Consider the following 144,179-nt stretch of genomic DNA (forward strand, 5'->3'; position numbering starts at 1 on the left):
ATATTGCGCTACGAAGGATAGTAGTTGGCTATCTCAGTCAGTGTTAGACGGCTAGTGTTGTGTACAGGCAAGGCTAAGCTATTGTGGAGAGTGTGTGGATGAGACCGTGAAAGTTGTTAATAAAGACGGTGCCTCCTAGAAACTTTGTCTCTGATTCGTTGACACTACACGTGTGTAGTGACTGATTCAGAGTCACTAAGAGTAGGAGGCACTCTGTTTATTAACAGCCTTAACAGTTCACACTTTAGTAACTACGGTTCCCAGTCAGGACAGCTGGTAGACTGCCTGACTGACGACGCCGAGATGGTGAAGATGGAGATGGCGGCGAAGACTCCAGCAGCACGACGGGATCTCACTCCAAACGACATCGCCGAGGTCCCCTCCCAGGGCCCCTCTTATACTGTCAGCGTAGCTTGGCTCCGCCCTGGCCACACCCCCCTTCTGGAACCTACTCGCGGGTTCTCGATGTACCTCTTCCGTAACCTTTCCCCTACATCCCTCTTTGATCTATCACGTGACCTGCTGTCAGTCAGGGCTGCTGTAGCTGCAGATCCCCTTCCCTGCCAGCAGCCAGCGCTATGCTGCTAAGTGACTGATTCTATGTCACGACACGTGTATGAGTGAGTTAATGGATGAGTGTGAGTCGATGAATGATTGAATGGGTGAGTAAGTGGGCGAGTAAGTGAGTGTGTGAGTGATTGGGTGAGTGGTGAGTTGTTGGATTATTGGGTGGATTGGTGAGTTAGTGGGTGACAGGGTGAGTGATTTGGTGAGTGGGTAAGCGAGTGATTGGGTGAGTGAGTGATTGGGTGAGTGAGTGATTGGGTGACTGGGTGTGTGAGTAATTGGGTGAGTGAGTGAGTGAGTGATTGGGTAAGTGGTTAAGTGAGAGATTGTGAGTGGGCGTTCTGTGGTTACCTGCAGTTGTTGGTGGTTGGACTGAGATGAAACCTTCAGTGTCTGGTAGACCGAGTCTTCACCTCGGTTGGAGGAATTGGCGAGTGAAGATCACGGGAATGGAAACAATGGCAGGTAGTAGCGAGTGAATTCGTGAGTACCGGATATTTATGAGTGACCTTGGTGGCCTGATGAAGGTCTCTTGACGAGATTCCGTGTTGACGAGTGGCTATCCAGACGACGGGTGGTGAGAGCTGGCATGGGGGTTCAGTGCGCGTGGGGTTGGTGGGCAACGAGGCGATGGGCGGTGGTGGTGAGAGCTAGCAGTGGGGTTGGTGGGCCATGAGGCGATGGGCGGTGGTGACAGCTGGCAGTGGGGTTGGTGGGTCACTAGGCTATGGGCAGTGGTGGTGAGAGCTGGCAGTGGGGTTGGTGGGCCATGAGGCGATGGGTGATGGTGGTGGTGAGAGCTGGCATGGGGGTTGAATGCCCGTTGGGTTGGTGGCTAACGAGATGATGGGCGGTGGTGGTGACAGCTGGCAATGGGGTTGGTGGGCCACGAGGCGATGGGTGGTGGTGGTGGTGGTGGTGGTGAGAGCTGGCAGTGGGGTTGGTGGGCCACGAGGCGATGGGCGGTGGTGACAGCTGGCAGTGGGGTTGGTGGGCCAAGAGGTGATGGGTGGTGGTGGTGGTGAGAGCTGGCAATGGGGTTGGTGAGCCACGAGGCGATGGGTGGTGGTGGTGGGAGCTGGCATTGGGGTTGGTGGGCCAAGAGGCGATGGGCGGTACGTCCTCCCAACCCTCGCGACTCGCGGAAGGCGCGCGCGAGCCATTAGTCTAATTGCGGTGCCGCAGCGTCCTTCTCCGCCTTGCGTAATTTAATTTGTGAGGATGAATTCAATCTCCGTGATGGATCGCGCCGTGACGTGGCCATTCACGTATAGTGGGGTGCGGTGGGGGGAGGAGAGGGGAGGATGATACGTGCCCGTATTGTGTGTGTACAGCGTGCTGCGTATTGTGTGTGTACAGCGTGCTGCGTATTGCGAGCAATTATGCAGCGCACTGCGCTACGAACGAACCCGGCGATCCCAGTTCGACTCCCGCTCATGAGCACTAACAGTCTGCACCGGTCTATGCCCCCACCCCACCTTGGTTGACTCAGCCTTAAATGAGAATGTTGTGTTTTGTGAAACAGAGGCGGTGGAGCGTGCTTCTGGCCACCCATCCCCTCGTGTTGCGTTGCCGGGTCGTAAACAACAACGAGCCCCAACAGTTTGTTAAATGCTATACGGGGGGTCTTTGACTTCGTGTGTTGAGTGTGCACGCGTGGCGTATGTGTGGCTTTAATGTGTGTGTCTACGTGTCTAAGCGTGTGTATACTTGTCGAGACGTGTGTGTACATCTGGGAAGCGGTAGTGTAGCAGTTCGCACGTTGTGCTACGAACCCGGCGTCCAAAGTTCAATTCCCGCTCACGACGAACACCAGTGATGATTGTCAGAACCGGCACTGGGCCTCCCCTAGGTCTATTCAGCCTAAAATTAGTACCTGTTGCTCCACTAGGGAGACAAAGGCGGCCGGGCGTGGTGTTGGCCACCCATCCTCTCGTATGCCGCTCCGGCCTTCATGTGTGACCAGCGTGTAGGCACGTGGGGCACTTGTAGTTCCCCGACGTGTAGAATAAAGAAGGTGCCTTAAGAACCCTGTCTCCGACTGAGTCACTACACATGTATTGCGTGTGTGTTGGGAACGGTGACGCAGTAGTTAGCACACTGCGCTATGAACATGGACAACCATTCCCGCTGTAGGGCCAAAATCAGCTTTCAAAGAGTACCTGTTGCGGCAGGGCGTGGTGCACTACACCTATCGATAATTATACATTGTGCTAGTCTTAATGGGTGCTCGCTAACATAATTTTCCCCAACAGTCTGTCGGGGATCTTTGAGATAAATCTGTGTTGGCTTGTTCTATATCGGCATAAAACATTTCCCCTTGCATGAGCATCGAATGATGTTGTGGAAGTCTGGCATCAGACACTTCCAAGGGTTGCTCAACACGTGGATGATTGTCCCTGTCTCTTATCTGTGTCCTCTCAATGCCTCTAGCTCCCCTCGTCCTTCATCCTCAATGTTCTCAACCTATCGCCCTTGATAGACACTTTATATAATTGAAGCGCGCGCACGCATGTGTGGGGTGATGTGCGTGTGAGGGTGCGCAAGTGGTGCATCCGCCAATCCTGTCAGTGAGTCAACCCATAACGCCTGGGTCTAGTCCTGGTGACATCCTGCCAGCATCGAGCTTTCGACACTTCATGCGGCCTCAAGGTGCACCTAGCCTGGCACAAGCGCTGTGGTTGACGTCACCGCCACTTTGTGTCGAATGGCGTCTGTTGTCGTACGTCAGTGTTTATACTTGTCTGTGTGCCTGTGTGCTGAAATATTGTGCATTACAATTGCCGAGCACAAGCCCAAAGTCACAAATGTCAAGCTGCCCAGAAACAAACAGCACTATCAAAATTGCAATAAATAATCATGATAGAACGTTTCTTAACATTTTTGGAATGAAAAATAAAACTCAATACACTTGTCAATGACACGGTGGCCTTAAACGTGAAAAATATGTAAAAGACGACGTATCTGGCAATGGCCCTTCTTCATAGCACATAAAGAGCGCTAAAATACAAAGTTGTATGAGCTTGGTAAAAGTGATGTTGAGAGAGGTACATATAGAGGGGAGCGGTGGAAGAAGCAGACATAGGTGTTGAGACCTGGAGTGTGGTGGTTAGGTACGTGAGGGGAGTGTGAGCCTGTGAGTGACTGAGTAAGGAGGATGGCTGGGTGAGTGAGTAGGTGAATGGGTGGGTGAGTGGGTTGGTGGGTGAGTGAGTGGATTTTGTGAGTGAGTGAGTGGGTGAATGCGTGGGTGAGTGAATGGGTGAATGCGTGGTTGGGTGAGTGGGTGAATGCGTGGGTGGGTGGGTGTTTGAATGGGTGGGTGGGTGGGTGAGTGAGTGGGTGGGTGAGTGAGATGGCGAGTGAGTGGGTGGGTGGGTGAGTGAGTGGGTGGGTGGGCGGGTGAGTGAGTGGGTGAATGCGTGGGTGGGTGGGTGAGTGGGTGGGTGGGTGACTGGGTGGGTGGCTGGTGGGTGGCTGGTGGGTGGGTGAATGCGTGAGGGGGTGGGTGAGTGAGTGGGTGAGTGAGTGAGATGGCGAGTGAGTCAGTCAATCCGTGGGTGGGTTGGTGAGTGGATGAGTGGGTGGATGGGTGAGTGAGTGGGTGAATGCGTGGGTGGGTGGGTTAGTGAATGGTTGAGTGAATTGGTGGATGAGTGAGTGGGTGGGTGAGTGGGTGGGTGGGTGAGTGGTTGGGGGAGTGGGTTGGTGGGTTGGTGAATGCGTGGGTGGGTATATGCGTGGGTGGGTGGGTGGGTGGATGCGTGGGTGGGTGGGTAAATGCGTGGGGGGGGGGGTGAGTGGGTGGGTGGGTGAGTGAGTGGGTGAATGCATGGGTGGGTGGGTGGGTGAGTGAGTGGATCGTTGGGTGAGTGGGTGAGTGGATGAGTGGGTGGGTGGGTGAGTGAGTGGGTGAATGCGTGGGTGGGTGGGTGAGTGAATGGTTGAGTGAATTGGTGGGTGGGTGGGTGGGTGAGGTGAGTGGGTGGGTTGGTGGGTGGGTGAATGCGTGGGTGGGTAAATGCGTGGGTGGGTGTGTGGGTGGATGCGTGGGTGGGTGGGTGAGTGGGTTGGTGGGTTAGTGGGTGAGTGAGTGGATTTTGTGAGTGAGTGAGTGGGTGAGTGAGTGGGTGAATGCGTGGGTGGGTGAGTGCGTGGGTGGGTGTTTGGATGGGTGGGTGAGTGAGTGGGTGAGTGAGTGAGATAGGTGAGTGGGTGGGTGACTGGGTGGGTGGCTGGTGGGTGGCTGGTGGGTGGGTGAATGTGTGGGTGGGTGAATGCGTGGGTGGGTGAATGCGTGGGTGGATGGGTGAGTGAGTGGGTGAGTGAGATGGCGAGTGAGTGGGTCAATGCGTGGGTGGTTTGGTGAGTTGGTGGATGGGTGAGTGGGTGAGTGGGTGGGTGAGTGAGTGGGTGAATGCATGGGTGGGTGGGTGGGTGAGTGGATCTTTGGGTGAGTGGGTGGGTGGGTGAGTGAGTGGGTGAATGCGTGGGTGGGTGAGTGGATGTTTGGGTGAATTGGTGGGTGGGTGAGTGGGTGAGTGGGTGGGTGAGTGGGTGGGTGGGTGAGTGGTTGGGGGAGTGGGTGGGTGAATGCGTGGATGGGTGGGTGAATGCGTGGGTGGGTGTGTGAATGCGTGGGTGGGTGGGTGAATGCGTGGGGGGGTGAGTGGGTGGGTGAGTGGGTGGGTGGGTGAGTGTGTTATGACCCTTAATGACCTGTGGGGAGCGGTAGTGAAGCTGTTCTAGCGTAAACACGCGCGAGCACCTCGCCCCCACCCTAATACTCGCGAGGCACGGCTGCTCAGACGCGGGCGCGTCGGCAGCCGTTAATGTTGTGATACGCGCGCGCCTCACACAGACCCTCAAATAACCAACACCGCGTCGAAATTCCACCCACACACACACAAATCACACGGCATCGATACTCTGTACTAAAGTTTATTAATTGCGCAAATGCACACTGCCTGGGGGGAATATTTTGCGAGAAAAGCTTAGCCTAACTCTGCCTATGAACCCAGTCACTCAAACGTCCTACTACGTACCTCGAAGCTGTACTCACGGCGTCGCACGGACGGAGGGAGAAGGACGAGAGAAAACTTTATCACTGCCTCGTAGCAGCACTCGCTGGCATTACGCTGATGCTGCGAGCGGCTCGAGGAGGCAGAACGGCAAGGAGTATGTCTTCACGGCCCGGAGGTTGAAGACAAGAGACCAGAATCGTCCCGGGCTACTCTTTTTAAATCCTTTATATTAAGTTCGCTTGCTTGCTTGCGTGCTTGCGTGCTTGCTTGCTTGCTTACGACCGTGCAAATCTTTTGGTCGTTTTTTAACCCACTTCCCGTGATCCAATCGAGCTGACATTTTGCACACAGACTCGTTGTGCGAGACAATTAATGTTCGTGAAAAAAAGTTCAAAAATTTTACACTTTTTAGGCAAAAAACAATTATTTTACATATATTCAAATAGAACTCATTCATGGCTTTGGCTGAACGTCACAGTGTAGGAGCCCAGAGAGTAACCCCTCCACAGGCCGTGGCGGAGTAGCGCAGTTGGTAGCGCCCTCGCTTCCCATGCCAAAGGTCGCGGGATCGATCCCCGCGTCCTCCACAGGCGAATATATTTTAAAATCCTTTATATTAAGTTCGCTTGCTTGCTTAGGACCGTGCAAATCTTTCGCTCGTTTTTTAACCCACTTCCCGTGATCCAATCGAGCTGACATTTTCCACACAGACTCGTTGTGTGTGACAATTAATTTTCGTGAAAAAAATTTTCCTAAATTTTACACTGTTTAGGGAAAACAAATAAAATATTTAATTACCAATTGCTTAATACTGGCAGACAATCATCTGACCCATAGGTGGCAGCCATCTCAAGCCAGAGGACGAGAAGACTCTAGCCGCCATGCATATAAAGGATTTATAGTGAAAAACTTTGTTTTTACGGGTTTACTTGTTATTCCCTTAACTTCAAAGGCCCGGGGTGCCATTGTACCGCGGCGACCAATCACGCGCTGACCTGTGGTTACCACCGACCCCGTTACCGTGTCCTCCCTCGAGTGCTGCACGGCGGCGGCGGCCACCCATTGTCCCTCGTTGCCCATTGTCTGGAAGGGCTCTTGCGCTTTTGCTGGCTTAATATTCCGCCCTCCGTCCCCCCCCCCAATGTTGTAAGTAATTCATTGCGGTTGGCCCAAGGAACCTTCTCTTTCTGTGCCCATACAATTTTAAACCAATTTTAGGGGCAATTCCCCGCAGGGACACTACGTGGATGCAAGTGCTGCGTGTCTGTATGTGCTCAGGGTGGGGGTAGTGCGAAGTTTACACCATTGGAACCTCATTTGCCAGTAAAAAATATGATAATTGTTTTTTTACCCTTTTATCTGGCAACAAAACTGACACCTTTTTTTTACAAGGAGTCATGTTTGCATAGACCACAATACCTGCAGTCATAATGAAAACAAAAAACATAACTCTGATAATGTATGCACTGTCCTTGAAGTTGATTGGTCCACACCTGAGACAGCTTTCCTTAGAGCCTAGTCTCACATGGTGTTGGACCAGATGACGCCAAAAGGCGCACAACTCAAAGACAATGCACCATCAGAGTATGAGAGCTCAGGGTAAGCATTTACACCATTGGAACCTCATTCGCCAGTACAAATTATGATAATTGTTTTTTTACCCTTTTATCTGGCAACAAAACTGACACCTTTTTTTACAAGGAGTCATGTTTGCATATACCACAATACCTGCAGTCATAATGCAAACAAAAAACATAACTATGATCATGTATGCACTGTCCTTGAAGTTGATTGGTCCACACCCGAGGCAGCTTTCCTTAGAGCCGAGTCTCACATGGTGTTGGACCAGATGACGCCAAAAGGCGCACAACTCAGACAATGCACCATCAGAGTATGAGAGCTCGGGGTAAGCATTTACACCATTGGAACCTCATTTGCCAGTAAAAAAATATGATAATTGTTTTTTTACCCTTTTATCTGGCAACAAAACTGACACCTCTTTTACAAGGAGTCATGTTTGTGTAATACAGGTCGTTGAGGCGACTTCTGGAATCCGGTCTTTATTCATCTTTCATTATACACACTCCTTCACGCTGCTGACAGACAGCGTGAGAGGGATAGAAGAATAGAGAGACGCGCGCAGCCACGTGGCAGCCTGGACCCCCGCTCTCGCGTGGCCTCTCCCCTTCGTTCGTTCCAGTTCTGACCACGTGTTGTTCGTCTCCACCCCTATTTAATACCCGGGTCACGTGGTACGTTTCCACCAATCCTGGTTAGCCTCTATGGAATCTTCCAGACTCCACCGTAGGCTCCCAGGACCACGCCCCTGACTCATCTCCCCATTGGCTGTGGCTAATGCCAGTAGAACCAATCCTCTACAAACAGCTGTCACCTATCCATTACGTCAGAGCCACGCCCCTAGGCTTCCCCCCATTGGCTATGGACCAGGACCGGCAGAGCCAATCATCGTGACGAGTTGTTATCCGTCAACGACCCGGATATAACCTCACATTACATTTGCATAGACCACAATACCTGCAGTCATAATGCAAACAAAAAACATAACTCTGATAATGTATGCACTGTCCTTGAAGTTGATTGGTCCACACCCGAGACAGCTTTCCTTTGAGCCTCGTCTCACATGGTGTTGGACCAGATGACGCCAAAAGGTGCACAACTCAAAGACAATGCACCATCAGAGTATGAGAGCTCGGGGTAAGCATTTACACCATTGGAACCTCATTTGCCAGTAAAAATAATCATAATTGTTGTTTTACCCTTTTATCTGGCAACAAAACTGACACCTCTTTTACAAGGAGTCATGTTTGCATAGACCACAATACCTGCAGTCATAATGCAAAAAAAACATAACTCTGATAATGTATGCACTGTCCTTGAAGTTGATTGGTCCACATCCGCCCTCGCTGGGCAGGTGGGAAACGACGTCCGCCCCCTCCACTCCCTCCTCCTCCTCGTCGGCCGCCTCTCGCCAGGTCCCCGCCGATCGGGTGATCGGCTCCCCCGCGCCAGCGCCCTCTCTGGGGGACATAGCTAACTGGCTGGCTCTCCACTGCCCGGGGTTATCTCGCACACTCCCGTGTACACCGCCGCAAAAGCGGATGCGGTTGCATGTACGCGCGCACCCTTGCAGACGTGGATTTCCAACACACGCACATAATCACATGCGCCCCTACAGGCGCTTATTTCGCACACACGCGCGCACGTAAATACATGCGTGCGTCGGCGAGCGGGTTTAACGCACCCCGCCCCCGCCCTAATATTCGCACGTCCGTGCCGCGCGAGCGTCGGCGGCCGTCTATGTTTTAATACACGCGCGCGCCTCGCCGTTAATGCTACTGTTCTCGTGCGGACACGTGCGAGCATTGGCGAGCAGCTTTTAACGCACCCCGCCCCCGCCCTAATACTCGCGCGGCATGGCTGCTCGGACGTGGGCGCGTCGGCGGCCGTTTATGTTGTAATACACGCGCGCCTCACACACACCCTCATTACCGCGTCGAGGTTCCATCCCCACACACACAAATCACATTGCACCGATACTCTGTATCAGTGGCGGCTCCTGCAAAATCTCTCAGGGGGGGCAAATGTCTGGATGATTGATAAGGATAAGGTCCACCCATGCAATGGCTAAATTAACAGCTTAAGCATGTAAAGGCAACTTCACTTCTTTAATATTAATTAAAAATAAAGTGACTCTTACAATACATCTTGTTTGTTTCTATACACACTATTAAAACAAACCACTCAAGTTTTTTTTATTAAAGATTCTACTAGGTGGCGATAAATTATATTGTTGGATGAAACGTGCTTACGTATGATGACGTTAGCACGTATGATGACGTAAGCACGTTAGTGCATGCCCTCCCGGAAGCCATAGAGAATGCATTGGAGCGCCCGCCGTTCGAAAAAAAACATCTTTGAATGTAAGTCTATGGGGCCACTCGGGGCGATTCTCAGCCGGAGTGAAATCGCCCAAAAAGAGGCGGTACTCCACAGAACGTGACATGACGCTGATTGGACTATATCCAGAGGCTGACAGTGACGGCTAGCATGACTCTGTGGTTGAATGACATTGGTGGTGCGTCGCCCAATCGCCCTAATGAAGAAACCGCCCCTGCTCTGTATCAAAGTTTATTAACGGCGCAAATGCACACTACCTGGGGGGAATATTTTGCGAGAAGAGCTTAGATTAAACTCTGCCTACGAGCCCAGTCACTCAAACGTCCGACCATGTACCTCGAAACTGTACTCACGGCATCGTATGGACGCTGTGAGAGTCGGAGGGAGAAAGACGAGATAAAACTTTACCTATCACTGGCTTGTAACAGCATCACACGGATGCTGCAAGCGGCTCGAGGAGGCAGGATGGCAGGGAGTGGGTCTTGACGGCCCGGAGATTGAAGCCAAGAGACCAACATTGTCCCGGGCTGCTCTTTTATTCCCTTAACTTCAAAGGCCCAAGGTGCCATTGTACCGCGCTGCTAATCGCCCGCGTACCTGTGGTTATCGCCCCTCCCTCGAGTGCTGCGCGGCGGCCACCGATTGTCCCTCGTTGCCCATTGTCTGGAAGGGTTCTTGCGCTTTTGCTTGCTTAATATTCCGCCCTCCGTCATCCCCCCAATGTTGTGAGTAACTCATTGCGGTTGGCCCAGGGAACGTTGTCTTTCTGCGCCCATACAATTTTAAACCAATTTTAGGGGCATCACAATGTAACCTGTCCTGCGAGGGTCAGCCAATCTCCTGGCACCCGGAAACCGTGGGACTTTCCCTTGAGGGGCCCTTCGGATTAAAACCCGATAAGCTAAGGCAATCCCTCACCAGGTCACTACGTGGGAGCAAGTGCTGCGTGTGTGCGTGTGCTCAGGGTGGGGGGTAGTGGACAATCGCGGCGCTTGCGGAGTTGCTCCGCGGTCGTGGCACCACAATGTCTGCCCAATACACAGACACCGCCCGCACACGTACACACTATTGCGTCAAGCCACTACAGGATGGAGGCTTCCTTCAGGCTGTTCTGGTAACGCTGGTGTTTTTAGATCTAGCCGTGGCCGGGAATTTAACTCAGCCGTGCAGATTTGTAGCGCGGTGCGCTAACATATATAGTAGGTAGAATGGAGAGCGAGACTTTAATAGAGGCAACACGATTATTATAACAATAATAACCTTCCACCCGATACTTTACAGAGGTATATCCTCCTGGCTAATGCACCCTAAGACTGAGGAGGCTAACTTCAACCCGACCCTGGCTGGGGTCCGGGTCCCGTCTTCGGGCTCCTCTTCAGGGTGACGGTTTCAGGTCTTCAGGTGGCGGCTTCGGGTGTTCAAGTATACAACAGCAGCCGGACCTGTTCAGGGGTCCGGCTTATATAATCAGTCCCGGCTCTCTCCGCCCCTAGCCACGCCCTCCTTCTCAAACCTTCGAGAAGGACCTGGGCTGTGGACACGTCATCCCCCCAGCCCCCTCTTGAGGGTCCTGGGGTCCATACCTCCGGTCACGAGCCCCCCTGGGTTCAACCTGAGTGCCACGGCCCAGCTCGATCCGGGCACTCTTCCGCCCCCTTTCGTCCTGGGGCTGGAACTACATCCGGGGAGCAGTGGCAGTAATGCCACTACACATTCACACAACGACACGTACGGGCACATCTCTGCATACACACACCCTACCATAGTGTTACAGACTGCTGGGGAATATCCTGTTAGCGAGCACCTATTAAGTTCGGCGTGGCACTCGAGAAAATGGCGTTGTGAACTACCAAAGTAGGCCGCCTTTTTCTCTCCAGTGCTAATGTACATACCAGGTGCTCATTTAAAGGTCGGAATGGTTCAGATCCCACAGTATAGCCTTAACACTGTTGAGGCAAGTGCTGTTAGCAAGCACCAATGAAGGCCAACACTGCGGCTGACTGCTTTTGTCCCCCATTGGATGTTTTTACACACCGCACCAGGTACTCATTTGAGGCTGAGTCGACCTAGGGGAGGCCCAAGACCGGTTGAGATAATCGTCATCGGTGTGCCGAGGTTCGTAGCGTAGCACGCTAACCGCTACACCACCGCTCCCTCACACTGACACGCACACTCATCAAGAGACACACGCACGCGCACTGCTTTATCGACGCCGCTCCTGTAATTGATGGCGATTGATTTTAATCAGACGATGGGAGAGTTCTTCACATCCACTCCCCTCCGCCCCCACCAGACCCCAGTCGCGCACACTTTGTGCCAAGTGCTCTCGGAAATGAAAATTCACATAATTTACAAGGCAACGAGGCGTGTCCGCGACATACATAACAAAGATGCAGATCCCCCGTATAGCCTACATAGACAGTCGGGGCAAGAGCTGTCAGCGAGTATCCGTGAAGGCCAGAAGTGGTGGTGGTGGCCAACACCAACGCAAGACCGCCTTCATCTCCGCAGTGCTGATGTGAACGCACCGCACTGGGGCTCATTTAAGGCCGAATCGATCTCGAGGTAGCCCAGTACCAGTTCTGATATGTTTAACTGGCGCTGACCGTGATCGGGAATCGAACTTGCCGGGTTCGTAGAGCAGTGCACTCACCGCTCGACACGACCCGCACGAAAGCAACAACGGCAACTCTGCGGAAAACACATTTTAATTTTAATTCCAGGACTGAGGATGACCTTTAACTCATAATAACAAAACAGTTCATTCCATCGAGGTATAAATCACAGATGAGGTGCATACATCACGGGTAACAGAATCCACCCTCTGCTCTGATTCCTGCCCATTGCATCCATTCAGGAAGGGGGGGGGAACCCACAAGGCTTCCATTTGCAGGGAGGAACAGTGACCGATGGCTTATTGTGGCTGTGTTCTTGTCTCAAGTCATTCCGTAAACGCCCCTGTCGTTCTGATTTACGAGCGCCGTCACTTTACGAAGCGGGACAGGTTATAGATTTGTTTTCCCCTCCTCCTGCTGGCTGATATGAGACGCGCATATCTTCATGGCGTTATCGTATCACACATGCACTGTCTATCCACCCTTCTTCCACATCCCACCCGTTACCTAACTCGACAACTGTCGCTACATTCCGGCAATGACTCTGCTTTTTCGGTCCCAAACTCGTGGCAATGTAACTTCCCCCTATAAATAAATAAATAAAATCCAGTCCGGCGCATTCTCACTCAGACGTAAAACTGCTTCAACATGGAGCGTTCTTGCAGACAATCTACAACACGCAGCCGGTCTCAATCACAGACGTGGGTTGAGGCTCATGCTAGGGTCTGCGTAGCGGTTATGGTTAAGGATAGGGCCAAGTGTGCTCCCAAGTACCTTCACGAGCGTTGTGTTTACGGTAGAATTGAAAAGCAAAGTGACATCGCTCTGTGTTGACGGGGTGACCGGCGAGTCTGCTCCAACGCGGCGCACAGCCAACCCGTGGACAATTCGCTACCCCTGGTGGTGTAGAGATCAATGCAAGAGATTCGCATGAGGCTAAATGCACTCAGTCAATTACGGCTCTGACCCAGCTGAGCCACGTGAATCATTTGCTGCAGTGGTAAAAATTGTGGCCACCTGGGACCTTCAGGGGGAAATTAAATTGCGAGTGTCCTTTGCGGTTTGGTGTTTTAGTTCAGAGCTCTTAACAACTACAATTACCAGACGATCCTCATCTTTCACGTCTGTCCCTGTACGTAAAAAATAATACATCTTTTACGGATTACCATCAGTCACACGGCCTTCTGAGAGGGCATCACCTGAGTAGCATTGGCTCAGCACAGTGTCTCATCAGGAGTCACGCGCAGCTCCATGGCCACGTCAAAGACACTGAAGAGGCAGCAGCAGTGACAGTTTTCTCTTCAATCCCTGATACTTTGTGCCATTCCCTGTCTCTGTCATGGGGATCACAATGGCCAAGCCAATGTTGCCTGGATCCTCGAATTAATCTCTGTGTACAGAAGGGTTTGTGGCCGATGATATGGTAGACAATATTTTTAGTTTTTATTCATGTGAAGGGACGAATATGAGGAGGAGGCGTCTTGTCTGATTATTTACCGGCATTTGTGCAAACAAAGCCTGCCTGCTGATGAGATACTGAATGTCAACCCGGCGCAGAGCTTGCTTGTGTTAAACCGCAATGCTGTTGAAAAAACTGCTCCCAGAACGCCATGTAGCCAGCACTTATGAAGGCCGGCACGGCACACGAAGGGGTGGGTGGCCAGCACCACGCCCGGTCACCTTTGTCTCCCCAGTGGCGATGCTTTTACACACTGCGCCAGGTACTCATTTAAGGCTGAGTCGACCTAGATGAGACCCAAGACCGGTTCAGATAATCGTCACTGGTGTTGGCTGCGAGCGGGAATCGAACTCTCGTCGCCGGGTTCGTAGCGCAGCGCACTAACCGTTACACCACTGCTTCCCATAACACAATGACTCACGCACACACACAATCATTGTTTGATGACGCTACTGGGTTGCCCGTGGTGCACAAGCATAATCAACAATAATACTAAATTCCTTCGTCAATAGCACTGTGGCCTTTGAGCAATGGCTCTTCTTAACGGCACATACAGAGGCCAAAATGAGCGACAGAGTGGATAATAAGAGTTGGAGACTGCAAGATGAGAATGAAATAAAAAAAACATTCTGTTGACCATTTTTTTATTTACACGTGAATAGTTACACAAATAGTAGCTATTGGGTAATAGACAAATCCTCCAATAATGAAATAGTATGTATTACTAAATGTGCGCATTTATATGAATGTAACATCATAAAGTATGATGTTGCATTGTGGAAAGATTGGTTCTTGTCATCAGCAGGCACGGTCCAGGTAGCAATGCATCCCTGAACTCAATCACCATCTCACTCAAAGAAACGCAATAGCTATGGGCAAACAAGGAGTGAGCACGTGTATATAAACTTTTAAAATCAGCCATTTCCAGGAATCAAACTCAGTTCGCTGGCTTCTTGCCACCGTATTGAGTTCGTTCACACTCTGTAGTGCAATGCTTATTTACGGCTGAATCGACCTAAATGATGCCCGAGCATGCGCCCCATCCCATTAGCCGCCTCCAGCAAAGTCTATTTCACGATAATGTCAGAATTTTTTTTTATTACTTCGCCTTTTCCCATTTGCTGTTGTATTTGACTCTTATTTTTCTTGCTCAGGAAAATGAGCACGGGCAAAGCGGCGAGTTCCACCATCAATCTTCCGCCCACGGGCGGCTAGAAATCCGAGGCAGCGGCTGTCGAGCTTGGTGGCTGCCGCGATATCCATGAGCACAATGGGCACGGCACAAGGAAAATATTCATCCTCGCTGTCGAGTAAATATAGACGGCAGCGTATGTGATGTGAATGTCATAATCATCATGAGCCATGATCCGTCCACTGCTGCATGCTGCGCGTGAACTCATATCCATATATAACTCGCAAGGAAATGTTCATTTAAATCCGCACAAAGACAATTGTTGCTGGGGGAATTTTAAATATTATAATTCAAACTGCTTCTTAAACGAACAATAAAGGCAATGAATCAAGAGTCAAATGTTAAAAGTCTTAAATTTGTGGCAGGTTCCTGCCACGACACGTATGTATGCACGTATGTATGTTGAACTTATTTATCACCATACGTAGCCAACCATGCAAATCCGAGGTGCGGGGGAAGGACAACAAACTAAACACAAAAGAAATGCGTTTTCATCATAAGTTTAAATCAATCATTATTGGACTAAATTTAACTGGTTACATAGTTTAACACGTAGGCTTTCGCGACCAATATTATCGATGATAGAGGTTTTTTTGGGTAAGATCGTTTAAATATAAATGTGTTGTTAACCCACCACCACCCGACACAGCCAAGTGGTTTGCCACGTAAACAAAACATGCCAATTCGGCTACTCTATGGTTCTTTCGGTAAAGTCACGTATAAAGATAAAATAATAAATTAAATAATAGCATACGACGTTTCGATTGCAACACAAGCAATCATCATCAGGTATAAATGAAATAGCAACAAAAATCTAACCAGAAAACTATAGACAGACATATAAGCAGACAGATATCACCAAGATACATAGAGAGAGTAACACAGGCACAGAGAGGGAGATCGTCTCTGTGGCGAGGCCTTAAATAGAGTAATTCCTGCAGTCAGGAAAGCTCCAAATTTAAGATCGAACCACTTCTACGAGGAAGTTTCAAGTTTATCTTTTTCTCTCTCTCTGGGTTTTTTTGTTTTCTCTCTCTGCCTGTGTATTTAGTGTATTTTTTCTGTCTCCACTCGTTTTTGTCGTTCTTATGTTCTGCTCTGTCTGTGTGCCTCCGTTCCTCTTGTTTTGTTTTGTCTCTCTTTGGAATGTTCACACTTAAATTCTAACTTAGCAATCTTTGAAATACGTAATCGACCAGGCTATGCGTTAATTGTATGTTGACTGACTCTCTGTTCTGTATTACATAACATTTCGATATTTTGCTAGGTTATTTAATTTAGTGTGTTCTTTCTCCCTCTTCCCTAATGTACAAGCTTGTGTAATTGACCACGCGTCGCCGCACTCATTGACATGTTATTTTTTTCTCTAACCCGTCCCTCTCTCCGCCCCCGCCCCCCCTCTGTCTATTTAAGGCCTCGCCACAGAGACGATCTCCCTCTCTGTGCCTGTGTTACTCTCTCTCTCTATGTATCTTGGTGATATCTGTCTGCTTATATGTCTGTCTATAGTTTTCTGGTTAGATTTTTGTTGCTATTTCATTTATACCTGATGATGATTACTTGTGTTGCAATCGAAACGTCGTATGCTATTATTTAATTTATTATTTTATCTTTATACGTGACTTTACCAAAAGAACCAAAGAGTAATTCCTGCAGTCACGAAAGCTCCAAATTTAAGATGCCAATTCATTACTACTGCAGCACACCAGTGTATTGAGAGAGTGAACCCACACGATGTACAATTCGCGTACCGTGACGTTTCGCTGGTGGTTACAACAACAATAGCCAGCTTCATCAGGCGATTTGCCAGAATTGTGAAGAAGTGCTCCTTGTTCTGCTCTTAGAAAAAGAGTAAGGCGATGTTGAGAAGTCATGCTGTTTTTTTTTTCTCCTCCCGTATTCTGGCCGAGTGAATGTTGTCCTCCTCTGCTGCTCAGCCCGTTTGGTCTCGTGCTCGTCGGGAGTCCACTCCCACACGCGTTTCCCACACAAAGACAACCTCAAGGAAAGTGGCTGTGGAGCAGCCACCGCACCATGCTGGTTGGTAGCAAACCCCAGAATCGCCCGACCGTTTCTATGGGGCGAGTTTCTTAAACCCCTGCCCCTCATCCCCCACCGGCTCTGTCCAGCCAACAGCGGCGCTCATAGTAACGTGCGCTAAGCACAGCCCCGAAAGCCAAAAAACGTTAAGTAGCCAGCAGCACAGCACGATTAACGGTGAACAGGATTCTCGAATTGAGGGAAGTTATTAACGATATCTTAGGGGAAAGAGACTTGGGGAGAGTACTACAACGTGCGAAGGAAGAAGCATGAAGCGAAGTGTTGCGATCTGCAGTGTGGTGTATAAATGGGTGAGTGAGTGGGTGAATATGTGAGTGAGGTTTTGTGACCGGCAGTGTGGTGAGTGAATGGGTGAGTGAGTGGGTGAGTGGGTGGGTGAATGTGTGAGTTGTGATCTGCAGTGTGGTGGTGGTTGACCCCAGTGTGTAAATTACACGAAACAGTGGGTCTGGTAGACCGAGTCCTCAACATGGCTGGAGGAATCAACGAACCAAATTCACGGGAACAGTAACCGTGGTAGTAGCGATAGAAGAGTGATAAGGAGGGCGACTGACCGCCGGTCAGTGGACGGGTGACCGGAGTGATTCGGTGACGGCTGCATCGTCATCAATCACCTTGACGGCTCTACGCTGTCCTAAACATCCTTATATTCGTGGCTACTGTCATTTTTATTGTTGCTGGTGTTTAAATTAGTTCCTTTCAACATCCTTCGGAGTTAATTTTTATATAAACAAAAATGTTGTTATGGCTGTGGTTTTGGAAGCATTTTTAAGCGATACATTAATAGTGGAGACTGTAATCACGAGGCATAACGCCCGTTCCCTGGGTAAAATTACCATTTTAAAGTAATGACTTTCCAAAATCCATTAGGAACTGCATGGAGGCGAAGCGAAAAAAACGGCATGCTACTCACAACAGGAGTCAATGACCGTACGGTAAGTTGTTGAGGTCAATGGTTGTTGTGGGGTAAAGCGTGGTCGGTATTCTTGTCAGAGGAGGGCAAAAAAGCACCTTCCAGGTGGAGAGAGGATCTAGCGGTAGCAGTAGCGCGCACGCGCGATGCCATTGCAGGGCCACTCCTCTACCGCGTGTTGCTATTTTGAGATGCGGAGTCCTTTACGAGGCGGTGGGGGAAGATTGCCGCTCCGTGATTGCGAGGGGTCGGAGTGAAGAAGCCATCGCCCGCGAGCTTGCTGGGAAACGCATTCGAGCCAACCGCTGAGTCGGGGAATCGCCGCGATTCCGTGGTGTTTAAGACATCGATCCGTGGTGATGTTTCCGTGGTGATTCCGTAGTGTTTTAGACATTGATTCCGTGGTGATTTCGTGATGTTTCTGTGGTGTTTGTTTCCGTGGTGATTTAGCGGCCTCCGTTTGTTTTATCCGAGGACCAAATCACCCGGGACGCGCCCCGCCTCGTCACATCGCAGACGTTGAGGGGGTTTTAGCCTGGAAAGTGTTTGAATGCGTAACCACCACGCACATCAAACGGGCGCGATAGGCTGCGGCACCTCCGATTAGCACGGTTGGCTACGTACGGAGCGAAATAAGTTCAACGTACATACCTACATATCCCACATAGTCAATCCCTCACTCACATAGTCACTCATCCACACACATAGTCGCTCACCCACACACTCACCCACCCTCCAATGAGCACGGTTGGCTCCGACATCCACACAGTACACACAGCACATACGTTGTTAACGGAGGGCAGTGGCCGCACAATCCACGGTTGTACAGCGATACCCCAATCCATGTCGTTTCGCGAATTCGTCGTCATTTGAATATGAACACCACGACCTGATTTGCGTCACCTCAACCGCACACTCACGTCGCTGACAGCATCAATCTAGATGATGATTTAAAAGTGCAGAGCTCCAGTGGCTTCCTAATATCGGAAGAAAGAGCATTCCAGACGGCCGCAGAAGCGCATCTGAGAGTGTACGATGCGGTGATCGTCTTTGCTCGATGGTTCGCCAAAAGCTGCTGCGAGGATGACCGGAGTTCGTGTGATGGTTAATGCTCCTCGACGAGATCAACAAGGTTTTGTGGGTCATTGATATACATATATATGAATAAATGAACCACAATACAACGTGGTGATTTATTTGGTTTACGTAATTTGAAATTCACAGGACCTTTCAGGAACGCATTCCCGACGTAAATCTGGGTATTATTGTACTGTACTCCATGCTAGCGTGGCTAGGCACTTATCCAGCACTGGGTTGACACGAGATGTGCGTCTACCATGGGTTCAGGGTCATTGAACCCTTTGCATACAACACACATTGTAAACATTGATCTTTGCACACTTGTGTGTCGTGAGAGTGACAATCAATATTCATCCGATGGATCAACGCGTCGTTAATCATCTGCACGGTGCAATCTCGTGAGTTAAAATCCTGGTCGCATGTTCACTCTGACCGTCATGACCATGCTAGATGAAGTCCTGCTAGATGAAGTCCTATCATCACCATTGTCAGCTATTGTCCACCATCCACTGTCGTCGTCGGCAGTATCGTAAGCTATCATCTATCTACTGCTGAATGAAGGCCACTGTTTATTGGGCAGCACAATGATCCGTGGAAGTGCAGTGGGATAACCATTAAATTATTCCACTCCCCACTTAGACAAATACAAAGCCACAAAGATAAAAATAAGATAAATACTCCCCATATAGCCTTAAAAGACAGTTGGGGCAAGTGATGTTAAGCGAGCACCTATGAAGGCCAGCACGGGACACGAGGGGGTGATGTGGCCAGCACCACACCCAACCGCCTTTGTCTCCACATGACCGATGTTTTTACACACCGCACTAGATTCTCATTTGAGACTGAGCGGACCTAGCGGAGGCCCAGAACAGGTTTAGATAATCGTCACTCGTGTTAGCCGTGAGCGGGAATCGAACTCTGGTGGCTGGGTTCGTAACGCAACGCGCTAACGCACCCCCAGAGCCACACATACGCACAGGAACACACACACACGCGTGCCCTATATATAAAGAACAACACAAATAAGCAGATGACGACACTACGCCTCCTTCCCACATTGGACCGTACACGTTAAAGACACAAGAAATTGTCGACACGTCCCATCGACCACACCGCCTTTCGGCACTGCTTGAAGCAAGCCTTACTGCTGATGAGACAACGAATGTCGAAACCGCTCCAGAGTTTTCCTACATTAACCAATGTTGCTGGAATAATGCATTCCCAGAAGGCCGTGTGGCCGATGGGACGTGAACATTTTTTTATAATTTCACATCCCAACCCATAGGCCGCACAGCCATCTATATATAGAGACGGCTGCCCTCTGTAATGGGTCCCTTGGGAGGTGTGGGGCAGTGATTGGAAGGACGATCGCCACGACCGGCCACACGCGTGGTCACCTCGTGCAATCAGTGCACGCTTCCTCGGCGGGGGCACCCTTATCGTAGGGAGCGGTGATGCAGCGGTTAGGGCACTGCGCTAATAATCCAGCCACCCGAGTTTGAGATTTTAACGCAGGGGGCCGGGTCCGGTGACGTATATCTGAAGAGATTCTGGGGCTCTTGTAGGTTAACTCAGGCCTCAAATGCGTACTTGGTGCTGTGTTTAAATATCAGCAATTTGGAAACAAAGGCGGCCAGGTGTGGTGCTGGCCATCCACCTCCTCATGCGCCGTGTTGACCTTCATAGGTTCTCGCTAACAGCACTGGCCCAACAGTCAGGCGCTGTGGTGGCGAGATGTTAACTATCTCGCCTGGTATACAGGAAGTCGTGGGTTAGAACTCGACCCTGGCGCCTGCTGCTGTACATTTGGAGTTAGCCTGTCTTGCTCCCCGTGGTCGCGTGGATTTTTCTCTGGGTCTTCCGGTTTTTTTCTCCACGTTTATAATCAACATCAGGCATTCCCAGTATTTTGTTGATCTACATGTCCATGTGATAAGCCACTTCGTTGAGCTATCATTTGTGGCCAAGTCGCTTCTGAAAAAATAGCTACATAGCTCAGTGGGCATTACCTGGTAAAATAAAGAAATAGTTTATAGTTTTAATGTTTATTTTAGTTTGTTAAGGATATTTGTGGGATTGTGTGTCCTGTGGGGTTTCCCAGAACCAGAATTGGCAGCAGTGAGACTTGGTGACTGTACTGTACTGACGATTCCCAATGAAGATGAAGCCAGTCTGCTGCTTCATCACATGCTCACAACGTATGAACGGGAGCTAAATATGACATGAGCGCAATACAGGTCTTCAGGAGCCAATGGTTTTGTATGAACACTTTTGGCTGAGAGTTTTTTTTTTTGGACACAGAGCCAGTACACGTGCTCGTGTGTCGGTGTTGATTATGTTCGCTGTGCGGACTTCGCTCATGCGTCTGTTTTGTGGTGGAGTTTTCTCGTTATTCACGGACTGGAAAACACCTCACTGATGATGGGACGCTGGAAGTCTCAGCCGAGGGTTTTGCTCGTCGTGTTAAACTCATGCCAGTGAAACAATGCACGTCAGGGAGGACTGTGTGGCCGATGGGCAATGGAAAATAAAATAAAAACTTGATATTTTTACGTGGATGACAGATATGGGGAGGAGGCATATTGGATATTCTTTATTAATGTTTAGTTTTAATTATTCACAATGCAATTATAATGTGAATATTTAGCAATTTGTATTCGTTTAGCGTGATTGGATACTATTGTAGTGGGTATAAATACACTCTCAGCCAAGTATTGGAGGCAACACGTTTATTACTAACACAAAAGGGATAACGGCCCCTTCACCCGGTTAGCTAGGTGGTAACCCACCAGACCTAGATAACCTAGCACACGCTACCGCGTAAGTACCCTACTACCCCTACTCCAGTCCGCGTCCCTATGTAGAGTCTCTTCCGGCTTGGATGTTGAGTCTCCACCGCAGTCCACACTCCTCTCCCCGCCAGGGACCGGCTTTGTCTCGCTCCTACGGGCCCCGCCCTGCCCTCAGCCCCGTGTCCCTATTCAGTCCGGCACGGGGCCCCCTTTGCCCTGGGGCAGGTACTGTACGCACCCCACCCTGACAGGGGCGGTTACAGTACGAACCCCACCCTGGCAGTACGTCGCGTGGCGTGCCTTGGCCCGGTAAGTTGCACACCCGGCGACACGTGATTATGTCGCTACATCACCTCCCCCCCTATGTAGCACCCAGCCGTCCCGGCTGTCAACCTCCCCTCAGTGCCAACCAACAACAACACGAGCAAAAAAAAACAAGGAAAAATCACGTGTGCCTCAACAATAACATTAACCCCAATAAATACCCCAGCCCGCCTATACAACATACAGTGAGGGAAAACAGTATTTGATCCTCTGCTGATTTTGTACGTTTGCCCACTGACAAAGAAATTATCAGTCTATAATTTTAATGGTAGGTTTATTTGAACAGTGAGAGACAGAATAACAACAAAATCCAGAAAAACGCATGTCAAAAATGTTATAAATTGATTTGCATTTTAATGAGGGAACTAAGTATTTGACCCCTCTGCAAAACATGACTTAGTACTTGGTGGCAAAACCCTTGTTGGCAATCACAGAGGTCAGACGTTTCTTGTAGTTGGCCACCAGGTTTGCACACATCTCAGGAGGGATTTTGTCCCACTCATTTTTGCAGATCTTCTCCAAGTCATTAAGGTATCGAGGCCGACGTTTGGCAACTCGAACCTTCAGCTCCCTCCACAGATTTTCTATGGGATTAAGGTCTGGAGACTGGCTAGGCCACTCCAGGACCTTAATGTGCTTCTTCTTGAGCCACTCCTTTGTTGCCTTGGCCGTGTGTTTTGGGTCATTGTCATACTGGAATACCCATCCACAACCCATTTTCAATGCCCTGGCTGAGGGAAGCAGGTTCTCACCCAAGATTTGACGGTACATGGCTCCGACCATCGTCCCTTTGATGCGGTGAAGTTGTCCTGTCCCCTTAGCAAATAAAACACCCCCAAAGCATAATGTTTCCACCTCCATGTTTGACGGTGGGGATGGTGTTCTTGGGTCATAGGTAGCATTCCTCCTCCTTCAAACACGGCGAGTTGAGTTGATGCCAAAGATTTCCATTTTGGTCTCATCTGACCACAACACTTTCACCCAGTTGTCCTCTGAATCATTCAGATGTTCATTGTCAAACTTCAGACGGGCATGTATATGTGCTTTCTTGAGCAGGGGGACCTTGCGGGCGCTGCAGGATTTCAGTCCTTCACGGCGTAGTGTGTTACCAACTGTTTTCTTGGTGACTATGGTCCTAGCTGCCTTGAGATAATTGACAAGATCCTCCCGTGTAGTTCTGGGCTGATTCCTCACCGTTCTCATGATCATTGCAAATCCACGAGGTGAGATCTTGCATGGAGCCCCAGGCCGAGGGAGATTGACAGTTCTTTTGTCTTCTTGGTTCTTTCGGTAAAGTCACGTAGAAGGGAATCGCCCCAACTGTTGTCACCTTCTCACCAAGCTGCTTGGCGATGGTCTTGTAGCCCATTTCAGCCTTGTGTAGGTCTACAATCTTGTCCCTCACATCCTTGGAGAGCTCTTTGGTCTTGGCCATGGTGGAGAGTTTGGAATCTTATTGATTGATTGCTTCTGTGAACAGGTGTCTTTTATACAGGTAACACGCTGAGATTAGGAGCACTCCCTTAAAGAGTGTGCTCCTAATCTCAGCTCGTTACCTGTATAAAAGACACCTTAGAGCCAGAAATCTTTTTGATTGAGAGGGGTCAAATACTTATTTCCCTCATTAAAATGCAAATCAATTTATAACATTTTTGACATGCGTTTTTCTGGATTTTTTTGTTGTTATTCTGTCTTTCACTGTTCAAATAAACCTACCATTAAAATTATAGACTGATAATTTCTTTGTCAGTGGGCAAACGTACAAAATCAGCAGGGGATCAAATACTTTTTTCCCTCACTGTATACACTATATACATAGATGGGAGGGGACAATGGTAATGCAAAGAGAGAAGGAAGAACAACATTTACAAAACCCTGCAACGTCCAGAACCCCGGCCACCAGAAGCAGTGTGTGGGCATGCGTAGGGTGGTCATGAAATCCGCCATGAGTGAGACCGCGTCCTTGTGGCCGTCGTACGAGGCGGTGCCTCCCTCTCCCTCGGCCCTCGGGAGGTACCGCAAGTGTACAGGTGAACCTGGTTCTGCCCCGGGATCAGCTGTTCGGGCAGCCGAGTTGACATCGTCCAGAGGCCGGGGAACCAGGGCGGCAACACAGGACTTCGCTGAGGGACACCCTCCACGGGCACACATCCCGGCTCATCCGACATGTCCCGCACTCGGCCCCCACGTTGTGAAGATGGGATGGGATCACCCAGAGTGATGAACAGCTTAAGGCGCGACAGGTGAACAAACCAGTTCCGTCACTCCAACCGGATCTGTACACATTGCGGTCGGACAACACGAACGACTTCCACCGATCCCCGCCATGGTTTACGCAATTTGGACGACGTCCCCACAGGCACTTGTGGTCAATGGAGCCAGGCCCTGTCGTCCACCACCCATGCATGCGTAGAGGAGTGGCGACCCCGTAGACGCTCTTTGGCCAATTGGCGTGAATTTGAATTAACTCGAGAAGCCTCCCGCACTTCCGACAGCTACTGCAGATTAAACCGCATGGAGTCCGCAAGGTTAGATTTTGCCACGTTCGGTGTGATGCGCAATTGGGCCTCGATGGGGGGGTCGTGCTCCCTGCCGAACATCAAAAAGAAGGGCGAATAGCCCGTGGATGCGTGAGGGGCCATCCGGTAGGCAGCGAGGACTCTGGGCACTTGCGAGTCCCAGTCATTCTGGGACTCTCCGACCTGATGATTCAGCATCGAGGTCAGAGTCTTATGCAGGCGCTCCACCATACCGTCTGTTTGGGAGTGGTATGGTCAAGTGCGAATTTTCTTAGTCAAAAGGCATTCCGGCACGCCCTTATCCATAACGTAGCCCAGGAGGAAAGCCTCGGTGATAGCCGCTGCTGACTGGTTGGGAAGTGGCCAGGCCATAGGCCAGCACTTGAAGTATTCAACGCCGACCAGCAAGTATTTGTTTCCCCGGGGGGTGACGGGAAATGGACCGAGGATGTCGAGGGCAACCAATTCGTTAATGCGGGAGACTCGAATAGATTGTAGGGGTGAGCAAGATGGTTTGGCCGGATGTTTTCGTCGCGCACATTGCACGCAACCTTTCAATAAATCAGCCACATCCCCCGCCATGCCCGGCCACACAAAATCGAGCCAGTGTGGTGAGAGTCTTGTGCACGCCCAAGTGCAGCAACCGTTCATGCACCACCAATACAATTTTACCCCTTAGGGCAGTGGGCACAACCACGTTGTAACGGCGCAATCCGCCATCCCAGCACAACAACAGTCCATCCCGCAGAACGACCGATGCAACACCTCCCTGCCCCCCCCTCCGCCGTGGTGGCCTGTCAACGCAATTTACTGAGAGAGACGTCCGCCACCTGGAGGCGCCCCCATTCTGCGAGGTTCAGTCCCAGGAAGGCGTCCCGCGCGATGAAATCAGTGGCCGTCGTGGGCGGAGAAAGGAGGGGCTACCTCAGCCAATGCCGCGAGGGGTGGGAGTACACAGTCGGTCGGCGGTTTACAGCGCCCCAAACCCTGAAAGCACGTGCACCTTGTCGCTCGGTGGCAGTCGCGACAGGGCATCTGCATTGAAATGCTGGCCTCCCTTCCGGTATGACACCGTGGAGGAATAATCCTGCAAGATCGCCAGCCAGCGTGATCGTTGGTCCGCTGGCTGGTCAACATGCAGCGCGTACTGCAGCACCGCGTGGTCAGAGTGCAACAAAAAGCGTCTGCCATACAGATAGGACCGATACTGTTGGATGAAATAAACGATGGTGAGGAGTTCCTGGTGCATAACGTAAGAGCGTTGTTTGGCCAGTGACAGCATCCTGCTGCTGCATGCTACGACACACTCCACCCCGTCTACTACCTGGGACAGGACCCCGCTAATGCTGGTGTTGCTCGCATCCGTATCCAGAACGAACGGCACGGCGAAGTCGGGGTAGCGGAGGGGAGGAGCGTTAACCAAGGCATCGCGGAGCGCGATAAACGTGGCCCCCTTCTACTCTTCAGTAAAACTTCCGACACTTAGCCGTCAAGGCGTGAAGGAGCTGAGCGATGGTGGCAAACCCCGTGACATAACGGCGATAGTACGACGCGAAGCCAATAAAACTGCGGACCTCCCCCTCCGACGTGGAGGTAGGCCAGCTCTGGACACACGCCGTTTTGTTGGGGTCTGTTGCAATGCCGGATTTACTGACAATGTGCCCCAGGTAGCATATGGATTTCTGGAGCAGGTGGCACCTTTGCAGCTTAAATTTCAGGTTTGCCGCCTGCATTCTCAGGAAGACAGCGCGTAACCGGACGAGATGTTCCTCGAACGTCTGACTGAAGATGATCGCATCGTCAAGGTATATTAGGCAAGATTCCCACTGGAGACTCGCCAGAACCAGCTCCATCAGCCGTTGGAACGTGGCTAGAGCAGAGTGGAGCCCCATCGGAAGCCGATTAAATTGGAAGAGGCCCTGAGGCGTACGGAAAGCAATTTTGACCTTAGAGGCTTCGTCGAGCGATAATTGCCAAAACCCAGACAGGAGGTCCAAGGTTGAAGAATAGTGGGAATCGTCCATTCGCGGGAGAGGATACGCATCCGCCACGGATATCTTATTCAGCTTGCGAAAATTTATGCAAAACCGCAAACTGCCATCATGGGGCTCCCCACGGGCTAGTGGACGGCGAAATGATATTGGCCAGCATCTCATCGACTGCCAGCCGCACGTGATCCTTCTCCGCCGGGTTGAGGTGGTAAGGGTTATGTCGGATGGGAGCAGCATCGCCCGTGTCGATGTGGTGGCTTAAGAGCATGGTACGCCCGATATCAAACGTCCACGAATTCGCACAAAAGTGCTTTCAGCTCAATCCACTGGGGCTCGGACATATCCACGTCCCCTGAACAAAGCAAATTGAGCCACCCCTCGTCAGGACGCACATGTGGCGGCGTGCGTGGCCCGCTCCCAACACTCCCAACAACACAGGTGGCGGGAAGTGCGGGGGACACATGCGCAAATACGGTGCCTTCCTGAATGAACGACGCTTCCGACCGGTTGTTAAGGACCTGAATTAAGGGTTTCTGGGTAGTGGACACTAGAGTTAGAGCTGCGGCCAGCGCTGAACCCCGAGCAGCCATGTTGGAGGGACCCAAGAGGATCCCAACAGCAGTCATCGTTTGGTCAAGTGGCTTACGTAAGCGCAAGGGTAAAACATTTGCGCCCCGGGAGGAATTTGCACCGTTTTGGATGCCAGCGCTTGCACGGTAGCGTTGGCCGCGCACACCCGAGTCAGGGAGGGCAAAAATGACAACCGGCGGCCTGATGGTAATTCGATATACCCTGATAGGGGCTGGTACTGTACGCACCCCACCCTGGCAGTACGTCGCGTGGCGTGCCTTAGCCCAGTAAGTTGCACACCTGGCAACACGCGACTATTTCGCTACACTATGTATGCACGACTTACAGCTGTTGCGTGTATTTTATGAGGTTAAAACACTTCCCCTGCCCATAAAATCATGACCATCAAATGTTTTTTTTTTACAAAATGAAAAATTATCTAATATGATTCCAGTTTGTTATAATCATATTGTCCTCTTGATCAATTCGGATTGATTCGATGTTGAGACAATCTACCAAGCCGGCGCATCAGATAGGTCATAGAATTCGGGTGAAGGCTTCATTCGTGTAGCCCGATCCAATGGGATGAGTGTGTTTGTGTGCTTTTAATCAGCAAGGGTTTAACACGAGAAAAACAAACTCTGCACCTGTTTCGACTATCAGTGTCTTCACCAGCAAAGTCAGGCTTTCTTTAACCAAGGCTGGTGAACTGCCAGATGTTTATAGGTAATTACCTCTATTACAGATGGGTCTTAGGTTAATGCAAAACTTTAATACACAAAGGTGGTGGAGCGTGGTTCTGGACAACCACTCCATTCACGTGCAGTTTCGGCCTTCAATGGAGCTCGCTAACAGCACTAGCCCCAAACGTCTGTTACATTTTATACGGGGGGGGGGGGGTCTCTGGAACGGACCGATCACCTGAGTTTAATTCCCACATCAGTGACGAAAATCTGAACTGGTTGTGGGCCTCCCCTAGGTCTGTTCTGCCTTAAATTAGTACATTAGAACTGGGGAGACAAGGGCATGGTTCTGAACACACCAACCCCTCGTGCACTGCGCTATGTTGCCTAGGTACACAACGCGCTCTACCGTCTCATCGTTCTCTCCTCCTGCCGTGACTTGCGATCCTCCTAGTGGCGCCCCGTATCTCACTACCGCTGTTAACTTCGTCCGTGGACAGCACGTATCCTCATACCATAGTGCCAACAGCTGCATGGCTGCAGCCAAGGTTTCTAGTCGATAGAATGTAGACCTGCATCAAGCACATACTACAAGGCCCACACATTCGACTCGGCGCTATTAATTCCCGTGTTTCTCGTGTGTCAACGTGGTGTTGGTGAATGCAAGCACAACGTGAAACACTGCGGCAGACAAAAGGCAGATTCCAGACCACGAGAGATACCGAAACTTGAGTCAGTGGCTCCTCTCTGGGTTTTAAGATCCTTCGGTGGGGAAAGAGAGCGAGACCCCCATACCCAGGCCTCTAATCTTGAATCCAGGATCCAGCCGTGCTGGCTCCATGTCTCTGATACGAATATTATTAACCATTTAACGCAGAAACATTCAGGTCTCGAGTCCATGTCAGTGGTGCTGACTCGGTGTCTCTGACATGATCATTATGAACGCACATATAAGCTCACGACCACTCGGAAATGATGTATGTATACGGCACAATCTCTCGTAAATCGTTCACGTAACCTCACCCACTCGCAGTAAAAATGTATTTAACGCCACACTTCTGATTGTAATTAATCCGGTTATTATTTGACATTGCAAAATTCATCAGGGCACTTCACGAAGCGCCCCTACTTCATGACCGCATAAAATAAATAAAAATCACCGAGAAATCTTGGCATGAGATAGACTCCAGGGGCTTTCAGAATAAGTAATGCTGTATTAAATGCTAATGTAATCTTTGAGGCAACAGCATTAAGTGGCACTGACTCCCAGAGTGCACTATGTTCGTGCCTGCATAGCCATAAACGTGTGTCTTGATGTGTAATATTTTTATTTGTGGGGAGCGGTGGCACAGTAGTCAGCGCGCTGTGTTACCAGTGCACAGCCACCTTCTAGTTTAATTCCCGGCATTATCAGTGGTAATTGATATTGAGTATAGGAGCTGATGTGGAGTGTAAACATCAGAGCTGGGAAGACGAGATGGCTGGGTGCGGTTCTGACCACACCACCCACTCGTGTGCTCTACCGGCCTTAATAGGGGCTCGCTAACCACTCTTGCCCTCTGGCAGTATATGCCGAAATTATTTCGCACCGTACGTAGCCAACCGTACTAATCGGAGTTGCGGTTGAAAGGACAACAAAACTAAACACAAAAGCTCTTCTAAAGAAATGAGTTTCCAATCTAGATTTAAAAGTGCATAGCTCCAGCGGCTACCTAATATCGGAAGAAAGAGCGTTCCAGACGGCCGCAGAAGCACATCTGAAAGCGCACAATGCGATGACCGTCTTTCTTCAATGTTTAGCCAATAGCTGCCGCAAGGATGACTGGAGTTCACGTGATGATTTATGCTCCTTGGTGAGCAAACGTAAGGCTATATGTTGGGTCTTTGTCTTTCTTTATTTGAAGCTTTCGTGACTGCAGGAATTTATACTCTTTGGTTCTTTCTGTAAAGTCAAGTCGATAGAAAAATAACTAATAAATCACGTTTCGGTAGCAACACAAGCCACCGTCTTCAGGTGAAACAATACAGCAGGCGGACTGCTGAGGAGGAAATGTAGCGAGATAGCTACTGCAACCAAAGGTTATATACGTTTGTGGTGGGTACAACCCAAGGGTAATTGGGTGGGACTAGGGATGGAACTTGCCAGTGTAAGTTATATGTGTGTAGTGGATTCAACTGAGTCGCAGGCGTACTTCTTGGAGGCAACACGTTTATTAACACCAACACATTAACACAAGGGGTTACTGCCCCTTTACCAGATAACCTATGGGGGTGGACCACCAGGCTAACTACGCTAGTTACTGGGAGTAGCTACAACGGACAGGACCCTGGCTTGGGTCGTCGTCCACGTGTTGGTTACTTCTTCTTGGACGTAGATCGTAGATCTTCAGATAACGACAGCAACGCTGAGCCCCGGTCCCTTTGCGGACCTGGTTTATATGCTGCTGGGTCGTGGCTGGTCCCGCCCTTGGCCACAACCACCTTTGAGAAACCTCTTGTCGTTTCTCGACACCTTCCCGTAGGATCTCACCCTGACACGTGACCACCCCCTAGCCCCCACCTGGGACTCCTGTGTAGATCTTACCTGTCACGTGCCTTCCAGGGTCAACCAGAGTGCCATGGCCTAGGGTAGCCTCATCCCATGGCTGACACTCTCACACTCCCTCGTGTAGGAGTCAGCACTGCACGCCATGCGTGGTGCCACTGCGCGATCCCAGCGCTCACCGAGCCCCCTCTAGGGCTGGTACTACACCCATCTACGGGGTGTCCGCGATGACAATGCATTGCACGCTGTGCCTCGCTAGAGCCGGCATTACACAGTGACATCCGCGAAATCAGCGATGTCACTACATGTGTATCGATAGATAACAACTTGCTCTGCTGTGTGAAACGCCAGTAAGAATCAGCCAACTAATTATCAGCTTATAAAGGCAAAGTTACACCACGGTGGCTAACGGGGGCTCTGATTTGATTGTAAGGGGAGAGGTGAACCCGACCGCTCTCTCAGCAAATTACTCTCAAAAGTAAAGAATCATTAAAGTGTGCAGCTCGAGGTCCCGAGGAGACAGACGGGTATCTGTGACGTCTCTTTTCCAAACTCCATTTTGTGGAGCCAGGCGAGTGAAATGCCCCATTTAAGCCAACGGTTTCCACTTCCCGGACTGTCCGGGAATTGGCACCCAATCGTCGCGCACTGGAGATTTTCACAATATTGGCAACTGTCTGGTTCTCCTGGTAGCAAGTTTCAGCGCAGTGTCACACTACCCGATTGTTGAAAATGCGTAGACAGCTCTCCAGCATACCTTGTGTACTGAAGCAGTAAACACATTGGCCCGTTTGTTCAGCGCGTGTTAACTTTTTTGTTATTTGATTTGTTGGGTGGATGACGCACGTTGACGTTTTGCTCACGCGGCGATCTGACCCAAAAATGTATTATTAATCTGATGTTGATTCCCGGCCGCGGCTACCATCAGTGGAATGAAGACCTCGTGTGAGATCCAAACATCATCCCACCTCTTTCCGGCATTGACATTCCTCCAAGACACCGGTGTTGTCAGCAATCGCAACAGAACATCAACAGGCCGATGGGCGCGTCCCCTTTGTGAATGGGAAAATTAACGACACAAGCCACAGGAGTGCGATTGTTGTCGTGCAACCAAAGCTATGGACCATAGAGTCAACCACTGTGGTCTGCGCTCGTTCAATGCGTTCAATGGAGGAGGAACAGCGACACTACACGAACTATCTCTCTCTGCTGGAGCCTTCTCATCTTGTCGAGTAGATCTCCACGTGGGCATTCAGCTCCTGAACGTGTTGCGACACGCAAGAAAAGAACAGTGGGGAGTGATATTCGACCGGTCCTGTGTGCAACTTTCACCAACCCTCACTGACCAACCTGGTAATCTTGTGGTTATCCACGCTCCATCGCTGACAGCGTGAGAAAGCCTTCATCCAGCAGTGGATTGAAAACAGTGATTTCTCTCTCAACTCTTCTCCCGATTGCAATTCCACACTCCTGTGGCAGGGGAGCCAGCCTGTTCATCGGGTATACATTCTCGACTACTCCACAAAGTCGTGCCCATGTTTTCAACGCCAGAGAAGGATAATATAATGGGCCGAGTCGACCTCCAACCAAGATTGTAACTCGCAACCATCTCTCTGAAGGGGCTGTTACAATCTCAGAGCCGGGGATAAAGCAAGAATCAGACTATTTATTTATACTGGAGGAGGAATCCGATTAGCTATGAAACTATATTCTTAGGTTTTTTCGGTAAAGTCACGTAGGTAAAAAATTAAAATTAATAAAAGTAAAATAAAAATAAAATAAAAAATACAATAAAAAATAAAAATCACGAAGTTTCGGAGGCAACACAAGCTTCCGTCTTCAGGTGGGACCGTCACAGCACGATAGCTGTATCAAGTGAGAGAAATTCCAAGAAACAGTATTTGTATATATACTGGTTGAGGGTGGGAGGAGCCAAGGTAGGCCCTGAATATTATTTTTGTGTGGTTCGGCGCGGCTGAAGCACGATGTTAGGAATGAGCCTTTGTTGTGTAAACTAGGTGCGGATGATGTAAAGGTGCGTGAAATCGCTGCCAGGAAATTAGTCTTTGTTGTGTAGAATGGTTGACTGAGCCTATTATTATGTAGAGGTGGTGCGGCTTAAATCGCTGCCAGGAAATTAGTCTTTGTTGTGTAGAATGGTTGACAGAGCCTATTGCTATGTAGAGGTGGTGCGGCTGAAATCGCTGCCAGGAATTTTACTTTTATTAATTTTTATTTTTTACCTACGTGACTTTATCGAAAAAACCTAAGAATATGAATCCTTGCAGTCACGAAAGCTTCAAATCTATAAATAGCTATGAAACTCTTTTTCACAGATCTACAGTTACGGACACGAGGTCAGAACGTTACAACAATAAACAATACATAAACGAGATAGGAGTGTAAAGTATAGCAACGGTAAGCAAATAACTTAATAAATATATACGAATAAATCGCCATTGTATCCTACAAAACACAAAGTCAAATAATTGTATTCCGCTGCCTCCCGCATTCCGCCGCTGGCATTGAAAACGCCTCTCTGCTCTGCAAGTGTAATGATTCATGCGCCTGCGAAGTCGTTTGGAAATTAATTAGGTTGGCTTTAAGAATGAGCGGAGAGAGAGGAAGGCGGTGGTGGAGCGAGGCTGTTGGATGCAGGCAGGAGCAGCCAATTTAGTTAATGGCGAGCGGCGGCTCTCCTGGGACGACGCCGAGGCGAGCCAGAGTGGGGGTTGGGCGCGCCGTCTCGCTGTGAGTGGGTGGAATGGTAGAGTAATCCATCTCGTGTCAATAACCGACCTCCCGAGCTATAGGGATCATGATCTTATTTGGGTAAAAGCTACGCTAGTTAGCCAATTTTAGCATCGCTCACACTAAACTGGATTTGCCGTTATGTCCTTTGTATTAATACACTTTGATGGCAATGACGTACTGGGTTACGAGGAGCGGTGGCGCAGTGGTTAGCGCAATGCGCTATGAACCCGGCTACCCGAGTTCGATTCCTGCTCACGGCTAACATCGTGACGAATATCTGAGCCTGCCAACGGTTTACAAAGGCGGCCGGGCGTGGGGCTGGCCACCCACCCCCTCGTGTGGCGTACCGGCCTCAATAGGTCCCCGCTGACAGCACTTTCCCCCAACAGTCGGTTTGTTTTCCTTTTATGTATACCGCCAATGGTGTGCCTGATAAATGTTACTGCACTACATTCCTGGAAATCTGGGTTCGATTCTAGGAAGCATTTAGATCAGTGGTGCTTAACCTTTACTGCAGACTAGCACCCCTTTGGTTCTCAATCGTAAAAAAAGATGTAAGAATTTTTTATAAATACATTGGGGGTTGATGAAACAAAGTACGGTAGTTGGTGTGTGCACCTCAGGTAAAAAAAAAAACATTTTAAAATACTTTTTTAAAAAACATTCTTTAATGAAATGTACCGCACTCGTAATGGCAGAACTCCACGACTCCAGGAAGTGGCCCCGCAGCTTGCCATAGCATAAGGGATAGTTGTGATTTACAGGCAACGTGAGTTGAGCGTTGACAATTAGACTCATAAAAAATATATTTTTAAATATATATTTTAAATTTTAATGATAGAATTTAGTATTGTCATCAGTATGACATACCTATACCAAGTTTGCAGTCGATGCGACATTGGGAAGACGGTTGAGTTACAAGATTTGAGGATACGACAACAGACAGCGTTAAATAAAAGCGTGTTAAATCTTCTTGGTTCTTTCGGTAAAGTCACGTAGAAGGGAAGTAATAAAATTGTAATGTTTAATACAATGTATAAGGCAATATATAGTATCGTAATTGTATAGTGAATATACAGCAGTGTGATATACAGTAGGGTGGATAGAATAATACATAGTGTAATATTACACTATGTATTGTTCTAAGGTATAGGGTGGTGTATAGTAATACAGTATATAATTTAATTTTGGGTTTGTCTATGGAAGCATATAGTACGGGATAGACCCGTGTGATGTAAGGGGAAAAAGTTTAGCTGGAAGCATATTATATTTTTCTTTCGGTAAAGTCACGTAGAATGTAAATAATAAAATAATAAAAATAAAGCATAATAAAATAATTCTCACGACGTTTCGGCCACAACGCAAGCAGCCGTCCTCAGGTGAAGAACAGGTCTGTCAGAAAGAGAACGTCGAGGCCCACTGAGCTTTTTAGCTCTTTTTCAGAAGCGACCTGGCCACAATGGTAGCTCAATGAAGTGACTTATCACGAGGATATTTAAAGCAATCAAATACTCTGAAGTCATGTTCTTAAATGTGGGGGGAAAACTGGAGAACCCGGAAAAAAATACATGCAACTACGGGGAGAACGTACAAAGTCTAAATATACAGGCATCTGGGTCGGGATCGGGATCGAACCGACAACCTCCTGTATACCGGGCAAAGTAGTTAACATCTCGCCACCATGGTACCCTGGCTATTACTGCCTTCCCACTCGTCTCTGGTTTCTGCTCATTGCATTCCGATTAGCGTGGTTAGCTACGTATGGTGCGAAAGAAGTTCAACATACATGTGTAGTGACTTGTAGCGTCACTACCGTGTGGGCCTACACACACACACGCGCGCGTGACGTCACTACCTGAGGGGAGCGTCACTACCACGTGGATCCACACACATATGACGTCATCACGTCTGCATGTGGGAATGATGTCACGGCCGGTTCGGGGGTGTCTGGAGGCCGTGGGTCAGTACCGCGGGGGTTGTGTGAGGCCGTGGCACTCTGGATGAACCCGGCTGGACACGTGACCGGATCAAGGTGGGGGCCGGGGGCCCAGGGGGGGCCTTGGGGGCCACATGGACAGAAGAAGAGCCTTCTCGAGAGTTCTCGAAGGTGGGCGTGGCCGGGGTGTGGCCCGGACACGCCGAGGTGCATATAAGCGGCCTTCGTATCGGGTTCAAGGCTGCTCGGGTCCGGGATGAAGATGCCTCATGAAGACACCTCGTAAAGAAGAAGAGTCAAGCCTCAAGTCAGCGTGGTCAACCAGTAGCCTCCTGGCTTGGCCACGCTATTCGTATCAGAGAGTCAGTGTTAGCGACTGTTAGCGAGTGATGGTGTGTGTTAGCGAGGATAGGTCGGTGGTCACCACCCTATGTTAAGAGTTACCCGTTGTGTTAATAATAAATAATGTTGCTTCCCAAGTTCAGTGTGTGCACCTCTATCGAACCATTTCACATGAATACACCCTGAGTCGCCCTTATTCTTCGAGAATGAGCGAATACAACACGTCAGTGGTGCATTACATGTTGACCTTATTAATTTCATAATGAGTAAATAAATTGGGAATATTTTTATGCATGCTCTGTATATATGTGATTGTGTAAGTATGTTTGTAAATGTGTGATTAGGCGTGAATGTGTGAATGCTCATGTTGGACAAGATCAACTCAATGATCATTGTAGCAGGCTGCTAATTAGGCTTCTGTGGAGCACCATGGGCTTGTAATCACGAACACGCTGCTCCAGTATCGACACATCCACACGACATAATGGATGCATGCCGGATTTAAGCGGGAACATTTACTGGATTATATAGTGATAGAACAGCGAATGCGGGCCCATGTCCTTGACAGCGGAACCTACCGTGGAGCTGATAGCCTACTGACAATCGGCTTGTCATCTGTAAGATGTCCCTACCAATATTGCACTACATTGGTGGGTGTCCACCTAGAGTACCACATTCAAACCCACGATAGCTTGGTCTCGGCAAGCTGATGAAAGTTGCAAGCGAGAATTTCATCATCCGTTGCAGCTGGGGTTGGCATCATCCCTCGGCCTCCTCCTGATACTGAGCAGATATGTGTGAGGTTTAGGAGTGTGGCTAATGCAACTGCTGTGCCTGCAACTGGGTATGACGTTCAGACCTCCCCAGACAGGCTGGTTGAAAAGCACTCAACCATCTACAACATCCCACGTGAGAGAATGAGGAAGCTTCCTCCAGGCCTCGCGCAGAGATGCAGAGTGCCGTGCGCCACGGCACCTCTTTGCTGAGGAGACGGAAATTGCGTATCAGCTCGAGGTCGCAAGCCACTCTTTAATTTAATCAAAAGAGTAGCTTGCATGCGCCACACTTATTCCTGTCCTAGAAAGAGTTATTATACAACGTACGACCCTCAGGAGCAAGATTGCAGGTTTTGTTGAGCATTTCTGTGAGGTGTCGGTGGAGGGGAATTCCCTCAGCCGAGACATTATCATCGTGCAAGGTAGGGTGGACCCTGATGGGGCTGTCGTACCTCAAATATTGGAGGAAATAGCCACCCTCTGGGAGTGGCTGCTTGATGTTGATACGGAGCCTGAGATCAGATAAAGCACTGGGCAGAGACGACCTCCCAAGATAACTGTTGAGGCAATTTTGTGTGGGTTGCCCTATATTCTAAAATTGCAACGGTTTATACCATGGGACGGGTCCTTCAGGTTTGGAAAAATGCTCTGGCAGTTATCCTTATTTGTTTATCTAGGGGGACCGCACTGATTGTAACAACTATTGGGGCATCACTTTCCTCAGTGTGCCGGGAAAGGTCCTGGCAAGGATTAATTATTCAACATCACCTTGCCATTCACGCTTAGGAAAACTTGTAGCGCCTGCTACAGCAGAGGTGTAGGGAATTTCAACAGTAACTACATATCTGCTTTATAGGCCAGGGATCTGGGTTATTTTTCGTGCTATCGGAGTCCCTGACCCTCCACTCACAGTCATTAAGTACCTTCATGACGGTGGTCAGGCCTGGGTAAAGCTGCATGAATAGGAGTCAGAACCATTCCCTGTTCACCTATGTGTGCAACAGGGGTGTCCTCTGGCTCTTACAATCTTTCACATCTTTTTTAAATCCTTTAGATTAAGTTCGCATGCTTGCTTGCTTGCGTGCTTGCTTGCTTGCGTGCTTGCGTGCTTGCTTGCTTGCTTACGACCGTGCAAATCTTTCGGTCGTTTTTTAACCCACTTCCCGTGATCCAATCGAGCTGACATTTTCCACACAGACTCGTTGTGCCAGACAATTAATGTTCGTGAAAAAAATTCCCAAAATGTTACACTTTTTAGGCAAAAAAAAATTATTTTACATATATTCAAATAGAACTCATTCTTGGCTTTGGCTGAACGTCACAGTATAAGAGCCCAGAGCGTAACCCCTCCACAGGCCTTGGCGGAGTAGCGCAGTTGGTAGCGCCCTCGCTTCCCATGCCAAAGGTCGTGGGATCGATCCCCGCGTCCTCCACAGGCGAATATATTTTTAAATCCTTTATATTAAGTTCGCTTGCGTGCTTGCTTGCTTACGACCGTGCAAATCTTTCGGTCGTTTTTTAACCCACTTCCCGTGATCCAATCGAGCTGACATTTAGCACACAGACTCGTTGTGCCAGACAATTAATGTTCGTGAAAAAAAAATCCCAAAATTTTACATTTTATATTAAGTTCGCTGCCACGCATATAAAGGATTTATAGTGAAAAACTTTGTTTTTACGGGTTATACTTATTAAATCCTTTATATTAAGTTCGCTGCCACGCATATAAAGGATTTATAGTGAAAAACTTTTTTTTACGGGTTATACTTATTCACCACATATTTGAGAAACTTTCCATGGTTGCCACAGATACAATGGGGAACTGAGTGCGGTCGAGCGATGGTTCCTTATTTGTTATGTATGCTGATGATCTGGCGATTGCTGCTCACTCTGACAAGGAGTTGGAGGCGCTGCTGCTAAACTTGAAACATGCCACTAAGAGGTGGGGCCTTATCATCAGCCCCACCAAAACTAAACCTGCCTGGGTATTTTATGTCATCAAACACTCCTCGTGAGTGATGGGGCAGTTGAGGAGAGAGTGTGCTTATGACCAGCTCCGATTTGGCAGTGGAGTTCTCTGAATTATTTGAGTACCATTTATCTTTTCTTGCGCTGTATTACGCTGTGTGGAAGCTACCTGGCTTGTCGCTCTACATGAAGCTACGTTTATTCTCAGCCACAGTTATGTCCTCCATTCTCTAGGTTTTTTGAACATGAATCCCTCTGAGTCTAAAGGAACATCTTTGTCAGGTCGAAACATTCAGGTTGACCTGCCTACAATTCATCCTGTGTTTAACCAGGCTGCATGGATTGTGTAATGAGTTCACATATCCTTGAAAGATCTGGACTCAGTCCTATCATTGAGCTCCTCCTCTGGCAGGCGAGGCTTCGTTGGCTGGGTCATGTAGCCCTATGTTCAGCCATTGTAAGTCCAAGCAGCTTCTGTTTGGACAGATGGAGAGGGCTAAATTCGCGGTGGCAGGTGCTAGAGAAAAGATCCGGCTGATGTGGTACTTGAGGATGTGGAGCTGAGTGGGCTTGCCAAATACTGGTACCAGGAGTGTCAAGATCGGCCTCTGTGGAGGAGGCTCATGAAGGACGCTTACTGGGTAGTTGGAGACAGTCGCCCTCCAACAACAGCGGAGGGAAGAGGAGCCATGGCTCAGAATGATGAAAAGAGTGATGGGCAGCTAAAAACAGCAACTTGGCACAGTAGGGTGGACAGTGATCTCAGTCAGTCATGTGACCTGAAAGCGATCTTTCAACACTTTACGTGATTTCAACGTGCACCTAGCTTGGCACAAGCGCTGTGGTGACGTTATTTCCACGCATTGGCGAATGGCAGCTGTTGTTGCATCATAACCAGCCATGAGCTGTCCACTACCTAAAGAAGGCTTTCCCAAATCCGTCGACATCTCTCGTGGTTTTTGGAAGCAATGATCCATTCAGCTGCCATACATAGGTTTTATGACACAAAGTAGTTGGTACTTACGTGACCGTGCTTAATTTGTGTTTCGATTATTTACCTTCTAAAAAATCTGTCCATGTCTCGCACGCCCAGAAAGGGCATCTCGCATCCCCAGTTAGGTGCGTGCACCCCAAGTTAAGAACCACTGCTCTATTGGAAATCCTACGTAGTTAGTTACACAACTGGAGAGAGCCCGTACACGCAAAAACATAGGACACAAACGCATCGACGTATGTACTTATATTTACTGGAACCAAAGACAACACTCTCCAAGCTAATGAAGCACAGTTCATAATTTTGACACACATCGGCTAAGCAAAACCAAACGCTGTGTGTATATATATGTTTATGTCCGTGTATATAATGTGAATACAGTTGTTAAACACAGGACCAAAACGTCACGTGGCCAGCAACAGCACTATCAACGTAATATATGATAGTGTGGCACGATTCTTGAATTGAGCAAGGTTAGCTATGAGTGATTATATAAGAGGCTCGTTATTATAAAAGCTCGGGGAATATTCCACAGTGGAGCAGTGTGTGGGCAGAAGTAGAATATGAAGTGAGGTGACCTGCAATTTGATGAGTGGGTGATGAATTGGGTGATTGCGTGAGTGAGTGTGTTGCTGTGACCTACGGTGTGGTGAGTGATCGAGTGAGTGAGTGGGTGATTGTGTTGTTGTGACCTTCAGTGTGGTGAATGATTAGGTGAGTGTGTTATTGTGACCTGCAGTGTGGTGAGTGGGTGAGCTGCTGTGTAGTGAGTGGGTGCGTGTTGTGACCTGCATTGTGATGAGTGGGTGGATGAGTGTGTTGGTGTGACCTGCAGTGTGGTGAATGGGTGAGCCAGTGCGTGAGTGATTGGGTGAGTATTGTTGTGACCTGCAGTGTGATGAGTGTGTTGTTGTGACCCGCAGTGTGGAGGTGGATGAATACAGTGCGGATGAGACGATTAGTCTGGTAGGCCGAGTCCTCAAAATTGAGGAGTCAATGAATGACGTTTACGGAGACGGTAACCACGGTAGTAGTGATAGCGGAGGAGGTGATTTACCACCTCTGAATCAGTGAGTGACTGGAGCGAATCAATAAGTGCTGGGTCATACATAATCCTGACTCCTGCTGTACTCTTAAGTTCTGCCACCTGCAGCGAGGTATACATTTGGTGATTGACCCCAAGATATGACAACGGTAACAGGATTCCAACTTCGGCAGAATGTGTGCTGCTAATAGTTCATGGTGAAGGTATTAGATAGCTGCCATGAACTCCCGCATATCTCGGCCAATCAGTTAGAAAGCCAGATATCTGAGCTCGCAGATTACAGTGGCTACCAATCGATGGTAGCTTGTCAAAATTAGTGCGGATTGGCAGGCACGATCTGTAGGAATGTCGAGTGATAGATGATGATCGTAGACTTCTCCAAACTGTTCAAGACTTGCGCCTCGAAACTCGAGTCAGGCACACGCCTATGGATCGCGCCTCACGGAAACCACGGTAGCCATAATCACGAGGACAATGACTCGAGAGTGATGCAGGAGGGGCAGATTGAAGACGAGATTCCGTCGCGCTTACAAAGTAACACAGCCAAGGGCGATAGAGCTCCTCGATAATCGGTGCTTTTGCACATAGCAGGGTTGTTCAACGAGAACCGTTGTAAACCGGTAACCGTTCCCAGTGGGATGTTTGTAATGGATGCACGGAGTGCCTTCAGTTTCTCAGTACAGGCACAGCCTTGCCATTGCTGACGGAAATGCCTCGACTACGAGAGGGAACTCGACAGTGGTGTTTTGGTCTACTCTTCCATGCTGATCAGCCGTCTTGGAAGAGCAAGGCATGCTCACACTCTACCCCGCCACGCATGACATAACTCTTTATACTGTTGATTGCTTCAGCTGCCACGCCTGGAGATGGAATCGAACCGGCGCGATTTCAGTTACAAATCAAGTGTGCTGCCCATTGCACCACTGTGGCAGCTGGCTATCCATTCTCCTGTTGTGCTTGGATACGCGTTACACGTGGGGGTGTGTGTCAGCCGCCCCAAAGTGCACCGAGCATGCCACAAGCGTCGTGGCGACGCCACCGCCACTTTGTGTGAACGGCGGCTGTTGCTATCAGCAACTGTGGTTACCTCATTGCTGTCGGCAACAACCTTGCCAACCTCATTTGCTGTCGGCAACAACTGTGGCGACGTCACAGCAGGAGGTGTCTCTGCCTATATGAGCAATGAAGCCTGTGCTTGTCTCTATTTCTGGCCCTGAGTCAGTGGAGGGTGTCGACGTCATCGCAAGGGGCTAGACTTTGAGAGCAAGAGGACCGCTGTGTTAGTAAGGAGACAGATACCTGTGCACTGAACTCAGCCCATCATAACTCTTTGGGAGTTTATAGAGTACTATATTGTAAGTCAACACGATAATTGTTGCATAGGGAGACTGCTCCTGCCATGGGAATTTATTTTTACAATTGTCGATATAGAATTATTTAAATATATATATTTGGAAAAATTTACCAAGGAGAAAGCATCGCGGAGTCTAGGGATTCTGCTCGATCGGCGTTTAATATTATTTGAAAGTTATTTTGCATGTGGGAGAATTCTCAACTGTAGAGAACCTACTTTGTGTACTGCCTCATCATCTGCCATATTCTGATAACACTGGTCAACAAAAAAAACGTTTTTTCTGGCCTGGACTTTTGCAGCTGTTTTAGACTAATTTCAGGGTGCTAATTCCAAATCTGATCTCAGATTTGCTCTATCACATCTCATTTTATGCTATCGGCATACCCCATTTTAATTGATTTTACCCGAAATTAACTCTGTCAGTTATGATTGCAAGTTGTTGCGAGTCAGTGACTGCTTTAGTGTTAAAATATGGTGCTGTATTTTTAGGATAGTGTGTTTATAATATCATTTTATGTAGATATCCACATTTATTTAATATTTTTCTTCTGCAGTTTTAATTGAAAATGAAATATTTGATATCTCAAAAACCTGATGTGATAGACAAAAACTGATGCCAGATTTGGAATCAGCACCCCAAAATTACATTTAAACCGTTGGAATACCTTATGCCAGAAAAAGTGTGTTGACCAGTGCAATTATCACCATCTCAACCATCACAATCATTACTATCATCCCCGTTATTGTCACCACGGCCACCATCATAATCATCACCATCACGACTACCACCTCAATCATGAACGCCATCATAATCACCACTATCGCTATCATCACCATTGTTTACACCACCGTTTTGATGCGAATTTATTACGGCCACTATTTTTATCACCATCTTCATTGTCAATTTCGGCAACACCACGACCACACATATTTCCACCACCATCATTGCTGTCACCGTAATCACCATCATGCCAGCATGATCCACCAATCCCACTGTTTTACGGCCGTTCACAACCACCACCACCATTCACTACTCGACGTCAGCCCCCGAAAGCGATCTCCCCACGCGAGGCGGCGGCTCAATCAGCGCGTGCCCGGGGGCACTGGGTCGAGGCTGCCACGAGGTGCAGCCGCTCGCAATTAAGAAGCAGTAACTCGAGTGTGACGGCATTCAAACACTCACCCTGCCCCTTCCCATCGCTACTACAGCATGGTCTCATTATTTATTTTGTAGCTGACATTCTCTACAACGACGCTTATTAATGTGTTGTGCATTATTGCGTTTTGAACCGGAACTAGGACCCACATCTAACAAAGATGGCCCCGCCTAGAATAGCCTGACAGTTCATCAAGCAGTCCCATCACAGACGGTCACCGCATCGCGCGCTTTCAGATGCGCTTCTGCGGCTGTCTGGGACGCTCTTCCGATATTAGAAGCCACTGTAGCTATACACTTTTGAATCAACTAGATTGAAAGCGCATTTCTATAGAACTGCTTTTTGTGTTTAGTTGTCCTTCCCCGCACCTCAAATTAGCACGGTTGTCTACGTACAGTGCGAAAGAAGTTCACATACATACATACATCGGTGCAAGCAATCCTGACCCTGCTGATAAGACACCGAATGTCGTAACCGGTGGAGACTATGCTTGTGTTGAACCAATGCCGTGAACCATGAAGACCTCATGTTGTAAGACATAACGAAGTGGGCAATGCGCGCCCTCCCCGTGTCTATAATTGACCTGCTGGGGAGCACATCACTTCAGCAGCATCGGCTTAACACAAGCAAACTCGGGACCGGTTTTGACAGTGTTTCATCGGCAATTTTTTTTTTAATGTGCAGGGACAGCTTCTCGAAGGAGGTGAATTATCTGCATATACATTGTGTTACTTGTAATCTCCACAGCGACGCTCATGATTATTTCTAGACACGCTACACTCCCACACCCTCCAAGTTATTTACCCCATCAGCACTGTGTCTAAGGCAAGATAATTGTTTCTCCTTGATTTTCTAACGCCCCGGTCCTCTGAGCCCATACAAATACAGTCACTGTGTAAATAAAATATACGCGGTCACGATGGAAGCTATGAGATATATGACACAAAGTCATTAATGTAAGAAGCTGAGGATGTCCAATAATTATTCGCTTAATGAACGTGTAAACCATTTGAAAACACGAGGGCTTTCGCTCCAAATATCCATAAGAGGTTTTTTGGTTATATCGGGTAAATATAAATGTGTCGTTAAACCTGCCACCATACGATAACCAATTAATAAGATTTGTCAGGTAAACAAAACATGCTACTTAGTTACTACTGCAGCACACCAGTATTGCAGAGTAAACCCACAACACTTGCAATTCCAGTACCAGTCACTTTTCGTTGGTAGTAACACAACCAATAATAGTAATTGATATTAATACGTTAACACCCCCCCCCCCCCTCTGGTCTTCGCACCTGATTGGATCCAAGTGATGACATCACATTTATCTCACTATTTAAGACCAAAACAGGAGTATTTCTCCACAACTGGCTGTCGCCTGATGAGATTGGTTGTAATTACCGGCGAAATACTGTACACAAATTGTAAATGTTGTGGGTTTCCTCTCCAACACACTGGTGTACTGAACTAGGAACTAATTGTAATATTTTGTTTACGTGACAAACCTTACTAATTGGCTGTTGGGTGGTGGCGGGTTTAACGACACATTTTTGTAATCTAACCCAAAAACCTTTAATATGCACTTGAAAACATGAAAACAATTACTTGATAAGATGAAGCTTGTATCAGCCAGTGCACTTTGGCTGTCACCTATTCCACCACAGACCATACCTATACATATTCTCTCAAGTCAGCACTCGGGCCTATTCTCAGAACTGTGCAGGTTACTGTAATAAAGTGCAACACAGAAAAACTTGTACCAGGTCTTGATACAAGTCGGTTCCTGCACGACCCGAACACAAACCCCAATTCCCAGACTGTTCAGGATGTGTGGGACAACTGGACGGGTGGTATCCCGAGGTGTTCATCTCTTTTTGGTGCAAAAGTCCACGTCGCGGTTTTGATAAGACAACACGGATGACGGATCGTTTCCGATGCGATTAATTTCACAGTAACACGAACACACATCACGTAAGTGGCCAGAGCCACGAGACTATAATCTTCCCAAGAGGCATGGGAAGACGAAGACATGTCACTACTTTACACAGAGCTGTGTGTATATATGTACGAGTGCGTAGGTACAGGAAGACAAGCCACGAAACACAAAGAGCTCTTGTCTTGTAGATATACAGGTAGTCCCCGACTTACGATGGAGATGCGTTACGACGACCCCATCGTAAGTTGAAAATATCGCAAGTCAAAAATGGCCTAGTCTACCCAGGAGTCTTAAAGAATGGTGATAATTTAGCAAAACAGAGCAATTTACAGTACCGTACTGTATAAACTATATACTGTATGTATTGGTTCATCAATGCATTGGTTCATCAATTAACATCTACTCCAAGGCTTTTGATCGGTGTATCACTTTGTGCAGAGAATCAATTATTTACAAAGTGTATACGTATACCAATGTCTTATTTTTATACAGCGGCACTATTTAGCGCAAAGTGCAGCCCACACTCTGCTGTAGATTTTGTAACGCGCACAGATTTTTGTTCGCTTGGAGGCACAGGAAAAAAAACACGGACAAGCACTTGGAAAAGAAGCCGGAAACGGTGCACATATAATTGCCCAAGCTTTGCCATCCTATATTGGGATGTTTGGCCAACTTCATTAAATGAGCGTTTATGCACGTGCCAATATTTGGTTCGAGATACATATTACGTTATTTTAGTAGGTTAAGTAGTACGAAATTTTACCGAAACATTGAGAGAAAAAAATGCAATGAAGTAGCATTTGAAAAAAACTAAATAAAAATTGTAGATTCGTGAATCGGGATGCTAAAGTTTGCCAATTTCATAAACTTGCTGGCGGACGTGATAGAGGGCAGTTCAGGTGGCTCATTACGCACCCATTGCGTCGCTAGTAGGCAAGAGCTTTTTGTCGTGTTGCGAAGTCCATTAAGAGGGGAAACTATTTTTAAACATAGACTGTACTCATTCGAGATACTCTCCAGAAATGTTTTAAGAACAGGTTTTACTTTGAAATATTAAGCATCGTTTACCATTGAGGCGGACTGTTTGCATTAAGCATTTAAACTTGATATACTTTACATCTATAAAGCGCCCTTAAAACAATCGTTCTCAGGGCACTATGCATGGAAAGGTGAAAATAGTTAACATCAACCAAAGAAAGAGGAAGTGAGAAAGACGTTTGAAAATAACTACAGAAAGACATTTAAACAGTTACGTTTTTAGTCGAAATTTGGAGATTTGTAGTGTCTTGGAAGTCCTGACCTGGAAGGGCAAGCAGCAGTGACCGAAGATGGAAGGCTGTCTAGACTGAGTAGGATGTGAAACTAGATGGACCTCGCAGTTAGTAACGAGGGTGCTATGTCTAGAGATGAAAGAGCGTTTAAAGAAGCAGCACTTGATGACGTTACTGAGCATTAAACATGTGCAGACCATTCCGAGATGGTATTAAATGTGCGGAGATGCGCGCTCAACAAGACGGTTATACGCGATTGCTCGAAGGGTAAATTATATATTTGGGTGATCTCGATTGTTGAAGAAGAGGAGGCTGTGGAGGACCCATTCTGTAAAAGACCAAACGTGAAAAAAATGAACAAAACGTGTGGGCACCAGGGTCAGGGTTAGGCCTAGGCCAGGTTAGGTTGTTGGTTAGGGTTAGGGCTAGAATGTGGTTGACCATTGTGCTCCACCTTCTACTGATTTGCTCTGCCCCGCCACCGCCACCTCATCACTTTTTCATTCACGTTTCACGTTTGGGCCCTCACGAGGCCTCAGCGTGGCACGCTGTGGGAGATCTCCTCGGGAGACGATGCAGAACTCAGCACCCCCCCTCCTCCTCCACTGCTGCCGTCGCTGTTACTGCTGTCGTTCGCTGCGGCCTCCGCTGCTGCCACCAACTCAGGGCCTCGGCGAGACCTCGCAAACCGGGCCCGTCCGCCGCCACTGCCGCTCCCCGCCGCCGCCGACGTCTGCAGCAGCACCGCCCCCCCGACGCTCGCCAAAACGGCCGGCGCTAACTCGGCCATGAGCAAGCCACCGCTACCGCCACCTCCTCCTCCTCCGGCCATCGCAGCCACGGCCGCCGCTGGACCCACGGCCCCATCGCTCGCGTCCATGGGGTAGGCAGAGCCACCCCGCACCAGTGTGGCCTTCTCCAGCGTCTCGCGGCTGTCCATGGCGACGACGCAATCGAGGAAGTCAAAGCGCGGTGACAGGTGTCCCTTCTCGAACAGGTACTTGGCCAGGTAAGAGACGGCAATGTTCACGTGGAAGGACACAAGCATGGAGAGCGTCTTGAACGGGAATCGCTGCACGGTGACGGGGCCCTGCCCAAAGTCGGTGACATAGCAGCCCGGGTAGCATATAAGCGGGTCGAGGTGCAGATAGGGCTCCCCGCCGCTGATGCGGAAGAGCAGGCCCACCACGTAGGCTGTGATCGAGCCATACGTGTTGGCGCCCTTGATGAAGAGCACGCAGATTAGTTGCGGAAAGAGGATGACGTACACCAGGTCCGAGCTCAGATACCAGAGGCCATAGACGGATTTGGCGAGCAGGGCCAAGGCTGTGGCGGCGAAACCGAAGAAGAAGACGGTGATCCGCATTACCCACACAATCTCCGTGTCGGAGGCCTGCGGAACGACAGACAGTGGTGATTACAGTTGTGCGCAACTTCAATCCGATGGGTTTCAAACCTTTTTCTTATATAGTACAATATCGTGATTTGCGTCAATGTGGAGAATATAAGTAATGTATTTTTAAAAAAGTTAACAATACCCATCCCCTCCCTCCCATAGCAGTCCCTCCACAAAATAAAGTTCTACACGTTCCATTGGCCACACAGGTTTCTGGTAATGGGAACTCTGACCCATAACAGAGTGAACAGAAAGGGTCCTTGTCTATAAACATCTGGCAGACAACAGCATTAGTTTAAGTAAACCTGACTGATTATGAGACACCCAATGCCAAACCCAGTCTAGAATTTGATTGTTAGTCTCAAGATTCTTTGTTTGGGTCCTTGTGTGAGTCTGTGAGTGCCTGCGGGTCCTTGTGTGAATCCGGTGTTTCTCTGTGAGTTTATGGGTCTTTTTGTAAGTCATTGGTAACCTTATATTGTCACCTTTGGCAATTCCATTGCTGAATGTCCGGCTCCACGTGGGAGACACCCCACCCCTCCCAACGAGCGGTGAGCACTGGAACCTCCACACCGCCGGATTAAAAAGTGGCGGTTACATGGCCCAGATATAAACATGTGTGCTGTCTGCTTCAAAGTGGACGTTAAGGATTCTAAACGAGTGAGGCCATTGTGTGCTGGTGTCATGGTCCAAATTTGCCCAATTAAAAAAACACGGTTCACCGAATGACGTCTGTGTTTTCCAGAACACGGGGGTCATGTTTCGGCTACATGTGGTTTTACACCGCTGAGATTCTCATCTCCGCGTTGAAAAGTGGTGCACGATCCGCTTGTACTGGCGAGATGTTAACCCCCTCGCTTCAAGTATTTGACTCACTATAAATTTCCACATGATAGCCAATTCGTTCAGCTATCAATTGTGGCCAGGCCACTTCTGAAGAAAAGCCATATAGCTCAATAGTTTAATCTTGATTTGAAGCTTTCGTGACTGCAGGAATCCATACTCTTTGGTTCTTTCGGTAAAGTCACGTAGGTCGAAAAAATAATAGATCACGACGTTTCGATCACAACACAAGCAACCGTCATCAGGTGTAAAACAAACACAGCAGGAGGCCTGCTGACGTAGCTCCTAGGTCAGCACAAACACAGCAGGAGGCCTGCTGATATAGGAGCTATGTCAGCAGGCCTCCTGCTGTGTTTGTTTCACACCTGATGACGGTTGTTTGTGTTGCGATCGAAACGTCGTGATCTATTATTTTTTCGTCAATAGTTTAGTTTATTTTTAGTTTAGCTATGCTACAGATTATTATTTTGTCTCCATATTCTCTCCCCAACACTCTCATGCGGTCTCACTTTCTATTCATGGCCCCGAAGAGTAAGTTGAGTGGTGGTGGTGGCGATTGTAATGATAAAAGCAGAGAAAAGTTATAACTTCAGTGAAAAAAGTGCAGTTAGAGATAAGCTTGCTAGAAGTGAGAGTGTTGCATCCGTTAGAAGGTACAGGCGTGTCTCCCTTACTGCACTTTCTTTCTAGGAGAATCCCTATAACCAACAACTTTGACTTTAGACCTGTTTGTCCGCAAAAAGAGCAAAATGTTTGCGTATCGATTGGAGAACGATCGTAGCTTAGCTTCTAACATGGGAGTGAATGGGAAAACGATGATCGTTTAACGAGTTTTCGCTTGCCACAGAACATATCTCCCTAGTTAAGTGAGACACAGCCCATACTATGGCTTGAATTAATCGACTGTGAGAATGCTTAAGGAATCGGAGGACAAGGGGCGGTGTTTATGCCAGCACCCCAGCCAGTGCTGTCCCTTGTTTTCTGGCGTGATCCACTGATAGAGACAATGGAAAAGGCTCTAGATGTGTAGATCGAGGAGGACCACATGCAAAGACAAGTGCCTCTTAGTAGTGCAGTGGTAAAGGAGAAGGCTAGCCACCTTCACGGATATTTATAAGAAAGCAAAAGTGAAAGCAGTGCCCAGTACTTTGGCACTTTCCTGAATGATCCCAGTGGGTCTCCAACTGACCCTGGAGAGGGCTCCTCAACCCTCTGAGCTCCTTCCAACATCTCCCAACCAACATCATCTTCACCATCATTCAATGTGAGTACAAAAAATGTAAGCAGTTTCACTTATTTTATTTTATTCTATGTTCTAATTTAAAAAATATATATATTTACATGTATCGTTTGTCTGTTTTTTATTTAAATGTGATACCAAGTAGGGGCAGCATCATATATAATTAGTTAAACAAAGAGGGAGGGTGTGATAATTTACGTGCGTGTTACAAGATCTATTACACTGGTCAACACACTTTTTCTGGCATAAGGTATTCCAACGGTTTTAATGTAATTTTGGGGTGCTGATTCCAAATCTGGCATCAGTTTTTGACTATCACATCAGGTTTTTGAGATATCAAATATTACATTTTCAATAAAAACTTCAGAAGAAAAATATAAAATAAATGTGGATATCTACATAAAATGATATTATTAACACACTATCCTAAAAATACAGCACCATATTTTAACACTAAAGCAGTCACTGACTCGCTACAACTTGCAATCATAAGTGACAGTTAATTTCGGGTAAAATCAATGAAAATGGGGTATGCCGATAGCATCAAAATGAGATGTGATAGAGAAAATCTGAGATCAGATTTGGAATCAGCAGCTGCAAAAGTCCAGGCCAGAAAATAATGTTTTTTTTTGTTGACCAGTGTTATTTGTCAAACGCGGTTTTGGCCCACACGGCATTTTCCAGGAACGTAAACCTCTGCATTCAGCGAGGTTTTTCTGTACTCCATGGGGATTATGCACAGCAAACATCGCCCCCCTACCGCCTAACTAATGCCCATTCGCAGGCCAGGTGCTGGGTTATCTCGCGTCACATGGTAACAGCTGCCACTGAGGGTGCACTTTCACACGTGCGTTGAGATGGGATTTGGTGTAAGTTGCTTGTCAAGCGTAAGAGATGCCCACCGCCATGAAGGAGGGCAGCTCAATCAAACACACGTGTCACTATTGTCACTCTTATTATGATCCACCACCACTACTACTACCACCGATATTGGCACCTGCTGTCGCACGGCCAACTTGTAGATGTTGCGAGCGAACATGGAGGAGGCAGAGAGGATGGAGGAATCGGCAGAGGACATGACGGCTGCCGCCACGGCGCCCAGGCCAAAGAAGGAGATGTACTCGGGGCACAGGTGCTGCATCACGATGGGCAGGATCATGTCACTCTCATTGCGAGCCTTGGGGTCAGGCAGGCCGTAGCTCGTCTCGTTCCAGTCTGCAAGACACGCGGTTATCGGTCCAGATCAAGATGACGTTGTGGCCAAAGGCGCCGATGCCATAACCACACCTCAATGCAACTTGGAGTTGGCTAAACATCCCAATGTAAGAGCGTAGAACCTGGGACATTGTTGGCTCCTATTATGGCTATCCTTCACTGCCACTTGCCTGTGGCTTCCCTTCCTGGACAAACCTTTACCGCTTTTTTAATCACTAATTTGCATCAACGACGTTACATTGCATCACAATACCATGACAGATGGCAACTGCTTGGGGCAACTTCCATCCAACGGTGGATAGTTTAGCAATGATGTCTGATGATAACAATGTTGGGGTTGCCACTTGTCTTGGTTTAACCAGGACAGTTTGGATAAAGGTATCCGTTGTTTCAGGTGACAGTTAATGTATTTGCTACAATGCGGTGGGCTCTCATGATATAGTTTTTTTCCGAGACCAAGGTGCTCTGCAAACCCTCTGGCTACCATCAAAGGTTTGTACACGAAGCTATTCAGATATACAAACACAGACATAATTTCAACCATGATGATGGGTACAAACTTAGTAATCATTGGAAAGATGTTATTAACCATGCAAAAAAGATTTAACTACACATTTTTGGACCATCTTATCTGACAGGCACTATTTTACTTTACCGAGTGTTAACATCCCCAGCGTTTAACAGTACTCTCTTTAATGTCAGCGAACACTGGTACAAACAACATGGGCATTTTCGTTCTCTTCTATCATGTGCACCAACAGGTACTTGTGCACAGGCATGTCCACATACACTTGCATCTCGTGCTCTCTTTTAGCCCTCCCCCCCCTTCCAATACGTTATCATGCGCACCAACAGGGACTTGCGCACAAACACGTCCATGTCTACGTGCACCTCGTGCTCTCTTTTAGCCCCGCCCCCCTCCCGATACGTTCCATTCATTGGCTACCACATTCTGATAAGCTCCCGCCCTCTCCTCCCCCTTAACTTGTATTTAAGAACTTGCATCTTGTAATCCCTGCCTCATTTAATACAGCAAATCTGGCTGTGACGGTCCCACCTGATGACGGAGACTTGTGTTGCCTCCGAAACGTCGTGATTTTTATTATTTTATTTATATTAATTTTTATTTCATTTTTTACCTACGTGACTTTACCGAAAAAACTAAGAGTATTAATCCTTGCAGTCACGAAAGCTTCAAATCTAGAATTAATACCCTCTAAGGAGAGGAATTTCACCTATCTGTTAGAATTTTTAACAGACAACGAGACAAGAAGTCACAGCTTCTCGAGACGCTGGCCTTCCTCAAGAGATGCCGCGATAACAAGGTAATACCCATCACTCTCACACTCACATCTGCTGCTGTGTCTTCACCGAACTCTAAACAGATTTTATTTAAAGCTAGCCTATCACTAATCTCAGAGAGAATAAGGTTACTCCGAGTTGAACTCGATAATTTAGACAAAACTCTCTTACAAACACATTTAATGTTAAAACAAAAAAATGTCCCCTTCTGATTTGAACCACGTTGTCAACATCACTTCTGCCTCTGCTGACTCACTGTCAGCCAAATGCAAAGCCAACCTGATTTCTAAATTCAACCTCCTATCTAAGAAGAAATCAGAGCCACAAATCACAAAGCTGGATGTCAACAAGACCGTTATTAATCAGAGAAACATCCCAATTTCTGACAATCTGAAAACGGTACTGGCCAAATGACTAAATTTCGCTGTCACCTCTAAATATATACCAGTAGAGGATGTCATTTCTCAGGTTGATGTTGCCCTCAGAGGCATAGGACACATCCATGCGGATGTAGCAAGAGCTGAAATAGCCACTATTCTTAAGAATCCTAAGAAACCCACTAGTAACATTAGCAAAAACGAACGCTCTGAACTCGCGAACCTAAAAAAGAGAGATGATATAGTCATCCTCTCGGCAGACAAGGGCAATGCCACGGTCATCATGGATAAAGAATCATACAACAAGAAAATCCTGGACATACTTAATTATGGGAGTTACTACAAAATTAAAAGCGATCCTACTAAAAGCCTAACGACAAAACCCAACAAGATCATCACGAGTTCGACTTCCCTAATCGAACCAACCAAACGTCCCTCTCTAAAACCATCGGCGGCAAGACCTCCCAGACTCTATGGTCTTCCCAAGATCCATAAAGAAGGCACCCCGCTATGACCCATCGTGTCGACGATCAACTCCCCGACCTACAAACTAGTCTGTTTTCTATCAGATACTCTGCTTCCCTTCACAGGCAAGACCTCCTCGGCAGTACTCAACTCAACCCAATTAGTCTCTATGGTCAAGGACATGGTACTATCTCCTGATGATATCCTCGTCAGTTTTTATGTAGTATCTCTGTTTACCAAAGTCCCAGTGTCTGACACCCTAACAATAATTGAGGACTTGGTCCAACATGGATTGAATTCGGATGTACCTGCGCTGGAAAGGCATTGCCTCACCAACACTTATTTTACCTGGAATGGCACCTTCTAAAAACAGAATGAGGGTACCCCTATGGGCTCCCCCTTGTCACCAGTAAAAGCCAACATGTTCATGGAAAAGTTTGAATCAGACGCCATCCAGACATCCACCCTGCGTCATTCCCTGTGGAAGAGGTATGTGGATGACACTTTCGTCATTTGGCCACATGGCCTCCCAGCATTGAACCACTTCTTGAACCACATCAATTCCAGACACCCATCCATCAGATTCACCATGGAATTGGAGAAAGATGGCAAACTACCATTCTTAGATATTCTGTTTGAGAGGAGACCTGACGGATCCTTGGGACATTCTGTCTACAGGAAAGCCAGCCACACAGATTCCTACTTGAAACCTGATTCCCACCACAACCCATCTCAAAAGAATTATCTCATCAAAACGCTATACCACAGAGTTCATGGCATTTCTGACCAACACCACCTGGCCAGTGAATTAAGACATGTACATCGGGCCCTCAGGATGAACGGATACTCTGACCGCACCATCCGCCAAGCTGTTTCTCCCACCATACAGAAACAGCGACTTGAAACTCCGATAAAAACTATCACGTTGCCATACATAGCTGGCGTAACCAAAAAGATCTCCAAAATTCTAAACAAACATAAGATCCAAGTCTGATTCAGTACAGTATATAAAATCCGTGATCTAATTCCATCTGTGAAGGATGTCATCCCTGACTTGCAATACCCTGGAGTCTATAAACTGAGTTGCAGCTGTGGTGATTGTTACATTGGTGTAACGAAACGTCATGTCTCTGATCGTGTCCGCGAGCACAAGTCAGATTTGAAACATGGCAAAATTGAGTCTTCCGCCGTTGCCGATCATTGCTACAACGCGGTGGGCTCTCATGATATTGTTTTTTCCGAGACCAAGGTGCTCTGCAAACCCTCTGGCTACCATTAAAGGTTTGTACACGAAGCCATTCAGATATACAAACACAGACATAATTTCCACCTTGATGATGGGTACAAACTTAGTAATCATTGGAAAGATGTTATTAACCATGCAAAAAATATTTAACTACACATTTTTGGACCATCTTATCTGACAGGCACTATTTTACTTTACCGAGTGTTAACATCCCCAGCGTTTAACAGTACTCTCTTTATTGTCAGCCAACACTGGTATAAACAACATGGGCATTTTCGTTCTCTTCTATCATGTGCACCAACAGGTACTTGTGCACAGGCATGTCTACATACACTTGCACCTCGTGCTCTCTTTTAGCCCCCCCCCCCCCTTCTAATACGTTATCATGCGCACCAACAGGGACTTGCGCACAAACACGTCCACGTCTACGTGCACCTCGTGCACCTCGTGCTCTTTTTTAGCCCCCCCTTCTCCCGATACGTTCCATTCATTGGCTACCACATTCTGATAAGCTCCCCCCCTCTCCTCCCCCTTAACTTGTATTTAACAACTTGCATCTTGGAATCCCTGCCTCACTTGATACAGCAAATCTGGCTGTGACGGTCCCACCTGATGACGGAGACTTGTGTTGCCTCCGAAACGTCGTGATTTTTATTATTTTATTTTTATAAATTTTAATTGCATTTTTTACCTACGTGACTTACCGAAAAAACTAAGAGTATGTTAATTTATTTGTAACTAGATATTATTTCATTATGTTTTCTTTTTATTTTTTCCATTCTACGTGACTTTACCGAAAGAATCAAGAAGATGAATCCCTGCAGTCACGAAAGCTTTAAATCGAAATAGATATGGAAATATTCTGTCGAACTTTATTACAGTAGACTACTGCACGGTTTTGATAGACCTAGGTTGACTGAGAAATTTGTCAGGGTTTAAAAACTAAACTATTCTTATTTTGCTAGGTAAGGCCCTCTGAGCCATGTAGCTCTTTTTCAGAAGCAACCGGACCAGAAATGATAGCTTAACAAAGTGGCTTATCGTGTGGAAATGTATAGCAGCCAAATACCATAAACGCATGTTTCTAAATGTGGAGGGGAAAACCAGAGGACCCGGAGAAAAATCAACGTGACCACAAGGAGAGAGAACATGCAAACTCCACATATACAGCAGGTGTCATCAGGGTCAGCCTCGAACCCATGACCTCCTGCATACCAGGCAAGGGAGTTAACATCTCGCCACCGCGGCACCCCTGTGTGTGTGTTTGGTCTCCTATGTGAAAGGTGACAACCCTACATGATGATGATGATGAATGAGGCCAGAAGAGACCGAGAGAAACGGTGATCCACGCTTACTCGTCGAGGCTCCCACAGCACCGATGATGATGCAGGGCACAGCCATCACAAGGCAGCCGAATGCCGCCAGGTAGGACAGCACCTGTGCGTAGGCAGCTGACGACGCGGACAGAACACGCTGGAAGTAAACCTGCCATGGGATTCCGCCCAGCATCTGCAAAAACGTTTAAAGATTTCAAGTCAAGAAATCAGAACAAAAAACAAGAATTCAAATCAGGGCAGAGAAAACAGAAATTAGTGCAAAAACAAACAAATTACAGGAGATATCAAAAGCAGTGCACAAACATACATCAGATGATAGAAACTGCAACCATGCAAACTTAAAATAACAATGTTTTATTTGTATGTTGCATCATTCGTGCAAATTGCATCTCAAAACGCTGCCGAGTTGGTAACAGGCAAAGTTTTCGCTGGGAGGTGCAGGGATGCTCATGGGTAGGGAGGGAGGTTTGTGAGTGTGTAATCCACCAACCCTCGCTGACCTCCGCAGTGCCAGATTAGAAACCACGTGCAGCGCAGCTGCCAACGTTGATTCACGCAGCAATTGCTCTACAGGTCAGAGTGGCTCCATATTCATTCCCGGCCAAGGGTCTCTAACTAGCCATGGACATCCCATACTCCAATGCGTTGTCTATCAAAGATCAACGCAACAACGTCAGATCGCCATGTGACGAAATGTGAGTACATTTTGATGTAAAATGATGAAAGGCAGGCAATCCGCAACTCCTTTGGACATGGCCATCATATCCGTCTCTCTGCGCCAGCCAGCCAGTCAGCAAAACGTCTAATCTGTCTCCACCTTTCTCTTGCCTTCTTGGTACTATATATCTCAATTAATATCCATTTCTCACACTGCCTCCGTTTATATCTGTTTCTCTATTGCTGTCCCCGTTTATACCTTTCCCTCTCTATTCCTCTCCTCCCTCCATGTTACCTCACCCACCTCCCTCCCCACATCTCCCTGTTTCTCTCGCACACCTTTGCTCTCATTATTGCCAGTTGTAAGATAAGCTAAATCACAAGGGCTGAGTCAATAAGGGGGAAAAATGTACCTAAGCCATGCTCAGAGAGGGAGGGGTGAACAGCATTTTCAATGAAATACCGGGAATTAAAAATCAGAGTTCACATTATGCCGAGGGGCTGACGCAGATGCAGCGTTACAGAGGAACACATTCCTTCGTGGGTGCTTGGTGAAGCAAGGACGCAATAAGCATTAGTTGGACAGAACATTGTCTCATCGCATTACACTGACATCTGAGGTTGCATTAAGTGAATATGAGTATATGTGGTGTAAGAAAGAATTATGTATATATTTTTTTTATTTTAGCCTTTCAGGAGTCCGGAGGCAGAACACCAATGAGGGTCCGTGTTGGTTGGACAAGCGGTGAGATATCAGAACGAGCCAAGCGAGTCTAGGCAATTTAGTCCATGCTTAGAACGAGCATGCAAGCCGACACCTTGGAGAACAAACCGATGGGAAGACGACCGACGAGTTCGCGTGAAGCGAGGTCTAATCTGGAATAGGCTGCCAGTGTCTGTTGAACGTGTCACACTGTAAAACTAATGAGGTGGTGGGTGCCAAGAACAAAATAGACCTGTGACTATTAAGGAAAATAACACTCTCTTCTGAATGTCCTACTATAAGAAGAAAAAAACACCCTGTTTAACAGTGGTGAAATTATTTGCTCTGTAAATGGTGTGTGATAAAGCGGTTCGCTAAAAACAGAAAACTTCTCCACTCTGAACGTACAATTTCTTTGGGTTGGATATCTTTCTTGTAAACCCTCTTGTATGAAGAATGTTGTTGCGAGAACATTGACGATTGTTATTTCCAAATACATTTAGCATATTGCTCAATTATTTTTGGATCCTTGATATTGTCAGGGGAGTTGGGTGATTAAACTATCTCCATATCTAAAAATGCACCCTTGGGTAAGGGTCACTGTGAGGTTGCCCTGGACCCACCCACAGCCACATCATCAACCGAATGCCTCTCGACGATTTGTTGTGGTTGTGACGTGCCAAACGTACGAGCAGGAGGTAGTTGTCCACCCAGATGAAGGCGTCACGCGGATCCACGCTGCCCAGCCAGCCGGGCTGCGTGTCGGACGCGTGAGCCGTTTCCGAGATGCTGCTCACGGCCGGGTTCATCAGGGCAAACGGAACGCTGAGACCCTGCAATGACAAACACGCACGTCATCATCAGCCATTCTCTTTCCACTGCTAAATAAAGACCTTGAGCCATCGCCATCTTAAAATCAGAGTTAATAATGTAATGCGCTGCTGGGCAATATTGTAAGTGAGCAATACAAAGTCACTTTCGTATTTCCTATTTCATGGTCTTGCAATGCAGCAATATTAGTCACCTCTTGCACAGGTGGTGATTTCAACACTCTCATCTCTGTGGTGGACAATTTACAGTATGTATGGATGTTGAATTTCTCTTGCACCGTACGTAGTCAACCAAGCTAATAGGAGGTGCAGGGGAAGGCCAACAAACTAAACACAAAAAGCTGTTCTAAAGAAAACTATAAAGCAGTTCTAAAGGAAAAGCATTTCTCCAGCGTGCTTACTCCCTTAACTGTCTTAAGTCTCGACCACCGGCTATCATCTCTTCTGGCCATGATGTGTCTGCTCCTCTGGAGCTGCCCTCGGGAGCATCACTCTGTGGTGTTTTTCACTTTCTTAAAGGAAGATGCAGCTCGAAAAAAGACTACTCATTTGGATGATGTATGTTAGCCGTGGCTTGGGCTGTCTGACACGATTTTAAAGCTTGAATAGTGAGAATAAATGCTTTAAATTGACAGGTGCATCATACAGGCTCTATAGGGACGCTGTTATATCACTGGTTTAATTATTAGCTGCTCCTCGTCGTGGGTCAGTTATTGTGTCAAACAAATCGGCCTGGGTCTATTCACCCGGCATACAGATGCCAATTCTTCGAATGTAGCGAGTCAAACCTTAACAGATGGCAACCCTCTTGGCTGTCTGGGTGAGTGGGTGGGTAAGTGGTTGAGGTTGCCATATTTTTACACAGACCAAACCCTGACATGTATTAGTCAGCCTAGGTCTAACAAAACTGTGTATGTTTCTGTTATGAAGTTAAACAATTAGTGCTGGTTATCAGATATCAGTACAAATCAATCTCTGCTATTTGAACATGTGCCAACTCTTGAACTATTCTGGTCCAACCCAGATCAATGGCAACCCTGGGGGTGGTCGTGGGTGCTGTGTTAGCGGTGGTGTAGCGGTTAGCGCGCTATGCTACGAACCCAGAAACCCGAGTTCGATACCTGCTCATGGTCAACACCAGTGTCGATTATCTGAATCGATCCTGGGCCTCCCCTAAGTCGACTCCGCTTCAAATGAGTACCTGGTGCGGTTTATAAACATCGTCACTGGGGAGACAAAGGCAGTCGGGCGTGGTGCTGGCCACCTCATGTACCGTGACGGCCTTCATAGGCGCTCACGAACAGCACTTGCCCCAACAGTCTGTTAAGGCTATACGGAGGATCTTTATCTTTTTTGTGATGAGACGGGACCCTGACCAGGCCCAGGAAGATGCAGATAAGCTGCACGACGTCCGTGTAGGCCACGGAGTAGAGCCCTCCCACAAGCGTGTAGAGCACCGCAATGCAGGCCGATACCACCACGGCCATGTCGATGTTGATGTCCACGATCACGCTCAGCGTCGCTCCTAAGGGGGACATGCGGGCAAGGGCTGGTTTTATGTTTTATTCTGTTTATATGTGTTCATGTTGTTTTATGTTGTTTTTAAAACAGATGCTCAGCACGGGCCCAAACGCACAAGCAAAAAAAAGTCAAGCAGCCAGCAACACACCGTGCAATAACATTTATAAAAGAGTTTAACACGTTTCCTGATAACGAAAATATATATATATGTCTGTTCGAAATGTTTAGCATACTTCCCAACATGCTAAAAACTTGAAATTTGGCATGTGGGGAGCTTCCATACTGTACACAATGTAAAACGTATAAAAATAGACTTTTGTATTTTGGGGGGGGGGGGGGAATAATGGATTTAATATATTGCACGGCAAGTGAGCAGTGATGTCACATCTGTGACGTCACATTTGTGACGTCACCCGCATGCGGCAGCGTTATGCAGTGTGCCTGCTGACGTCACGCATCCCCCCCACCCTCCGCGTAGGCCATGTATCACGCACAAATGAGTGAAAAACATCCGATTTAGTTACATTGATTTGTTTCCGCTTTTTTTTTCTTGCAAGCATCACATTTTTTCAGGGGTTTTCAGTGAACTATAAGGGAATATTAAATTAATCCAAGACAAGAATCCAAGTCCCGGGCGAAGCCGGGTAGTAAAGCTAGTATATTATAAGAGACTTTAGGGAAGAAATGATCAGAAGGAGATGCCAAGTTGAGTCGTGTGAAAGAAGAAGCAGAGAGAAAGAGAAGTGAGGTTATCTGCAGTATGGTGAGTGAGTGTGTTGTTGTGACCTGCAGTGTGGTGAGTGTGTTGTTGTGGCCTGGATTGTAATTGTGATTGATCACAGTGTGGATGAGATGAATCCGTGAGTCTGGTAGTCCTTATCAGTGGCGGCTCCTGCAAAATCTCTCAGGGGGGGCAAATGTCTGGATGATTGATAAGGATAAGGTCCACCCATGCAATGGATAAATTAACAGCTTAAGCATGTAAAGGCAACTTCACTTTTTTAATATTAATGAAAAATAAAGTGACTCTTACAATACATCTTGTTTGTTTCTATACTCACTATTAAAACAAACCACTCAAGTTTCTTTTATTAAAGATTCCACTAGGTGGCCACAAATTATATTGTTGGATGAAACGTGCTTACGTATGATGACGTAAGCACGTATGATGACGTAAGCACGTTAGGGCGAGCCCTCCCGGAAGCCATAGAGAATGCATTGCAGCACCCCCCGGTCGAAAAAAAACATCTTTGAATGTAAGTCTATGGGGCCACTCGGGGCAATTCTCAGCCGGAGTAAAATCGCCCAAAAAGAGGCGGTACTCCACAGAACGTGACATGACGCTGATTGGACTATATCCAGAGGGTGCAGTGACGGCTAGCGTGACTCTGTGGTTGAATGACATTGGTGGTGCGTCGCTCAATCACCCTAATGAAGAAACCGCCCCTGGTCCTTATCCTCAACTTGGGTGCAGGAATCAATGAGGGTCGTGGGAACAATGATAGTGGTGGTGGTAGTGATAGTGGTGGTAGCAGTGATAGTGGTAGTAGTGATAGTAGTGTAAGCGGTGGTATTGATAGCGTTGGTAGTAGTGATAACAGTGGTGGTAGTGATAGTCGTGATAGTGGTGGTAGTGATAGTAGTGATAGTGGTGGTAGTAGTGATAGTGGTGGTAGCAGTGATAGTGGTAGTAGTGATATTGTTAGTGGTGGTATTGATAGTGGTGGTAGCAGTGATAGTGGTCGTAGTGATAGTGGTGGTAGTGATAGTGGTGGTAGTGATAGCAGTGGTAGTGATAGTGTTATTAGTGAGTGGTAAACACACACTCTCACACACGTAAACACACACATAAACACACACGTAAATACACACACACTCGTAATACACACACACTCGTAATACACACACACTCGTAATACACACACACTCGTAATACACACACAATACATACACACGTAAATACAACAACCGCCATTCACCACTAAGTGGCGGTGACGTCACCACGACGCTTGTGCCAGGCTATGTGCACTTTGAGGCCACGTGAAGTGTCGAACGCCTGCTGGCAGGAGGTCACGGGGCAGACCCAGATGCCACAGGTCGCATGACTGAGATGACTGGCTAATGCACCACCTGTGCCCCCTACTGTGCCCTACTTGCTGTGCTTTAGCCACCGGGCACTCCGCTCGTTGTTGTGAGCGTTGCTCCTCCGCCCTCCGTTGTTGTTGGAGGGTGACTGCCTCCAACTGCCCAGTAGCATCTTTCACGAGCCTCTTCGACAGAGGCCGATCTTGACACCGCTGGTACCAGTCATCGGCAAGTCCACTCAGCTCCACATCCTCCTGTACCACATCACTCCATCTCTTCTCTAGCCCGTTCCGCACCCATTTCGCCCCCTCGATCCGAACGAACGAAAGCTGTTTAGGCATGCGGTGGCTGGGCACGCGGGCTACATGACCCAGCCAACACAGCCTTGCCTGCCGGAGGAGCTCACCAATGGGACTTTGTCCAGATCTTTCAGGGATTTGTGAGCTCACATAATCCAGCCTGGTTAAACCCAGGATGCATTGTAGGCAGGCCAACCTAAATGTTTCCAACCGGCGAAGATGTTCCATTAGGGGGTCCACGTTTCGCAAGCATTGAGAAGGGAGGGAATGACTGTGGCCGAGAAGACCTGCAGCTTCATGCCGGAGTGACAGACCAGGTAGCTTCCACACAGCGTTACGCAACCGATGAAAAGATAATGCCGCTCGACTGATTTGGAGTGAGACCTCTGCTGTTAAACCGGAGCCGGTCATGAGCACACTGCCCAGGTATGGGAAACTCTCCATTCTCTCCACAACTGCCCTATCACCAATTGGGAGTTGTGGGGGTGGAGTGTCCGATGGTATAAAATACCCAGGCAGGTGCTTAGTTTTGGTTGGGCTGATGGTAAAGCCCCACCTCTTAGTGGCAAGCTCCAGGTTCAGCAGCAGCGCCTCCAACTCCTCCTCTGAGTGAGCAGCAATTATCAGATCATCGGCATACATAACATGGTTGAGCAATAGGGAGCCATCCCTTGACCACACCCGGGCATCAACCAGCCTCCCATTGTGTCTGTACCAGATGGAAATTTCTCCGTTACAGCTATTGAAGACTTCATGAACTACGTGGTCGAAATATATGTTAAATAATGTGGGAGCCAGAGGACATCTCTGTCGCACCCCAAGGTGTACAGGGAATGGCTCAGATTCCCGGCCACGTAGTTTTACCTGGGCCATCACGAAGGTCCTTAATGATCGCGAGCAGAGGGTCAGGGACTCTGAAAGCACGAAGAACAACCCAAAGCCCAGGCCTACTGATGGTATAATAGGCCTTGACCAGGTCAATAAAGCAGAGATGTAGGTCTTGTTGGAATTCGCTAAACCTCTGCTGTAGCAGACGGACAGAAAATATGGCATCTGTGCAAGACTGCCATTTCCTGAAACCGCATTGGAACTCCACAAGCCTCTCCTCAACGTGCCTAGCGAGGCGATGTTGAATAATCCTTGCCAGGACCTTTCCCGGCACACTGAGGAGTGAGATGCCCCTGTAGTTGTTAGTCTGTGCGGTCCCCCTTCTTAAAGTGGGGGACCACCAGGGCATCCTTCCAATTCTGTGGAACCCGTCCAGTGGTCCAGACTGTTATGATGTAATGTAGAGCAGTTTGTGCACAATCGCCACCCTCAGCATTTCGCTTGGGAGATCATCTCTGCCCGGTGCCTTTCCTGGTCTCGGACTCTGGATCACCTTCAGTACTTCCTCAACAGATGGCACCTTAGCCAGCCACTCACAGGGGGTGACTTCTTATTCCAATATTTGAGGCACGTAAATACACCGACACATAAATACACACTCACATTTTATATACACACTGCTGCACGGTAGCGTGCCTGGGAGTATCACAACAGCAAGTTACTGGTTTGCCACACACACAATGCCTGGCAATGCACGTAAATGTGTAACCTCATTAACAGAGAAACGGAGGGAGCTGCTCGACTTACAATTCGGATTATCCAGCGCGGCAGTGAGAACAATTGGGCAAGTTTCCTAAGTAGCCTAGCAGTATAAAGTGGGTTAATCCAGAAGTCGCTAGTTCTATTCCACGTCCCGGTGGGAATGTTGAGACAATGGGAACGTTTATAGAATACTCTCAAATCTGTCCACCCAGCAGACTCAATGGGTACTCCATGGCCTATCAGCAGGTCTGCGTCTGGTTAAATATAGGTACACTCCAGTCACTTGCTCACTAGTGGTCAGTCACCTTTTTACTCTTCTATCGCTACTACAGTGGTTATCGTTCCCGTAAATTTCACTCGTTGATATCTCCTCCCATGGTGAGCACTCGGTCTATACCAGACACTGACTGTTGAATCTCATCCACCCTGTGTTTAACCACGAACACTACAGGTCACAGCAACACACCCAACCCACTCGTCGTGCTGCCAGTCACAACAGCACACTCACTAACGCACTCACCGACTCGCCCACCTACCCACTAACCACACAGCAGATCACAACGATTATCTTTCTGCCCCTTCTCTCGCACTGTTCCACAATTTAAATGCCCTCCTGTCATTTATTTATCCAAGCTCTCATAACCTTACTCAATTCAAGGAACGCATTTAACTCTTACCGATAATTACATATACATCGATTACATTTCGTATAATCGATGTATAAGCCATCGGATATATAATTATACATCCGATCTCTTCGGGGGGGAGGGTGTGCCAGATTTTTAAAAACGCCAGATAATCACTAATCATCATTATTTTAAATAAGCTATTATTTTTGCACATTCTTGCACAATATTACGTATTTAGGTGTTATGTGTATGTGTAGTGACATGGAATGGGTCACTGTGGCGCATAGCACTGGTTGCTGGCACAGAAGGGGATCAGAGGTGTAGTAGCCCTGTCTGCCAGCAGGATGTGATGAGCCAGAGAAAGGGACGTGGTGGGGCAAGGGGGACAGAGGGGGTACGTGTGGTAAAGCCCGGGAACCTTCTGGTGGGTTCTAGAAGGGGAGCGTGGCCGAATGCGGAGTGAGGCCACGCTGGGTGTATAAAGGAAAGACCCTGAGCGAGGGTTCGGGGCTGTTGTTTGGAGTGGAACCGTCATACTGCTGGAGTCCTCGTCACCGTCTTCACCTCGTCGGCGTTGTTGGTCAGGCAGCCTGTTAGCTGTCCTGACCCGAGCATAGTTACCTCTTGTACCTATGAAGGCTATAATAAATATTGTGCCTCCTACTATTCGTGTCTCCGAGTTATACACTACATATATATAAAAAAAATACTATATTAAATTGGTACCTATAAATAAACATACAAATATACAAAAATATCCTACCGTAAAAAGTTACTCTATTTAATGTAGTGTACTTACCACTCCAATCTCGAAGACTCTGCAAGGGGTGATGTTCGCAGTACTATTACTCTCTTGTTTCAACAACCATGTGTATTTAATGATTGCCGGACTCGTTACAGCCTTTGGAGCGGGTTTGCCAGTTTCGCCGGATCGGCCCGGGCCCGCCGGATAATGGTGGAAGCCGGATAACCACGCACCTGATAAATGATGATCAACTGTATACATATATATTCAATTTGTTTTTAACTGTGTTTAATACATGTGCCAGATGACATAAAGGCTCACGACCGAATGAGAGATGGGTACCGGATCATAGAGACACCACGTCTTAGAAATAATTTGCACGCATTCAGCACCCGGTGTATCATTAAAACTGTACGGTTCCCTCTCAGAATGCGTATCACAATACCGGTAGCAGATCTCAGTACTAATCAACTCCTGCCACATGTACACAGATGCCAGGTCAAACCTGGGCAGGTGGCAACCATATCTACCTCTCGGATTCGGCATTGACTCAATGTAGGTTGCATCCCTCCTTGCACGGTTCCACGAAATCGTGGAGTGAGATGATGGCGTTAAATCATGGAATGAGGTGGTGGAGCTAGATGGTAGAGTGAGTGAGATGATAGCGTGAGCTGGTGTGAAGTGAGATGGCGTAGCTAGATGACAGAGTGAGTGAGATGTGAGTCGAACCCAGGGCAGACAGGATGGCGCCCGACCAGAAGATCTCTCCGCAGAGCGCAGGCAGGAAGAGCAGGCCACCCATGCGTTTCCCGTAGAGCAGCTGGAAGGGATCGAGCATCGTCACGTAGCCCCGCGAGCGCATTGGCTTGGCGAAGAAGAGGCCTCCTGCAAGTGAGAGGAGAGAGAAAGCATGCCCCTTGTGGGAAATGTCACAACATGAATATGCAGACAATTTGCCTCCTTCACACATCTGTCCTTCCACATGAAAAAATAAAGTTAGTTTTTTTATACATCACAACAACCACATGGCCTTCTGGGAGTTAAATCTTCAAAAGCATGTGTTTAACACAAGAATACTTGAGGACCCACATCCAATAGATAGGTTCTTAGCCTATACATATATAGCAGTTTGCCAGCATTGGGTCAAGCAAACATGACTGAATGTCGAAACCGGTCCATAGTTTGCTTGTATCAAACCAATGCTTCTGAATAGAAAATGCATCCCCAGAAGGCTGTGTAGCCGATTGGACGTTTTCAAACATGCTTTAAGTTGTTATGTGGAAAAAGCAACATGTGAAGGATGCATGTTATCTGATTCTTTATTTTTTACGGAATACAGGTTACCCAAAATATTGCACTATATCTGTCTGTAATGTTTGTTATTGAAAAAAGGTGGCCGGTGAAAATAAACGTACGTTCTTTGCGGGACCTGGAATATTGTTTCATAGTTAACATTATTTTTATGAATTGTTGTAGAATAAAGTGTTAAAAAACGAGAGAGCACAAAGTTGCCACGAGGATGCTGTGCGGTGGACCGATGGGCCTAAGGTCACCGTCTCACCGACTGCTCTGCTCGCGGTGACCTTGCGCTCTCTTGCCAAGTCTGGCATTGAGAGTTTTTTTTTTATTACCGTGTAGGGCTGTGTTTGAATAACACCAGTCGGTTAATAAGATTGAGAGGGCTAAGCTCTGTTGGCTATCACTACCCACCGCCTATGATTAGCCAGGTCGTGCTGTCGTCTGGATGGTTGGCAGACAAACATCAGCCTTAGAGAAGGTTGCCACCTGTCCAATAGTGATACGAATTGTCCAGGATTTGGCACCTGTGTTCGGGTGACAGGTTTGATTTGTACTGACATCTGGTACTGGTATTATTGTGTTGGACTTCATTACAGGATACTGCACAGCTTTAGTAGACACAGGACGACTAGAAACATGTCAAAGCTCGGTCCTGTGGAAAAAGTGGTGACTCTATACCCTTATAGCTGGCGACTCCTACCAAGAACGAGACTCATGGCGTATCCGAAGGGAGCTTGTGCCCACGCGAGCCCAGAGCTGGGCAGGTAGATCGCCTCTGCCGTCCCGTTGATGTATCCACCTCCCACCCACGTCGCTGTGCACACAATGATACAACAATACTGGTGGTGCTGCTTCACGCAATTTTATGTCAGCTGGTGTTACACCATCACTCGCTCACCGCAGGTCCACTTCCTTTATAACTCTTCTACCACCACGATTACCATTGCAGTGAACTTCACTTAGTGATTCCTCCATCCCCGTTGAGGACTCGGTCAACCAGACGCTGTTTCATCTTACCTACGCTGTGTTCAACCACCTCACCGCAGGCCACAACAACACACTCACACAATCACCCACTACCTACACGCTCCCACATCCACTCACTCAACCACCACACTCCAGGTCAGAGCATCTGCCTCACCTACTCACTCGCCCAATCACTCCCCTAATCCACTCTCCCAGTTACCACATTTCTGATACTTGCCTCGCACTGCTCAAGTTTAGAATTTCCTATGGTCGTCTCTTTTTCCTAAGCTCTTACAATAACTACAATAACCTCGCTTAGTTTAAGAACCGTCCATAATCAATGTTTTTGGGTTTAAATCGCGTTATTTATAAATGTGTCGTAACCCTCCACCACCCGACACGGCCAATCGGTAAAAAAGTGTCACGTTGACAAAGGACAAATAGTTCACTACTTTAGCCCACCGGTGTGTTGAAGCGTGAAACCACAACATTTACAATTTTTGAGTACGACGTTTCACTGGTAATTGCGATTTAAAGGATTTTATTAACTTCTCAGCGGGTACAAGGAAAACCAAAGAGAGTACTGAAAACCACTCCTTCCCGGGCGCCCCGGTTGGCCCCTTCGAGTCTCCGTCACATCCGCGGGCTCCACCCACATACAATGCAACAAAAAAAAAGCTCGCCGCCATACCGCACACCGCCCCGTTCCCCTTATTTACATTCATCACCACCATTCACCCATGCGCTGCTCCATCACATCGCCTTCCCCCAATCGAACACGTACATTCCTTGCCCACACGACTTAGCAGGCCGGCTAAAATGTGCATGGCCATCCTTCACTATCCCTTCCCTATACCCGCCGGTCCCCTCGCTACCCCACCCCGGGTAGGGGCCACTTCCACTTCACACCTGCGGCCTTGTATCGCAGCCTAACCCGGTCTACTTCCATCACCCTTTCTAGCAACCTCCTTGCCCAGTAGCACACCTCCAACGGTGATATAGGGGACCCATCCAACTCTTTTCTGCGAGCTCCCCACAAGGCCTCCTTTGTCGCGCCTATTATGGCCCAAGTTCGATCTCTGTCATCTCCCCGCACCTCCCTTAAGACTCCCCACATAATGTCCCGACTTATCACCTGCGACGGGTAAAACCAGGACAACAGCGGACTGCTCAGTCTCCACACCTCCTGTGCGAAGGGACACTTCACCATGACGTGCACCGCGTCCTCATCTGTGTTGCAGCCCCTCGGGCATTTGGGCGAACGTGCCATTCGGCGAGAAAACATGAAGCCCCTCGTCTCCAATCTATCCCACACCGCCAACCAGGACAGATCTCTCTGTTCTTTTGTGAGCACCGTTGATGAAGTGTTCCTCCACACTTGACGGTACATAGTCCTCTTCGCGCCCATCACCCCCTCGCAGGCCTCCCCTTCGTTTACTTTGGCCAATACCTCCTTGGAGTTCCACGGTCCCCCTCTCTGACTCAAATTGTACACTTTTATGTAGTCACCCACCGCCGCATTCAGCCATCCTTGTGGCCAGGCCAAGGGCGTGCCCGCCGGTAATTGGGTCATCCCAAGCCCCCTCAGGAGCCACATCAGGCGATACCTTAAATAACATGCGGCCTTCCCCCGGGGCTCTTCGGAAAAGAATAACCTCAAAGTGTTGCACACAAAAATTGAGGACAGCACACGTGCAATATTTGGGGCACCCTTCCCCCCGTTCTCGACGCGTTTACACATCACCACCCTCTTCACTCTATCCATCCCGCCTCCCCAAATGAATTTAAACAACAGCGATTCCAGGATTCTTGCCTCCCTCCTACCTGGCGGGTACACATATGCGAGGTAGTTGAGTGTTGGTAAAACCACCACCCTCACTACCAGAATCCTCCCTTCCGTCGTGAGCCGTCTCCCGGCCCACTTGCCTAACTGTCCCTTTACCTGCTTTATCCTCCCGCCCCAGTTTCGTTCCGCCGACCTCTCTCGGCAAAAGGACACTCCCAAGACCTTGACTTCTTCCGTCTTTATCCCCAACTCAGGCGGCCGGCCCTCAAATAGTCTCGGGTCCCAGAAGGCCATCAATTCGCTCTTCCTCGCATTCACCTTCAAGCCGGAGGCCAGGCCAAAGCGGTTTGTCTCCTTCATGGCCCCCCACACTGATGCCACGTCCCTACATAGCACGACTACGTCATCCATATATAGCGCCACCTTCCCCTGTTCCTTATTCCCGGGGATGGTCACTCCCTTAATCTCCTCATTGTTTCTTATTGCCTGTGCAAGGGGTTCCATACACATTACAAATAGAACCGCAGACATCGGGCACCCCTGTCTCACCCCTGACTCTACTGGAATTGTCCCTGAGAGCTCCCCATTTATCAGTAGTCTGGTCTTGAGCCCTTGGTAAAGACGCCTCACCCAATCGACCAAGGGTCCCCTCACTCCTATTTTTTCCAACACTGCGAACATATACTCGTGCGAGAGGCAGTCGAAAGCCTTCTCAAGATCCAGGCTAAGAAGCCCTAGGGGGCATCCCCTCTCTCCTTCTACCTCTATTGCCTCCCTTAATAAAATCAGGGAGTCCGAAATCCTTCTTCCTGGCACCGCACACGTCTGGTCGGGTTCGACTACTCCCTCCACCACCTTCCCCAGGCGCGTCGCAGCTATTTTTGCCATAATCTTGTAGTCCGAGTTCAGGAGCGTAACTGGACGCCAGTTTCCCAACTCTCTTCGGTCCCCCTTCTTATACATCAGTATGATGAGCCCCTCACACATTTCTTCTGGCACCAGTCCACCCTCCAGCATTTCCCTATACATCTGCAGCATGTCCCCTTTCATTAAATCCCAGAATGTAATATAGAATTCTGCTGGAATTCCATCCAGTCCTGGCGTCCTATTCTTATTCTGCCTCCTCACTGCCTCCTCCACTTCCTCCATCTGGATCCTCCCTCCCAGTACCTCTGGGTTCTTAACCTCATGTCTTAGCTCCCCTAGTAGTGCCTCCCTTATTCCCCTATCCGTTCCCTTCCTCCCATACAACTCCCCATAGTACTCCTCCGCTATCTCTATCATACCCTCTGTCGTTGCCTGCCTGCCTCTGACCGGACTCACCAATTCCCTAAGTGTGTTGTCTCCTGCCTTGCATTTCTTAAAGAAGAAACTCGTACATTTCTCTCCCTGTTCCGTTGCCCTGACTCTTGCCCTGTATGCCATTTGTTTGACTCTTTTCTCCAATACCGAGGATAACCTTCCCTTCAATCTCCGTATATCCTCACCCACCGGGAATCCCAGCTCAAGTAACCTGTGCTTCTTCTCGATTCTAGCGTTCCACAGCTGCAGTTCCCTGTTTACACTCCTCCTTCTACTATGTGTCTGGAAGAGGGCCTTTATCCGGCCCTTCACCATGCTCCACCACTCCACCCTCGTGGCAAAGCATTCCTGCAGGGTCGTCCAGTCTTCGTACTTCCTTACAAAGTCTTCCACGACCCTTCTGTCTTCCAACAGGCTTACATTCATTTTCCAGGTTCCCTTCCCCATCTTCAGGCCACCTGGAATACCGAGCTTTGCCTTCACCAAATTGTGATCTGACAAGGGGAAGGGTTCCAGGTCAGCTCCATCCACCTTCACATTGGCAGACACAAAGATGAAATCTATTCGTGATTGCGTTCTACCGCCCTTATCCGACCACGTGTATCCCGGTCTCACCGGGTGTACCTTTCTGAAGGTGTCAGTCATTTTAAAATCCTCTATCATCTCCTTCAACTTCCTAGAGGAAGGGTCGAGCCTCCTCCTCCCAGCCACCGATAATAGGTCTGCCAGGCACAACGGGCAGTTAAAATCACCCCCCATTATGACTTGCCTTCTCGTCACGAGCAGGGTCGCTACATTATTCCATAGGTCCACTCTTTCTGTGCACGTCGTGGGGGCGTACACATTTATTAATCTCAGGTTTGCCTCTCCATAAGACACGTCCACATAATGGAGGCGGCCCGGGACCACCTCTTGGGACCCGACTATCTGTATACCCCTCCTGCCTAGGAGGGTAACTACCCCCGTGCATCGATTTTCATTACTCCCGGACCAAAAGTAGTAGCCATCCCAGCTTTCCAACAGCTCCTCCCGGCCCAGGGTGTATGGTAGGTGGCATTCCTGGAGGAAGACCACCTCCCACTTGGTAGCCTGTAGCAATTGTATTATTGCTCCTCTCCTCCCCTTTCCCTTCAAGCTCCTCACATTTACGGACGCCACAGAAAGTTCCATGTTAGGATGTGTCTCAGTCCGAAGTGGCCTTCTCCGCTCGCCCTCCGTAACCATCTTCATTCGCCAGTTCCCGCAATTTCATTTTGCCCCTTGTTCTCAAGGGTTTCCCCCTGCGCGGGCTCTCCACCCTTTCCTCCATCCCCTCCCTCGAGGCCTCTGTGTCCAGCGAGGAGTCCGAGGATTCCGTGCTGCCTAAAGGGGCGCCTCTTTTTGGGGCTCTCCGTATCCTCCTTTTCCTTCCGATTGGTCCCTCCCATGTCTCGCTACCGCCTTCCTCCTGCTGTTGTTCCCCTTTTCCTTCATCCTCCTCCACCGCCTCCGCCCAGTCTTCCACGGTCGTCTCGGAGATGCTGCCCATGCCGTCGCTCCCCTCCCCCGCCAGCCCCTCTTCCTGCTCGCTCGATGTTGATTCTGCTCTTTTTGCATGCCTCTCCCCTTCTCCCCCTCCATCCGTCGCTGGTGGCTGCTGCTCAGCTACCTCCCCACGTCCTTCCCTACCCAGTTCCTTATCCAGGTCCAGTTTGGTCCCACCCCCTTCCTCATTCCTCGCTCCTCCTACCCTATACGCCCTAACCTTGTTGGCGTACGACTCCGGACAATTTTTGTACAGGTGTTCTCGGCTACCGCAGAGGTTACATTGTGCCGGAACACTGCATTCTTCTACCTCGTGGTCCAGTGCCTTGCATCTATAGCAGACTTTTGTCTTGCACACTGCAGCCAGGTGACCGCTGCCCCCACACCTCCTACACAGTTTAGGTTGTCCGGCATACACAACATATCCCCGGTTGCCTCCTATGTTCAGGGCACTCGGGATGTGTCTCAAGGTCCCTCCCTCTGTTTTCAGCCGCACCCTCCATTGTCTTGCCCCTGTCCATATCCCCACTGAGTCCCTCACTTTTTTACAGCCCGACAGTACCGAGCAGTGCTGTCTTAGCCAGACCTCCACGTCGTGGTCATGTAGGGCTTCATTGTATAGGAAAATAGTCACCACCTTCGTGTCCAGCTCTGATAACAGTTGTAGCTTCATTGACATCAATGGCTTCTCCTCCGCCTTTTCCTCGAAGCGGGTCATAAATCTTTGTAGCAGGGGGCTTGAGTTGAAGCTTACATCAAACGCCCTCCCTCCCGGCAGAGTTATCAAACAGTACAAGTCTGTCGGCTCTATTTGTAGCAAGCCCATCATTATTGACCGTACAAAGGTCGCTCGGTCGATGGTCACTTCTTCTGCTACCTCGTCCTTCATCATTACTCTGACGCAATTATGTCGTTTGACATGAGGTGGTGTCAGACTCACCCCTGCCCCGCCTCGCCATTTCCCGTCTCGTTCCCGGGGCCTCCCAGCTCCCACCGGTCCAGCGTCCACTGTCACGTTCTCCCTCCGGGCCTCCCCCTGCCCCAGGGTTGCTGGGGTCTCTCTGGCTTCGTTCCACACCCTCCACTCGGGGGCACCCGCATCTCTGCGTCCGGACACCGTACCTTTTTCTCCTCGGCCTCCCTCACCCACTCCATCAGCTCCCGCCCTCCCATCCAGTTCCTCCATCCTCTCCTTCTGCCGTGCCTCCGCCACGTTCCCCTCCATCCGTCTCCATGCCTCCTCCACGCATCCCCCTGCTGCCAGCGGGTTGGTCTGGTTGCTCCAGTCCCCTCCGGCAGCGTAGGTGGTGTCGGTGGCCCTCTGCTTTCGCCGCGTCTTCTTCTTGTCTCCTGCAGTCACCGTCTGGCCGACTCTGTCGTCCCAGGCTCCCTCAGCAGTGCAGGTGGCATTCATTTCTCTTGACGCCCTCCCGGCTTCCTTTTCATCTGCTGCGAGCATAAGCTGGGCGGCTCGGTCATCCCGGTCTCCTTCAGCAACTCGGGTGGCCCTCGTGGTCCTTGACTCTCGCCGTTTCCCCTCTTCGTCTGTTGCAATTTCCGTCTCCATTCTCCAGCAGTCCCCGCTTCTTGGCAGCGTGGTCATCCCTGGCCACACGGTCAGGGCCCTCGCAGGCCTCGGGGCTGGTGGCTCGGTCTCACTTGAGATCCGGACGGGCTGGAAGGATCACCTCGATGCTCCTGGTGTCTCCCCTGGCAAGCCAGGGCGGTTTCCCCCTCATCGGGCAATTCGCCAGAATGGTGAGGCTCTGTTCTGTTTCCCGTTCTTATATAGAGCAGCAGCAGGGTGATGTCATCATTAACTCATCAACTCATCAGGTGCAACGATTTGAGAGGGGGGGGGGGTTATTGTAATTATATACTAGATTAGTAATCAGGCAGTTGTTACGATGCGAGTTGTAGATTAGTAATCAAGAATCGTGTTTATGTCTTATGTCTTTGGGCCTGTGCTCAGCACCTACGCTTAAAAACTAATTTCCAAAATTGCATGCAAAACATTTTTATGATTGCGCCCATAGTGTTCAAAGATGGCTCTTGTCTATGTAGCCATGCACCAAGAAACACATTTTAACGGAGCACATCCTATTCATGAGACTCAAAGCAGTTTAAGCACCGTGAGGGTTAGATAAATGCTACCAGAAAACATGATGTAGGCCTATATGCCGATTGGGTTTACAGAAGAGCACCAGAAAATCGAATTGTCAAACATTCTAATATTAGTGAGCGACTTCAGTTAAGATCTGCAACTTCCTCCTTGATCGTAGCATCTTAGTTCATATGGCAAAAAAGAGAAGTTGTTAAATATTCAGCTGAGAGTGTTTCAGCCATTCCATTGCTTTAACCTGTGATTAACCATGAATAACCCAACCAAACATAGAGAACCATTGTAATTAATATAAATACATTAACCCTCCCCCTCTGGTCCTCGCATCTGATTGGCTCACAAGAGACAATATCACATTTATCCCTCTATTTAAGACCGAAACAGTAGGATTTCTCAAAAACTCTGGCTGTTGCGAAACGTCACAGTACTCGAATTGTAAATCTTGTAGCGAGTTTACTCTCCAACAGAAGCGTGTACTGAGCTAGTAACGCATTGGCATGTTTTGTTCATGTGACAAACCATCCTAATTGGCTGTGTCAGGTGGCGGCGGGTTTAACGACACATTTATATTAACACAATATTACCCCAAAAAACCCCTATATTGTGTTTAATCTGTGAGTTGGTGACTTGCAGATACACTGCTACCTTCAATTGCATATTTCTGGCTTTGCAACGTTTTATAGTCCACTAGTGGGAAGTACCCGGCGTTGCCCGGGTGAAAAATATATTTCAAAACTTTTCTTAAAAACCTTACATATACATACACAGATACTAAGGTATTGTGAAAGCCCGGTGGGCCGTTTGTCCATTTCTCCACCAAAAAATTATGTGTGGGGTGAATAATTGATGTAAAGGGTTTCCGAAAATTGTCGACCCACCCCCTCAAAAAATATCTTTACCCCCGCGTAGGTATATTATACTTACACACCCTACATACAACAGAGTAAGTAGTATCTATTGACTTTGTAGTTGTATCTACTGACTGTACAGTAGTATCTCCTGAGCCAGTAGTAGCTACTGACTGTATCATATTATTTACTGAACGTAGTGGTATATACTGACTGTTTTAGTATCTACTAACTCTATATAGCAGTATCTACCAACTCGACAGCAATATCTACGATCGCTACAACAGTGCATACTGACTATGGTGGTACCTGCTATGATTATAGCAGTGCATACTGACTGGTGGTACCTGATTTTACTACAACAATGCGTACTGACTGGTGATACCTGCTATCACTACAGCAGTGCATACCGACTGTGGTGGTACCTGTTTTAACCACAGCAGTGCATACCGACTGTGGTGGTAACCTACTATGATTACAGCAGTGCATACTGACTGTAGTGGTATCCTGCTATAACAGCAGTACATACCGACTGTGGTGGTACCTGCTATCACTACAGCAGTGCATACCGACTGTGGTGGTTCCTGCTATAACCACAGCAGTGCATACCGACTTTGGTGACACCTGCTTTCACTACAGCATTGCATACTGTGGTGGTACCTGATATTATTACAGCAGTACATACTGACTGTGGTGGTACCTGCTATCACTACAGTAGTACATGCTGATTCTATCTATCTTATATATTAAAGGGAAATTTGTGAATGTGGCTGTTCGAAATGTTTAGCATACTTCCCGACATGCAACCAACTTATATTAAATTGGAATAGACCGATTCTAAAGAAATCTACAACCTTCGATTCCTTTGCGCGATTTAAAGAATCGAATCTTGGTGTGCTTGGGTTTGATTTTATTTTTAATTAATGAGTTATCTTTTCATTTGTATATGTTATGTTTTTAAGTTATCAGAAGTAAAAAAAAAATATTTTTCCCCTGGGCAACGCCGGGTATTTCCCGCTAGTAGCAGTATATATATCGACTCCATAGCACAAGGTACTCACCTGACAGAGTGCCGTGGTGAAGCCTAGTCCCATGCAGAGTCCCCGGCCTCGCCTAGATTGCCCAGCCGACTGAGGCTGGGGGCTGCGCCGCTACCCCCCCCCCCCCCCCGCGCTAAAATAATATTGTCTAAACGCTATAATTTTAGTATCTATCGACCCTATTATCGAAAGTGCACACATTGGGGTGGGGGGGGGAGAGAATAGGACATGACACTTTGATGAATTTACCTCAGCGTTGCGTGTATTTTTTTTTGCATTTTGAACGCGAATGAGAAATCCCCCCCACCCTTCAGCGATGGCGTGTGCGTTGCCAGGGGCAACTCCTGTCAGCATTTTGCGCATGTGCAATTGCGTACTTTGTCCCTCGTCCAGGTGGAAAAAGTAAATAAATAAAGATGAATCGCACAAAAACGCTATTTTAACTACTTTTAAATTTATGGATGGGAAAACAGAATAGCCTATTCCCACTGCGGGGCTTAGGGCATGCTGCCGACGTGAACCCCACCGCTAGAGAGCCAAATCCCTCGCAAGCATGCACACACAGACGGACAGACAGATGGACAGACAAATAATGCCTTTTATAGGTTAGTATCTAACCCAGGGGTCCTCAAACTACGGCCCGCGGGCCACATGCGGCCCGCCGAGGACATTTATCCGGCCCATGGTCACTAATTGGGCTGCGCTTGTGAGCACTAATTGGGCTGCGCTGGTGAGCACTAATTGGGCTGCGCTGGTGAGCACTCATTGGGCTGCGGTGGTGGGCACTGATTGGGCTGCGGTGGCGAGCACTGATTTGGCTGCGCTGGTGAGCACTGATTGAGCTGCGGCAGTGGGCACTCATTGGGCTGCGCTGGTGAATGGTTCAATGGGCCAATTGACTGGACTTGCCCCCCAGGCCTAAGGCTGCAAGCCCTCCCCTGGCTGCGCTTGACTGGCTCTCCCTCCCTCAGCTCCCTCACTTGCCCCTCGGCTCCACTCCCAGTGATATTCCTGTGTGCTGGAGATGTACTGCGATCTGTGAACAAAACTGCAGGTGTAATTAACTTTTTAATGGCACCCGCACCAGTGTGAGCCTGGGGTAAAAGCAGAGTTCCCCCAATCAGACTGCATTGATGGGCAGTGCAGTCTGTATGTCTCTGTGTGGGCAAAGTTATTGCTGGTATATTGTTTTTGTAGCGCTGTATATATATATATTGGTATTTTACTAATAGCAATTTTGACTCCCTAGGAAACAATGATGTCAAGAAAAAAAAATTGACTCGGAGTGTAGGATATTCAAAGAACAGTGGACTTATGATTACTTTTTCATGCAGTACAAGGAAAGAGCTGTGTGTCTGATATGCCAGAATATAGTGTCTGTGTTCAAAGAATACAATTTACGTCGACACTATGAAATTCAAGATGAAGATAAATATGATTGTTTGGTCGGAGAAGTGAGAAAAGATAAAATATTTAAACTGAAAAATACATTAACAACTCAGCAAAATACTTTTGTGAAGCAGAAGCAGCTAAATATTTCATCACTGCGAGCAAGTTTTCAAGTTACCAAGCTAATAGCGTGCACTGGCAGACCATTCGTGGAGGGAGAATTTGTTAAAGAATGCCTTCTTTCTGTTGCCAAAGAGATGTGTTCAGAGAAGGCCGATTTATTTAGTACAGTGAGTCTTTCAGGACCTACAATTACACGGAGGATTGAAGACATTGGAGACAATTTGCATCAGCATTTGCAAAACTCCGCAAAAAAACTTTCATATTTTTCCTTGGCACTCGACGAAAGCAATGATGTTCGTGATTCTGCACAACTTCTAATTTTTATTCGTGGGACGAATGACTATTTTGAAGTCACAGAAGAGCTTCCTGCACTGCAAAGCATCAAAGGAACAACTACAGGCGAGGATATCTATGAAAAAGTTTGCCAAACTGTGAAAGGTTTGGAGCTGAACTGGGCTAAACTGGCCAGTGTGACAACTGATTGTGCTCCTAGCATGGTGGGGTCTAAGAAAGGAGTAATTGCTCGCATTAACCAAGAGATGGACAAACATAACCATTCTCATCCAATAGCCATACACTGCCTCATCCACCAACAAGCGCTGTGTAGTAAATCACTGAAGTGGGACTCTGTTATGAAAATTGTGGAATCTTGTGTTAACTTCATTAGAGCTCATGCACTAAACCACAGACAATTTCAGGAATTTCTGTCTGAACTAAATGTTGACTATGAAGATGTTCTGTACCACACAGAAGTCCGTTGGCTGAGTCAAGGGAGAGTTTTGAAACGTTTCTATGGCTTACTTCCACAGATTACAGCTTTTCTGCTTTCAAAAAACAAAGAAGTACCAGAGCTCAATGATGCAGAATGGAAATGGCACCTTGCCTTTCTGACAGATGTAACAGAGCTACTCAACAGTTTCAATGTGCAACTTCAAGGAAAGGGGAAGCTCATCTGTGATATGCAATCACATGTCAAAGCATTTGAAATAAAATTAGGCCTCCTCATCAAACAAGTTAAGGAGGAAAACTTCTGCCATCTCCCCACAACTCAAAATCTGTTAGCGGAAAAACCATTAGTTGCAATTCCCAAACAAAACATGTGTGGATTCACTGGAAAAATTGCAAAAGGAGTTCCAATTTAGATTTAAAGAGCTTCATCTCCATGAACAGGACATACAGCTTTTCCGTAACCCATTTTCTATTGACATTGAAAATTTGGATACAATTTACCAAATGGAACTGGCTGAACTGCAGAATTGTGACTCTCTGAAAGATGCATTCAAGTCAAGCAGCCTTCATAATTTCTATGCATCTCTCCCCTCTGAGACATATCCTCATCTCAGGAACCATGCACTCAAAATGGCAACCATCTTTGGCAGCACTTATATCTGTGAACATACTTTTTCCAGAATGAAACATTTGAAATCTCCAACCAGATCTAGACTAACGGGTGCACACTTGCATCACTTGTTACGACTAGCAGTGACAAATATGGAACCGGACATTGACCATCTCATTAGCCAAAAGCAGGCCCATAGTTCCCATTGAAATACTGGCAAGTTTGTTGATTATCTTTACTTGTTCTTCATTTTAAATATTGTATTTGTTCCCGTTTTGTTTCTTCACTTCAAAATAAGATATATGCAGTGTGCATAGGAATTTGTTCGTAGTTTTTTTTTAACTATAGTCCGGCCCTCCAACGGTCTGAGGGACAGTGAAGTGGCCCCCTGTTTAAAACGTTTGAGGACCCCTGATCTAACCTATATAATTAATTTTTGTCTGTCTGTCTGTCCGTCCGTCTGTCCGTCTGCGTACGCTCGCTTCCGGGGGATTTGGCTCTCAGGCCGTGGGGTTCGCCGAGATAAAATTTTGTCGGTGGGCACGCCCCCGGCCCCACGGTGAACTTAGGCATTTCCGATTTTTCATCTCTAAACTTTAAATCGGACCGATTATCGATTTAGTACGATTTCTCTTTATTTATTTATTTACTATTGCCGACCGGCATGTGACGAAGCACGCCGTTGCGCATGCGTGAAGGCGGTTGCCCCTGGCAACGGGCGGTTGGCCCCTGGCTACGGGCAGCAACGCCGTCGCTGAGGGGTGGACGTCATTTTTAATTCACGTTAAAAATATGCGCACGCATTAACACGCGACGCTGAGGTAAATTCATCAAAGTTTCACGTCCTCTTCACTCCCCCCCCCCCACCCCAATATGTGCAATTACTATTATAGGGTCGGTAGATAATAAAATTATAGCGATTAGACAGTATTATTGTAGCGCGGGGGGGGGGGGGGTAACGGCCCCAGCACCCAGCCTCGGCCAGGTGGGCAATCTAGGCGAGGCCGGAGGCTCTGCACAGTACTAGGCCTCGACACCCCACACTTGTCCAGGGGAAAAATGCATTTAAAATCTTCTGAAAACTTTAAAACATAACATACCAATGAAAATACAACTGTGTAATTTAAAATTTAAAACCGACCGCGCCAAGAATCGATTCTCTGAATCGGGCAGAGGAATCGAAGGTTGTCGACTCATTTAGAATCGGCTTAATCCCATTTAATATAAGTTGGTTATAGAGTTGATATAAACTGCTACGAATGGGAAATATCCAGCGTCGACCGGGGCAAAAATATAATTAAAAACTCCTGAAAACTTTAAAACATAACATACCAATGAAAATAAAACTCTGTAATTAAAAATGTAGCCCAAGCGCGAAAAGAAGCAATTCTTTGCAATCGTTGCGAAGGAATCGAGGGTTGGAGATTACTTTAGAATCGCCCTATTCCCTTTTTAACAAACTGCGTGTCGCCAACAGACACACACATTCACACATTTAGCTTTTACATTTAACATACAAAACGTCAGCATGTACTGCTGTCATCATAGGCAAAAATATATACACCCTCACCACTCCCTCACCACTCTCCCTCACTCACCCTCACCACTCACCATCACCACTCACTATCACTCACCACTCACTATCACTCACCACTCACACTCACCACTCACCATCACTCACCCTCACCACTCACTCACCCTCACTACTCACAACTCACCCTCACCACTCTTCCTCACCACTCACCCTCACCAACCATCCTCACCCTCACCACCACCACTCTCCCTCACCACTCTCCCTCACCACTCACCCTCACCTCTCATCCTCACCACTCACCCTCAGCACTCACCACTCACCCTCACCACTCACCACTCTCACCACTCACCACTCTCACCACTCACCACTCACCCTCACCATTCACCCTCACCACTCACCACTCACCTTCTCCACTCACCCTCACCGCTCACCACTCACCATCACTGTGGTGGTGGTACCTGCTATCATGACAGTAGTACAAGCTGACGTTTTGTATGTGTAATGTCAAAAGCTAAATTAGTGAATGTGTGTGTCTGTAAGAAATGTTAAGCATACTTGGCGACACGTAAGCAAGTTTTTTTAAAACGGGAATAGGGTGAGTGGTGGTGGTGAGGGTGAGTGTTAAGGGTGAGTGGTTAGGGTGAGTAGTGAGGGTGAGTAGTGAGGGTGAGTAGTGAGGGTGAGTGGTGAGCGTGAGTGGTGAGCGTGACTGGTGAGTGGTGAGGGTGAGTTGTGAGGGTGAGTGGTGAGGGAGAGTGGTGAGGGTGAGTGGTGAGTGTGGTGAGTGGCGAGGGTGAGTAGTGAGTGGTGAGCGCGAGTGGTGGGGGTGAGTGGTGAGGGGCGGTTGTGAGTGGTGATTAGTGAGTGGTGAGTGGTGAGGGTGAGTGGTGAGCGTGAGTGGTGAATGGTGAGGGTGAGTGGTGAGTGTGAGTGGTGAGGGTCAGTGGTGAGGGTGAGTGGTGAGTGTGGTGAGTGGTGAGTAGTGAGTGGTGAGCATGAGTGGTGGGGGTGAGTGGTGAGGGTGAGTGGTGATTTGTGAGGGTGTGATTGGTGAGGATGAGTGGTGAGTAGTGAGGGTGAGTGGTGAGAGTAAGTGGTGAGGGTGAGTGGTGAGTGGTGAGGGTGAGTGGCGGTTGTGAGTGGTGATTAGTGAGGGGTGAGTGGTGAGCGTGAATGGTGAGTGGTGAGGGTGAGTGGTGAGCGGTGAGGGTGAGCAGTGAGGGTGAGAGGTGATTGGTGAGGGTGTGATTGATGAGGATGAGTGGTGAGTGTTGAGGGTGAGTGGTTGTTGTGAGGGTGAGTGGTGAGGGTGAGTGGTGAGAGTGAGTGGTGAGGGTGAGTGGTGAGGGTGAGTGGCGGTTGTGAGTGGTGATTAGTGAGTGGTGAGGGTGAGTGGTAATGGTGAGTGGTGAGCGTGAGTGGGGAGGGTGAGTGTTGAGCGTGAGTGGTGATTGGTGAGGGTGTGATTGTTGAAGATGAGTGGTGAGTAGTGAGGGTGAGTGGTGAGGGTGAGTAGTGAGCGTGAGTGGTGAGAGTGAGCGGTGAGCATGAGTGGTGAGGGTCTGTGGTGATTGGTGAGGGTGTGATTGGTGAGGATGAGTGGTGAGTAGTGAGGGTGAGTGGTGAGGGTGAGCAGTGAGGGTGAGCAGTGAGGGTGAGTGGTGATTGGTAAGGGTGTGATTGGTGAGGATGAGTGGTGAGTGGTGAGCGTGAGTGGTAAGGGTGAGGGTGAGTGGTTGTTGTGAGGGTGAGTGGTGAGGGTGAGTGGTGAAGGTGAGTGGTGAGAGTGAGTGGTGAGGGTGAGTGGTGAGGGTGAGTGGCGGTTGTGAGTGGTGATTAGTGAGTGGTGAGGGTGAGTGGTGAGGGTGAGCGGTGAGTGGTGAGGGTGAGTGGTGAGCGTGAGTGGTGGGGGTGAGTGGTGAGGGTGAGTGGTGACAATAGCCGATACTCCTCTCATCATAGCAGATACCACTACAGCAGTATGCACTGCTGTAATCACGGGTACCACCACAGCAGTATACACTGCTGCAATCATAGTATGTACCACCACAGTCAGTATGCACTGCTGTAATCATAGAATCTACCACCACTGTCAGTATGCACTGCTGTAATCATAGCAGGTACCACCACAATATGCACTGCTGTAATCATAGCAGGTTTTACCACAATATGCACTGCTGTAATCATAGCAGGTACCACCACAATATGCACTGCTGTAATCATAGCAGGTTTTACCACAATATGCACTGCTGTAATCATAGCAGGTTCCACCACAATATTCACTGCTGTAATCATAACAGGTACCAACACAGCAGTATGCACTGCTGTAATTATAGCAGGTACCACCACAATATGCACTGCTGTAATCATAGCAGGTACCACCACAATATGCACTGCTGTAATCATAGCAGGTACCACCACAATATGCACTGCTGTAATCATAGTAGGTACCACCACAATATGCACTACTGTAATCATAGCAGGTACCACAACAATATGCACTACTGTAATCATAGCAGGTACCACCACAATATGCACTGCTGTAATCATAGCAGGTGCCAACACAGTATGTACTGCTGTAATAATAGCAGGTACCAACACAGCAGTATGCACTGCTGTAATCATAGCAGGTACCACCAGTCACTATGCACTGCTATAATCATAGCAGGTACTACCAGTCAGTATGCACTGCTGTAGTGATAGCAGGTACCACTTCAGTCGGTATACACTGCTGTAGTGATAGTAGATACTGCTATCGAGTTGGTAGATACTGCTATATAGAGTTAGTAGATACTAAAACAGTCAGTATATACCACTACAGTCAGTCAATACTGCTACAGTCAGTATATACTACTATACAGTCAGTACATACTACCACGGTGAGTAGCTACTACAGTCAACTCCTATAGAGTTAGTAGTTACTACTATAATCAGTGGATACTACTATAGAGTCAGCAGATACTATACAGTTAGTCGTTACGACTATATAGTCGGTAGATACTACTTTAGGCCCAGTAAATACTACTTTGGTCAGTAGTTACTACAGTCACTAAATACTACTACACAGTCAGTAGCTACTACTGGCTCAGTAGATACTACGGTACAGTCAGTAGATACTACTACAGAGTCAATATATACTACTTACTCTGTTGTATGTAAGGTGTTGTTAGTATATATACCTACGAGGGGTAAAGATATTTTTGAGGGGGGGGGCACAATTTTTGGAAACCTTTTACATCAACTATTTACCCCACACTTTCTACTACTTTTTGGACTTGTGCAAGCCTCTTATATATTTGTTAGTATAGAAATGTACAAACGGCCCACCGGGCTTTGACAATACCTTAGTATCTGTGTATATATATGTAAGGTTTTTAAGAAATATATTTTTCACCCGGGCAAAAGCCGGGTACTTCCGCTAGTAAGATATATATGTATAATAACAAGAGAAACATGGATTAACGAGGGCATTCGAGATAGGATATCTTATCAACTGTTAAGAAAAAGTAATGTGCTCGGCAGGACATATCGCAAGTTGGAATTATGGTCAAGGGTCGAGACTAATGATGGAATCGCAGCCAAAGGAGGGAACACAAATGTCCACCAAAGACATGGAATGAAGGGATCAGCTTTGCGTGAAGCCGCGAGATAAATAATTGAATTGTGGGATGATGGTGCGATGGTGACGTTGGCGAGTCCTTTATCTAGCAGCAAATAGATCATTGCTCAGAGTGATGATGACTCGTCTTATTCTGCTTGCGAAACCTGCGCTCTCGTCTGATTAGTTATTGTATGGAGGCATTTAAGCTGTAGAGAAAGAGTTCATGGGGAAGGGCGGGATGGGGGGGACGATTGTTGAATTGGTTTTGTGATGCCGCCGCCACGAAGCCGTTCGGCAGGCGCCCCATCCCCGACCTCGCCACCACCAAGCAACGGAGCCAACCCCTCGCCCCCCTCACCTCACCTCACATGAACACACCCGCACGCATTTTCCCCCACCCATAGAGCTGGAAGGGGAGATCACCTGATCGACCGGTTTTATCCGAGAAACCCTTATCGGGATTAACTCTCACGGTTTCCGGCGATCAGGGAATTGGACGACCTCCCCCGACGCTACGTTGCGCCGCGGCGCTGCGACCGGCCTTAATATGGTATGGTCGTGGCGTGGGGCATTCGGCCACCGCGGTTGAGGCGCATTTCCCCCCACACACACCCCCTCGGGTCGACGAGACAGGCGGAGGAGGGACGGGGCGGCATAGTTTAGGGTGCGCAGGAGCACGGCGCCATGCATGAGAGCGAGAGTAATACAGGTAAGAACAATGTTCCACACTGCCCACCAGGAATTATTGGTCTCTCTGTCGTGCAAGAATGCGCTGCCCAACCAAGTTCCTACCTGCTCACTCCGAAGGAGCGTGTTTGGAATCGGCGCCGCAGCACATCCGATTAGCATAACAAAAGCGCCGTGGAGGCACCGCGGAGCCGCCGTGCGCGTGCAAGGGGGGCGCGAGCCATTGTTTAGAGTTTACGCCGCGCAAGCAGGACATTGATTAGCATATGCGCCGCTCATGAGCGGAGAGCATTCGGGAAGTACGGGACAGAGGATAAAAGGGATCGTGGCAAGGTAGAGAGATCACTTCTCTTCAAGAGGCACGCGTTCAAGTCGGCTCCCAGCTCTGCCCTCCGGACGTCCGCGTGACGTGCCCCGACAGCATAGAGGAAAAGCCACAGGACGCCGAATACTTCGACCCGTGAGTAGCAAGGTGACAGGGTATCGTAAGCCGATAAATAGGGAATAGGTCCAGGGGAAGTAGGATAGGCCAGCCTCGTCGACTCATAATGACTTAGCATCAATTCGCGAGTAGCAGATAATAAATCATTAATAGCAAAGCGTGGTCTCGCGTGATCTTGTTGAGCAGTGTGTCGCGTGGGGAGCTGCGTGTGTGTGCGTGCGTCCACCCCGTGTGCGATACAGGTGCGCGATCATAACGCGAGTATTCAGTGGTGAGTGAGTGCCGCGGGGAGCTGTGTGCGTGCGTGCGCATACGTTCGTTACGTGTCGGATACGGATGCGCATTGGTAACGTGGTTATTCGACGTGGAGGCGAGTGCCGCACAGGGCTATAGACGGGCACACGCTCGCAGCGTGCGAGAGCTGTACGTAGCGGTGTAAAGAGGGGGAGTATGGCGTTTGATTGATGATGCTGTGCGCACGTATGCTCGCAGCGTGGGAGCGCGGCGCGAGGCTGTAACAGTAGGGGCGTAGCGTTCGAATGCCGGCGAAACCGTAGCGGGTAATAGGGAGGTGGGGTAACGTAAACGGAAAAGGGGATGAAGGCGGGAGGGACCCCGGGGGCCAACGGCCCCCACAGTTTCGCTCGACACGCACCCGTCATCGTGAACACGCCGACGAGCAGGCCGATGTCTCTGCCGCCCACCATGATGGCCTCGCTGCGCTCCATCCCCTCGCCCACGCCGACGTTCTTGGTTCGGCATGCGGCCCAGATCCCCACAGCCAGGATAATGCCATAGAAAATGATGATGGCTATCAGACCAGCCACGTGAATCGCCATTTTACAAGCTGCAGCCAGAAATAATCCCTCTCGCTGTTGCTGCTGCTCAGGTTGTGCAGATTTTTAGGGGGGGGGGGGGTTGGTTGGTCTTTGGTTGTGTAGTCTGGTAATATCGCTCCTTGTAATATCACGATTGATGGGTGGTCTACCGTTAGGCTGTTTTTTTTTTGTTGGATGCTCTTTGGATAGTCGTTAGTGGTGGTGGTGAGGATTTAGAAACGCCGTCAGATTGCTCCGTATTGGTTGTACGTGCTAATTGATGTTGTCGTCAGATAGCCATGTGCTGCGGGTGGTCTGCGAGTTATTTGTAACTCCTGGGCTGTTAATAGTGTCAGTGATGAAAATATGTTTGCGTTCTATGATTGTTCAGGGGTTCTTCTGGTCAGAATATTCTTGTAGTTGACATTAGACTGTTCTTAGATTGTCATTGATAGATGTGTTCTTGTGTTGATTTTTTAAATCAAAATAAAAGGATCGATTGGTCATGAGCTATTGCTATTGCATTGATGTTGTGAGGTTGTCAATTGGTGTTCTTTGAGCTCTCGTTGTTCCTGGTTGGCTGTTGCCAGATTCTTTGAGATTCGTTGGTGCTCGTTTAGCTCCTGTCAGGATTGTGGTTGGTTAAAGACATTATCGACAACGGGTAATATTTGAGTATCTGGGGTTGTTCTTGGGGCTTTCCCCGACTTTGTGAAATTCGTTCTTTGTGTCCTTGTTTGACCATGTGCCGGATTGCCGTCAGATTTGTTACGATTCTTGGTTTGGGCTGTCATCAGGTTGTCATCGTTAGCTTGACCAATAGCTGTGTTCCAGTCAACTTCCTTGATGGTCAGAACGCTGAGAGTTTTTTGCAAGGCTGTTTCGCACCCTGCTCTATGAAGGGCGCTGCACACTTATCAGTCTATCTTTGACGTGCCCCAAGTTTCAGATGTTGAGATGGGTACTTGGCAGGGAGTGTAGAGTACGAATCTCTTGAATCGTAACTCCTGCAGGTCGAATACACGCCTTTGTCCACTCTATCTGAAAAAGAAAATCCAAAAAATATTAAACAGCATAAGTAGTCACAACGGTTGTAGCAATGGTGGTGGTGCGTCGCAGTAAAAGACAAATACTATACACAGCCATTCCACTGAAGGCACCCTTCTACTATTCTATGGCCAGGTGGCACAGCAAAAGGGCAGGCGGCTTGCAAGTGGAAGGTTGCAAGGTCAATCCTGGTTGGGGGTTGACTCGGCTTATTATCATTCCAGGAGTCAATACATTATTACCACTTAGTGGGGAGTTTAACACGTAGGCTTTCACGACCAATATTATTTATAATAAAGGTTTTTTGGCTAGGTCGCATTATTTATAAATGTGTTGCAACCCTCCACCACGCGACACGGCCAATCAGTAAAAAATGCGTCACGTTGACAAAAGACAAATAGTTCACTACTTTAGCCCACCGGTGTGTTGAAGAGTGAATCCACAACATTTACAATTTTTGAGTACGACGTTTTGCTTGTATTTACATCAACCAGCATCATCGGGCAATTTGCCAGAATAGTGAAGCCGTCCACCTGCTCCCGGTCTTAAATAGAGTAGTAGGGTGACGTCATCATTTAACCCAATCAGGTGCAGAGATCAGAGGCGGAGAGGGGGGGTATGGTAATTATATAATACATTAGTAATCAGTTAATTGTTATGATTAGTAATCGGTGGTAGATTAGTAATTAGTTGTCATGTGTATTATTTAATAACTGAACCCAATCACTATACGCAATCAGGTGCAGAAATCAGAGGTAGAGGAGGGGGGTTATTGTAATTATATACTACGTTATTAATCAGTTAATTTTTATGATTAGTAATCAGTTGTAGATTAGTAATTAGTTGTAATGTGTGTTATTGAATAACTAAACCCAATCACTATACCCAATCAGGTGCAGAAATCAGAGGTGGTGGAGGGGGGGGTTATTGTAATTATATACTACGTTATTAATCAGTTAATTAGTATGTGTTTCCCATATAAGGAATTGTAATATGTATGATTTTTTATTTAATAATACGCTTCCAGGCCGCACTAAGCCTATAGCTATAAAGTTATTTGTATTTCTCTCAATTTCAATGAATTCTCGAATTGGTCTTGGCCAGTAATAATTAGTTTTACACAACACTTCAACGTTATCAAAATAAATTGAGTGGCCTTGTTGGCAAGCATGTTCTGCGCCACTGCGGACAGTTGTGTTTGAGATAATTCAATATTTCTTTGGTGTTCTTTTAGTCTTACGCTGTTACGTACCGTTTGTCCAATATAGCATCTGCCACATATGCAATTACACCTTCTGTTGATAATTTAGGTAATTCGTCTTTAGTACAAGATACTAGTTTTTGAATTTTGTGTACTGTTCCAATTCTTACTTTAATGTTTTGCTTTTGCAAAACACAGGCGAATTTGTCATTTACTCCTGAGATATATGGTATTTTAATTTGATTAATAATCTTATCACTTTCAGCAGTGTTGCTTTGCGATCGTGATTTGGCATTCAGTGCTCTGTTCATTTGAGCATTATTGTAGCCATTCTGTCGTAGTGCTTCTTTAAGATGTTTAATCTCTCTCCCTAGACTTTCACCATCTGACACTGTTTTACACCGATGTATGAGCATCTTAATAAGAGAGGATTTCTGAGCTGGGTGATGTGAATCTGCATTCAGATAGGCATCAGATAAGCACCTTTCGGTAAACGCTGTGTATTATTTTGCCATTTAGGCCATGTCCAAGCAAAATATCTAGGAAAGGGAGTGTGTTATTCACCTCAGTTTCCATGGTGAACTGGATGGCCGGGTTTTGTGCATTGAGATGATTTATAAACTAATCAAGTGTATGTTTCCCATGTGGCCAGACAACCAAAATATCATCAACATATCTAAACCAAAAATATGGTTTTAATGTACTTGAGGCATTTCTTTGTTTCAAAGTTTTTCATGCACAGATTTGCTATAGCAGGAGATAAAGGAGAGCCCATTGCTGCTACTTCCTTTTGTTTAAAGAAATCACCTATCCATAAGAAGTGTTATTTAAACAATGGTCAGCTAATTTTGGAATATCTTTTGGTAAACCTGTATTCTTTACTAGTGTATCAAATAATTTAAGCGACTCATTAACTCACCAGAATATCGTTAGGGTTAAGTTTAATATCTTTAATCACATTCACAAGATGTTCTGAATTTCTTATGAATGAAGATTTCCTACCGAGGTAGGGCTGTATTTGTTTAGTTATATATTTTGCTAATTTATATGTGGCAGAGCCAATTGTACTTACTATGGGTCGTAATGGGATGCCGATTTTATGAATCTTAGGTAGCCCATACTGTCTAGGTGGGTTTGAGGCCCTTGGTTTAATTTGGTATTGCTCAGTCTTGGGGATTAATGAATTTGCAATGATTGCAGTAGTCTTACGTTCTAAAGTATTTGTTGGATTACTATTTGGTTCTTTCGGTAAAGTCACGTAGAAAAAAAATAGCATACGACGTTTCGATTGCAACACAAGCAATCATCATTAGGTACAAATGAAAAAAAAAACAATCCTAGTAAACTTAGATATATAATGCAATACAACACAGAAAGTCGGCTAACATAACAGTCAACACCCTACCTGGTTGATTTTGTTCTTCCAAAAATTGCTAAATTTGAGAAACAAAACACAAACACGGAGACACATAGAGAGACACATAAGCAGAGCGAGATAACACAGAGACACACAGAGAGAGACACACACATAGGCACACAGAAAAACAACGCCTCTGTTGGAGCAGCTGCTGGAGCAGAGAAATAAGCATGTCAATGAAAGACCCAACAAGACTGGTACATTTTAGAGAGAGTTGTGTGGAAATCCACGCCGAAGCGACCGAGGGAGAGAAAGAGTGAATGGACCTATGAGAGCCTGGTAAATTTTAGAGAGAGAAATAGGCCGTTTGAGAAAACAAACTTAGGAAAAAAATTGGAAATGTAATGCAATGCAACACAGAGAGTCGGCTAACACACAGTTAATGCAGATCCTGGTTGATTACGATCTCCAAAGATTGCTAAAATTTGAAGTTAAGTGTACAATTTGACAAACAGAGACACACAGACATGTGCGGAAATTCACCCCGAAGCGGTCTGTTTCTTGTCTCTCTCTCAAATTTCACACTTAACTTCTAATTTAGCAATCTTTGGAAGAACGCAATCAACCAGGCTATGGATTAATTGTGTGTTGACCGACTCTCTGTGTTGCATTGCATTACATTTCCAAATTTTACTAAGTTTGTTTGACTAAGTGTGTTTTCTCTTTCTCTGTGTGTCCTCGTGTTGTTGCTCTATTATTCCCTGCAGTCACGAAAGCTCCAAATCTCTCATTGACATGCTAATTTCTCTACCCCGCCTCTCCCCCCCCCTCTCTCTACTTATGGCCTCGACACAGAGGCGTTGTTTCTCTGTGTGCCTATGTGTGTGTCTCTCTCTGTGTGTCTCTTTGTGTTATCTCTCTCTGCTTGTGTATGTCTGTGTCTCCATGTCTGTGTTTTGTCTCTCTCTCAAATTTAGCAATATTTGGAAGAACAATCTAGATTTGAAGTTTTCGTGACTGCAGGGATCCATACTCTTTGGTTCTTTCGGTAAAGTCACGTAGGTATAAAATAAAATAAATAAAATCACGACGTTTCGGGCGCAACACAAGCATCCGTCCGTCATCAGGTGAGATAACCGCAGCAAGAAAGCAATTGTTCTCTTGCTGCGGTTGTCCCACCTGATGACGGACGCCTTTGTAGGATGGTACAGAAGGAAAAAGAGAGCCATGAAGTTCGCTATCCCAAGAATTTCGCAGGAACCCACTGACCACTCAAGCAACTGCTACTTCTGCCCTTCCAAACGTCGAATTGGCAAGAATGCACCTGCTATCACGTATCCGGACCTTTTTTCATCCATCGCCCCGGTGCCACATTGCTCTGAGCTCCCCGTACCCACTCCTCCGGAGAGAGAGCAGCAAGTCAGAGAGTAAGGAAGACGTTGTAGATCCAGATGACAATTTCAGAGGTAAAGCTGAGGAGAGAAACCCATACTACCCCAACCAAAAAGACCTCAACGACTTGATCAGAGATCTTGGTCTCACCAAGTCCAATGCCGAGCTTTTGACGTCTAGGCTCAAGCAGTGGAACTTGTTAAATGAACGTGCACAAGTCGCAGATCAGAGGAAGCGTTACCAACCTTTTTGCAGCTTCTTCACCCATCAAGATGGGCTCTGCTTCTGCCACAATGTGACCAGTCTGTTCGAGGCAAGGGTGGCACATTCGGGTTTTTTACAATCGGGTTTAATTGTCTTTATGTATTAAACCCGATCATCTGAGATTGGGAGAAATCCGGTTTAATTGGTTCTAATTGCAGAACCGCACTTCGCAAACTTTTCACCGATGGGCTTCATCCATTTCAAGCTAAGGAGCACGTGCCTGCACATGTACTACTTTGCTCCGCAAATGTATTTGTTGAGGTAATGAATACCAATTTCACAATTAAGGTGTGTACCAGTACAAATGATTACTGAGCGTGCATATTATGTATTTGTTGTTACGTTAGATTTCTATGTACAGTTTAACGGAGTGTTAAAAACAGCGTGTGGTGGTCCGCGGGATATTTGAAGGCTGAAAATGGGTCTGCACACTCGAAAAGGTTGAGAACCGCTGCTCTATGCCTCTTCCTCCCTCCTCTATATCCAACCCTCACCTCCCTCCTCTATCTCCCTCTATATCCAACCCTCACCTCCCTCCTAAATTTTCCTCCCTTGCCTCGCTGCTCTCTCGCCTCGATCGCATTTGCGCGGGACCCACGGCTGGAGTGGAGGGTGAGTGGGTTTTCTAAACTAAAACTACTTAAGTGTTTAACACGTAGTAGGCTGCAACGACCAATATTATCCATAAGAGGTTTTTTTGGGACAAATCACGTAAATATGAAGGTCGTTAAACCCGTCACCACCAATTAGTAAGATTTGTCCCGTAAACAAAACATGACAATTCGTTACTAGTTAAGCACACCGGTTGTGTGTTGGAGAGCAAACCCACAACATTTATAATTCGAATACCATGACGTTTCGCCAGTAATTAAAACTATCCTTATCAGGCGACAGCCAGATAAGGATAGATGGAGGAATCCTCCTGTTTCGGTCTTAAATAGACGGGGGATAAATGTGATGTCGTCATATTCTTAGTTTTTTTCGGTAAAGTCACGTAGGTAAAAAAATTTAAAATTAAAATTAATAAAAGTTAAATAAAAAGCTGATACAGCTGTCGAGCTGTGACGGTTCCACCTGAAGACGGAAGCTTGTGTTGCCTCCGAAACGTCGTGATTTTTATTTTTATTTTACTTTTATTAATTTTAATTTTTTACCTACGTGACTTTACCGAAAAAAACCTAAGAATATGAATCCTTGCAGTCACGAAAGCTTCAAATCTAGAAGTGATGTCGTCACTTGTGAGCCAATCAGGTGTGAAGACCAGAGGGGGTGGTTCATTTATAAAACGAAACTATTTTTTTTATTTTACCAGGTAAGGCCCACTGAAATATACAGCTATTTTTCAGAAGCGACCTGGCCACAAATGATAGCTCAATGATGTGACTTATCACGTGGACATTTATAGCAGCCAAATACTCTAAATGCATAATGTTGATTCTAAATGTGGAGGGAAAACCCAGAGGCTCCGGAGATAATCCACGCAACCATGGGGAGAGAGAGAAAACTCCAAATATCAAACACGTGCACGGTGATGTCACCACTGCACACATTCGCCACACGCCAGGCAGACAGGAATCCAGGCAGGGAGCCAGGGATAAAAGTTTTTTTTAAGATAATATGATACACATTTATGAATATTTATTGCAAGTTTCACGCTTGTGTTTCAACTATTCCTTTGGAATTTGCGCTCATCTGCTGCACTATAGACAGTAGCGTCCTGGGATCAAAGTGCGGAAATACAGAGATCGTGTGGCTGTCGGGATGTGTAAATCATTATCTTATCTTTTGTGGAGCGACAGCTATGGGATGGAGGTGTATTGGCTAATACATTGGCTAATACACCTCCATCCTGTAGTGCAGTGGGGTTTTTTTCGCTCTGCATATATTTTGCTGGTTTTGCTGTGATCTCTATTTGCTTCATTGCTGTTATTGTTCTTATGTTCTTTTGTCAGACCCAGCTCACTCACTCATGCACGTGCCGACTATCCTGGCCTCTTCAATTCTCAACTCGATACACGAATAAACTTGAAATACAATATTATACAAAAGCAGGGATATTTTTTTTTACCACCAAGCAGTGGAGCATCAAGCAACCTCACAATTGCAACAAACAACCTTGGGGCCGTATGCCTCATCTTGGCTCAGCGCAGGGATTGAGCCTCTCAGTAGCTTTCCAATGTGCACGAGGAAGCGAATCGGCCCTGGCTTGGGTCAGCTGTGTCCATGCTCATGATTATCGCATCAAGCATGGATTTTGAGCTGTGGCTCACCTGAGCCAGGGAGAAGCCTGAGCAGAACCGTGACGAGGAATATAGAGCTCACAGTGTGTAATTTTACAGGCGTGCGGGGTGAGCGGATGCGACAGGGTGAGTGACAATTGGTGATGGATCTGTGTTCTAATCTGTGTTCTAATCTGGCTTGCTCAGTCTCCACGTAGGGATTCATTTTGAGTGGGAGGTTGATGCTTTAATTAAGACTTCCCTCTAGAGGAATAGAGTTATATAGACCATGATTAACGGCAGGCAAACCAGAGTTAAGAGGGTTATGTGCTAGTGTGTGCATTGTTGATTGTGTACATATGTGTAGGCAGATGCATGGCTTTGTATCCTGGCTCGAACCAGAGTTAGATTCCCGCTCATAGCCAACTCCGGTGACGATTATCGATATCGGTCCTGGGCCTCCTCTAGGTCTACTCAACCTCAAATGAGTACCTGATGCAGTGTGTAAACATCGCCACTTGGGACACAAAGGCGGCCGGGCGTGGTGCTGACCATCCTAGCTGCACATATAATGAAAATCAATCAACGGTATATACATGTGATGGAGTTGCTTTGTGTGCGAGCTGATTTACAAATGTCAAAACCTGAATATCACACACGGATACATAAGACAAAGATCCCCTCGTATATCCTTAACAGACTGTTGGGATAAGTGTTGTTAGCAAGCACCTACTGATGCCGGCACGGTGCCAGCACCACGCCTGCCCGCCTTTGTCTCCCCAATACATGATGTTGCACACCGCACCATGTACTTGCTTTAGGCTGAGTCGACCTCGAAGCCGGAATCAAACGTGGCTCATCGGGTTCAGAGTGTAATTTGCGCTAAAACTGTGCCACCACTCTCCATATATATGTAGTGTCATAGGTCTCTTCTTCTCTCCCTTCTCGAGGCGTGTGTGTGTGGGTGGCGTGCAGCGCACACACTCAGTCAGAGGCGAGGTAGTCGCAGGGGGCACCGTCTTTCTCTTTATTAGGTTCACACCACCAACTCTGGCCCCCTCTCTCACGACCACGCGGCCGGAGGGTCAGGCTCAGACACGACCCTGTCCGCGTTGCACCGACGGCATCAATCGAAACTACTGTCCTGCCGCACAATTATCGGGCGAAGGTGGCTTCGCTCCGCCCTAGCCGCGCCTTTCTTCTCGAACCCACCAGAGGGTTCCAGGGGCCTCCCTATGAAGTCTACCGTGATCCTTGCCCCCGTGTATATGCTCAACGGCGTGTGCACTAAGTGTCCACCTGCAGCTGCTGTACAGCAGTCAGCACTGTGTCACTACATATTAGCCTTATGACAGTACCCCGGGGTACCAAATAATACAAAATGGCCGAGGCAATTAAATATTTTATTTCTGGGACACTATTTTTTCCAAGGGTGTACTTAACTCCGCGACTGGGGTACCAATCAATCCAAAATCAGTGCTACTCCGCGATGTCTAAACGCAGCGAGGACGATTGCGCTGAAACCCTAAACGCTCGTATTCACCATTGTGCATCGTGTACAGCTCGTCGAGATGAGTCAATTGCCGCATCGCCGACCATCAACAGACTAAAATTTACTGCATTATGGACATTTTGCGAAAACCGGGGTATTATTGTACCCCGGGGTACCGCCATAAGGTTCATATGTCTATAAAAAAACATGTACCCATACCTGCACATTCACAAGGACAATATCCCCCATATATTATTATATTTTTGGGGCAAGGTCTGTTAGCAAGCACTTATTAAGGCTGGCACGGCACACGATGGGGTGGTGTGCATACAAAAAAAGACTACGACAAAGATATCCATACAGCCTGAGCAAAGATCCCAAATATATCCATAACAGACTGTTGGGGCAAGTGCTATTAGCGAGCACCGATGAAGGCCGGAACGGCACACGAGGGGGTGAGTTGCCAACACCACGCCCGGCCGATTTTGTCTCCCCAGTGGCGATATTTACACACAGCACCAGGTGCTCATTTGAGGCTGCGTCGACCTAGGGGAGGCCCAGGACCGGTTCAGATGATCGTCACTGATGTTGGCCGTGAGCGAAAATCGAATTCGGGTCACCGACTTCGTAGTGCAACGCTGTTAGCATACATACATACACACATACATATACAGTATACATCATGCCTTCACACACAGTCCAGTCTCCTCCCATTGCCAGTGCATCTGATTTAAAACAGCCTCCCCCGGTTAAATCGAAAATATATAATTGGGAAGAGAAACTGCCCTGAACTCGTCCTCCATTCATTAATCTTCCATTACCAGCCGTGTTTAATGGGCCACCCACTCACTTATACGGGGACATCCCGACAGGTGGCATGGCATTGTTCCCTAGCAGAGAAAACAACCCTTACTAATATCATACTTTACCAGCAAAAACATTTTTCTGGCTGTCTTCCTGCCTGGATTCCTGTCTACCTGGCTCGTGCGCAGGTTCACATTTGTGGTATTAACGTCACCCCACACATATGCGTGATGACGCTTATGTGACACCTCCACCCCGGAGGCATAAGATCAGAGATGGAGGAGATAAAGGGAGGTAAGGAAGGGAGATGGATAAAGAGACAGAGAGGAGAGGGTGGGGAGAGAGTGCAGGGCGTGAGAGAGAGAGCAAAATGGAAAGAGTAGAGTGAGGGAGAGAAACATATAGTGGGAGGATTAGGGAGAGACAAGAGACGGGGAAGAGAGCGGTTTGGATGAGAAGGGCGAGGGTGAGAGGTGTGGGGAACGGGGACGGACATCTGGGTGAGTGGAGGGAGGGGAGGAATATAGAGGCGAAAGTATACAATACAGAGAAGGCCAGAGAAAGATTAGGTGAGACAGGCATCTTTATAAGATTAAACGTTTTGCTGGCTGGCTGGGAGGCACGAACAGATAGTCACGTCCCAAGGACGTGCGGGTTGCTCGTAAATATAAAAAACAGTCTTTTTCATTAAATTCGGCCGTATCTGAGGTGGAACACCCAGTTCACAACTCGCTGCACTGAATACAGGGTGTCCGAAAATGATTTTACCAGAAATAAAGTTTAATAGTTTTATTGTTATTCGAGATACTGACATTAATATTGATACATGCATTCCACGTATAAGTTTCAGTTTAATATGCATATTGATTGGTACTTTCTGTCCGCCCCTTCACCTGACTAAACACAATTAGATTTTTGTCTTCAAAGTGTGTTAAAAAGTAAAGTCTTACACCAGCAAACCAAGAAACCTTGAAGAACTTAAACATAATTTTGTCGATGCTGCTGTGTCATCATCCATCCCTACAGCTGTGTTGGGAATTGTTTTCTCAGAGTTTGAACGCCGAATTAGATGGATGATAGTGAATGATCGACGACATGTAGAGTGTATTCATAATATAATTCGAAAACATCCAATCAATACCATTAAAACAAACTAAAACTTATAACTCTATTACATGTATTCATAAAAAATTTATGTATCTCGAATAACAAAACTATTTAACGTTCATTTTGGTATATTCATTTTCGGACACCCTATTCAATTTAACGTAAAGCAGTCAGTGATTGATGGTCCAGCGCTCATCGATTCACTACAGGAACTCGCTCACCGGTGGTCAGTCGCCTCCTTATTAATGTTCTATCGCTATTACCATGGCGACTGTTTCCGTGAACCTCACTAATCGATTCCTCCACCCGTATTGAGAGCTCGGTCTACCCGACGGACCGTTTTGTCTCAACCTCACTCTACCACCCGACAGGTTTCAGCAACTCACATACTCACACAAGGATCCCCCATATTGACTTTAACAGACTGTAGGGGCACGTGCTGTAAGAGAGCACCAATGAAGCCCTGCACGGCATACGAGGGGGTGGGTGGCCAGCACCACGCCCGGTCGCCTTTGTTTCCCTAGTGGCGATGTTTACACACCACAGCAGGTACTCATTTGAGGCTGAGTCGACCTAGGGGAGGCCCAGGGCCGGTTCAGATAATCATCACCGATGTTGGCCATGAGCGGGAATCGAACTCGGGTCGCCAGATTCGTAGTGAAACGCGCTAACCGCTACACTACCGCTCCCCACACAGTATATACATTTCTTCACACACAGTCTACTCTCCTCCCATTGCCAGTGGATCTGATTTCACGGTTAAATCAAAAATGTATAATTGGGAAGAGAAACAGCACTGAACTCGTCCCCCATTGTTGTTGGCTGTGGGCGGGAATCGATTTCTTGTCGCTCCACCGCTCCCCAAACTCATTCCACCACTCACCCGCTGAGCCACTTACCAGACGACCAGTCACAGAACGCCACTTTCAGCTTCTTTCCTCGCACTGCTCCACTGTGGAAATCCTTCCCATCGCCTCCTCTAATAATAACCTCGCACTTTGATGGTGCTGTTTGTTGCTAGTCGCTTGAGGCTTTGGGCCTGTGTTTAGCGACTGTGGAAAACATTACACTGCTGGACGAATGCCAGGTTTGACCATACTGAGCCACCCTGGTAAGTGCCGCTTGGTAAAAGTGTGAAGCGTATACGTTTGAGCAGAGGTACAATGGATTCTTCTTCTGAACTGTCTTTTGCTGACAACGTTGCCGGCAACACGGTCATGGTGCAAGCGCCGTCGTGCTGTGCGCTTCAACACGCCACGTCCGTGAATTTAACTCGGATCGCGAGGTTCACAACGCCAATAGCGAACCTCGCCACCGCTCCGCCATGTTAATGGTGACATCGCATTGTGGCGACCGACCTTGTCAGTGTCAAGCGGCCCCTCTCCACCGCGTGGTGATGACATCTTAAGATGGGGTACTCCCTTGAAGGAGGCGTCGACACTAACAAGGGGATAAAGACCTGACGCCTGATCGACGGTGGTGGTGGTTGCGGCGAGATTCAGAGCAGGCGCTGGATCTCGGCTCGTAATAAGCCGAGGACGAGAATAATTCAGGAAGCGAGCGAGCGATGGCGAGGATTTCTGACGTCGAAAGCCTCCATTCAGTGCACAAGGATCGCAACGCTCACGGCGAGAGAGTTTTCAGTTCACACTACAGGGACTCATCTACTTGCGAGCATTCAACTCACGAACTTTCAGAGATACGAACAAACCTGTCCATCCAGTTACGTAAGTTCAACCGCCATGAAATGGATGGCAGTGGTGGCATCTACATCTGCAGGAGAATATACAACTTTAAAGCCATTGTAGATGTTTGGAATCGACAGGAGTAAAGTGGGACTTACGAACAGACCTCTGGAACCTAGCTCGTTTGTAAGTAGAGGAGTCCCTGTACAGCAGTGGCGTAATGAACTACATTTACAAGCCCAAAGTGGTGCGGCAATCGGTCAGGTGGGGCCCCAATATTTGATTTGTCTCTCACACGGTTGCACCTTAGAGGCTATTGTATATATATATCACAACTCATCTTGCCCTCATCACAGCACAGTTACGCTCAAGGTCTCGAGCATTTAACGCTGTAGGGCGCGCTCCATCTTCACATAAACTCCTTAAACTTTTTTTTTAAACAATGGTTTTTTTACTTCGTTTAACTCACGGTCAATGGCGCCTGAGGCACGTGACGCCTGCTGTTTGTGCGAGCCGATTCCAGTTTAGATATATCATCTTCTGGGTTCTTTCGGTAAAGTCACGTAGAAGGGAAGTAATAAAATAATAAAAATAAAACATAAAACTATTCTCACGACGTTTCGGCCACAACGCAAGTAGCCGTCCTCAGGTTAAAACCAGGTCTGTCGAGGCGACAGCGTTTGAATGAAACAGCACACGCGCTAGAAGCATGCATATAAGCTGGGTTGGAAGGGGGGAAGAAAGGGGGAGCCTTGAAAAAAGAATATGCATATCAAGAGGAATTTAGCATATTTATGGGAAATGCAGGTATGTGATTAGTACTGCATATGCCCGTGCATTATGCAGGATTAGCATCAAAGGGAGGGGGATAAGGGAAATGCAGGTATGTGATGTGGGAAATGCAGGTATGTGAATAGTACTTTTTATGCCCGTGCATTATGCAGGATTAGCAGCATCAAAGGGAGGGGATAGGGGTAGCATTAATGAAGGGAAGGAGTGTTAATAGTATGTAGCTGCAGTAACTAAAACCACCACGTAAACAACTAAAGTATAAACTACATCTTCTTGGTTCTTTCTAAAGCAGCAGCAGCAACTGCAGCAGCAGCAGAAACTGCTGCAGCAGCAGCAACTGCTGCAGCAGCAGCAACTTCTGCAGCAGCAGCAACTGCTGCAGCAGCAGTAACTGCAGCTCCCTTTGATGCTGTTAATCCTGCATAATGCACATGCATATGCAGTACTAATCACATTCCTGCATTTCCCATAAATATGCTAAATTCCTTTTGATATGCAAATTCCTTTGTCAATGCGCCCAGCTTATATATATGCTCCAAGCTCGTGTGCTGTTTCATTCAGACTCTGTCGCCTCGACGGACCTGGTTTTCACCTGAGGACGGCTGCTTGCGTTGTGGCCGAAACGTCGTGAGAATTGTTTTATTATGTTTTATTTTTATTATTTTATTACTTCCCTTCTACGTGACTTTACCGAAAGAACCAAGAAGATGAATCCCTGCAGTCACGAAAGCTTTAAATCGAAATATAAACTACATATCATCAGTATACTAAATTTAGCATTTCCCATATCACATACCTGCATTTCCCTTATCCCCCTCCCTTTGATGCTGCTAGTCCTGCATAATGCACGGGCATAAGTAGTACTAATCACATACCTGCATTTCCCATAAATATGCTTAAATTCCTCTTGATATGCATATTCTTTTTTCAAGGCTCCCCCTTTCTTCCCCCCTTCCAACCCAGCTTATATACATGCTCCAAGCGCGTGTGCTGTTTCATTCAGACGCTGTCGCATCGACAGACCTGGTTTTCACCTGAGGACGGCTACTTGCGTTGTGGCCGAAACGTCGTGAGAATAATTTTATTGTTTTGTTTTTATTATTTTATTACTTCCCTTCTACGTGATTTTACCGAAAGAACCCTGAAGATGAATCCCTAGAGTCACGAAAGCTTTAAATCGAAAAACATATCATTAATAATCCGTCCATACAAAAATTGTAATTGCTTGAAAGGAGGCAATTAATTTATGAATTGATGTTGATTTTCATACAGGCATGCATTGTCACCGGATCTGAGTACGTGTGCAAAATTTGGAATTGATTGGACAACAGGAAGTAGACTCACTTTTGATTACAAGATTTGACCACGACGAACACAAGTGAAGTTAAATAATACCGTTGAAAAATGCAATGCTACCTCGATGCAAATATTAAGTTACCGCTTGAGTTAAAATACAAGGTGGAACGTAAATGAAAGCATTTTTTACGAAATGTATGTGTAGTAACTTAACCCGCGTTTTCAATAAGTGTTGTTACTTGACACTGTTAACACATTTTATGGTGGTTATCAAAAGGGGGGGGGTGCCCAATTCGTAGCTAAGGCCACGAGGGGCGGGTGTGCTGCAAGGCACCCTTGCCTGCCCCCCACGCTAATTTACGCCATTGCACGACAGTTTGGTTCTTCAAATCGAGTTTTTGTTTTCATTACCAGCTACCGTATATAATAAACTCCTTAAAACGATGTTTTTTAAAAACGCTAAAAAGTAAATACAGTAACTCCAATGGACAACGGGAAGTGGACGACACGTGACGCCTACTTCTTGGGCGAGGCGATTCCAGAGTTTAGGGACCGCGGCGTTTTTGACCTACTCAAATAAATATTTAATTAATATGCCGTCCATACAAAATGTTAATTGCTTCAAAAGAGCCAATTAATTGATTCATTGATACCGATTTTGATACAGGCATGCATTGTCACGGGATCTGAGTACGTGTGCAAATTTTAGAATTCATTGGACAACAGGAAGTAGACTAACTATTTGGCCTTAACAGGTGTTCACTAACATCACTCGTCCTTACATTGTTTAACGGTCTCATCCAGTGAGTCAATACGACAGCGGTGTTTGTGTGCGGCGTGACTGTGTGTTTGTGTGCGGCGTGACTGTGTGTTTGTGTGCGGCGTGACTGTGTTTGTGTGCGGCGTGACTGTGTGTTTGTGTGCGGCGTGACTGTGTTTGTGTGCGGCGTGACTGTGTTTGTGTGCGGCGTGACTGTGTGTTTGTGTGCGGCGTGACTGTGTGTTTGTGTGCGGCGTGACTGTGTTTGTGTGCGGCGTGACTGTGTTTGTGTGCGGCGTGACTGTGTTTGTGTGCGGCGTGACTGTGTTTGTGTGCGGCGTGACTGTGTTTGTGTGCGGCGTGACTGTGTTTGTGTGCGGCGTGACTGTGTTTGTGTGCGGCGTGACTGTGTTTGTGTGCGGCGTGACTGTGTGTTTGTGTGCGGCGTGACTGTGTGTTTGTGTGCGGCGTGACTGTGTTTGTGTGCGGCGTGACTGTGTGTTTGTGTGCGGCGTGACTGTGTGTTTGTGTGCGGCGTGACTGTGTTTGTGTGCGGCGTGACTGTGTTTGTGTGCGGCGTGACTGTGTTTGTGTGCGGCGTGACTGTGTTTGTGTGCGGCGTGACTGTGTTTGTGTGCGGCGTGACTGTGTTTGTGTGCGGCGTGACTGTGTTTGTGTGCGGCGTGACTGTGTGTTTGTGTGCGGCGTGACTGTGTTTGTGTGCGGCGTGACTGTGTTTGTGTGCGGCGTGACTGTGTTTGTGTGCGGCGTGACTGTGTTTGTGTGCGGCGTGACTGTGTTTGTGTGCGGCGTGACTGTGTTTGTGTGCGGCGTGACTGTGTTTGTGTGCGGCGTGACTGTGTTTGTGTGCGGCGTGACTGTGTGTTTGTGTGCGGCGTGACTGTGTTTGTGTGCGGCGTGACTGTGTTTGTGTGCGGCGTGACTGTGTTTGTGTGCGGCGTGACTGTGTTTGTGTGCGGCGTGACTGTGTTTGTGTGCGGCGTGACTGTGTTTGTGTGCGGCGTGACTGTGTTTGTGTGCGGCGTGACTGTGTTTGTGTGCGGCGTGACTGTGTTTGTGTGCGGCGTGACTGTGTTTGTGTGCGGCGTGACTGTGTGTTTGTGTGCGGCGTGACTGTGTTTGTGTGCGGCGTGACTGTGTGTTTGTGTGCGGCGTGACTGTGTTTGTGTGCGGCGTGACTGTGTGTTTGTGTGCGGCGTGACTGTGTGTTTGTGTGCGGCGTGACTGTGTTTGTGTGCGGCGTGACTGTGTTTGTGTGCGGCGTGACTGTGTTTGTGTGCGGCGTGACTGTGTGTTTGTGTGCGGCGTGACTGTGTGTTTGTGTGCGGCGTGACTGTGTTTGTGTGCGGCGTGACTGTGTGTTTGTGTGCGGCGTGACTGTGTTTGTGTGCGGCGTGACTGTGTGTTTGTGTGCGGCGTGACTGTGTTTGTGTGCGGCGTGACTGTGTTTGTGTGCGGCGTGACTGTGTGTTTGTGTGCGGCGTGACTGTGTTTGTGTGCGGCGTGACTGTGTGTTTGTGTGCGGCGTGACTGTGTTTGTGTGCGGCGTGACTGTGTGTTTGTGTGCGGCGTGACTGTGTGTTTGTGTGCGGCGTGACTGTGTTTGTGTGCGGCGTGACTGTGTGTTTGTGTGCGGCGTGACTGTGTGTTTGTGTGCGGCGTGACTGTGTTTGTGTGCGGCGTGACTGTGTTTGTGTGCGGCGTGACTGTGTGTTTGTGTGCGGCGTGACTGTGTTTGTGTGCGGCGTGACTGTGTGTTTGTGTGCGGCGTGACTGTGTTTGTGTGCGGCGTGACTGTGTGTTTGTGTGCGGCGTGACTGTGTGTTTGTGTGCGGCGTGACTGTGTTTGTGTGCGGCGTGACTGTGTTTGTGTGGGGGAGCCGTCGTGAAATTGGTTAGCGCGCTGCGCCACAAACCCGAGTTCGATTCCAGCTCACAGCCAGCACCAGTGATGATTATCTGAATCGGTCCTGGGCTTCCTCTAGGTCGACCCATCCTCAAATGAGTACTTGGTGCGGGTGTAAACATCGCCACTAGGGAGACAAAGGCGGCCGGGTGTGGTTCTGGCCACCCACTCCCTGTTGTGCCGTGTCGGCTTTCATAGGTGCTCGCTAACAGCACTTCCCCCAAATGTCTGCCGAGGCTATACGGGGGATTATTGTCTTTGTGTAAGAGTAAATATATATGTGAGAGTATGTGGTACAGTATATATGGGTGTATATACGTGTCTGCGTGTAATAGTGTATGTATATGGGGGTGGAGTGGTGGCGCGGTGGATAGCGCATTGGACATCAATCAGCGAAATGACAATTATTTCCAACAATGGCAAACCCCACAGGCTCGTGAAATCTTAACACGTCCAGCAACCCACACGAGATAAAACACTCACGTGACTCAGTGTAAGGTAGACGTTCATCCAGAAGTGGATCGAAAATGGGCTTTAATTCGTATTGTGAATTGAACTTCCACGTATGCGTAATTAAATATGCATCTGTGTATGCTCGTGCGTGTTGTGTAACAGTTAATGTGTATATATATGTAAAACTTATCATAAGAATGTGGAGCCCTTTTGTTAACCCACTGCTTAATGTGCAATGTGGTTGTTGAGCGATAACCGGCAACCGTTTGTAGATTTCTGGTGGAATGTTAGCAGTGAACACACGTTCACCACGTCTCTTCTTTTCTCAGTTAAAACTAAATAAAGGCGCAGCCCCGCAATTGTTTCGCTCATGCTTTCCTGCTGGCGGAATAACCTGCACTCGAGGGAGCTCTAGGGGATGTTTGGTCTACTCTTCCACGCTGACCGTGTTGTAAGAGAAGGGCGTATCCACACTTCCACACCATATGCGACAGACGCGGTGGGGATTTAAGAAACCTGCTCCATCGTTTCCACTGCTACACCGGGAAACGGAGTCGAACTACCACCCTCTGGATTGCAAGTCCCGTGTGCTGGTAATCATTGCGGCTTCTCTCTTCGTTTCTCAGGTTACAAAGGTTACATACGCTATGTTTTTTGCAAGAGAAGTGCAGTAATGCAGATAATCGGCGTGCCACTGAATACTTACATTTCAAACATGTTACCAGTATCTGGGACAACAGTTATGTGCAACCCAAAAGGCAGGTTTGTTATTTTCAAGTTCACCCCTCCTGGTTTTATTTCTTTGCCTTTCTAACGGAAGGGTTTCGAGTTCAAAGACAATCCGTCAATTTGTACTGGATGCTAAATGGAGTTGAGCAATGCATTATGACAGTCAATACATATGGAGTCATCGTAAGGGTGTGATCCAAGACAACTAAAATTTTACTTAAGCCACATGCACTCTACAGCACTGGGGATAGTTTTTGAAGACAAAGCGAGATCAACGAGATGCAAGAAAACGGTAAAGGAGAGCAGGTTTGAGTGGTTTTGGGAAAGCCGAACTTGACAATGACAAGTAACAGACCGATGCGCCTCACTAATGCGGCCACAACACATTCCTCAAATAACACTTACCTTAACAGGTAATCGTATAAAATAGTCGACGTTTTGGGTAATGGCCCCTCTTCATAGCACGATGTGCCTCGTAACTAAATCGATACTGCTGCAAATAATTGCTCCCAAAACGCCATTTGGGATGTGTATTTCTTTTTTAAAATGGACAGATAGGTACGCGAGGAGGTATATTGGGCGCCAATTTATGTTGACCTTAATAGGCACTCGCTAACAGCACGATGTGTTGAGGCTGCATGGGGGCTACGTGAGATGTGTTTTGCTCTCGCCATCAGCTCACAGCGGAACCTTTAAAGTTCCCATGGTAACGAAGACTTCAAAAGGACACAGAATGACCGCAACAGCAACATCCGCTATTCGCCACTGAGTGGCAGTGATATTAATACGGATATTTGTGTGCCGGGCTAGGTGCACTTTGAGAACGTCACGTGAAGTGTGGAAGGCTCGCTTTGAGGTCACGGGACAAAGAAAGGTTTATGGGTTGACTGACTTGGATGACTGGCAGATGCACCATCTCTGCCAACTTCATAGTTAATCTGAACGTTGCTGCGCTGCCATCTGTTGTTGTGTCAAGATCGGCCTCCACAGACACTGCTGGTACCAATCATCAGCATGTACACTCAGCTCAACATCCTCCTGTACTACATCAGCCCATATCTTCTGCCCGTGGCGCGCCCGTTTACCCCCCACTATCCAGCGAAGCAGAAGCTAATTTAACAAGCAGGGACTAGGAAACGCGAGGCTCATGACCCAGGCAACGCAGCCTTGCTCACTGGTGAGACTTTGTCAATATCTTTCGAGGGTTCGAGAGCTCCTCACATAATCCAGTCTGGTTAAACCCAGGATTGACCTAAGCAAGCCAGCCTGCATTTTTGTCGCCAGGGCAGATGCTTATTTAAAGGAGTCTATGTTTCGCAAGCATAGGAAAGAGAGGACATAATATTGCCCGAGAAGATACGAAGCTTCGTTTAAAGTGACAGGCCAAGTAGCTTCTACACAAGGGTTATGCAGAAAACACAAGGCAACTCTATTGATTCGGAGTGCAATCTCTGCTACCACATCGGAGCCGGTCATGAGCACACTGCCCAGATATAGAACTCCTCCACCCTCTCCACAACTGCCCCATCATGCTACTCATAGGGAGTTTAGGGGGTGGAGTATTTGATTATAGAAATACACAAGCAGGTGCTTTGTTTTGGTGGGGCTGATGGAATGCCCTGCCTCTTAGTAGAATGCCCCAGATTCAGCAGGAAAGTATCTAACCCTTCATAGTGAGGAGTAATTATCAGATCATCAGCATACATAACATGACTGACCAGTGGTAAGCCATCCCTTTACCACACCCGGAAATCGATCAGCTTCCCCATTATCTGTACCAGATGGAAATTCTTCTGGTCCAACCATGGACAGATTGTCAAACTACATGGTCAAAAGTATGTTACATATTATAGGGGCCAGAGGACATCCCTTTCGCAGACAATACAAGGACAAAGTTCCCCCATATAGCTTTAAAAGACTATTGGGGGCAAGTGCTGTTAGCGGGCACTTCTGAAGGCCGGAAAGGCACACGAGGGGGACGGTGGCCAGCACCATGCCCGACCGCCTTTGTCTCCCTAGTGGCGATGTTTGAGGCTGAGTCGACCTCGGAGATGCCCAGTACAAATTCAGATGATAGTCACTGGTGTTTGGCCATGAATGGGAATCGAACTCGGGTCGCCGGGTTCGTAGCGCAGCGCGCTAACTGCTACGCAGGGTACATATACACGTGTACATGCACACGTAAACACACATTCACATTTACCAAGATAAAGATCCCCCGTATAGTCTGGACGGACATTTGGAGCAAGTACTGTTAGCGGGCACCTATGAAGGCCGGCACGGCGTACCTATGAGGGGGTGGTGTGGTCAATAACATACCCGGCCGCCTTTGTCTCCCAATTGCCGATATTTTAAACACCACAACATGTATTCAGTTTAGGCTGAGTCGATATGGGAGAGGCCCAGGACAGGTTCAGGTTTTGGATTCGCTCACACATTCGCCAATGACGTTAGCTCTGAATGGAAACTGATTGCGTTCATGTCGCCGACTTGGTGCGCAGTACACCAATTACTGTACCACCATACTCTTTGGTTCTGTAGGTAAAGTCACGTAGGTAAAAAAAATGAAAATTAACCACAGCAAGAAAATTTATACTGGTATACATTTTCTTGCTGTGGTGTTCACACCTGATGATGATTGCTTGTGTTGCAATCGAAACGTCGTGATTTAATTTTTATTTTATTTTCTTTACATATGTGACTTTACCGAAAGAACCAAAGAGTATGGATCCTTGCAGTCACGAAAACTTCAAATCTAGAATACTGTACCACCGCTCTTCATTTCACACTTAAACAAATGTTCGTGCGACAGCACTGGGGACACACAAGCTCATGTACGTGGCTCCATATGATATGCAATACAAAAATACATGGAAACTCCTAAACATTTGGACACCCGCACACACGAAAAGCAAACAGTGCTTATTGTAGTTAATATTGGTTCATATGCTGTATTTGCAGTATTCGATTTCTTTTGTAAAGCGTTTGCTTTTGTCTGATTTCTATTTCCTTCATTTTTTGACTTGTATTTATGTTATTGCATTCGTCATTTGGACGACCCAGGTTAATCTGGGCCAATGAGTCCACGTGACTTCTCACCTGGTTTTAACAATTCCTTACCCAGGTACATGCGCAGGCCTGGAATTAGCTGTTCATGGCACCCTTGGCACCCTTGGCGGAAGGCCCCCCACTAGAGAGGAAGCTCCCAGAGAAGCCTTCTGGAGAGTCATTGATCGACTCCTGCACGCTGGCCAGGCGTTTTGGAAGAGGAGCGAGTACTCAAAACTTTACCCCACCTCCAGCAAACTGCCGAAAAACTGTGGTGCACCCGTCTATAGTACCAATACATCAATACCCACAGCTCAATTTTCATACACACATACAAACCCCCCCAAACACACAAAGACCCCCCATATAGCTTTTAACATATTGGTGGAGCAAGTGCTATTAGCGAGCACCTATGAAGGTGGGCAGGGCACACGAGAGGTAGCCAGCACCACGCCTTTGTCTCCTTCATGGTGATATTTACACATCACACTGGGTACTCCTTTAAAGCTGAGTAAACCTAGAGGAGGTCCCGGATCGGTTCAGATAATCGTCACTGGTGTTGTCCGTGAACGGGAGTTGAACTGAGGTAACCGGGTTTGTAATGTAGCACGCCAACCGCTACACTACTGCCCCCCACACACACAACAACAGCTGCTATTCGCTCCTAAAGTGGTGGTGGCGTCTCAACATTTTGCTTGTGCCAGTCTAGGTGCACATTAAGGCCACGTAAAGTGTCGACGGCTCGCTGACAGGAGGTTGTGGGACAGACCCAGGTGCCATGGGTTGGCTGACTGAGATGACTGGCAGATGCACCAGGTGTGTCCTATCAAGGACAAAGATCCCCGTATAGGCTTGGTGCCATCTCATTGCGTTTTAGCCACCTGGTGCTCCGCTCGTTGTTGTGAGCGTCACGCCTCAACCCTCCATTGTTGCTGGAGGGTGGCTGCCTTCAACTGCCCTGTAGCATCCTTCATGAGCCTCCTCCAAGTCTAATACGCTCGAAATACCTCTGTACCACATCGGTCAATCTCTTCTCTATACTATGTTGTGGCAATTTAATCTACTCTCTGATAAAAAAAGAAGATAATCTTGATTTGAAGTTTTCGTGACTGCAGGAATCCCATACTCTTTAGTTATTTCGGTAGAAAAATTAATAATAAATCACGGAGTTTCGATCGCAGCACAAGCAATAGTCATCAGGTGGAAAGATACAGCAATAGCACTGCTGAACAGGAAATGGCTACTGCAACAAGAGGTTATATATAGGTTTGAGATGGGTGTCACCCAAGGTTATTTAGGCGGGGTCAGAGATGGAAAGGAGTCCCGTCGCCGTACACACGCACAGCAGCTGCGTTAAAGGGAGAGACTGGCACGTTCATGTAAACGAGTTTAATGGGAAATGAGACCCTGCTTCCATTCACGTGCAAGACCACCTCAGCTGTACTTAACTCAGCTCACTTGGTTGCTCTAATCACGGACATCTCACTGTCTCCACATGATTTGCTTGTCAGTTTCCATGTGGTCTCTCTGTTCACCAAGGTACCTGTGCCTGACACCATTGCAATAATTGAAGACTTGGTCAAACAGGGACTAAATCCGAATTTACCAAGTTTGGTAAGGCACTGCCTTACCAATACTTACTTCACCTGGAATGGTACATTCTACAAACAAAATGAAGGTACTCCTATGGGTTCTCCCTTGTCGACAGTGGTAGCGAATGTTTTTCATGGAAAAATTTGAAACAGATGCCATCCTCACATCCACCTTCCTTGTGGAAAAGATACGTACAGTGAGGGAAAAAAATATTTGATCCCCTGCTGATTTTGTACGTTTGCCCACTGACAAAGAAATGATCAGTCTATAATTTTAATGGTAGGTTTATTTGAACAGTGAGAGACAGAATAACAACAAAAACATCCAGAAAAACGCATGTCAAAAATTTTATAAATTGATTTGCATTTTAATGAGGGAAATAAGTATTTGACCCCCTCTCAATCAGAAAGATTTCTGGCTCCCAGGTGTCTTTTATACAGGTAACGAGCTGAGATTAGGAGCACACTCTTAAAGGGAGTGCTCCTAATCTCAGCTTGTTACCTGTATAAAAGACAGCTGTTCACAGAAGCAATCAATCAATCAGATTCCAAACTCTCCACCATGGCCAAGACCAAAGAGCTCTCCAAGGATGTCAGGGACAAGATTGTAGACCTACACAAGGCTGGAATGGGCTACAAGACCATCGCCAAGCAGCTTGGTGAGAAGGTGACAACAGTTGGTGCGATTATTCGCAAATGGAAGGAACACAAAAGCACTGTCAATCTCTCTCGGCCTGGGGCTCCATGCATCATCTCACCTCGTGGAGTTGCAATAATCATGAGAACGGTGAAGAATCAGCCCAGAACTAAACGGGAGGATATTGTCAATAATCTCAAGGCAGTTGGGACCATAGTCACCAAGAAAACAGTTGGTAACACACTACGCCGTGAAGGACTGAAATCCTGCAGTGCCCGCAAGGTCCCCCTGCTCAAGAAAGCACATATACATGCCCGTCTGAAGTTTGGCAATGAACATCTGAATGATTCAGAGGACAACTGGTTGAAAGTGTTGTGGTCAGATGAGACCAAAATGGAGCTCTTTGGCATGAACTCAACTCGCCGTGTTTGGAGGAGGAGCAATGCTGCCTATGACCCCAAGAACACCATCCCCACCGTCAAACATGGAGGTGGAAACATTATGCTTTGGGGGTATTTTTCTGCTAAGGGGACAGGACAACTTCACCGTATCAAAGGGACGATGGACAGGGCCATGTACCGTCAAATATTGGGTGAGAACCTCCTTCCCTCAGCCAGGGCATTGAAAATGGGTCGTGGATGGGTATTCTAGCATGACAATGACCCAAAACACACAGCCAAGGCAACAAAGGAGTGGCTCAAGAAGAAGCACATTAAGGTCCTGGAGTGGCCTAGGCAGTCTCCAGACCTTAATCCCATAGAAAATCTATGGAGGGAGCTGAAGGTTCGAGTTGCCAAACGTCAGCCTCGAAACCTTAATGACTTGGAGAAGATCTGCAAAGAGGAGTGGGACAAAATCCCTCCTGAGATGTGTGCAAACCTGGTGGTCAACTACAAGAAACGTCTGACTTCTGTGATTGCCAACAAGGGTTTTTGCCACCATGTTTTGCAGAGGGGTCAAATACTTATTTCCCTCATTAAAATGCAAACCAATTTATAACATTTTTGAGATGCGTTTTTCTGGATTTTTTTGTTGTTATTCTGTCTCACTGTTCAAATAAACCTACCATTAAAATTATAGACTGATCATTTCTTTGTCAGTGGGCAAACGTACAAAATCAGCAGGGGATCAAATACTTTTCCCCTCACTGTAGCTGACACATTCATCATCTGGCCACATGGCCAGACAGCACTGGACCAATTTTTCAACCACATCAATTCCATACATCCATCCATAAAATTCACCATGGAAGTAGAAAATGATGGCAAGCTACCATTCCTGGATGTTTTGATTGAGAATAGACCTGATGGCTCGTTGGGACATTCTGTCTACAGGAAAGCCACCCATACGGATTCCTATCTAAAGCCTGATTCCCACCACCATCCAGCCCAGAAGAACTCCCTCATCAAAACACTACACCATAGGGCACGTTGCATCTCTGACCAGCAACACCTTGCCAGTGAGCTGGAGCACGTACACCAAGCCCTCAAGATGAATGGATATTCAAACTGCACAATCCACAACGTTTTATCCCCAACCATGGGGAGAGAACCATCTGAGGACCCAATAAAAACCATCACCTTGCCATACATAGCAGGTGTTACTAAAAATATTTCCAAAATGTTGAACAAACACAAGGTTCGATTCAATACAGTACACAAAATCCGTGATTTGATCCCGTCTGTGAAGGATGTGATTCCTGACATGCAATACCCTGGTGTCTACAGACTAAGTTGTGTCTGCGGTAGCAGTTACATCGGGGAAACGAATCGACATGTCTCAAACCGTGTTCGCGAACACAGGCCAGATTTAAAACACGGCAGAACGAATACCTCTGCCGTGGCTGATTACTATTTTAAAGCGGTGGGTTCACACGACATTGCTTTTTTCTGAGACCAAGGTACTCTGCAAACTTTCGGGCTACCATCAAAGATTTGTCCATGAAGCCATCCAGATATTTTAACACAGACAATTTCAATCGAGAAGATGGGTACAAACTGAGCAGTCATTGTAAGGATGTTATTAACCAGGTAAAGTCATAACTTGCTGTGATGTTTCCATCCTTCCTGCCGTTGTTTAGCAGTTATATCCAACTGAATTACATTACCTTGTTAAATGTATTTACATTAACAGACTAAGGTCTCACTAACATAGCCACCGCTGTTCCCTTTTGCCTCGATGTAACGGTAGCTCTCTCTGTTTAATAAGCTGTATGTCTCAATGGCACGGCCACCGTTATGATGGTTCTCTTGCATTGATACGCTGGCCTCTCACTATGCAGCAGGCAACGCCTCAGCTTGTGTTGCCCACGAGGTGGTGCTGCTATGCCCGGTCCTCTGACATAGACATGCTATCTTCCCATTAAACTCGTTTATATTGATACGCCAATCTCTCCCTTTAACGCAGCTGCTGTGCGTGCGTATGGCGACGAGACTCCTTTCCATCTCTGACCCCGCCTACTTACCCTTGGGTCACACCCACCTCAAACCTATATATAACCTCTTGTTGTAGCATCCCTTTCCTGTTCAGCAGTTCTACTGCTGTATCTTTCCACCTGATGACGATTGCTTGTGTTGCGATCGAAACGCCGTGATTTATTATTTATTTTTATACCTACGTGACTTTACCAAAATAACCAAAGAGTATAAACAGAAGCTACTTGTGCATGTGGTGGCTGGACATGCGGGCTACATGACCCAGCCAACGCAGCCTTGCCTGGCGGAGGAGCTCACTGATATGAATTTGTGACCTTCTCACACAATCCATCCTGGTTAAACCCAGGATGGATCATAGGCAGGTCAGTCTGAATATTTCAACCTGCGCAGATGTTCATTTAGAGGGGTTCACGTTTCGCAAAGCATAGAGAAAGGAGGACATGACAGTGGCCGATAAAAATCTAAGCTTCATATGGAGTGACAGGCCAGATAATTTTGGGTATGGCTAATGATAATGCCCCATCTCTTAGTGGCATGCTGCAGGTTCAGCAGCAGACTCTCTAACTCCGAAGAGTGAGCATAAATTACCAGATCATTAGCATACTTAACATGGTTTACCGATAGGGAGCCATCCCTTGACTGCACATTGACATCGATCATCCTCTGTACCGGATGGAAATTCCTCTGGTATAGGCGTGGAAATATCGAACTACGTCATAGAAAAATATGTTCAAATTATGTAAGAGCTAGAGGATATCCCTGTTGCACCTCAAGGTGAATCGGGAATGGCTCTGACTTCCAGCCACGCACGTTTACCTGGGCCCGCCCACCATCATGACGGTCCTTAAGGATTGTGAGCAGAGGGTCAGGGACCTCGAAAGCACGAAAAATAGTCTAGAGCCCTGGCTTATTGATGGTATCATAGACCTTGACCAGGTCAATAATGCAGAGATATTGGTCCTGTTCAAATTCTCTACAATAGGTGATCTCTGTGCAGGGCCACCCCGACCTGAAACCACATTCGGGCTCCTCAAGCCTCTCCTCAGCGATGAATAGCGCTGGGCAGCGACGATCTCCCACATACAAATCCACTCACACACAAACTCACACGTATAAACTAATGCTTTGCATTACCGATATAGTATTATAATAAACCGGTTACCAGTTTTAAGTACGTATGCAAATGCCTCGTAATACACATAAAATTTATAACCCTTTAAACTGACAACCGAAGCAATTTGCGATGGTGTACAATACTGGTTAGCAGCAAACAGGATTTGCAATCCAGAGGTATCGCAAATTCGATTCCAACTCCCGGCGCGGCAGTTGAAGAAATAGTCTAGGTTCGTATATCTTTAAATACTCGACGGATACAAGGAAATCATACAATACGCGACGTTTGGGGCAATGGTCCTTTGATAGCACATTAATTAATTATGTTCAACATCATATTTTTATATCTTAAGGCGAGAGTGTTATTAATGAATGTGTTGAGTTTTTATGCGTGCTTATGCACCACTGCCAATGGCAGCAGGAGCATCGCCGAATAACACGCGTGTTTAATAACACATCACAGACACAAAAGGCCACACACGTACATACAAATATACGCAAACGCACAAACCACACATGCACAAATATGATTACATGTTTAATCGCCCTACCTCTGTCCACCCAGCATTATGGGTAGCTTCAATCTCGATTGAAAACTCATTTAGTTAGAACTGCGTTTTTATGGCTAGTTGTCCTTACCTCGCACCTCCGATTAGTACGGATGGCTACGCACGGTGTGAAAGAAGTTCAACATACATACGTTACACCACATTCAGTCCACCGGCAGGTCGCGCGTCGTTTCGGAAACTGCTTCTTCCAAGACGTCTCTTCAGCTTGGAAGAGTAGCCCTAAGACCACTCCAGAGCTCCCTCGAGCGGAGGCCCTTCCAATCAGAAGTGGCGTGAGCGAGAAACTGCAGGGTTGCAACTTTATCTTTCAACTGAGAAACGTGGGCATATGTATACCATAACACACGATGACTTGCACTGTCGTTCGGTTTGTACACTCGCGTTTGCCGATCAATATATTAACTCCTGACATTCCACTGAGAACGAATGCCGATCCTAACTTATGGAACTGGTAATTGATGAGAAAATAGTTGCCGTTTTGCCGGCTCCCATTGAACAATCCGAATGTAAACCAGCGTGCACGCACGCACACATACGGCGACCAAGCATGTGCAACAATACAGACGTAAAGAACGCACGATAGCCTTTCATCGTTGGAGCAACTGCTGTGCCCGAACACTTAATAAATCAGCCACGGCACACGAGGGAGACCTTTTTCTCCCCAGTAATGATGTTTACTTATTGCAGCAGGTACTCGTTTAAGGTTGAGTCGACCTAAGTGAGGCTCATAACTGATTCAGATACCACTCACCACTGATGTCAACCGTGGCTGGAAATCACAAACTGTGCCACCAGTCTCCACATGCAAAGCCCACAAACATGCACATAGATACACACGAACTACACGCATATATATAAACTCATGCACAGAGAAACACAAATATATTAGCTCAAAGACAAAGACCCCCCGTATAGCATTAACAGACTGTTGGGACAAGTGCTGTTCGTGAGCACCTATGAAGGCCGGTACGACACACGAGGGGGTGGGTGGCCAGTACCACTCCCGGCCGCCTTTGTCTCTTTAATAGCGATGTTTACACATCGTACCATATATTCATTTGCGGTTGAGTCGACCTTGGGTATTCCCAGAACCGGTTCAGATAACCGTAGCTGGTGTTAGTCATGAGCGGGAATCCAACGCAAATCGGCTGTATCGGAATACAGCGCCCTAACCACTACACAACTAAAAAATAAATTTAAAAAAATCCCCCATGCAGCCTTAACAGACTGTTAGGGTAAGTGCTGTTAGCGAGCACCGACAAAGGCCGGAACGGCACACAAGGGGGTTGGGTGGTAGAAACTACACATGCAGAAATACCATCCCACACACATACGGACACATACGAATGCATACCACATACATACAAATCCACAGACATAAACCCACACGTAGTCCATGCAGATCCACACAAAACACATCACAGACACATAAAGCCACGCGTACATACAAATATACACAAACGCAAAAACAACACATGAACAAATATGATTACAAACACGTAAATATGCAAACACACACGTCAACACAAACTCACGTACCACACCACACCCTCACACAAACCCGAACATAAACACAAAGCTACACGCATATATACATATAAACCCACACACAAATAGAATCCACACAATACGCAGACACATCCCAACACACGAACATATAATGACATATAACTCCATAAAATGCACTTACACGCACCATCACAACAAATCTGCTTACCTTGCTTACAACTTTTCAATGTAACAAAGCATTGGCCAACAAAACGAGCCAACAGCGTCTCGACAGACTGACTCTTTGCAGCACGAGCCACTGCTATTCCTATATTTCCCCGTTGATACTACGAAGCGCTGCACCAGCGAGTGCGCCTCGTGACCGTGCCCCGGTGCTCGGCGTGCGCGCCTCTTGCTCCCAAGGAATAATCACGTTGAGCCGTGAGCGCAGAGGTGGAGGCGGAGCTACCTCGGGAATGTCTCGCACTCCACACTGACATAATTATACACGCCAATGACGTCACGTTCAGGGTTTCCACGCATTTACCAATGGTGACGTAATCATTTGGATGGAATTGTCCCAATATCGATGTGTGCATTGCCCGTTGGCATCACTGCTTGACTGGCTGTCCTTTAAGCCAGCGGATCAACACGTCACATGTTCACCAACCCTGCCTTCACCAATCCGCAATTACCAGCATGGGGAAGTATGGTCTAATAACCACCCACGACCAGTACGGCGTAGAGATGCCGTTATCCTGCAGTGGATTGACAAGATGTCTGTACAATATACATGGTGGATTCAATATTACACGGGACAACCAATCGTGTGTTTTTATAGCATGTGTTTTGCCAGTAGTTGTCCTATGAAACACCATCCCGTATTTTTTTTGTATTTCTATTTTTCTTGTCACCTGTTATGCACGTTATGTTTGCCAGGGAACCGATGTTTTTATTTATGAAACCCAATTCAAGAGCTTCTTAGCTCACAGGGCACTTCAAAATAAACTGAACTAATTTGGCAGCCATCAATACAGATGTTAGCTCAGATAATTTTGTAAATTAGTGTTTTTTACATGCCAATTAATAGTGACTGAAGCCATCACATTAATCATAATTCTCCACTCACAATAATTAGGTCATGAGTTCAGACACTAATGAAGATTGACTTTTCCCATAATCATCACCGAAGTATTATTATGAGAATCGGTTTTCCCCTTTTTTCTGGCAACAAAACAGGTGTTAAGATGTTAAAACACCAAACTGACACCTTTTATAAGGAACTAGCGGAAGTACCCGGCATTGCCCGGGTGAAAAATATATTTCTTAAAAACCTTACATATATATACACAGATACTAAGGTATTGTCAAAGCCCGGTGGGCTGTTTGTACATTTCTCCACCAACAAATATATAAGAGGCTTTCACAAGTCCAAAAAGTTGTAGAAAGTGTGGGGTAAATAGTTGATGTCAAAATGTTTCCGAAAATTGTGGTCTCCCCCCCCCCCCCCCCCCCCTCAAAAAATATCTTTACCCCTCGTAGGTATATATACTAACAACACCTTACATACAACAGAGGAAGTGGTATCTATTGACTCTGTAGTAGTATCTACTGACTGTACCGTAGTATCTACTGAGCCAGTAGTAGCTACTGTGTAGTAGTATTTAGTGACTGTAATAACTACTGACCATAGTATTTACTGGGCCTACAGTAGTATCTACCGACTATATACTCGTAACGACTAACTGTATAGTATCCGCTGACTCTATAGTTGTATCCACTGACTATAGTAGTAACTACAAAATCTATAGCAGTATCTACTCACTCTATAATAGTATCTACTGACTCTAGAAGCTACTCACCGTGGTAGTATGTACTGACTGTATAGTAGTATATACTGACTGTAGCAGTATTGACTGACTGTAGCGGTATATACTGACTGTTTTAGTATTTACTATAGCGGTATCTACCAACTCGATAGCAGTATCTACTATCACTACAGCAGTGTATACCGACTGAGGTCGTACCTGCTATCACTACAGCAGTGCATACTGCTGTGTTGGTACCTGTTATGATGACAGCAGTGCATATTGTGGTGGAACCTGCTATGATTACAGCAGTGCATACTGCTGTGGTGGTATCTGCTATGATGAGAGGAGTACATATTGTGGTGGTGGTACCTGGTATGATAACAGCAGTGCATATTGACTGTACTCATCATTCACCCTCACCATTCACCACTCACAACTCGCCCTTACCACTCATCCTCACCACTCACCACTCACTATTCACCATTCACCCTCACAACTCACCACTCACCAACCTCCCTCACCAATCTCCCTCACCACTCACCCTCACCACTCACCCTCACCACTCACTCTCACCACTAACCCTCACCACTAACCCTCACCACTCTCACTCACCACTCTCCCTCACCACTCACTCTCACCATTCACCCTCACCATTCAGCCTCACCACTCACCCTCACCACTCACCCTCACCACTCACCGTCACAACCACCACTCACCCTCACCACTCAACTTCACCCTCACTACTCACCATTCATCCTCACCAATCACCACTGACCAATCACCACTCACCACTCTCCACTAACCCTCACCACTCAACCTCACCACTCAACCTCAAAACTAACCACTCTCTCACCACTCACCCTCACCACTCACCCTCACCACTCACCCCTCACCGCTCACCACTCACCCATCACCACTCACAACCGCCACTCACCCTCACCACTCATCCTCACCAATCACACCCTCACCAATCACCACTCACCCTCACTGCTCACCACTCAACCTCACCACTCACGCTCACCCTCACCACTCACCCCTCACTAATCACCACTAACAACCGCCACTCACCCTCCCCACTCACCCTCACCACTCACCCTCACCAATCACCACTCACTCTCACCACTTACCACTCACCCTCACCACTCACTACTCACCACTCTCCCTCACCACTCTCCCTCACCACTCTCCCTCACCACTCACCCTCACCAATCACCACTCACCCTCATCACTTACCACTCACCCTCACCACTCACTACTCTCCCTCAGCACTCTCCCTCACCACTCTCCCTCACCACTCTCCCTCACCAGTCACGCTCACCACTCACGCTCACCACTCACCCTCACTACTCACCCTAACCACTCACCACTCACCCTCAACACTCACCCTCACCGCTCACCCCTCACTAATCACCACTCACAACTGCCACTCACCCTCACCACTCACCCTCACCACTCACCCTCACTACTCACCACTCATTCTCACCAATCACACCCTCAACAATCACCACTCACCCTCACCACTCACGCTCAACACTCACCCTCACCACTCATGCTCACCACTAACCCTCACCACTCACCCTCACCACTCACTAATCACCTCTCACAACCGTCACTCACCCTCACCACTTACTCTTACCACTCACCCTCACCACTCACCCTCACAATAACCACTCACCCTCACAACAACCACTCACCCTTACAACTCACCTGTTGTATATGTTGGTTATGAAAATTTGTTATGTTGTATGCGTGCGTGGGTGAAATTATTATGTTGTATATGTGGGTTATGAATATTCAGTGGAAATAATAATATTTAAATGAAATTTGGCCAAATGTGTAATTATCCGGAAATATGTTAATTTATGTAATTACGCACATTTTAATTATGCCAATTCGATAGGTAATCGTATTAATTATGCGAGTGGGTGTAATTATGATAACGCAAGTCGTTATGATAACCAGACCCCGGTTCACCCCGTTATCGCGTTAACATTTACTGAGTATGTATTAGTGTGTTTATTAAGGTCACCAAGTTCAAATCTCAACGCAGAAGCAGATCTTATGCATAGATTTCAGGAAAGAATCACACAACCACTTCTGTATTGATCAATTTATTACTAATTCAACCTTAACTATGATATAGTATGCGAACTCTCAATCCCGGAACGTCAATACGGCATCAATACAGTATCATCAACGATTGTCTGATTTCACTTTGACAACTGCACATGGATCCCGCATAACGCGATGGTTGTTAGTGAGAGAGAGAGTCGTTAAAACATGCAAATACTATGCTAAGAAAACCTTAACGTTAATGAATGATTATACTCAATATTGTTCACGCAGTACCGCACTCCTTATTGATCATACGCAACCCTTATCACGTTGTTAACACCTTGGGTCACGGGACAGTTGAATATTCTGTAGAGGATGCGAGTACGTGCGGCGATTATGACTGAAGGATACTTGAAAGATTATACGGCGGAAAGGAAAAAAAACACAATCAAAACAGTTACTATTCTTAAAGGCACCAATCTCAACAGATACATCGGCAGGTTATCTCAGAACGGCTCGGAGTAAGGGCCTGCGACGGTGCTCCTTTTCCGAAGATCGTTATCTTATACCAAGTTTACTAATTGGGGACCAGATCACCTGATAAGGATCCGGTGGCCACCACTCCCCACGTGAGCGTGGCTCGGCGGAAGGAGGTGCCAAGAATCAGTTCGTATTGATGGATCTGTTGGGAATTTATGCGATTAAGAGTACAGCCCACTAAATATTAAAGATAAAAATTAAGAATACTCTTATACGACGGATGGCCACCACTCGGTCTCGTTGTGATGCCTTCCCAGCCACGGATGACTTATGGGTTCGAGTGTGTTTGAGTGGTAAGAGTTGTCTTGAATAGTCAGTGTTCGGAGTCGATTCTTTATGTCAAACAGACGCCTGGTGGTCGTGTGGTGAGGGGGCGGTGCGCGTCATACGTATCAGGCGCTCTCCTGTCACCGTGGTGAATTGGCTCGGATGGCTGTTGATACGCTGTCGCAGTTCGGAACCCGGTCGGTAGGTGGCGCCCACAACTCGCTCGTAGCGTGCAGCGTTGGATCGTCGCCAAGTCGCGACGCTCACCACCGGCGGCAGCGGAGATCTCCGGCGGCAGCAGAGATTGACGAGCTGAAGATGAGTCGAGCCGACCCGCTGGTCGCAGCTCGCTCCTGAGTCGACCCTCCCGGTCGAGCTCGCTCCTGGGTCGACCCGCTGGTCGCCCTCGCTCCTGAGTCGACTCTCTGGTCGCACTCCTGAGTGGACCCGCTCTGGTCGCACTCGTTCCTGAGTCGACCCTCCCGGTCGAGCTTCTGAGTGGACCCTCCCGTCGCACTCCTGCTGAGTCGACCCTCCCGGTCGAGCTTCTGAGTGGACCCTCCCGTCGCACTGGTTTCCAATGTTCAGGATCCGTTCCTTTATGCTGAAAAATCCCCCTGGATCCCGCCCACAAGGCGGGGCTTCCGATTTTTGCTGTGTCAGGATCTGTCCGTAGGCAGGTGTGTCCATGTGTGTGTCCGTATGTCCTTGTGTGCATCACTGACGGTATATTCCGTTGTCAACTCCCTCCATAAAACCCACGAGCAAACAACCAGATGTTACAAATTGTCTCGAAGTCGTCTCTCTGTCTGGGTGCAATTTATCTCTTGTCTGGCCTTCTTCATGAACCCAAAACACAGACGTTACAAATCGTCTCATAGGCGTCTTTGTTCGTGTTGCACAACCTGGAGGGGGGCAACACTCTCTCCGACCCGGCGCACAAAGAAATGGTTAAAAGTTTTAAGTTAACATTTGTCCCTTACTATTTCACAGTTATGATTCTGTATGTAACCTAAGGTCTGTCGTTTCCCATCGTGGTGCTTGACTCAAGTGTAGGTTTCCCCGAGCGTATACACACTCCTATCCCGCGCTGCGGGGATACAAAGACGGCCGGGATCTCCCTTTCTCTCCGACCCTGGGTTTAACATCGTTTTTTTTTTATTATGTATTATATTCGACCTGGTTGTGATTCATCCCGTTATCCTGGCTTTTCATAAGTTTTACTTTGTCTTTTCATGCATATACTTATTACTATTAATTTATTCCCGATATCTTAGGTTAAGGGGTAAGTTTCTTGATCCTAGGAATTCGTATTCCTTGGTGCCTGGATGGTTATATAAGCGGAATATAGTTTACGGTGAATAGCGTTAACATTGATGTTATGTGCGATATTATGTATTGTGATGTCTTTAACTTAACTTGTTTGTCAGGGCTTTACTGACACGAAGTTGCATTCCATAGCCCGCAGTCTTTGCCCCACCCTATCTCTGCTCGCCGTTGTTGTTGCCTGCCGTTAATTCAAGGCCTCATTAATTTCCGTCACCCCTGAGTAGGTGAGGGCGGTTGAACCTTGGAGTCAGTTCTGGTTTTTGTCTGCCTGCTTCTTCTTGTGTCCCCTGACCCCGGGAGTTATTATTCTACTTTATGGCCTGTCGAAGCCCCACTCGCTGTTGCTGGGCTGGTGTTGTTCCCGGCTTTTTGCTTACGTTTGCAGTTCGCCGTGCTCTTGATTTCCTTCCCTCTTCAACCTTATATTGACTATTCGCTCCTGTCTGGGTGCGATTCAATTTTGACTTAGGAAGGTTCTGATTGTCATATGCTTCGGGTCGAATTGTATAGAAAGTATTGAAGTATGGAAATAACATTTCATATTGACTTAATAATGGTGATGGTTCAGTAGGCGTAACTTGTGGCCTGGTTTAATTGGAGTGGGTGTGAATATCGATAACTTTAGCCTACCCTGTTGTTAAATTCCGACTTTAACGTTACTTTAATAGCAATACAGAATAATTGAGCTTTTTGTCTTAACTAGGCGAATGCGAACTTCTGGTGACCCCCGCAGCCGTGTTGTTCAGCTGGGTCTTGTGCCTTGAGAGATATACAACCCTCTTTTAAATCACCTCTCCCCCTGTCCACCTTCTGCTCTGGGAGTGTTTATTCTTGATTCCAGGTCCAAGGCCCCCTCACATCCAGACGCGCAGGGTTGTTTACATCAGCTCCCCCCCTGTGCACGTGTTCTAACTAGCTCGGAATTCCTGAACACACAATCAGTGATGATTCCTGGCTTTCTGTGGTTGTGATTTAGACAAAGGCGCCTCTGTTTCTTCCATTGCCTTTGAGTCGACACTGCCCTATTATTTGCCCATGTGCTGAGGTCATAGAATTCGTTTTGACTTCAGTAATATTAACATTCAGTATTGGATTAGCAAATGGGCAATGGTTCATTGATGTAGCTCGCAGCCTGGTCTCCAGTTTGAGCGAGCGCGAGGATCGATAATTTAGCCTACTCTGTTGTTGAATTTCGAATTTTGACGTTACTTTAAAACCATGCAGGATGATTGGGCTTTTGCCTTAACTATGTCTGGCTGACACTCCCACTGTCTCTGCCGCCTGCACGGGTGACATGTGCCCGTTCATCAGGCCTTATCTTCCCTTGAAGCAACGTTGTAAATTCTGCCATCCTAGCCCTCCTCCGGTTCATTACTTAACAACACCTGGTGTTTTGCAGTTTGCTGCGCTTGGTGTGTTTCACTCATTAAAAAAAACAAGTAAAAAGATAATATATAAAAATCATCAAATATTATTAATCTCAATTATGGAAGAAGGGTTAGTATACAACATTCCGCCCTTTTAAAAATGACCAGTGGTCAAATGGCCACGGGTTATTTTTAAAAAAATGTATACCCTTCTTCCATCATGAACCATCGATTGTCCTCAAGTTTTGCTGCTATTCCTTACAACGCGCGCGTACGTGTCACAACTTAACATGGTTATTTTGAATTGAGCAAAGAAAATTAAACAAGCGTTAAACATCGATATTGCGTTACATCGGTTCTGACACATCATGACTCCGACGAATATTCATTTTTGTTTTTGTTAAATCCTGGGAAACGCTAGGTAGCGGTTTCGAACGCATTTATGCGTTACTTTCCTCATGTTGCCTCGTTCACCACTTATCACTTCGATAATTCGATCACGGTTTTCGGGGTTCGTTTTTGTAGTTTCTTCTCTCACTCTCTGTGTCGTGGGAGTGTGTGGTGAAAAATTGTGCTGCACATAACCAGAATTCGCGCACCCGACCCACTTTGACCCTTGGTTCGAGGCATTCGCTCTCTCTGCGATTACATGCACATTTGCCGAGTCCGTGTGTCGATTTAATTCTGTCCCTCGTAATGTTGCCCTCTTTGTTTTTACTAGTGTGTTGGATTTCAACACCATTCCCGATACGTCATGGACATTCGTCTCCATTTTAGCACTCCGATCCACATAATTTTTGGTTTCCCTTGGATATTTTCCATTCAAAGGCTCATGCCTGCGCTCCTCAGGGCGTGTCCCTGCTGTCTGTTTTTGTACTGTCCGATCACGCTTCAATGCAACCCTGTCCTTGTATTCGATCCGCGCGTCATTTACGGGAGCACTGTCCACGTTTTTGCCCGCCCTGTCACTTGCAGCCTGCCTGTATTTCACATTGAGCGCCGGGTTTAACACCTCGGCGGGTGTGGCGCGTATGGGCTGCCCGCTCTCAATCACTGTGGATGGTTCATCACGTATTTGGACCGTATTCTGTGTTATTCCTCTATTCCCTCCTGGTATAGCCGGTGGAGGAATTGGTCGGAATTGTATCGATTGTGTTTGACCTCCCATCCTGCGATTCTCGTGAATGTTCGCATCCATACCTCCGCGGTATGTGTAACACCTTCCCGCTAGGTGGTTATCTTCCCATCTCTGTGCGTAATTTGAACCTTGCGTGTGTCGTGGGATGGGGTGTTGATATGGTTCTGTTCTGAACCTCCCCCTCCTACGATTCTCCTGCACCCTTGGCCCAGTGTTTTTCCCATTTGGGTGCCAAATTTTTCCTGGATTGTTACTTCGCCATCCCTGTGGGTAATCTTGACCTTGCGCATGTCGGGGCATGGGGTGTTGGTATGGTTCTATTCTGAACCTCCCCCTCCTGCGATTCTCCTGAATGTTCGGCTTTGTGCCGCTCTCATTCTCGTGCCAACCTCTCTCTGGGTTATTTTGCCATGTGTGCGTGCGTTTCTGCTGCTCTCTGCATGGTGGGACTGCTCGGTGATTTTTATTCCTCTCTGAGAGGCTGGGTTCCTCATCCCTCTCCCTGTGTTCTGGATCCGAATTATGATTCTTAGCTCTGTATAACCATGCCATGTACGCCTTGCTCTCTATGCGGCGTAAGGATGCGGTTTCTGGATTCAAAACCATTCTCACCCTTTCTGTAATCTCTGGGCTCAAGGATTCAAAAAACATTATTTTGAACATTTTATCCCCTTCGTGGTATTGATTCACATCGCCTGCGTAATACGCTCTTTTAAATTGGACGAGGTAGTCACGTGGATCTTGGTCCATGCCCTGGGTCATCGATTTTACAGCATAAAACCCCTCAGTGAGTGTCGAATATTCTCCAAACTTCCGAATCACTGCCAGGCTCAATTGTTTAAAATCATTTCTAACCTTGTGTGGTAGTGACTTTACCCATGGAATAGATTCTTTATGTAAGGTCCGTTTCAACAAACTCGCTTTTTCATCCCGTCTCCTCAGCCCTCTAATCATTGCCTCCTCTTCCACTGTCGCGATATGTGTGTGGATATCCATAGTCTTATTGTGGGGGTCAAAATCGGGAATTCTGACTAGAGCCTTGTCCATCAACTTAAGGGTTTTACTGGTGAACAGGTATTCCGAAAGTTGATTGCTGACAGCGTCATCATCAAACAAGTTATCATCAGGCAATCTGTCACTTTGGTCTGTGCTGTGTCTCCTGTGTTTAAGTGGTGTGCATTTTCTGTGTGCGCGCCCAGTGCCGTGTCGCTCGTGTTGCCATTTCCCTTCAGTTTTTGCCTCTGCCCTTAGTGTACCATGTCCTGGCGATTTTACTTTAACTTTTGTGCGATCAATCCCTGGACTCTGTCCACGTACCCAAGAGAGTGATTTGATGTTACTTCCATATTTATTTTGTGGCTCAACGTCTGTGAGTTTCGCTGGTGTCGCGAGCTTTGACTTCTCCTCCCTCTCGAGGGCGTCTGCTGCTTCAATTTGTTGTTCTATTTGTTCTTCTATTGTAAGGACTCTTCCCTCTTGGTTTGGATCTAGGGCCTTCGTGGTTTCGGGCGGCTCAATTGAAAGTTCCTTTTGCGTTACTATCGGTTGAGTTGCCTTGGCTTCATCCGAGGGTAATACGCTCTTGCCCTTGGGTTCTCCTTCATCAGTTTGCAGTTCGTCGGTTTGGCCTCCAGGGGGCGGTATATACTCCATGAGGGGACGGTCTTTCGGTGATACTGACTCTAAGTCGGCTTCCTTTCGGACTTCTCTCAGTCTGTTAGTCATTAGCTGAGTGATTCGAATTCCTGCGGGGAGCTTGTCTTCGTTCCTGATTGTCGTTGATAGGTCGTCGAGCTCTTGTGTTATCACTTGGATTCCCGTGGAGTCTCTCATAACGTCTTCATCTTCTGAGTCCCTTTGTTTCTCCGGCATTGACTGTGCCCAAATTTGTCGGGATTCAAGGTTCACAATGGGTTTCAGGCGATTCAGTAGTTCGATCCCAAAAATCAGTTCTTTACCTGGGTATTGTACGACATATAGGGGATGGTTCATGTTGATTTTGTTGAACGTCAACTTCGTCATAACTTTGCCCAAAGGTCGCATGTGGGTCCCTTCACATCCTGAGTAGGTAAGTTTACTTGGCATCATTTGTAGTGTTTCATTCTTCCTCTGGAGGGCAGTCTGGAGTTCGTCAAATAATTCTCTGGATATCATGGATATTTCTGCTCCAGTATCACAAAGGCCCTGGCTGGTCAGGGTGTCTTGCAGTATTACTTCCACGTGGACTCGTCCGACTGGTCCTACGGGAATCAATTCCCCCAGATGGTACCCTTTTCCCTCTGGTACCACTTCGGTGATTGCTTCGAGGCTTCTTGTCTTCTCTACGTTCACTTGGGCTACCTTTGCTCTGGGTGTGTCCTCCTCCTGTGTGGGTATAGTTGGTATTCTTCCCTTCGCTACTTGCATGGAAGTCTTCATACTCCCTAGGAGCTCTTTTTCCATCCTAATGTGGTGAGCATATCGATTCCTGTTAGCTAACGGTGGTCTATGCTCTATTGCTGGTGGAGGCGGCAGTAGGGGACGATATGGTGACTGGTTTGGTGGGTGTCGGCCTCCGCGGTGTAGGTATGGCCCGTCACTCTCTCCTCCTCCTCCATAATTCCAGCCTCCGCCCTCTTCTGCATTCCATGGTGGTGGCGGCTGTGGGTGCCATGTTCCTCTGGCCTCGTTCCTCCTCTCACGTGGAACGTTATTCAGCGTGTTGTGGACGGGTGTTGATTCTATTGGGTTAGGCGCCCTCTCCTGGGGGAATTCATGTTCACCCCGTGTGGCGCTAATATTATTCCTTGGAGATTCGCTTCCCTCCAGATCGAGGCATTCTTTATCTCTGGTGACGATGTGGGTTTTGGCTATGCCAGTGGTTTTCCGTCCGTTCACCCAGGCCGTGTGGGCCTTGCTTTCAATCTGGCGTAGGGAGGCAGTCTCGGGGTCCAACATCATTCCTACTATTCTCACTATTTCAGGTCTCAATGATTGGAAGAACATCACTTTTAAGACTGTCTTATCTCCCTGGGCATTGTCCACGTCCCCTGCGTAATATGCTTTCTTAAGGCGTAGGAGATAATCTCGTGGGTCTTCGTCTACACGCTGGGTCATCAACTTTGCCGCGTTCAATCCTTCGGATAGTGTGGAGTATTCCCCAAATCTCTTAACTACTGCTCGGCTCAATTGTTTAAAGTCACTCTTCACCCTATTTGGCAGGGAGGCTACCCATGGTCTGGCGGGTTCATGTAGGCTCCTTGATAATAAACATGCCTTTTCTGCTGATTTACCCAGACCCCGGATCTTAGCCTCCTGTTCTACTGTAGTTATGTGAGTGTGGATATCCCTGTTTTTGTTATGTGGATCGAAATAGGGAATTCTCACGAGTGCTTTGTCCATTAGTTTTAGTGTCTTACTGTTAAAAGTGTGTTGTTCGTCATCAGTGGTGTCGGTTCCTGAGGAGTGCTCCCTTGAGCTACCCTTGTCTCCACTATCACTGTTGTCATGTGTCCCGTGTCTGTGTCGTGATCTCCCTCTGTCCGAGGATTCGTATCTGTCCCGTTGCTTGTGTCTCTTGTTTTCCTTATGTGGGTCTTGTGATTCGTGCTTGTGGGTTGGTGTGCGTGATCTCCTTGAGCGGTGTCTATGTGGTGAGTGTTTTTGTCCTCGACCTTCATGCTGCCTACTACGTGTGTGGTGCCTGCTAGGTGAGGTGTTGAATTTATGTTTGTCTCGTGCTTCATGGTTATCGGGATTCCTGTCTCTGGGATTTTTGTGCGGGTGGTTTTGCGTGGGTGATTTTTACATGTCATGCGTCCCTCTGGTGAGCTCTCTCTGGTACCCATGTCGTGTTGGTCATTGTCAGAGGAGTCAGTGTTAGATGAGCCGTCACCATCACGGTGGCTCTGCTTAACATAACTTTTGTAGTGCCTTTTGCACCTGTTACGTGGGTCAACTTGGCTCGGTGATTTCTGCTTATCCCATGGCTCATGCTTGTGTGATGTGCGTCTCTCTGGTGAGCTCCTGTTATCCGTGTCGTGTTGGTCATTGTCAGAGAAGTCAGTGTCAGATGAGCCGTCACCATCACGATGGCTCTGCTTAACATCACTTTTGTAGTGCCTTTTGCACCTGTTACGTGGGTCAATTTGGCTCGGTGATTTCTGCTTATCCCATGGCTCCTGCTTGTGTGATGTGCGTCTCTCTGGTGAGCTCTTGTTACGTGTGTCGTGTTGGTCGTGTTTGTGCGAGGTGCGTTTCTCTGGTGAGCTGTCTCTGTCATCTGCATCATGTCGGTCATACTTGCGTAGCGTGCGTCTGCCTGGTGTTCTGTTTATGTCATGTTTCCCGTCTTGCACCAGCTCCGCCCTTTCCCGCTCTATCATTACAGTGTATCCTGATGACTTAGGGTTAATTATTTGTCTCTCTCTAACGTTGGGGTGGTCGGCCTCATGTTTTCCCGTTTGTATTATTATTTCCTCTTCTCTCTCCTCGATTTGCGAGGGTGTTACTTTATCAAAATTGCTTTGCATAGTAGCCACACTCATTGTGGGATCTGGCCCTGGGCTACGTCCCCGTGGCTCGGAGTGTGGTAAATTGTTACTCCCGTATGTGTCCTGTGTATCAACGTCTGGGTGTTTCACTGGTGCATTTAGTGCGGATTCTTTCTCTCTCACGAGGGCGTGCAGACGCTCTACCTGCACCATTAAGGACAGTTTCTCTTGTCTCTCCCTTTCAAATTTTTCCTCATTCCATAATCTTTCTCTGTCTGTCTGTGCGATGAGATACGAGTCTACCCTCGCTATTTCTGCAATTTTTACGTCACGTTTGGCTTTGCCACATTTCATCACGTCCTTAAGTAGTTTCCTTCTATGGGCCTTAACATCTTCTGTATGGCTCCCCTCCCATATATCTCTCTGCTCCGTCTGCTGGCTAGCAGTCCGTCCAGTACGTTTTAACACAAATTCCCGATATTGTTTTTCCATAGATTCCATCTCCTCCTCAGAGGTCCACTCTGTATCAGTGTTATGCGTTGGTGTGTCAAACTCAGAATGTTGTGGATCCTGTGCCATCTCTATTATGTAGTGTGGTTAATAGACTTAAGAGTGTATCTTAATTCTAACATCTCATGTGCGTCGTGAGTTACTCTAGAATTCCCTTTCAGAGCACATATAAACAATTGTATCACAGGATGCGTCAGTTCAACTCGAGCAAATAATCTCAGCCCAGCTGTCTTTGTTATACTCTGCTACTCTGGTATCTCCCTTCAGAGCGCGTTTTGTTTGTATACCCCCGTTTACAATCACAAGGCAACGTTAGTTCACAACACTTTGATTAACACATCAGTGATTCGTTCCTGAATTCATGCATAAACTGTCTGCGAGAGATCCCGGAAGACGAGCCCCCATTATGTTGTATATGTTGGGTATGAAAATTTGTTATGTTGTATGCGTGCGTGGGTGAAATTATTATGTTGTATATGTGGGTTATGAATATTCAGTGGAAATAATAATAATTAAATGAAATTTGGCCAAATGTGTAATTATCCGGAAATATGTTAATTTATGTAATTACGCACATTTTAATTATGCCAATTCGATAGGTAATCGTATTAATTATGCGAGTGGGTGTAATTATGATAACGCAAGTCGTTATGATAACCAGACCCCGGTTCACCCCGTTATCGCTTTAACATTTACTGAGTATGTATTAGTGTGTTTATTAAGGTCACCAAGTTCAAATCTCAACGCAGAAGCAGATCTTATGCATAGATTTCAGGAAAGAATCACACAACCACTTCTGTATTGATCAATTTATTACTAATTCAACCTTAACTATGATATAGTATGCGAACTCTCAATCCCGGAACGTCAATACGGCATCAATACAGTATCATCAACGATTGTCTGATTTCACTTTGACAACTGCACATGGATCCCGCATAACGCGATGGTTGTTAGTGAGAGAGAGAGTCGTTAAAACATGCAAATACTATGCTAAGAAAACCTTAACGTTAATGAATGATTATACTCAATATTGTTCACGCAGTACCGCACTCCTTATTGATCATACGCAACCCTTATCACGTTGTTAACACCTTGGGTCACGGGACAGTTGAATATTCTGTAGAGGATGCGAGTACGTGCGGCGATTATGACTGAAGGATACTTGAAAGATTATACGGCGGAAAGAAAAAAAACACAATCAAAACAGTTACTATTCTTAAAGGCACCAATCTCAACAGATACATCGGCAGGTTATCTCAGAACGGCTCGGAGTAAGGGCCTGCGACGGTGCTCCTTTTCCGAAGATCGTTATCTTATACCAAGTTTACTAATTGGGGACCAGATCACCTGATAAGGATCCGGTGGCCACCACTCCCCACGTGAGCGTGGCTCGGCGGAAGGAGGTGCCAAGAATCAGTTCGTATTGATGGATCTGTTGGGAATTTATGCGATTAAGAGTACAGCCCACTAAATATTAAAGATAAAAATTAAGAATACTCTTATACGACGGATGCCACCACTCGGTCTCGTTGTGATGCCTTCCCAGCCACGGATGACTTATGGGTTCGAGTGTGTTTGAGTGGTAAGAGTTGTCTTGAATAGTCAGTGTTCGGAGTCGATTCTTTATGTCAAACAGACGCCTGGTGGTCGTGTGGTGAGGGGGCGGTGCGCGTCATACGTATCAGGCGCTCTCCTGTCACCGTGGTGAATTGGCTCGGATGGCTGTTGATACGCTGTCGCAGTTCGGAACCCGGTCGGTAGGTGGCGCCCACAACTCGCTCGTAGCGTGCAGCGCTGGATCGTCGCCAAGTCGCGACGCTCACCACCGGCGGCAGCGGAGATCTCCGGCGGCAGCAGAGATTGACGAGCTGAAGATGAGTCGAGCCGACCCGCTGGTCGCAGCTCGCTCCTGAGTCGACCCTCCCGGTCGAGCTCGCTCCTGGGTCGACCCGCTGGTCGCCCTCGCTCCTGAGTCGACTCTCTGGTCGCACTCCTGAGTGGACCCGCTCTGGTCGCACTCGTTCCTGAGTCGACCCTCCCGGTCGAGCTTCTGAGTGGACCCTCCCGTCGCACTCCTGCTGAGTCGACCCTCCCGGTCGAGCTTCTGAGTGGACCCTCCCGTCGCACTGGTTTCCAATGTTCAGGATCCGTTCCTTTATGCTGAAAAATCCCCCTGGATCCCGCCCACAAGGCGGGGCTTCCGATTTTTGCTGTGTCAGGATCTGTCCGTAGGCAGGTGTGTCCATGTGTGTGTCCGTATGTCCTTGTGTGCATCACTGACGGTATATTCCGTTGTCAACTCCCTCCATAAAACCCACGAGCAAACAACCAGATGTTACAAATTGTCTCGAAGTCGTCTCTCTGTCTGGGTGCAATTTATCTCTTGTCTGGCCTTCTTCATGAACCCAAAACACAGACGTTACAAATCGTCTCATAGGCGTCTTTGTTCGTGTTGCACAACCTGGAGGGGGGCAACACTCTCTCCGACCCGGCGCACAAAGAAATGGTTAAAAGTTTTAAGTTAACATTTGTCCCTTACTATTTCACAGTTATGATTCTGTATGTAACCTAAGGTCTGTCGTTTCCCATCGTGGTGCTTGACTCAAGTGTAGGTTTCCCCGAGCGTATACACACTCCTATCCCGCGCTGCGGGGATACAAAGACGGCCGGGATCTCCCTTTCTCTCCGACCCTGGGTTTAACATCGTTTTTTTTTATTATGTATTATATTCGACCTGGTTGTGATTCATCCCGTTATCCTGGCTTTTCATAAGTTTTACTTTGTCTTTTCATGCATATACTTATTACTATTAATTTATTCCCGATATCTTAGGTTAAGGGGTAAGTTTCTTGATCCTAGGAATTCGTATTCCTTGGTGCCTGGATGGTTATATAAGCGGAATATAGTTTACGGTGAATAGCGTTAACATTGATGTTATGTGCGATATTATGTATTGTGATGTCTTTAACTTAACTTGTTTGTCAGGGCTTTACTGACACGAAGTTGCATTCCATAGCCCGCAGTCTTTGCCCCACCCTATCTCTGCTCGCCGTTGTTGTTGCCTGCCGTTAATTCAAGGCCTCATTAATTTCCGTCACCCCTGAGTAGGTGAGGGCGGTTGAACCTTGGAGTCAGTTCTGGTTTTTGTCTGCCTGCTTCTTCTTGTGTCCCCTGACCCCGGGAGTTATTATTCTACTTTATGGCCTGTCGAAGCCCCACTCGCTGTTGCTGGGCTGGTGTTGTTCCCGGCTTTTTGCTTACGTTTGCAGTTCGCCGTGCTCTTGATTTCCTTCCCTCTTCAACCTTATATTGACTATTCGCTCCTGTCTGGGTGCGATTCAATTTTGACTTAGGAAGGTTCTGATTGTCATATGCTTCGGGTCGAATTGTATAGAAAGTATTGAAGTATGGAAATAACATTTCATATTGACTTAATAATGGTGATGGTTCAGTAGGCGTAACTTGTGGCCTGGTTTAATTGGAGTGGGTGTGAATATCGATAACTTTAGCCTACCCTGTTGTTAAATTCCGACTTTAACGTTACTTTAATAGCAATACAGAATAATTGAGCTTTTTGTCTTAACTAGGCGAATGCGAACTTCTGGTGACCCCCGCAGCCGTGTTGTTCAGCTGGGTCTTGTGCCTTGAGAGATATACAACCCTCTTTTAAATCACCTCTCCCCCTGTCCACCTTCTGCTCTGGGAGTGTTTATTCTTGATTCCAGGTCCAAGGCCCCCTCACATCCAGACGCGCAGGGTTGTTTACATCAGCTCCCCCCCTGTGCACGTGTTCTAACTAGCTCGGAATTCCTGAACACACAATCAGTGATGATTCCTGGCTTTCTGTGGTTGTGATTTAGACAAAGGCGCCTCTGTTTCTTCCATTGCCTTTGAGTCGACACTGCCCTATTATTTGCCCATGTGCTGAGGTCATAGAATTCGTTTTGACTTCAGTAATATTAACATTCAGTATTGGATTAGCAAATGGGCAATGGTTCATTGATGTAGCTCGCAGCCTGGTCTCCAGTTTGAGCGAGCGCGAGGATCGATAATTTAGCCTACTCTGTTGTTGAATTTCGAATTTTGACGTTACTTTAAAACCATGCAGGATGATTGGGCTTTTGCCTTAACTATGTCTGGCTGACACTCCCACTGTCTCTGCCGCCTGCACGGGTGACATGTGCCCGTTCATCAGGCCTTATCTTCCCTTGAAGCAACGTTGTAAATTCTGCCATCCTAGCCCTCCTCCGGTTCATTACTTAACAACACCTGGTGTTTTGCAGTTTGCTGCGCTTGGTGTGTTTCACTCATTAAAAAAAACAAGTAAAAAGATAATATATAAAAATCATCAAATATTATTAATCTCAATTATGGAAGAAGGGTTAGTATACAACACACCCTCACCACTCATCCTCACCAATCACACCCTCACCAATCACCACTCACCCTCACTGCCTACCACTCAACCTCACCCTCACCACTCACGCTCGCCCTCACCACTCACTAATCACCACTAACAACCGCCACTCACCCTCCCCACTCACCCTCACCCTCACCAATCACCACTCACCCTCACCACTCACCCTCACCACTCAACCTCACCCTCACCACTCACCCTCACCACTCACCCTCACCACTTACCACTCACCCTCACCACTTACCACTCACCCTCACCACTCACTCTCTCCCTCACCACTCACTCTCTCCCTCACCACTCACTCTCTCCCTCACCACTCACTCTCTCCCTCACCACTCACTCTCTCCCTCACCACTCACTCTCTCCCTCACCACTCACTCTCTCCCTCACCACTCACTCTCTCCCTCACCACTCACTCTCTCCCTCACCACTCACTCTCTCCCTCACCACTCACCCTCACCACTCACCAGTCACGCTCACCACTCACCCTCACTACTCATCACTCACCCTCAACACTCACCCTCACCGCTCACCACTCACCCTCAACACTCACCCTCACTGCTCACCACTCACCCTGACCACTCACCACTCACCCTCACCAATCACATCCTCACCAATAACCACTCACCCTCACTGCTCACCCTCACCGCTCACCCTCACCACTCACCCTCACCACTCACGCTCACCCTCACCACTCACCCCTCACTAATCACCACTTACAACCGCCACTCACCACTAACCCTCACCACTCACCCTCACCACTCACTAATCACCTCTCACAACCGTCACTCACCCTCACCACTCACTCTTACCACTCATCCTCACCAATCACACCCTCACCAATCACCACTCACCCTCACTGCTCACCACTCAACCTCACCACTCACGCTCACCCTCACCACTCACCCCTCACTAATCACCACTAACAACCGCCACTCACCCTCCCCACTCACCCTCACCACTCACCCTCACCAATCACCACTCACCCTCACCACTTACCACTCACCCTCACCACTCACTACTCACCCTCACCACTCTCCCTCACCACTCTCCTTCACCACTCTCCCTCACCACTCACCCTCACCAATCACCACTCACCCTCACCACTTACCACTCACCCTCACCACTCACTACTCTCCCTCAGCACTCTCCCTCACCACTCTCCCTCACCAGTCACGCTCACCACTCACGCTCACCACTCACCCTCACTACTCACCCTAACCACTCACAACTCACCCTCAACACTCACCCTCACCGCTCACCCCTCACTAATCACCATTCACAACTGCCACTCACCCTCACCACTCACCACTCACCCTCACCACTCACGCTCAACACTCACCCTCACCACTCATGCTCACCACTAACCCTCACCACTCACCCTCACCACTCACTAATCACCTCTCACAACCGTCACTCACCCTCACCACTCACCCTCACAATAACCACTCACCCTCACAACAACCACTCACCCTTACTACTCACCCTCACCACTTATCCTCACCAATCACACCCTCACCAATCACCACTCACCCTCACTGCTCACCACTCAACCTCACCCTCACCACTCACGCTCGCCCTCACCACTCACTAATCACCACTAACAACCGCCACTCACCCTCCCCACTCACCCTCACCAATCACCACTCACCCTCACCACTCACCCTCACCACTCAACCTCACCCTCACCACTCACCCTCACCACTCACCCTCACCACTTACCACTCACCCTCACCACTTACCCTCACCACTTACCACTCACCCTCACCACTTACCACTCACCCTCACCACTCACTCTCTCCCTCACCACTCACTCTCTCCCTCACCACTCACTCTCTCCCTCACCACTCACTCTCTCCCTCACCACTCACTCTCTCCCTCACCACTCACTCTCTCCCTCACCACTCACTCTCTCCCTCACCACTCACTCTCTCCCTCACCACTCACTCTCTCCCTCACCACTCACTCTCTCCCTCACCACTCACTCTCTCCCTCACCACTCACTCTCTCCCTCACCACTCACTCTCTCCCTCACCACATGTTAAGGGCGATCCTAAAGGAATCTACAACCTTTGATGATTCCTTTGCGCGATTCAAAGAATCGATTCCTGGCGCATAGGAGGTTTCCATTTTTAATTACATAGTTTTATTTTCATTCGTATGTTATGTTTTAAAGTTTTCAGGAGTTTTTAATTATATTTTAGCCCCGGTCAACGCCGGATATTTCCCATTCGTAGCAGTTTATATCAACTCTATAACCAACTTATATTAAACAGAAATAAGGCGATTCTGAATGAATCTACAACCGTCGATTCCTTTTCGCGACTCAGAGAATCGATTCTTGGCGCGGTCGGGTTTAGAATTTTAATTACACAGTTGTATTTTCATTGGTATGTTATGTTTTAAAGTTTTCAGACGATTTTAAATGTATTTTTCCCCCGGGCAACGCTGGGTATATCGAGTTTATACCACAAAGTCGTCGCCTGACAGAGTTGCGTGTCGAGGCCTAGTACCGTGTAGAGCCTCCAGCCTCGCCTAGATTGCCCACCCGGCTGAGGCTGGGTGCTGGGGCCATTACCCCCCCCCCCCCGCGCGCTACAATAATACTGTCTAATCGCTATAAATTTATTATCTACCGACCCTATAATATATAATAGTAATTGCACACACTGGGGTAGGGGGGGGGGGAGTGAAGAGGACATGAAACTTTGATGAATTTACCTCAGAGTCGCGTGTTAATGCGTGTGCATATTTTTAACGGGAATTAAAAATGGCGTCCACCCCACAGCGAAGTTGTTGCTACCCGTTGCCAGGGGCAACCGCCGTGGTCCGCGCCGGCCGGCAATATTAAATAAATAAATAAAGCTTTAAATAAATAACTAAAGAGAAATCGCACTAAATCGATAATCGGGCCGATTTAAAGTTTAGAGACGAAAAATCGGAAATGCCTAAGTTTACCGCGGGCCGGGGGCGTGCCCACCTGCAAAATTTAATCTCGGCGAACTCCACGATCCGAGAGCTAAATTCTCCGGAAGGGAGCGTACGCAGACGGACGGACAGACAGACAGACAAAAAATGAATTATATAGGTTAGATTATGTCTGCATTAACCACAATACTTGTGGTCAGAATGCAAATAAAAAACATACTCTGATAATATATGCATTGTCTTTTAAACGGATTGGTCCACACCAGAGACAGCTTTCTTTGGAGCCTAGTCTCAAAAGGGGAAAAGCTATTTTCATAATTTGGTACTGGTGTAGTGACATAGGACGTCATTACTGTGTCGGGGGCCCCAAGGGGGTGCCTGTGGGCCCCAAGGGGTTGCCTGGGGGGTCACGTGGTGGAGGGACCCAGACCTTCCCGTGAGGTGGGGGAAGGGAGGCGTGGCCTGGAAAGGAAGGCGTGGCCTGGGCAGAGCCGGCCACGCCTGGGCGGAGCTGGCCACGCCGGAGCGGATATAAGTGGGGTGTGGATGCAGAGCGGGGCTGTTGAACTCCGAAGTGAAGATGACATCATCGGTACTCAAGTCCCGGGTCGTCATCCTGGACCAGGCAGCCCGTTGCCTGCCTGGTCCACTCTGTGTCGTGTTCCAGAGTGGTAGTGAGTTGAGGAAGGTGGTCACCACCTCATGTACAGTGTTATATTACTTACCGTTTAATAAATAGTGTTGCCTCCAAGCTGTGTGTGTGCACCTAATTCGAACCCACTACACTGGCAAAGGAGGTCCCATGACGAAGTACTTATTAGTTTAGTGTTATTTTATTTAGTTTAATAATTTTTAGAACGCAAATGTTAAGGATAAGAAATTGTTGCATTTGTAAGCGTGACCAATACAATAAGATAAAATAAATACAACAATCAAGCAAATAAAAGTAAGACCAAAATGAAGGAGCTTCTGATGATATAGATGTTTGACAACACTGGCAGCCACGAAGTGGATTTAAATTAACGGCAGTTTGCTGTGGTCGTTGGAGTGAAAATGGTTTAGAGCAGCGGTCGGGAACGTATGGCTCGCGAGCCATATATGGCTCTTCCAGTGACTGCATATGGCTCCCAGACAATTTTGAGTTGAAAAAAAAATCAGTTTGGAACTGATTTTTAAATACTTGTGATATTGCTTAATAATACTGGGTCATTTTAAAGTAAACAGAAATTAGTTTTGAAGATAAATTTCACGGGTCACGCCTGCATGAAGCTCAACCTCACCACGTATGAACCAGACTACAAGGCCATCAGCAAAACCACGCAGCACCAGAAGTCGCATTAAAAGTAAGACATCTAATTTATTATACGTTAAAAATACTATATGGCTCTCAATGAAATATATTTAGAAATATTTGGCTTTTATGGCTCTCCCAGTAAAAAGGGTTCCCGACCCCTGGTTTAGAGGTATGGGGGGAGACCTTGAGATAGAGGTCCGTGGCACAGGATAATGAAGTAATGTGTCATTCATTTCAGATCAAATCAGAATTTTAATTTATACTGGAGGAATCTGATGAGCTCTTAAGCTCTTTTTCACAAATGTTCAGTAAGAGGCACGGGGTCAGAACGTTAAAACAGCAAACAATACACAAACACGATATGGGCAGTTGGAGGCAGTCGCCCTCCAATACAGCGGAGGGCAGAGGAGCAACCCTCACAACAACTCAGCGAGTTGGGACAGTATGGAGCACAGAAGGTGCATCTGTCATCTCAGTCAGTCAGCCCATTGATGAGTAACCAGTGCAAGGTTTTTAGCATAGTTGAGGGCGGCATGCGAAAGGTTGTTTTGGAGCTGCTATAGTTTGCTGAGGTGCTTTTCTGATGTCCAAGTAAGGATGGCGTTGCAATAATGAAGGCGAGTGCCAACAATGCAACATGCTAGAGTCGTTAAAATATGGGCGGATTTGTCATAACGCCTCGAGGTGGTGATTGTATTATTTATAGTGTTTAGCATGTGGTGGTCAAGGTGATGCCAAGAGCATTTAGTAAGCCTATTGTGATGCCTGATGTGCAAAGTCAGCATGATTGTTTTTTTATCAGGGAAGATGGGATTAAGAAAGGTGTTGGGGGAAACAGTCAGAAGGGTTATGGTCTACTGCCATGTTTATGGTTCGGGTGAAAGAGGTCAAACCTGATCAGTTTTGCCCTGAGCGCAGCAAGTGATACTGAGGAACGACCACAGTAATCAGAAGCATCAAATCGAGTAGGAATGACCCGGTGATGGGGGGAGGGGGGCACCAGGAGGGATGGCAATGCTTTGCAGTGGATGGGTGGGATAGGTGACCTTCAGGTAGGCAGCTCGTGGTAAGGAACTGCCGCAGGATGCGTCCTGTTTGGAGAAGCCATAGTTGGTGGTCGGAGGCGGCCGACATTGCTGATGGAAAACAGTGTTAGGATGCTTGATGGCAATGCGCTGCTCGCAGTTGCAGGAAGTGTAAACCAGTTGTCCACCAGGGGCAGCCCAAAGTGTCGGTGCCATACCCAGCCAGCTGCGGGGCACAGCCCGCTCCACGCGAAGGTCAATGTAGGTGATGGGGCTTACACGGAACCAGGCATATGTAGCCAGTTTGGGCTTACTTGATATCAATCACACATATTGCTACTGGTGCAGCTTATTATTATTTGAGAGAAGACAATGGTGATCAGGGATTAGACCCCGAGCCCACACATGCACAGTAGAGTTACGAGGCATGCCCCAATGTTGATGGGGGCTGACTCCTTACTGACGAATTGAGCTGCGGTGTTGTAACGGGGTGGTGCCTCTGATCGCTATTGCAGCAGAGATGCCACTGCCCTTTTGAGGAAAACTTCGAAATAAAGTCTCGCCACAAGAGCTGCCACTGGATGCAACCACGAGTCAGGGAAAGCCTGAGCAAAACTGACACCAGCAGGCGCACGCAGCCAGCAGTGACCATACAGATTTCAAGGACGAGAGCTAGTGGCTGGTGGGTAGTGGCGAGCTAACAGCCACGGCAGACATCAAACCCCAGAGGGCAGCAAAAAACAAGCAGGGACTCTGGACAAGGCCCAGCACAATTGGCACACACGTTGGCAATCCGAAGCCACCTGAAGCCCAGATGATGCGGTGCAGGCCCCCCCTAGGGGTAGATACAAGTCCGACCCAAGGCATGGGCGCTGTGGTAACATTAAAAGTGGGCTACGATGGAATCACCTATGATCTTGATGATGTTAGCCAATCAAATAAAGGGGGGTGGGTGTCACACGACTACTCGCCTGCCTATTAATCTATTGGCAATTAATCAATTGCCTATATTATCGACATTTTTGGTTCGACTGAGCTGAATCGATATAATCAATCTCGATTCATGATCCGCAATGACCATATATGAGCAACGCCACGCCTACATTCTTCCATATGTAGTGACGCCGACACAAGTTGTACTTTACTCATAGTCTTTATTCGAACACAGCGCTGTATCTACGCCTGGGCTTCTTTCTTGATGCTTTAACTTCATCGTCTCTCCAACCGTCCCCTCCCCTTGTGCTATCCCCTTCTATATTTTCCAAGCCCCCTTTCTGGAAGCTTTGCTCACCCCACTCGCTTCAGCCAATCCTTGTCCTCCTCCAACAGTTGTCAACCGTCGCCCCTACAGTCAACCTTGTTTCCCGCCTTTAACATTTGAATCTCTCATCCAATCCCTTTCAATCTCATCTCCTGACCAATCGTTTTTTAGGCCTCCCTACACCAATCAGAGGCCTTCGTTAACTTCCTGACTGTCTGTTCACAGGTACGCTTGTGTCGGGTAAGTGGTCTGTTGCTTTGGCCATTATATCACCCCCCCCCCCCCCTTTAATAAAATGAGCCATCCCAGCAGTGGTGGCTCCTGCAAAATCTCTCAGGGGGGGCAAATGTCTGGATTATTGATAAGGATAAGGTCCACCCATGCAATAGATAAATTAGCAGCTTAAGCATGTAAAGGCAACTTCACTTCTTTAATATTAATGAAAAATAAAGTGACTCTTACAATACATCTTGTTTATTTCTATACTCACTATTAATACAATCCACTCAAGTTTATTTTATTAAAGATTCCACTAGGTGGCGACAAATTATATTGTTGGATGAAACGTGCTTACGTATGATGACGTAAGCACGTTAGGGCGAGCCCTCCCGGAAGCCATAGAGAATGCATTGGAGCGCCCCCCGTTCGAAAAAAAACATCTTTGAATGTAAGTCTATGGGGCCACTCGGGGCGATTCTCAGCCGGAGTGAAATCGCCCAAAAAGAGGCGGTACTCCACAGAACGTGACATGACGCTGATTGGACTATATCCAAAGGCACAGTGACGGCTAGCGTGACTCTGTGGTTGAATGACATTGGTGGTGCGTCGCCCAATCGCCCTAATGAAAAAAACGCCCCTGCATCCCAGCTATCACCAGGGAGGGAAAATGACCAGCCCAACAGACCACGGGAAGCCAAGTATAACCCTACCCACTAGAGCTTGATGACATCATAGCAATGTACCCTTGTGTCCGAATTATGGCAATAAACAATTGTGTGGTTTGAGTATTTTCGGTGTGCGGATTATGCACCTCCCACAGTTAGCCAACACAACAGCACCAACAACAAGACTGTGGGAACAACGGGGTGCGGCCATCGCCTTAACCATCAGGAACAGTGTTAGTGCAACCAAGCACGTTTTGCACGGGTCCTTGTTGCCGGACTGCAGTATGCTGCGGGGTCGCTATTTGGCTCAGTCCTGTAGGCGGCACAGGAGCATGCACAGGTGATTACATTTCTTTTGCGCGGCTGCTGTGGCTCATCGGACATCCGAGACCCCGGCGGAACAGGACATGGAGATGAGGTGCTTGTGTGATGATGAAGGTAGGGTTTGAGACGTATACACATTGCGACTGATGTACTTCAACGATTTTGACCAGGCCTTTCCATGGTCGGTGCATTTTAGGAGTGGTCTGTAATGGGGGCTACGGGCAATGCAACCACGACTTGTTGCCGACCGCCCTGGGAAATGTGTAGGGATTTTAGCAAATTGGGTTTTCATTTGTGAATGATGAATTTTATTTGTTGTTAGCCTTGTAAAAAATAATTTAAATTTTCTTTAACTTTGTTTTTCTTTTGAAAATATTACTGGGGGCCTCACAGTACCTGTAGCCCAGGGACCTACAAAATCTTAATCCCGCCCTGCTCCTGGTCGTACATGCGGAAAAAAGGGCGGAATCCAATAGAGGGATGTGGGGCCAGCCTATATGCTGCCAAGACCCCCAGAATATTGAGATCCCAATCGGTTTGTACTTCGTCTACAGCATGGCAGAGCATGGATGTTATCATTCCGATCAGCTGTTCCACCATACCATCTGTCTGAGAGTGGTATGGGGAAGTGCGTATCTTTTTCGTGCTCAGTGCCTCACACACTTCCCGCAGAAGTTTTGATGAAAAATGTCATCCCTGATCACTGAGGCTGTTTTGGTGGGCCCTTGTTCATCACATATCCGTGGAGGAACGCATCTTCAATAGATGCGGTTGTCTGATCAGGTAGTAGCCATGCATTGGTCATCTCAAAGTATTCGACTCCCACCAAGATAAATGTTTTTCCCCTCGGTGCGCATGGGAAGGGCCCGACGATATTGAGGGCAACTAGCTCATTCACCCTGGATACTGTGATGGACTGCAAGGGAGGCTGTGACTTGTGAGCTAGCGGTTCACGACACGCATACTCCATGCAACCCGCAACCAAATCGTACACATCGGCGGACATACATGACCAGTAATAGTCTTATTGTAAGGTTAACAGTGTTTTTCAGGACCCCAAATGTAGTCGTTAATTTGTGTGTACCTCCCGCGTTAGCCTCTCTTGCAAGGATGTAGGCACCACCAGACAATGTCGTCGAGTAATCCCGTCCCACCACATCAACAATCCCTCATGTAGCACAAACTGAGACCCTCCTGGGGAAGTTGGTGTAGATTGGTCTATTTTTGCCTGCCTTCGCAGGGGCAGCAGGCTGGTATCATCAACATGTAGCTACCCCCATTCTATATAGCTACCCCCATTTCATATAGGTGAGACCTTTTGTGGTTCGTCCGCAGGTGCCTCGGCAGGATGCACTGATGCTATCGTTGCCAGCGCTTCCAAAATAGTGGGTTTGCATCGGCCGGCACCCAATACACACGAACACGGTTCCTCGCGAAGTCACCGAGACAAAGTGGCGGCGTGTGGATGTTTTAAGCCCTTGCAGGGTATGATTTGGTATGAATATTCTGATTGGGTTCAGTGATGATGTCATCCTGCTCTATTTAAGATCGGAAGAAGATGGATGGCTTCACGACTGGCAAATCGCCCGATGATGCTGGATGTAATTACCAGCAAAAGGTCGTACTCAGATTGTAAATGTTGTGGATTCACGCTCCAAAACACCGTTGGGCTGAAGCAGTAACTATTTGGCATTTTATTTACATGACAAATCGCTTACTAATTGGCTGTGTCTGGTGGTGGAGGGTTTCGACGCATTTATACTTACGCAATCTAACCCAAAAACCTTTATTATGAGTATCCAGAGAGGCAATCTGTTTAAGAAATCGGTTTCCAGCAGGCATGGACTGCTAACGTGCTGGATACCAATATGGGTCCCGACAAGGCGAGTTCCGCAATTTGTACCTGTGTCTCGATTTACCCTATGATTCCCATGTTACCCCCATTTGCTGCTACATACATACTGGTGACTGGTGACAAGCGGTGGCTACTGGGTGGTAACAGGTGGAATATTAAATAAAATTTGTTTGACGCACTCGTATAAATGAAGATGCGTACCTCTACCCCTCCTATTGAGCCCACTACTACCAAGGTACCCACAGCTACCGCTACAACCCGCCGAGCCAGCTTCCTCCACTGGTTGCCCGACTTGGGCCACGGGTGGAAACCAAGTTTCGGCCTTGCCCAGAGGATTTAGTGACCCCATTGTCACCAACGTTCCCCGAAACAGATGGTACACACTAAATGGCGGTGGAGGTGGAGAGAGGCAATGAGTCACTATATGTGTGAGGTGAACTACCTAGCCAGGTATCTAGGGTGTTGCGACTCGCCTGGTTTTGCAGTGCCAATGGAAAAATGAACGCTGCTGGCGCTGACGTTAGAGGGTCGCTCCTGCATCCTCTGGCGATGTTCCCCGGTCAGCCGCAGCAATGGCAGGTGATCGGTGGGCTCCGTGGCAGAGTCGCCATCTCCCCCCTCGGGTCCCATCCCTGAGGTCACTGCGGGATCATCCCACTGGGTCTCGTCTACCCGCGGACCGCCGCCACCACCTCCTCCTGCGGACCTCTGCTGTCTTTGGCTGCCGTCACAATGATCAAGCCCCCGCCAACAGTACCCCTCATCCTGCAACCTGAGCATGAAGTGCAGGCAGCGGTCTCTAGGAATCCTTCTAGCCGGGCCACCACCCGGGTCCGTCGATTCATCTCCTCCTGTGCCTGCAGACACCAGGCTAACCACAAGGAGGTATGTGCCTCCTCTACTATAGGACGCACCATGGCCATCTCGTTGCAACAGGGTCCAGCACCGCTTCATCCAGCTGACGATAAGCCGCCTGGCCAAGCGCCATCAGCGCACTGCTGTAACCAAGGGACGATTCGGCTTCTACGCGCTTGTGCTGTTATGTTTTCCTCTTTGCATTTGAAGGTGGGCCGAAGACCTCCATCATCTCGCAGCACGCTGCTTGCAGCATGGTCCTCTGCTCTGCCGGTATAGCCTTGATGATGGCGAGAGCTTCGTCATTCAAGGCTGTGGGCAATGCATTCAACGCTTCGGCTTTTGACCAGTCTAAGGCTTGATATGTGGCCTCGAACCATCAGGTGAAGGTCCCCCAGTCACCACCCCCTGCCACAAGTCGGGGAGGTTGGTCAGCTACTCTCTCCCTCTCGCCGCTGGGGCTGTATCTGGTGATGGTGCCCTGGCTGCCGCCACTGCTCCGGGCGTCCCTGGCTCCCCGGCCTCCATAACAGTTGGTCAGACAGCTCCGACTGCCAGTTCTTGCGTTGCCATCTCTGCCACTCCTGGTCTCCTCTCCTCGGCAAGCTGTATAACTAGCTGGGAGACTGCATCCCTGAGATGGTCTATCCATCCTTCGAGCTAGACCCTGGGACTCCTCTGGCCTGCCGTCCTTGTAAGAGCTGGTCAGAGTGAGCCAGTGGTGCAACCTGGAAACCTTGGAGCCCGACGTCCTTGTCAGGGCCGGGTCCGTGTGGCTGAGGGTCGAGACCTGTACCTTGGCTGGGTCGGGTCAGCTAGCCTCCCTTAGGGCCCTTAGCCAGAAGACCCGAGACTTTAGGGTCAGGTATGTTAGGCTTAGTGTTTATCCCAGCTCCCAGCGGTTGAAGGGGCCGTTACCCCTTCAGCAAGTAGTCTGTACACAGTGTGGTTAACGTGTTGTTCGTTAATAAATAAGCATTGCCTCTAAAAGTCGTCTGCGCATCCTAAAGAACCCACTACATATATACGGGGGAGGCAAATTTCTGATCAGTAATTTTGTGGGGTGTATGATTGTGTAACTTTAGTACAGGCCACAGAGCATACCTGTGGGCCCAGCACAGATTACTGAAGGCAACGAAAGCCCCAAGCAGAGCCAGGTGGGAAACGCCAAGCTGCACGAACGCCAAGAGGTCAAGGCCGGATTAAGGCTCTTGTAGGCTCTAGGCACAGGACTAAATTTGGTTATATATATTTTTAATCATACAGATGTAGTTGCATAGAATAGTAGTGTAGTGGCATATGGTAGTAGCATAGCACTAGCTGCTGGCAGGGAAGGGGATCTGCGGCT

The 144,179-nt window shown here is 47.6% G+C and overlaps 1 protein-coding gene across 1 annotated transcript; it reads right to left on the reverse strand.

Moving 5' to 3' along the window:
* Positions 1-39,265: 39,265 nt before the first annotated feature.
* Positions 39,266-114,939, reverse strand: SLC5A7 (solute carrier family 5 member 7). Its single transcript, XM_061570269.1, has 9 exons — positions 114,726-114,939; positions 84,927-86,130; positions 66,269-66,382; positions 64,999-65,154; positions 58,777-58,925; positions 57,260-57,403; positions 55,229-55,382; positions 50,266-50,483; positions 39,266-47,182 (listed from the first exon to the last, which is right to left on the reverse strand). The coding sequence occupies exons 2-9, from the start codon at positions 85,108-85,110 to the stop codon at positions 46,325-46,327; spliced, it is 1,977 nt and encodes a 658-aa protein (XP_061426253.1). The 5' UTR covers positions 85,111-86,130; positions 114,726-114,939; the 3' UTR covers positions 39,266-46,324.
* Positions 114,940-144,179: the final 29,240 nt, after the last annotated feature.

This window comes from Lethenteron reissneri, chromosome 45, assembly GCF_015708825.2.
Source record: "Lethenteron reissneri isolate LAM-NWPU_2019-01 chromosome 45, ASM1570882v1, whole genome shotgun sequence".
Classification (NCBI taxonomy): Eukaryota; Metazoa; Chordata; class Hyperoartia; order Petromyzontiformes; family Petromyzontidae; genus Lethenteron; species Lethenteron reissneri.

What these genes read in the sequence shown, in the direction of transcription:
- SLC5A7 (XM_061570269.1), bottom strand. Translation starts at nt 85,110, where the DNA reads ATGGCGATTCACGTGGCTGGTCTGATAGCCATCATCATTTTCTATGGC. An exon ending in CGCCATCCTGTCTGCCCTGG is followed by an intron (nt 58,926 to 64,998) that starts GTTCGACTCACA and finishes TGTCCCCCTTAG; the next exon opens with GAGCGACGCTGAGCGTGATC. An exon ending in TGGACAACTACCTCCTGCTC is followed by an intron (nt 55,383 to 57,259) that starts GTACGTTTGGCA and finishes ACGTTTTTGCAG; the next exon opens with ATGCTGGGCGGAATCCCATG.